At 48.0% G+C, this 140,024-nt stretch overlaps 9 protein-coding genes and 1 long non-coding RNA gene across 13 annotated transcripts in view; 4 read left to right on the forward strand and 6 right to left on the reverse strand.

Moving 5' to 3' along the window:
* The first annotated feature begins 8,164 nt into the window (after nt 1–8,164).
* On the forward strand, nt 8,165–11,051 carry Sdr39u1 (short chain dehydrogenase/reductase family 39U member 1). Its single transcript, XM_052191381.1, has 6 exons — nt 8,165–8,230; nt 8,496–8,602; nt 8,685–8,767; nt 9,068–9,189; nt 9,964–10,107; nt 10,339–11,051. Exons 1-6 carry the CDS (start codon nt 8,215–8,217, stop codon nt 10,749–10,751), a joined length of 885 nt encoding a protein of 294 aa, XP_052047341.1. The 5' UTR covers nt 8,165–8,214; the 3' UTR covers nt 10,752–11,051.
* A 184-nt stretch (nt 11,052–11,235) lies between these two features.
* Khnyn (KH and NYN domain containing) lies at nt 11,236–21,531 on the reverse strand. Of its 3 annotated transcripts, XM_052191379.1 has the most exons (9): nt 21,354–21,530; nt 20,836–20,987; nt 20,517–20,734; nt 18,717–19,843; nt 18,473–18,603; nt 18,300–18,396; nt 14,244–14,351; nt 13,954–14,055; nt 11,236–13,487 (listed from the first exon to the last, which is right to left on the reverse strand). In XM_052191379.1, exons 3-9 carry the CDS (start codon nt 20,715–20,717, stop codon nt 13,238–13,240), a joined length of 2,016 nt encoding a protein of 671 aa, XP_052047339.1. In that variant the 5' UTR covers nt 20,718–20,734; nt 20,836–20,987; nt 21,354–21,530; the 3' UTR covers nt 11,236–13,237. The 3 variants fall into 3 exon arrangements, 2 of the variants coding, with proteins under 2 accessions (XP_052047339.1, XP_052047338.1); XM_052191378.1 differs by lacking the exon at nt 20,836–20,987 and having other exon boundaries at nt 21,354–21,529; XR_007979288.1 differs by lacking the exons at nt 11,236–13,487; nt 20,836–20,987 and having other exon boundaries at nt 13,958–14,055; nt 14,184–14,351; nt 21,354–21,531.
* Nucleotides 21,532–21,540: 9 nt separating this feature from the next.
* Cbln3 (cerebellin 3 precursor) lies at nt 21,541–25,031 on the forward strand. Its single transcript, XM_052191392.1, has 3 exons — nt 21,541–22,705; nt 23,031–23,150; nt 23,443–25,031. Exons 1-3 carry the CDS (start codon nt 22,430–22,432, stop codon nt 23,638–23,640), a joined length of 594 nt encoding a protein of 197 aa, XP_052047352.1. The 5' UTR covers nt 21,541–22,429; the 3' UTR covers nt 23,641–25,031.
* A 6,343-nt stretch (nt 25,032–31,374) lies between these two features.
* On the reverse strand, nt 31,375–60,739 carry Nynrin (NYN domain and retroviral integrase containing). The gene is given in 9 exon segments (XM_052191376.1): nt 31,375–35,942; nt 37,410–37,511; nt 37,798–37,899; nt 39,369–39,465; nt 47,619–47,749; nt 48,550–49,430; nt 49,432–49,963; nt 50,080–50,735; nt 60,408–60,739. Coding segments are annotated over 9 exon segments (5,544 nt in total). The 5' UTR covers nt 60,606–60,739; the 3' UTR covers nt 31,375–33,097.
* LOC127691507 (uncharacterized) lies at nt 39,112–46,368 on the forward strand. The gene is made up of 3 exons (XR_007979289.1): nt 39,112–39,376; nt 40,590–40,694; nt 46,141–46,368. It is a non-coding gene; the product is annotated as an uncharacterized LOC127691507 (long non-coding RNA).
* Nucleotides 60,740–76,000: 15,261 nt separating the features above from the next.
* Nfatc4 (nuclear factor of activated T cells 4) lies at nt 76,001–84,907 on the reverse strand. 2 transcript variants are annotated; one of them, XM_052191377.1, is made up of 10 exons: nt 84,661–84,906; nt 82,540–83,632; nt 81,042–81,204; nt 80,262–80,461; nt 79,802–79,974; nt 79,271–79,411; nt 78,194–78,249; nt 77,808–77,934; nt 77,079–77,660; nt 76,001–76,389 (listed from the first exon to the last, which is right to left on the reverse strand). In XM_052191377.1, exons 1-10 carry the CDS (start codon nt 84,758–84,760, stop codon nt 76,322–76,324), a joined length of 2,703 nt encoding a protein of 900 aa, XP_052047337.1. In that variant the 5' UTR covers nt 84,761–84,906; the 3' UTR covers nt 76,001–76,321. The 2 variants fall into 2 exon arrangements, 1 of the variants encoding a protein (XP_052047337.1); XR_007979287.1 differs by having other exon boundaries at nt 76,320–76,389; nt 76,605–77,660; nt 84,661–84,907.
* An 8,416-nt stretch (nt 84,908–93,323) lies between these two features.
* Nucleotides 93,324–96,052, reverse strand: LOC127691499 (mast cell protease 4-like). Its single transcript, XM_052191386.1, has 5 exons — nt 95,863–96,052; nt 95,198–95,342; nt 94,559–94,694; nt 94,126–94,380; nt 93,324–93,659 (listed from the first exon to the last, which is right to left on the reverse strand). Exons 1-5 carry the CDS (start codon nt 95,915–95,917, stop codon nt 93,516–93,518), a joined length of 735 nt encoding a protein of 244 aa, XP_052047346.1. The 5' UTR covers nt 95,918–96,052; the 3' UTR covers nt 93,324–93,515.
* Nucleotides 96,053–109,042: 12,990 nt separating this feature from the next.
* Nucleotides 109,043–111,664, forward strand: LOC127691500 (mast cell protease 4-like). Its single transcript, XM_052191387.1, has 5 exons — nt 109,043–109,166; nt 109,687–109,831; nt 110,375–110,510; nt 110,703–110,957; nt 111,325–111,664. Exons 1-5 carry the CDS (start codon nt 109,112–109,114, stop codon nt 111,466–111,468), a joined length of 735 nt encoding a protein of 244 aa, XP_052047347.1. The 5' UTR covers nt 109,043–109,111; the 3' UTR covers nt 111,469–111,664.
* Nucleotides 111,665–125,229: 13,565 nt separating this feature from the next.
* Nucleotides 125,230–129,059, reverse strand: LOC127690714 (cathepsin G-like). The gene is made up of 5 exons (XM_052190277.1): nt 129,052–129,059; nt 126,939–127,151; nt 126,339–126,474; nt 125,912–126,166; nt 125,230–125,503 (listed from the first exon to the last, which is right to left on the reverse strand). The coding sequence occupies exons 1-5, from the start codon at nt 129,057–129,059 to the stop codon at nt 125,354–125,356; spliced, it is 762 nt and encodes a 253-aa protein (XP_052046237.1). The 3' UTR covers nt 125,230–125,353.
* A 9,279-nt stretch (nt 129,060–138,338) lies between these two features.
* LOC127690715 (granzyme E-like) overlaps nt 138,339–140,024 on the reverse strand; it is a 3,031-nt gene continuing 1,345 nt past the window's right edge. Inside the window, exons 2-3 of the mRNA XM_052190278.1 lie at nt 138,952–139,115; nt 138,339–138,551 (exon numbers count right to left, since the gene is read on the reverse strand). Coding sequence (XP_052046238.1) covers nt 138,408–138,551; nt 138,952–139,115 — 308 coding nt within the window. The 3' untranslated portion in view covers nt 138,339–138,407. The remainder of the gene's footprint in view (nt 138,552–138,951; nt 139,116–140,024) is intronic.

Here is a 140,024-nt window from a genome sequence, read left to right on the forward strand (position 1 = left end):
CTGCTCTGCTTCTTAAGGAACAAGAGCTTAACTAGACCAGATATACAGAATGCTGGATGTGTTTTTCAGCCGCCCCCCCATTTTATGAGGGTATCGCCCTCTTTGGAAATTTTACCTATACCAATGACTCAAAGGAGCTCATTGGCACCCCTCTAGAGATCACTCTTAACGAAGTTTCGGGGGTTGGAAGCTGTATAATAGGAAAGAGCATGATTCCACCTCGGCAATTGTTAGAAATCTGCAACCACACAGTTACCATTGACGAACATTCTGATTACCTATTAGCCCCAAATTATACTCATCTGGCCTGTTCCACTGGCTTGACTACCTTTCTGGTTACCTCTCAGTTTATAAGTAAAAGAGACTATTGTGTGTTGATACAATTAGTACCCAAATTTAGCATTCATGAACCAGAAGATCTTTTGAATTTTTGGGAACGGGGGAGTGAGACACACCGTAGAGCCAAGAGAGAACCTATATCGGCTATCACCCTTGCCGTCATTCTAGGGCTAGGGGCAGCTGGGACAGGCACAGGCGTTGCCTCCCTTGTCACCTCTCAACAGAATCGACAACAATACTATTTACTTAGTGCTGCCATTGATAAGGACCTGGCCGAACTCAGAGATGGTTTAGCTAATTTAAAAGACTCTGTTGCCTCCTTATCAGAAGTAGTATTACAGAACAGGAGAGGCCTCGATCTGCTTCTCCTAAAGGAGGGAGGTCTCTGTGCAGCCCTAAGGGAAGAATGCTGTGTTTATGTAGATAAGACAGGCCTGGTAGATGATAGCCTGAGGAGAGTGAAAGAGAGTTTGGAGAAACGCAATAAAGAATGGGAACAACAGGAGTCTTGGTATAAAAATTGGTTCTCCACATCCCCGTGGCTTTCCACCCTACTACCTTCTATCCTAGGACCCTTCATAGGGTTATTACTGTTAATCTCCTTTGGTCCCTGGGCCTTTCAACGATTAACCCGCTTTGTTAAATCACAAATAGACTCCACCCTACCCAAGAATTATATCTCGGTACAGTATCATCGTTTGGATGCAGCAGAAGCGGTAGGACCCAGTAGACAAGACGGCTCAGCAGAAACAACGGCAATAACTGCCCCGGAGAGGCTCGATTTCAATAAGCTCCTTTATTGAGGCTCTGCCTGGCTCCCACCCATTTATCCCTGGGCTTAGCTGAAGGGGGAGCTGACCCAAGGTAGCCGTTTTAAAGACGGGCAACTTCCTCCATCCCCTGACCAACCTAAGACATGGAGCCTTGAGGATGACAAGGTAATCCAACGACGGGTAAGGCTGCGGGATTAGAGAGGTCGATCCTAAGACAGAAACGGCTACACATTATCGGTCTGGCCCCCTTGCCCAGTATTTTCCCCGAACCTTTCCACTTCTAAAATAAGGAATAAAAGGAGGAGATGTGGGAAGCCATTAGAGAGACCTCCACTTTAGCTGACAGGGCTAAGGCCCTGAGAATAGCAAACAAGAGCCTCTCCAATGGGTATTTGTTTAGCCATTGTCTCGAGATTACTGCAGAATGATCCTGCCTGCGTCAACATCGCCGACTCCGGGTATCTTCATCAGATGACCTTCTCATCTCCTGTCGTAAATGCCAGGAATACCTCTGCCCCTCTTTGTCCTTACCTTGGGGTACTCCCCTCCTGGAAACCTTAAAACCTGGGTACCCCAGAACAATAAACGAGGCTTTGACACAACTCAGAGTGGCTTTTCATTCTTGGTGCTTGGCCTCCGTCTCTCTCCCCCCCTTTTGACCCGCAGGTAGCACCCCTTCGGAACCCTGGAATAACTGACCCGCGGGACGGGTTACAAGGGAGCCTTCTTGAAACGGGAGCCTCTGGCCTCATTTAAGTCTCCAGAGTACTGTGCCCCTAGTGATAAATTGACTATAACATCCTAAAAGATTCTGAGTCACACCCTCCTACTAAGCTGTTCCCTGATCCCTAACCCACAGAAGCATGAGAGAAATTTAGAAGTACTGTCATTTCAAACAACTATGTTTTGAAACAATTCATTAACAGCACCATATAAGTATTAAATGTTAGGTCAGGGCAGATTGCCTGGTAGTAGTCGACTGTGGGACAGATCCAGGTCATGAGCCTGCAAGTGATCCCTCAGGGACCACATATTCTGTTCTGTTGACCAGAAGGCAAGTGTTTCATTACCTGCAGGGATAACCCCCAATGCTGACAACAAAGTACAAATATGGGCACCCAAAAACAGAGGCATTGCAGTTGTAGGTGAGAGGGTGGTGATACAAAGTATCAGCCCGGGATGCAGAGTAATTTCCTCCTTAAAATATAGGTACAGGGGAGACAAACCTGGTGGTGCACACCCACAAGTTACAATCCCGGCTGCTTGGAAGGTTGAAGCAAGATCAAGGCTAGGACCTGGAGAGTTAGCTCAGTGAGTAAGAGCACTGGCTGCTCTTACAGAGAAGTAGAGTTCAATTCTCAGCACCACGCATATGATGGCTCATACCTTCTATAACTCCAGGCCCAGGGGATCTTATCTATGCCCTCCTCCAGCTTTTGAAGGCACCAAGCAATCACATAGTGCATATAAAACATCCATATACATGAAATAAAAATAAAATATTTTTAAGTAGTAGTAGTTGTTGTTATTGTTGCTGCTGCTGCGGCTGCTGTTGTTGTTCTTGTTGAAAACTACCCTGGGCTGGAATGAGTTCATTGCCAGTATGGCCAACTTAGTGAGCCCATGCCTCAAAATAAACAGTGAAACTAGCCTGGAAATGTACTTAACAGGGTGTAAAATGCAGAGGCCAAGTCACTGTACCCCAGTGTGGGCCTGCATTCCACCCTCCACTGGGATGCTGTGCCCGTGGCTGCTGGGGAGGTGAGACTCGACTGCCTGAACCCCTGACTCTCTGTCATACAGAAGAGTCAGGAATGAAGGATCAGAGGTCCACGGGCCCGAGACGAGGCCAGGACCACTGGGGACCCGTGGGCTGAGTACGATAAACCCACGGTGGAGGAAATGGGGAACTCTGGCCTTGTCTGGAAGCTCAGAGAGGCCTTCTACAGGAGACTTAGGTTGGAGCTCTGTAGGCAAAGGTCTTCTCCATGCTCCCCACAGTGGTTTGGATCAGTCCATGTTTATCCATACCATTTATTGACTGTTCATTGTGGAAAATGGATGTGTTCCAACTCCTGAGGGTGGATTAGAGATCAAACACCTTTTGCAGGGAGGAAAGTCTGGGAAGGGAAGCTTATTGACTAAACCCTCAGGGCCTCTAGGTACCTCATTAGCATGGAGAACTCTGTTCTGGGGCTATGTGACCACAGGTCACAGTTCCTTATGTGACAAGTGTGGCAGGCCAAGAATCTGACAGGGAGCAGGGAGCAGGGAGGTGCCTGCGATCTCGGGGTGGGGGAGGGGGAGGGGGAGGAGGCAGTACCTGAGTGCCAGGGTCTCAGACCCAACTTGCCTTACCAAGTTTCCCGGCATGGTCCATCTATGGGCCAGCTGTGCCTTAGCTAACCAAGGACCCAAAACCAACTGAAAGAAGACGCTTCTGAGAAAGCAGCGATGACTAACTACCAAGTCACCTGTCACATCTGTGCACTGTGATAAGCAGAGAAGAGGAACGGTGCACACCAAAAGAATAAAAATTTACCTCCCTACCCTAAAAAACAAAGGGAAATTTTAAAGTAATGGCTACCTCTACCTTGTCTGGACAGTTTAAGTTCATTCCACTAGAAATGTTATGAGCAAATTAATTACAGAAAGTAAACTTACAAGTTGCACATGATTCAAGCCTGTAATTCCAGAATATGGGAGGCTGAGGCAGGAGGATTGCTATGAATCAGCAGCCAATCTGATCTACAGAATAAGACTGCAGGAGGAGGAAGAGGAAAAGGAGGAGAGGAAGAGGAGAAAGAAAAAGAAGAAGAAGAAGAAGAAGAAGAAGAAGAAGAAGAAGAAGAAGAAGAAGAAGAAGAAGAAGAAGAAGAAGAAGAGGAATGAACATTATCCTGATGGAAAATCCTGCAACACTGCAGGGCAGTGGTGGCGCATGCCTTTAATCCCAGCACTTGGGAGGCAGAGGCAAGCGGATTTCTTTTTTTTTTTTTTAAATATTTATTTATTTATTATATGTAACAACACTGTAGGTGTCAGATCTCTTTATGGATGGTTGTGAGCCACCATGTGGATGCTGGGATTTGAACTCATGACCTTTGGAAGAGCAGTCAGTGCTCTTAACCCACTGAGCCATCTCTCCAGCCCCTCAAGCAGATTTCTAAGTTCAAAGCCAGCCTGATCTACAGAGTGAGTTCCAGACAGCCAGGGCTATACAGAGAAACCCTGTCTGGAAAAACCAAATATATACATATACATACACACGCACATGCATATAAATATATATATCCTAAGTTATATTTTGTACATCTAAAATAAGACATGACTATAAATGTTTAATACATTGGTTTTGTTATAAGATACTTTAGATGATAACAAGATTAATAAAATAAATAGCCTGGACCCATCACTTAGAAATGAGTCCCCTGGGTACTATTCCTCCCCCTTAGTCCCCACCTCCACAGGAGAACACTACCCTGAGTTTCTCATTGTTCTCATGTGTTTACTTATACTTTCACAAGTCTATTTATTAAAAATATCATAGTTTGTCTTGCTTTTAATATTTAAACAGGATTACGGTATAAATACTTCTGCAGCTTCCTTTTTCTATTTAACATTATAGCTGTGAGGCAATGTCAGGGTGCATGGAATGCTGGTTAAGCCAACCCAGCAGGTTCGTGCTGAGGACAGTGTGTTGGTTAATCTTCACTGTCGACTTGGTAGATTTGACACTGCCTGGGAGACACACACTCAGTATGTCTGTGGGGGCATTTCCAGAGATGTTTAGCTGGAAAGGAAAGACTCCCCCTGACTGAGGGCGGCCTCGTCCCATATGCTGGAATCCCAGGCTGAACACAGTGAAGGAGTAATCTGCACGCCCACATTTGTCTCTGTCTCCTCAGCAGACACCTCCAACTCTGGTCACCATGCCTTTCATGCCATGATAGATTGATTTGTACTCTCAAACTGTGAGTCCAAAGAACCACTTCCTCTCTTAGGTTGCAATGCTCACAGCAATAAGAAAGGTAGCTTGTATATATAAACAAATAAAGATGGCCAGACACCACCTGGAGGGAGACAAAGGATGAAAACCAAGTTGAATATGGAGGATAACCAAATTATCAAAAAGGGAATTATTCTAGATGTCCCTCAACTGAAGAATGGATAAAGAAAATGTGGTGCATCTACACAACGGAATACTATTCAGCTATGAAAAAGAAAGACATCGTGAGTTTTGCAGGCAAATGGATGATCTTGAGAATATCATTCTGAGGGAGGTAACCCAGTCTCAAAAGGACATGGATGGTATACAGTCACTTATAAGTGGATATTAGCTGTAAAATACAGGATGCCCATGCTGCATGCAGTATCCAACCTAAGGAGGCTGGACAGGGATGAGGGCACGAGCAAGGACGCTTCAGTCTCACTTGGAACGGGGAATGGAATGGCCGTGGAAGTCAGATGGAGCGAGAGGGAATGGGAGGGGGGCTCAGGGTTGGGTGTGGGGAGGGGCAGGGGAGATGGCCGGATGGCCATGAGAATGAATTGAAACCTGACTGGGGTGGCGAGGTAGGGGACATCTCCAGGAAGAGACAGAGACCTGGGATAAGGGAGGTGCCCAAGGATCAATGGGGGCGTCCTTAACATTGTGGGTACGAGGCCTGGGGAGGCTGCCTCGTGCGGCCAGGCAGGAACCCTGGTGGAGCAATAAGGACACCAACCCATCCACAAAACTTTTCACCCAAAATGTACCCTGTCTACAAGAAATGCAGGGATTGGGGAGGGAGCAGAGAGTGAGGGAACAGCCAATCAATAACCGTCCCAACGTGAGGCACATCCCATGGACAAGCACCAATCCCTGACACTGATAATGATACTCTGTAATGCTTTAAGACAGGAGTCTAACATGGCTGTGCTCTGAGAGGCTCCACCCAGCAGCTGACTCAGATGTAGACACCCACAGCCATCCAGTAGATGGAGTTTGGAAACTCTTATGGAAGAATAGGAGGAAGGATTGCAGCCCCTAAGGGAATAGGAACTCCGTAGGAAAACCAACAGAATCAACTAACTTGGACGCTTGGGGCTCTCAGAGATTGAACCACCAACCAAAGAACATACACAGGCTGGACCTAGGCCACCCTGCACATATGTAGCACATGTGCAGCTTGGTCTTCATGTGGGTCCCAAACAACTGGAGCAGAGGCTATTCCAAAAGCCTATACGAGGAATATGTTCCTCTAGCTGTGCTGCCTTGCCTGGCCTCAGTGGGAAAGGATATGTCTACCCTCACAGAGACTTGATGTACCAGGGTGGGGGATACCCAGGGGACCCCCACCCATTCAGAGAAGTGGAGAGAGCTGGGAGAGTGATTGTGGGAGGAGGTAACCAAAAGGAAGATAATATGAGGGATGTAAAGTGAATAAGATAATAGTAATAATAATAATTATTATTATTACTGCTAAAACAGATTTAGCAGGAAGATTTGATATGGCTGGGTTTTATAAGGAAATACACAGATGAAATAAAAGAAGACTCAAAAGCTGAAGTCTGGCCAAGCCACACAGCTCCAGCCCAGCCATGCTTTTCTTCTCTAGAGAATTCCTTAAGTTTTCTAAATAACTTGGCAGTGCCATTAAGCAGTGGCGGAGGGGGTCTTTAAAGGGATGATGGTGGCTGGAAACGGAGCCCTGCATGGCTCAGCAGGTGGACTGCTTGCTGCAGACTTCAGGGAGATCTAAATTCTGAGCTCTACCGCCTATGTGAAAAACTGTGTATTTATAAAGCCGGTGCCTGAAATCTCAGCCAGCAGAGCAGAAGCCTGGAGCTCGCTGGCCAGCGGTTTGGCCAATTGTGAGCTCCAGGTTCAGTGAGACCTTGTCCCCAGAATTAAGGTGGAGGGTGACATAGCAATGCTATTTCCACGCATGCGCTCTCCAGCCCGCCCAAGGGTAAAGATGAGTTCCAGAAAAAGAAGGGGGAGGGGCAAGCAAGACAGGGAGCATAAAGTGTGAAAAGGGCGTCCAAGGATCCAGCTAGGAACAGTTGTCTACAGTTGAAGAATTTAAAGGAAGCAGAACAAGCAACAAACGCCAAACTTGGTCCTTAAGTCCCAGAAGACAGTGTGGTTTCCACTGAAGCCAAAAATGCAGCATTTCTTGTTTGGTTTCAGAGCAGGATCAAGGGATTGAGGCACAAATTTTACATTTTTGCATATTTCCAAGGCAGACTTGGCCTCCAGACTCTCCCAGCATCCCTCAGTCCCTGACCTGAGGGCTGGGCTGCCCTTCCCCCAGAGGCTCTTCCCTGTGTAATTCAGACATTTTGTGCTCTCTGCCCCCTTTTCTCTCTCCATTTCCTTTCCCCTTCTCCCTCTCTCTCTGTCTATGTCTGTCTCTCTCTCTGTCTCTCTCTCCACTCCCCCACTCCTCCCCATGGTGAGTTCCCTGGCTGCAATCCTTGGGGCCTGTGAACTCCCAATAAACCAGCCTTTAAAGTAACCTAATCTGGTTTAATCGGCTCATTTCACCGGCGGTAGAGAAATGCCTATCGTTTGTAAAAGGAAGGAGAAAGGACGGTCATTTTGGCTGGGCGATCAATCAAAATGATCTACAATTGGGCCTTAGACTTGGTGGCGTTTGTGTTCCCGCAGAGCCCTGAAAGGATGAACTGGGAAGCAGAGGTGGACCGCACGCTCGTGAGAGCCGGAGCTGCGGAAGCGAGGACAAGAGTGCACACTTGAGCCGGAGAAGAAACTCTGCACCGTCGAGCGCCGGCGGGGGAGGCGGCTCAGAGAAAAGATGAAGAAGAAGAAGAAGATGAAGAGTTCCACAGTGCCTCGCCCGATTCTGAACAAGCGCCCGCGCCGCGCGGCCTAGACTTGTTCTTTCGGAGCGGACCCTTTCCGCACTTCTTCCTCCATCTCTTTTGCGTCATCCGCCTCCCTTCCCAGAGAAATGGACGGCCCTTCGCTATTCCCACAACTCCTTCCGGGTCGGGGGAGGGTGGGGCGCACCTAGTTCTGAAATTCGCGTGAGGTGAGTCGCGTTGTCGCGTCCGCGGTTTAAATCTCGCGCAGGCGCGCTTGCTAGCTGTCACTATGCGGGTGCTTGTAGGTGAGGGAGGGCTCCGGGTCGCCCGGCTTAGGCTGCAGCCTGAGCTGAGCAGACAGGCCCACAGAGTGCAGTCTCCTAAGCAGGCGACCTAGCCTTGGTTTCCCAACCCCCAAAGCTGAATCCGTGAAACCCGAGACCTGTGTCACCTCTGCAGCGCGGGGCGGGGTGGAGAGGCCTGTGGCCAGTGGGACCGCACCCAATGGTGCCGCCCGCCTGGTGACCTGCCTCCACCCGGATGAGTAAACAGTTTGTGCTCTCCCACCAGGTGGCGGCACGGGATTCATTGGGACAGCCCTAAGCCAGCTGCTGAAAGCCAAGGGCCACGAGGTCAAAGTGATCTCCAGACAGCCAGGCCTGGGGCGAATCACGTGGGTAGGTCCCGCTGCTGGACCTGGCGGGAGGGCAGTTTGCGCGGGAAGGGCAGTACCAGCAGGCACTGTACTTTGTCCCACAGAGTGAGCTCAGTAGATCGGGGCTGCCCCTCTGCGATGTTGTCATCAACCTGGCTGGAGAGAACATCCTGAACCCTCTGCGAAGGTCAGCAGGGCCATGAAGCAGCTGCCACCTGTTTGGGGGGAGAGGGTCGATGCCTGTGAACTGTGCATGGTAGACATACACTGCGCGAGTGCCTCTTAAGCACTTGGAACCTGTTATATATCCGTGTCCAATAAAGCCGAGTGTTGTGCATGCCTATTGGGGGCGGGAGCCCATCTTCTTAGCCACTCAGAGTTATGCATTAAGGCAAACTTAGGGCAGCTGGCTGACTGGGATGAGCGGAGAGGATCCAGTTCAGGTGCATGTCTGTACTTTTGACCTTTTCTCTCATCTTCTCTGCAGATGGAATGAAAGCTTCCAAAAAGAGGTTCTTAGCAGCCGCCTGGACACCACCCACTTGCTAGCTAAAGCCATCGCCAAAGCTGCACAGCCACCTCAGGCTTGGATACTAGTCACAGGTGTAGGTATGCCCCCAAATCGCCAGCCTCTTACATTAACGGAGCCCTGGAGAACAGAGCAAGCAGTTGAGGCCCTTGGGGCTGGCACCCAAAACGTAGGTTCTTTCCAGTGTCGCTGCCGCCAGGGCCTCCAGCTACTCGGGCTTTTCCTGACCCAGATCTGTATTTGTCACAATGTGGTCTTTATGGGTGTGGAAAGACAGAATATGAGGGGCGGGGGGTACCTGGCTAGAGAGCCTTTATTGGAGCCCTCAGAGAGAGTGACAGTGCAAGTCCCAGTGCTGGAGACATCTCCCCATCCAAGCCCCTTACTCTTTGCACTGCGGTTCTTTATGAAGAGCTCCCTCTGTCGTGTCTCCTTTGAGACCACACAATTGCAAACAATTAAAATGAGTAGTCACCACTACACTGTTTCATACATATTATTTAATCCTTACAACTTTATGAGGTAGGTACAGTTACTCCCATACTGAAGATGCAGATTTCCCATACAGAGGAGTAACTTGCCAAAGTCACGGATGGCAAGAATGGTGGAATTCAAGCAGCTTAGCACCTATGTTTCCATCCTGCCCTCTCTAAGCTAGCAGCCTCTGGACGCAGCCTGGCAGCCAAAAGCTAAGCGTTCAGGCATGAACACATGGAGCTCAAGGGGGAAACAGTTATGGTTCTTCTCCTGTGGAAAACCAAAGAGCCAGGGAGACTGAGGAGAAGGGGCCTTTCACTACAAAGGGCCCAGCAGGCCAGGGACCACCAGAGCAAATGAGGGCTCTTCCGTGACAGCTTACTACCAGCCAAGCCTGACTGAGGAGTACGATGAAGACAGCCCAGGAGGGGATTTTGACTTTTTCTCCAACCTGGTAACCAAATGGGAAGCAGCAGCCAGGCTTCCTGGAGAGTCTACACGCCAGGTCGTGGTACGTTCAGGTGAGGACCAAGGGCTGAGAGCCAGGCAAAGTGGCAGATTTCTGGGCTGAGTTTGCAGTGAGAGGGCACCATCACTTTAACATACAGAGGGAAAGTCCCAAGAAGGCCCACAGCCCTCAACTCTCCACTCCGCGTGCACATGGGAAGACCATAAGGAAGGGAGATAAGAAATTATAGTGCAGCTTTTCAAAGCTAAGCAAACTTCCTGTACCACCTCTCTGTCTGCTTTAGGGGTTGTGCTGGGCCGTGGGGGCGGTGCCATCAGCCACATGCTCCTGCCCTTCCGCCTGGGTTTAGGAGGCCCCATTGGTTCAGGTCACCAGTTCTTCCCCTGGATACACATTGGTGACCTGGCAGGAATTCTGAACCATGCACTTGAAGCAAACCATGTCCACGGAGTACTGAATGGAGTGGCTCCAGCATCTACGACAACCAATGCCGAGTTTGCCCAGGCCTTGGGTGCTGCCCTGGGCCGCCCCGCCTTCATACCTGTGCCCAGCACCGTGGTACAAGCCATCTTTGGACGAGAACGTGCCATTATGCTGTTGGAAGGCCAGAAGGTGGTCCCTCGGCGGACGCTGGCCACTGGCTACCAGTATTCCTTCCCCGAGTTGGGGGCCGCTTTGAAGGACGTTGTAGCCTGAGTGGAGAAGCCCCAAGGCAGGAGCTGGGGCCTGCCCCTGCACTCTGAGAAGTAGGGCCGGTGGTCCCCGTACTTGAAACCAGAAGCCATCTGCGTCTTAGACCCTGTCCCCCTCACTGTCTTCCCATGTTCTGTTGACCCACCCCATCTGAGAAACTCTAGTCTCAAGGATGCAATGTCATTCTAAGCTTAACCTCTTCAACTTCTTGTGGTTTCTGTGTCACGTTGGTGCCCTGGTTGTCCTACATGCTGTGTAGACAGAGTTCTTCAGTTATGGCAATAAAGATAGATTATGTCACTAGGTCACTGGCTTCAGCTGTCTCTTTGGCTTATACTCTCCTGGAATTATCTTAAGAACTATTACCCTACACGCTGTTTCCTAAGCTGGTTTCTGAACGTTTTAATACACAACCTTTCTCCTCATCTTTTCCCTTCTTGGTCTCTCTTCCCAAATGAGCTGGTGAGACATGAGGTTATGCCAGAGATTAAAGACAACATATATAATGATCTATCTCCAATGCGTTCTGGTGTCACCCTGACCACCTTGTTCAGAGGATGCCAGCAAAAGTGGAGAAAAGGCCCTGAAGGTTAGCCTTTAGTGTTTACCAACCAGCCATGAACTAATACAGTAAACATGTACAGGTCCCAGCCCATCACACTGCAGTCAGACAGTCAGTGTCCCTCTAAGTTTTGCTTCTCATCTTCCTGGGGACATTCAGCCTTCCAGGGCCCTCAGCATAAAAGGGAAGATAATCCCGGCCTTCTGTACACCCACCGCCACGGCAAGTGAAAAGAGCAAGATGCCAATCAAACGTAAAAGGCAGTTCTACCAGCACCCAGTGAGAACATTCTCTTCTCTTCCCTTGTCATTTCCTTGATCAACTTGTCTCCCACACCTAATCAATCTGGTGTGAAATGACAATTGCTGGCGAAACAAGACACTGGGACTCAGAGAACCACACAGTCACTCTGTGTCACTTGGAATACGTTAGAGCCGGAAAGGCATCTAATTCAGGGACTTGCTACACGAACCCAGGGCCCCCTGCCTTACCTTTTTAGGCCTCTATCTGACTCTGGCCTCTAAGAAGTTGACTAGCTCTGAATTACTCCTGGGGAAGGTAAAAGTACAGAAAAGCACGTTAGACTACACTAGAGAAAAACCTGATGTACACATCCAAGTAAGGAACGTGCCTCCTGGCAGATAGTACATTCCCTGGCACAGAAAGAGTTCAACCAGGTGTAGAACAATGGCTTGTGGGAACCGGAATGTAAACGCTTGTCATGACAGGCAGGTGGAGTTGGGCTGTAACCAGTCAGGCATCTTTCAATCCCGGTGCTTCACCTTCTACTTCCATATATACAATGCAGCAGTGTGTCTTGCCAAATGAAACCTGTCTTCCATAAAGAAAATATTAGATAAACCCCACTAACACTGTCACTGCCCATCATGACGTCACGGGTTTGGTGAATAGGCTCAACACCAGAAAGAGGATTTAACCAGGGCCTTGTCAATCTGTAAACAAACACTTGAAATGCAATTGAGCAGCTGCCATTTATGGGAGCCCTGAGAGTATTTAAGCAATGCAACCATCAACCCTAACTTGACTATTTTGTTAGCATGAGTTTTGAAGGTTGCTGGAAAGGGAAGCAGCCATTACAGGGCATGTTCTATTGAAAACCCAGCGTTAAAATCAAGGGAGTGGACAGTGGACATCTCTAAACATGAAGTTTTGGCTAGGCAGCCTGTACACAGGAGCCTTCTCTGTTCTCATTTCCCTCACCATTATGTTTATGCCTGATGTACTGAGTCAGCAAAGGCCAAGCAACTGTCAAGGTCACAGGCAGGCACAGTGAGACTGGAAGCCTGCCCCCTTCTGCCTCTGGTTCTCAGCTGTCCCAGTGCACCAGTCCACATAGAGCTGTGACCCCCCTCGGAGAGCCCGCGGTCCTCCTGGACACGCCAGGGTACGGCTCAACCTTATCCTACCACTCAGAGGAGCAGAGCTGTGACCCCTCGGGGACCCCGCAGTCCTCCAGACACACCAGGGTACAGCTCGGCCTATCCTACACTCAGAGGAGCAGCCAGAGGCTGCTTTCTTCCTCAGATTAGCCTTTTTGTCACCTCCAGCCTCCCCCAGCCTCCAACCAAGGAACTTGGTAGTGAAACCATAGCCTTAGTCTCCAGGAACAGCCTCTACACCCTATGGGAACCCTCTGTAAAGACAGAGCTGAGGAGCTGAGTCTGATCAAAACCTTCTAAGAGCTGGCTGTGGTCCTCCTCAGGCTGAGTCACTTTAAGGACTTGTCCTCACAGTACCCCAGGTAAGGTACCACACTCAGATTCTCTTCTCTGGTGCTTCCTCTGGCCGATGCACCATCTTAGAGTGAGTCCAGGTCATAGTCTGAGCAGCAGAGGGACTGTAAGAGAAGGGACTGGGCTGGGCGAGGCTGACTTAATAAGGTAGCAGCTGTGCAGGACAGAAAGGCTCAGAAGTTGAGACTCAGCAGGGCCTCGGAGAGCTGGTTGATATCCCGGCAGTACGGCTCCCGCTGCAGGATGAAGTCCACCTTGTGGTCCTGACCCCAAAACACTTCGAGCAGCTGGCGCCGGAGCCGCTCCGTCTCCCGGGTCTTCCGTATGCCACCGTTGCTCCTCCCCACTTCCTTCCCCTGTGGCTGACTGCCGTGCTCTGAGGGACCTTTGGAGGGCTGCTGAGACTTAGAAGAGCCCTGTTTCCTGGAGAAAAAGCAGAATAAGAACTGATAAGCACTCTGGAGGAAAAGCTGGGCCTCCAGTAACCTCAGCCAAGTGGACCGACTTCCAGCTATAGGAAATGAATTTGTGAAGTTTCCTAAGCAGGCCACTGAGTGGCAGTATCAACGCCTAGGAAGACAGAACCCTAATGAGATGTCCTTATTTAATCATTTGTTAATGAGCCAAAGGAGGGTGTGGGGTACAACCGGCTATCATCACATGCCACCAAATAGCTCCATCAAACACACTGACCAGAAGAGAAAATAAAAGTTCCTCTGCCTGATACAAAGGTCTGCATCAGGACTCCCTGCAGAGATTTTAAAGGCCAGGCCAACAAACTCAGGACTACTGCAGAATTAAGCCGGCACAAACTGCAACACGCCATCCAAGCCTCCAATCTGCCAGAGAGGAGTGGACCTACAGGCTGCTGCAGAAGCAGGGGCATTACCTGACGGGCTTCTTCAGGAACTCATCCAGCGTGGGGCCATTTCGGCCCAGTGGGTCATCTGGGACCATGAAGAGGTTCCCCACAAAGGTGAAGGGCAGCAGGCTAGACAGAGGAGGAAAGAGGAAGTCACAGGGTGCCCTTGCCAGCTCCCAGGAGTCTGGGACCACCACCACAGGAGCTACTGGCTCTCACCCTTTGAGGCATCTTCAAGCCCTTCCCCAGGTTCTCACCCAGTGGCCAGAGAAGAGCTGGTTTAGAGAAAGGTCTGAGCCGATGCCCTATTCTCTCACCGCTCTCTGATGATCGCCATCCACTTGTCAGACTCCTCAGCCAGATCCCGGAACTGGTCATTGGAGACAATGATCCCATCCGTCTCTTCAGCCAGCTTCACCATGAACCTGTCTCGAAACACAGACACCGTTCTGGGATTCTCCAAGGATCGGACCCCACAGTACGCTATCAGTGCCTGTGACCCACTTCTGGTGATGGAGGTCAGTCTCCCAACTCATTTACTTAACTCAAGAAGGGTGAGGAAGGCTTCTTGGGAATTGAGCCCAGACCCTCACGCATCCTAGGCAAATGCTTTACCACTGAGATAGTAGCAGGCAGGCAAGCAGACAGGTAGATAAGTAGATGATAAGACAGACAGATGATGAATAGATACATAAATAGATACAGATAGATGGTAGGTAGATACATAGATACATAGATAATATAGATGATAGATACAAAGAGATAATAGATAAGGAGACAGCCAACAAATAGATAATAGACAGATCATAGATACATGATTGATATAGATATAAATAGATGATTGACATATATATACACATACATATATACATGCATATATACATACATACATATATACATAGATGATAGACAGATAATAGGCAGATAGATGATACAGATGGATACAGGTTAGATATAGACAGACAGACACACACACACACAGACAGATAGACAGACAGACAGACAGACAGATACATAGATACATAGATAGATGCATAGATGATAGACAGACAGAGAGACCAAGAGGTTGGGGCAGAGCAGGGAGATAGACAGAATAGGGTGGTGCACACCTTTAATCCCAGCACTCAGGAGGCAGAGACAGGTGAATCTCTGAGAGTTCTAAGCCAGCCTGGCCTACAGCCAGGTCAGCATGGGCTACATAGAGAGAACCTGTCTCAAAAACAAACAAAAAAATCGAAGACAGGATCTTGCTAAGTTACTCGGTCTAGTCTTGAATTTGCTCTATAGCCCAAGCAGGCTTTGAGCTCTGAATCGTCCTGCCTCCGTCTCCCAAGTGGCTAAGACCACAGGCTGTGCCTCCACAGCCAGCCTCTCCCCTCAGCATCACCCAGCTACACAGGACTAACTAGACATAGGCCAAGGTTAGAGAAGAAACAGTGAAGAGCCCAGGGCAGTCTCCGAACAGCGCCATTCACAACCTTCACTGAACACTAAGAACCAGGAAGAGCCAGCGCTAACTCTCCCTACCTCACCCACCTGTCACTCACACACCTGCATTTATCCTCTGAAAAGCTCCTACTGCAGAACTTCCCACACTGCCTTCCTTCCGAGGGCCACAATCACCGTACTAATTCAGACATTAGAACTAAGACTACTGCCCAGCCTTGGACCCATTCATCTGCCTTACCTAACCCCGCCATCCTGCAGTCTCACCTGCTCTTCCCTTACAGTCTTCCACCCCTGCCCTTCACCCCAACCCAGCCCAAGTGAGGCCTTGACTAAAGGCCGCATGTCCAGGCTGGCAGCTAAGGGCCTCTGTGCCACCCTTCCAGGCTTCTCTCTCTCAGGATTCCCTCAAGTGCCCTCAACTCCAGCTACGATCAGTGATCAGATTCCTCTTACGCATGCTCTGCTCTCTGACTTCAGCCCCACACTATACCCTCGGCTCCGAACGTACCCTATGCCCCCAGGGGGAAAGCCACCTAAGGCGCTCACTTTCTGCCAATTCGGCCTCCTTAGTAGGGTGCCCAGCCGGCATGCACTAGGCCCTGGGTTCAGTATCCAGCACCACGTAAACTGGGCATGACTATACCAGCAACTGAAGCACTCAGGTAGAGACGGGAGTCAGGTCAAGGTCGTCAGTTACTCACTGAACCTGAGGCCGGCCTAGGCTATGGGACACCTTATCTCAAAAAATAAACAGAAAATTAAAACTTCAAAGTTTTTTGTACTGTTGCTAAGGGACTGTTTTTCGGTTTTGATTTTTTGATGGTTTTTGTTTTGTTTGGCTTTGTTTGTTTTGTTTTTTATGTATCCTGTGCTTTGTCTGTCTGCATGTATGCCTACAGACCAGAAGGGGCACGTGAAGAGAGGCTTGTAAACTGCCACCTGAGTGTGGGAACTGAACTCAAAACCTCTAGATCAGCCAGTGTACTAACCACTGAGCCATCTCTCCAACCCCCACATTTAAATGTTTTAAAGAGGCCCACTTTAGAAATTCTCTTGTTTTGTTCTATTATGTTCTATTTTGAGACAGGAAGCCCAGGTTTGCCTCCAACTCACTGAATAGCTGAAGCTAACCTCAAACTCCTCATCTTCCTGCCTCTGCCTCTGCCTCTGCCTCTACCTCCCAAATACTGGCATTAAAGATATTTGCCACCATGCCCAGATCTCATTTTAATAACTCTGAATCCACAGTAACATTCACAAGGTGCTGGGTAGACTTCCGACGTTTAAAAGCAAAGAGATCCAACCACTCCCACATCCTTCTCAATGAACAACCCTTCCTTCCTGTAAAACACTGTCACAATCGGGTTCCCTTCCCCCAGTCCCTGAAGTGCTTGATATACAGAGGATCCTGGACCAACTCTCGCTCCGGAGAGCTTTCTCCAAGCCATGTACCTAGTTAGATGTGGGTGGTCAGTGTCTGAAAGGCACTGTGGCACAGAGAAGGCGGGGAACAGGACCAGGTATGACAGGTGTTTGGGAAGCTAAGGAGATGCTATGCTCTGTGACTCACGAAGAGGTGCTTTCTAGTTAAGCAGTTCCCTGCTCTCGTGTGAGAAGACATCCGCTCTGCAGCACTCATTCGCTAGGCCCTGTTGTGCTCCTACCACACTGATTTTCCATAGTGAAGAAAAATTCCAAGTTTATATCATGTACCCACCAGGTTCTACGCAACTATGCATTAAAACGGACTCAATCTCCAGTATCAATTCTGTTACAATGCTGACGTAGACAAGTTACTGTCTTAGATAAACTAAAACCTTAGCCTAAAACAAAATAGCAGCACTTAGGAGGCAGAAGCAGGAGGATTACCACAAACTCAAAGCCAACTTGGCCTACACAGATGAAGTACCAGTCCGGCCCAGGGCATCACAGTAAGATCCTGTCCAAAAAACTCCCAGTCGCAGCGAGAGTGTACTCGTTCGGTTTTGTTTTGTTTTGTTTGCTTTTGTTTTTCAAATATAGTTATTTAGAAAGAGGGCTCTCCGTTAACAAAAAATTGACTCATCAGATTGCCTGTAGGCAAACATATGGGACTTTTTCTTGATTGTTAGTTGATAAAGGAAGGACCAGCCCATGGTGGGCAGTGCCACCTCTAGGTAGGTGGCCCTGGGTGGTATAAAAAAGTCAGTTGATGGGCTGGAGAGATGGCTCAGCGGTTAAGAGCACTGACTGCTCTTCCAGAGGTCCTAAGTTCAATTCCCAGCAACCACATGGTGGTTCACAACCATCCATATTGAGATTCAATGCCTCCTTCTGGTGTGTCTGAAGACAGCTACAGTGCACTCATATAAATAAAATAAATAAATCTAAAAAAAAAAAAGAAAAGAAAAAAAGAAAAAAGAAAAAGAGAAAGCAAGCCAGCTGAGTTCCTCTGCAGTCTCTGCGCCAATCCCCACTTCCAGGTTCCTGCCCTGACCTCCCATCAGAGGTGACAATAGTCGCCTGAAAGTCTAAAAGGAAATAAAACCCTTCTCAGGGTCATGGCATGTGTCACAGCAAGAGAGACCTAACTACGACACAAAGAAGGTGAAGTTCCTTTTGTAAAATACTATTTATTTCTAAGAAGTAAAAGCTAAATATCTAGAAAGATATAACATAATCACTCTGTGTGTTTAATGTGTGTTTAATGTGTGTGTGTGTGTGTGTGTGTGTGTACATGTGACACAATGAGAATATGGAGATCAGAGAACAACTTGCAGAACTCAGTTCACTCCTTCTACCCTTTGGGCCCAAGGATCCAACAAGGTTGTATGTGTCTGCACACACATGGCGAGCTCCCGAAGTCCAGACTGGGGTGCTAGACTCGTAGGAGCTGTGCGTGCTGCAGGGTGTGAGTGCTGGGGAACAAGCTGAGGAACAGTTACCTGTCATCATAAGACGATATCCTCTTGCCGTCCATGACTCGTGAGGGTGTCAGAGAAAGCAGACTCAGGGAGTACAGCTTCTGCAGGAAGTGACTCTCTGTAGAACAAGGTACAGAAGGGTTCTCAAGGTGGACCCTGCCTCACCAGGACACAGGTGACCAGACCCAACTTACCTCTGACCTTGGAATCCTTACTGAAGCGCCACTGAGGCACAAAGACGGTTATGTCACGGTGGCCACGGTCCCAGAAGTACTGCACAGCAAGAGCAATGCCCCGACTTGAAAAGTAGTGCTGGAGGCCGTGCCTGTGATGGAAAGCACCAGCGCTCAGGACCCAGTGGAGGCTGCAGCTGTCTCCAAAACAGACAGAGGCCTGCCTCAGCCTCCCTCCTCAGCACGCATCCCACCAGCTACTTACACCATGGCCACGTTGCTGCCATCAATGACAATATGACGGAGGTCTGGCTGGCCAGGCACATTGGCAAGGCACAGGGTGAAAGGGTCCTGCAAGGCTTCCTGGAACCGCTGGGTGCCAGTCACCAAGTTGCCCCCACGAGTGCCTCGCTTCCATGGAGACCCTCGGCCTCGACCCCCAGCCTGCTGCTTGTCTCCCCTGTCTCCCCGATCTCGGTCTCCACAGGGCCATGGGGGTTCCGGCGCAGGTGGAGGGCTAGGCACTCTTGGAGGTGAGGTGTTCCCATTATGGAGCCGCTGGAGGAGAGAGGCTCCCCGGGTTGGAGCTGCCCTCTGACAAGGCACATGGGCACCAGAAGGTTCGCCCTGCACACTGAAGCCCCCTCTCTGCTGAGGGACCTCCGGTTTCCCTGGGGCCTTTCCTTTAACAGCAGCCACGTCCTCAGCTCCGCCGCCTGCTAGCTGTGACCTGAGAGCCATTCCTGTCTCCCACCCCTCCTCCCCAGACAGCTCCCTCCGCCCTGAACACACATCCCTGGCACCATCCTGTTTCCTTCCCTCCCTCTCCACAGTATGACTCTGTCCTCTTACTGCCCACGACTTTCCTGACCCTACCACTCCACTGCCCAGGGATTCCCTGCCTTCATTCGAGGGAGCCCTGACTCCCTGGAACTGAGCATTCAATAGGCCTGGGCTCGCCATCTCACGAGAGGGCAGTGTCTGTGGAGCCTGCCCTCTGGACGCCTCCTGCACCAGGCTTAGGAGCTCCTCCTGCACAGCCAGGGGTAGCTGCAGCAGGGCCTCTGTGTAGACATCCTGCCTAGTCTGCAGCAGGGCAGAGAAGTCTCTCAGCACTCCACCATTGTCAGGGGCTCCAGGATAAGACTGTAGCTGAAGGTCCCAGCTCAGCCGCTGCACCAACTCCTCCACCCGGCTCTGGGCCATCACAAACGCCTCAGTTAGGCCACTGATCAGCAGAGAGCCAGGAGCCAGAGGTACCAGGTGGGCAGACGTGCTCCAGGCCAGGCAGTCAAGGAAGAAGCCTTGGGCTCCCAGAAAGATGCAGTGCAGTCTGGGTGGATAGCGGATTTCACTCTGTAGTTCTGGGCTGCAGAGACCCTTCAGGTATTCCTAGATGGGAAGGTCAGAGAGGAAACTTCTAGAAGCCATCCCTTTCAGGGTCACTGTTCTCCCTGAGCTCTAAGCATCACCTAAGTAGATACTGTTACTATTCCCACTGTAGACATATGGCGAAAAAAATTTTTTTGATTTGGTTTTTTCGAGACAGGGTTTCTCTGTGTAGCCCTGGCTGTCCTGGAACTCACTCCGTAGACCAGGCTGGCCTCGAACTCAGAAATCCGCCTGCCTCTGCCTCCCAGAGTGCTGGGATTAAGGCGTGTACCACCACCGCCCAGCTGACATATGGAAATTTAAGAACAGACCAGAAGGCTGATCAGTGATGGAGCCTATTGGCCTTGGGTGCAAAGAGGGAAAAAATGTGGCCAGCCCCCTCTCAACCCCAGGGAGTTCCTTGGCAAGCCCCACCAGTACAGTGGGGATTACCCTACTATACCCAAGAGCATGAAGTGATTTGTTCCTAAATGCCTGAAGAACCTAGGTCATCACAGCAGAAGTGAAACCAAAATTCTAAATAAAAAGAACTGCAGAGTTCCTCAAAGCTCAGGACAGAGGCAACCAATAAGATAGCCAAGAGGCACTTCCCAGCCCCTCCTCCGATTCTGCCTAGGGGAGGGGCAGCGTACTAAGCGGCTCTGTAGCAGCTCTAACAGGAAGAGGAGCTCACCTTGGCTCGGCAGACGTTCTCCTTGGGGCCCTCAAGCTGCAACCAGATGTGAGGGTTCTCTGGGCAGTCTTTAGAGAGGATGCTCATTCCCACGCTGAAGATCCGCTCCAAACGAGCCTGCTGTTCACGAACCTTGTCCTCTGCCTCCGCAGACACCGCAAAGCGGTCGGGAGTCGGGGAAGCAAACCCCCAAATAGACATGGCTTCTACCTGGAGTCCTGGAAAGGCAGAGGCAATCTCAAAGTCTGCCTCCCTTCAACCCAAATCCTAATCACGGGGCATACATCCAACAATCAACAGGTCGCACCTAGTTACAGACCTGGAAAACAACGCCAGGAGGTAGCAAGTCCACCTCGCGGGTGGCGAGTCGAGAAAATTATCTGTACACAGGCCTCTCCCTGAGAGTCAGTCTTTCATAAACAAGGCTATCTGGGATGGGTGACTAGCCAGAGGAAACTGATGACCACCGCCCTGAGAAGGGAAGAGGGTGAGCGGGCCTCCAGCTCATTCTGAGGGCCACAAGAAGTGGGTGGATGAGGAAAGAGTCCCAGAGCTGAGAGGTCTCGGGTCTTTTGAGCAGAGGACGGCCTCTAGGGAACTGAATACGCGCCAGGCTCTAACCGTGTAGCCCTGGGGTGGGGGGCTGCCCTGTCCGCCTTATTCCTTCGCTAGCCACGCCCCCTCCCGCCCCCCACAGCCGTCCACCGCCGAGCACCGCACCCGGGGCCGGAACCCGGGGCACAGCCAACCCTTCCAGAGCCTGCGGCGGCCGCCCCCAGCCCGACCACCCTCCGGCCGCGGCCTTCGGCTCCGGGCTCCGGGAAGGGGCACGCCTACCGCCGAGGCCGCGAGTTCCGCCCGCTCCTCTAGGTGCCCGCCGGGGTGCCCGCGCTTCTCCCGCGCCCCAGGGCCCTGGGGCTGGGAGCCCGAATCTGGGAGGGCCTTCTCCGATCCTTCACCCAACCTAGACTTCCCTCGTCAACAACGCGTTGTGGCTTCGGAGTCACTTTCCGGCCGGGGGCGGAGTCAACCAGGCTCCTCCCCCGCCAGCGCCACACAGGCCTGGGCTCCCGGCAAGGCGTCGCGTCGGCCTCCTCCCGGGCCCCGCCTGCTGTCCTGCTGCCGAGAGACCCGCCCTCCACACCCTGCGGGGCCCACCGGGTCACCAACACTCACCCCACCCCCAACGCCTCCTGCCAACTCTCACGTTCGCCTCCCGTTCCTGGGGTCCTTGCGAGTTCTGCACAGTTGATGGTTCCAAGAGGGGAAGTGACTGGTCCAGAGTCACAAGAGAATCCTGCCCTTGGCACAGGCACTTTCACCAAATAGATAGATTGGGAGTGGGGTGTGTGTGTGTGTGTGTGTGTGTGTGTGAGAGAGAGAGAGAGAGAGAGAGAGAGAGAGAGAGAGAGACCTTGCAACAATAAGCAGCACCCCATGGAGAAAGACTGTGAATAATTCTGAAAAGGAGAGGATGAGGAAGAAATTGAAGAAACTTCGTTTCACACTTGAATGTCCATGTGTGTGTGTGTGTGTGTGTGTGTGTCCCCGTGTGTGCGCATGTGCCTGTGTGTGTGTACTTGTGCCTATATGTGTGCCTCTGTGTGTGTGTGTGTGTGTGTGTACATGCGCTCTGTGTGGCTAGAGCCCTCGTGTCCTCTCTCCATTCCTCTTCTCCCTCCCAGGTCCCTCCATGCTCTGCCAAGGGGAGGGACAGCAGTGACAGCAGTAGTGCGGCCAGGCAGAACTGTGGGACACAAAAAGATACAGGGAGGGGAGCGCCCAGGCTAGGTGCCAGACTCACAGAGGACAAGAAGAGCAGGGCAAGAGTGCTCAAGCTTTGAAGCAGAGGAGGGAGAGCAAAGGGGACAGAAGACAGGGACGTCTCTGGGTTACAGAGACACCTAGCCAGAATGGGGACCAAACGACACAGCCCCAAGCTGTCCTTGGCTCTGGTGCTCCTGACCCTGGAGGCTGGGTGGGCTCAAGAAGGGTCAGAGCCTGTCCTGCTGGAGGGTGAGTGCTTGGTGGTCTGTGAACCAGGCCGACCTGCTGCGGGAGGACCTGGGGGAGCAGCCCTAGGAGAGGCACCCCCGGGACGAGTGGCGTTTGCTGCAGTCCGAAGCCACCACCACGAACCATCAGGAGAAACTGGCAACGGTACCAGTGGTGCCATCTACTTTGACCAGGTAGGTAATCTCTCTGCCTCTGTCCAGAAGACATGCAAAAGACCTGGACTCTACTGTCCAAGCCACTTTGCATCCCTCAGACTCCAAGAAAACCATTTCCTGCATCTCTTGCTCCACCTTCCTCTAAGATGGCCACCGACTGTTGGCCTTCTTCCATTCATACATACAGCCCCTTCTCATAGTTTTTAAATCTACAGATTCCCGTCACACCCACTTGCCACCCCGTCTCTCCTCATTCATTGCACAAATGCAATGAAATCACCCCAGCGATGCTCGTGAGCCGGGGGCATCCAGAATCCCTCTCAACAGAATCTGCTTCCCTCAGGTGCTGGTGAATGAGGGCGGTGGCTTTGATCGGACCTCAGGCTGCTTCGTGGCCCCTGTCCGTGGAGTCTACAGCTTCCGATTCCATGTGGTAAAGGTGTACAACCGCCAGACTGTCCAGGTGACCTGAGTGCCAGCCCATCTCTGGGACAAGGGAGGGTCGTAATGGACCGCAGCACGTCCCTGGGTAGTCCTTCTAGTGACCTGTATCCCGGGGACCAGGAGCAAGGGAGGAAAGGTCCTGGCTAGCAGGGTATGACAGATGTACAGAGCCCCACACTGGCCACCCTCAGTGTAGTGTCCACTGGAGAGCCCACCGAGCCTTAGGCTCCCAGAAGGAAGCTCTCGGGAAGCCTGGTGCGGTCCTGAGCTGGGGGACAAGACACAGGTGCTGACTGGGCTCCCCTCCCCAGGTGAGTCTGATGCTGAACACGTGGCCTGTCATCTCAGCCTTTGCAAATGACCCCGATGTGACCCGAGAGGCGGCCACCAGCTCTGTGCTGCTTCCCCTGGACCCTGGGGACCGGGTGTCCCTGCGCCTTCGTCGGGGGAACCTTCTGGGTGGCTGGAAGTATTCGAGCTTCTCGGGTTTCCTCATCTTCCCACTCTGAGAACCCATGCCTTTAACCGACAGCTATCCAGCCCCGGACCCTTCTGCCCTCCCCTGCCCCAGGAACAAGAATCTGGAGCAAGGGAAGGGCCCCCTCCAGGCTGCCTATGGCCCACCTCCTTGCATGAGATCATATTTAAACACCCAAGGCTCGGAGTAGAGCAGAGCAGAGCTACGGAATCTCTGGACAAACGAACACTCTGGTCGGTCGCCCTCCCGGCCTCCTGCTGCCCCTCCTGCCCGCCACCCCTCAGGCTTAAGGCAGGGTTTGCCAAGAGGGAAGCTTGTACTTCTTCACAGACTCCACTCCTTCTGTTCACCACCCCAGCTTCCTGCTCAGCGCTATTTGGTGACAGGTGGCACAGGTAAGCTTGACAGGCTCCTACAGGGGCCCAGATGGACCAGCCTCACAGTCCCTGCAGGCTCTGTCCTGTGAGGGGTGCCAGCAATGGCTCTCAGCCAGTTCGGTGTGAACAGGGCGGGCAGCAACAAAAAGAAGTGTGGGGAAGGCCACAGAGCATCTGTAGCTGGAGAGACAGGATGGGGTCATGTGCCCGCCCTGGACATGTGAAGGGTAAACTGCAGGTAAACTGGGACAGTCGGAAAGCAGGAATCCTGCCAGCATCTGTGCCAGGTCCCAAAGGACTCTGCCCTCATCTTCTGACCAGAGACTTGGGAGTGTGTGTGTGTGTGTGTGTGTGTGTGTGTTTGCTCTGACTAACAAGGGAAGCTAGAGCAGGTATACAGAGCTGGAGACAGGGTCAAAGGTCACTCATGAGTCATGGAACATATCAGGAACCACATGTCCTCTTCCTTGGCCACCTTCTAGAACTGCCCCACCTTGGGGATCTGAATTTCAGTCACTCCCTCCTCTCCACCAACACCTAGTTCCTCCAGCTATCTCCCAGCTAATTTCCCTGTACCTGTAGTCTGCCCCTCCCCCACCATGCCCCGCCCCCACCATGCCCCGCCCCCACCATTCCTTCTCTAGATCTGCACCGCCTTACTCTCCTTCTTAGGTCTCCTGTTGCCTGGGAGTCCATGACTCTTCCCCCAACTACTCTCCCACCAACATCAGAAACTCTCTTTTGCCCAGTTGTCCCAGTGGACCTATCTAGAACAACTGGGGATCTGCGGGTGTTAAGACAGTGTACTTGTCCTGGTGGAGACGGTGCAGTGTGAACCGGGGACTACAGGGCTGAAGCCCAGAGGGCATGTTGAAGAGAAAATAAATTCAAAGCTGGGCATAACAGTCAAGGGGTTTTGTTTTTGATTTTTTTTTTTAAAGAAAAAGATTTATCTATTTACTTTTACTTATGAGTAAGTAAAGACACTGCAGCTATCTTCAGACACACCAGAAGAGGGCATTGGATCCCATTACAGATGGTTGTGAGCCACCATGGGGTTGCTGGGAATTGAACTCCTCTGGAAGAATAGTCAGTATTCTTAACCGCTGAGCCATCTCTCCAGCCCCCAGTCAAAGTTTTTAAGAAGCTATAATATATAGTACTCATGCTAAATATATACCAGAACAAGTTTGTGGTTTTAAAATAAAAACCTAGGTGTTCATTCAGGAGACAGAGGCAGATGGATCTCTGTGAGTTTCAGGCAAGCCATAGTAAAATCCTATCCGAAAGAAAGAAAGACAGAGCCGGGCGGTGGTGGCGCACGCCTGTAATCCCAGCACTCTGGGAGGCAGAGGCAGGAGGATTTCTGAGTTTGAGGCCAGCCTGGTCTACAGAGTGAGTTCCAGGACAGTCAGGGCTATACAGAAAAACCCTGTCTCGAATAAAACCAAATCCAAAAAACCAAAAGAAAAAAGAAAAAGAAAGAAAGACAGAGAGAAAGGGGGGGAGGGAGAAAGAAAACAAAGAAAGACATAAGGCTGGAGGTGTAGCTCAGGGACAGAAGCTAATAGGCAGGGTTTGAGCCCCAGCACTGGGGTAGGCAGGGAGGGAGTAGAGTGGGGGAGCACTTTCCTTTAGCATTTGTCCTTACTTGTGACCAGAAGAATAGTTGAAACAAGATAACATTTCTGTCTCACATGGAAGAATCTGCAGCCGGGGAGTTCAGGATGAACAGCTGCTAACAATCACAAAAGCCAGTCTCCCCTGGGGATGCCTCTGGCATGCCAACTCAGGGCCTAAGATGGCTTCTTACATGTCAGCCATTCCATCCCAGCAGCGCTGGAAAGAGGGAGAGAAGAAAGCACACAGCTCCTTCCTGCCTACACACTTTTCTGATTGCATCTCACTGCCAGAATGGAGTCACACTTGGCCACACAAAGCCAGGACAGGCTAGGAAACAATCTTATCTTTTTGTCTTATTTTCCATGTGTGTGCACCCATAATGTGTGTGTGTATGTGTGTGTGTGTGTGTGTGTGTGTGTGTATGTGTGTGTGTGTGTGTGAGAGAGAGAGAGAGAGAGAGAGAGAGAGAGAGAGAGAGAGTGTGTCAAAGGACAACTTTGGGTGTTGGACCCCAGACAACTTTGGGTGTTGGACCCCACCTCCCGCTACATTTGAGACAGGGAGTCTAAACTTTTCACTGCGTACACCAGGCTATCTGTTCTGGAAGCTTCTGGAATTCTGCCTTCTCCTTAGAGCACGGGATTACAGATGCATGGACTATGGCCAGCTGGAATATGAACTCAGGCCAAGAGGCATGAGCAGCAAGTGTTCTAACCATTGGACAACCTCCAAAGCCTATAAACTTTATTCCAGGCAATCACATCCAGCCAAAATCAGGAATCTTATAGTAAGGAAGAAGAGTAATTGGACGTTGGAAGTTTGTCAGAATATAATAGACAAGATCTGTCTGTTAACACCAAGAGGTGTAAGATGCTGTTTGTTAATTGATTGCAGCTTCTGTATGTCAACAGTCTGGAAAGGCATGACTGTTCTCTGAGAAGGTTTCACAACAGTGAAAATAAGGTGGAATGTGGTACCCTCCCTTCCCAGAAGGGAAGAGGGCACCACTTCCAAATTCATTTAGCATTCAGCCCCTTAGAGCTGTGGTGCTGGTATCCCCAGGCTCTGGTTTCCAGTGAAAGGCCGCAGACACAGCCCTGCCCTCTGATCTCTCCAGCCTATACCTGCCACATCTTCCTGATGTCCATAGGAAAAGTTCTTAGAAGTGAGGATTAGATGCTTAGACTGGGACCCACCCAAGATATAAAGAGAAATCTTTCTGTTTTAAGGTCCCCACATCCAGTGTATTTGCAAAGTTCCCATGTCATGTAACATTATATTGAGATATCTTGGTGATTATAGACTCTGAGATATCTGCATAATACAGACTTAAAATCTCAAGATGACATTTTGAGAAAAACACTTGGTACAATTCACCCATTTAATGGGAGGTCTGAGATACCCAAGACAAAGAAGATCCACATAGGTTTTTGGTTTTGTTTTGTTTGTTTTTTTGGTTTATTTTTATTTTATGGTGTTTTTGCCTGTGCACCACTTACATGCATTTCCCTCGGAGGCCAGACGAGGGCATCAGATCCCTTGAGACTGAGTTACAGCGGGCAGTGAGCCTCCTTGTGGGCACTGAGAGTGTAAGCTGGATCTTTTAGGAGAGCAGCCAGAGATGTACCCCATCTCTATAGCTTGCTCCTGGACTAACACACACACACACACACACACACACATACACTGGTTTTAATCATTTTAGAAGGTAAATCAGTTCCTACCCAAACAAGAATTCATTGGTTGATAGTCCAAGACTTCTTTGCCAAAGAAAATGCCCCTCTTTTCTTTTGACCCAGAAACAGATGACTTATCTTTAGGCCACACAGCTGTGTGGCCCTCTATTTTACATTTGAAAATCAAATCCAAAACTTGATCTGTGTGAGATGTATCCATTTCATAACTACAAACTCATTTTTATGATACTTGGAGTGGGAGTTTAAAACTGGACAATCCGCCAGGCGGTGGTGGCGCATGCCTTTAATCCCAGTACCTGGGAGGCAGAGGCAGGCAGATTTCTGAGTTCGAGGCCAGCCTGGTCTACAGAGTGAGTTCCAGGACAGCCAGGGCTGTGCAGAGAAACCCTGTCTCGACAAGAAATAAAACAAAATAAAACTGGGCAATCCAGCCTAGTGTGATGGTACACTTGGCACTTACGAGGCAGAAGCGGGACAATCTGGAGTTGAAGGCTAGCCTGGGCTACATAAACTGTCACACATGTCCACACAAAACCTGTATAATGCTGTAGTGATGCATTCGCTTTATCGAAATGCTCAAAGCTTTTAAAAACGCTGACCTATTAGACGTACCATTAAAATATTCAGGAGAATTTAATTGAATTTGTAATCAGTGTTTAAGTGATTTGACTTATAAAATTTGTTATAAAAATTTTTGACCCTCCCTGCACCGTCCCCACACTGGCCTGGCCCCATCTGTGCCTCTTCCACGCTGTCTAGAGGCCGAGCTTCCCCTCTGGTCCAGGTGTCTGTCTTCCTCTACCCACACGGACCCGTTTCCTCTGTGCACACTCCTCACCTGTGGCTCTTCTTCCCTTCAGCAGTTAGGTTTAAGAGCTTGCATCTCTTAAATCTAGAGAAATGGACAAGTAAGGAGGTAGCTGTAGCCACAGGAAGCCATCTTCAGCTCTCAAAGCCACCGAACCTGTCAGCATCAACTCGCCACCTCCTCTTTAGGCCTAGGGGTCACATCTGTGACCAGTTGCTGACCTGGGAAGGCGCTGGTGAAGTCTGGCTCGAGGCGGGGTCCCACCAGGCTGGTCTCAAGCCCACACTGTCCTGGCCAGTCCCCCACTCCCCAGTGGTCAAGGTCGTTCCCATTCAGGTAGTCTTCCTGCTGCTCAGGCTGTCCCTCCAGTCCCTCCTAACTGTGTTTGTTGCTGGGGCATTCTCTGGGCTTTCTGATTGTCTGTCTGTCCATGTCCCAAGCCAAGTATGAGACTTGTCTTGTTTGTTCACTTCCTTTGTTTTGAGGTGGGGTCCCACCAGGCTGGTCTCAAGCTCCGCAATCCTCTGGCTCCAGCCTTCTGAGATGCTTGGATTGCAGGTGTGCACCACCACACCCTTAAATGTGGGTTTCTCTCAGGTTCTGCCCTGAACTTCTTCGGTCATAACACACTCTCAATAGCACCCGTGTCCATCCACCCCCACAATGAAAATCTCCCCATGTTTACACCTTCTCAACAGTAACCCTTCTGACGAGACCTCCACATTCCTCTGTTCAACTCACTAAGCTGAGACAGAGTCACAGGCTCCACTCAGGTCCCTGTTCACTTTGTAATATGAGCTTTCCTGTTGCCCAGACTGGAAACCGGCTTTTCTCCTGAAGATCCCCCTCACCCACCTCCGGCTGCTAGTTCTACTCATTGCTTTCCAGCTACCTGGCTAGCAACCAACGATCCTTTAGCTAGATTTCTAGAAAAGTTCCAGTTCTCCTCAAACCCCAGTACATTATCTACTCCACAATTGCCTTAGAGTTCCAGCTAAGAGACCATCATGCATAAATCTTTAAAAGCTCCCAGTGAGTGTTGCAACAGAATATACAACCCTTATGTTGTGTGAGATGTCTCACAATCCAGCTGTTGGAATCCAGCTGTTGGGATCCAGCTGCTGGGATCCAGCTGTTGGGATCCAGCTGTTGACTTCCAAGGCTCTCTAGCTTCATCGCTCATCACCGGCAAGAACATGAAAACAAGAAATTGCACCATTCAGCTGACACTCCTTAGAAAATATAAGATTGAAGTCAAAACTTCCTAGGAGGGCTGGAGAGATGGCTCAGAGGTTAAGAGCACTGACTGCTCTTCCAGAGGTCCTGAGTTCAATTTCCAGCGACCACATGGTAGCTCACAGCCATCTGTAATGGGATCTGATGCCCTCTTCTGGTGTGTCTGAAGATAGCTACAGTGTACTCATATACATAAAATAAATAAATCTTAAAAAAAAAAACTTCTTAGGATCAAGAGATCTATCTGTTCTGGACTCAACAGAAAAAATAATTGAGATATGTTTGAATTTGTGAAGCATCTTAATCTGGACCAATCTGAAAAGGAAAAGATTATTTTATATTTTTAAATTTTATTTCATGTGTGTGACTGTTTCACCTACATGTATGTATGTGCCCTATGTGCATGTCTTGAGAGGGTGAAAGTCAGAAGAGGGAGCTAGACAGCTGTGAGCTGTGGGTACTGGGAAACAAACCTGGTTACCTCTGCGAGAGCTACAACTAATCTTAGCCGCTAAGAAATCTCTTCAGGGCCCAAAGTAGTACTGCGAGATGCGCCACTAAAACACAGACACACCATAGGCCGAGGCATGGGGCGGAACTTAACGGGAACATAAAACTGCTGCCACAGGAGAAGGTATGAACAGTGCACAGTTCCTGAGTGGCGTCAGATACGTCATGCAGCCCCAGCCTCTGTTCTAGTCACATACACACACCATCAGTGAGTTACCTCACTTCTCCGTGCCTCGTTTTCTTCATCTGTAAAATGGAGCTATTAAGCGTGTCAGGTCTGGAAAGCACATAGACTAGTGCCTGACAAACACTCGGTACATATGAATTGTTAACGTGTGAATTAGTAAACAATTAGAGAGCTGTGGGGTGCCAGGGGTCTTTGGCAATCTCCAAAAGCAGATGGGGTGCTTTGAGTCCTTGCAGCCCTTTACCTGTTTCAATGTTTCTCTCCTCCAGGTGTGTTCAGTTTTACAGTGAACACAAACGTTTAGCCTAGTACAGTGGTATCAAACTCACAGGTGGGAGGACTGTATGGTTTGCATTAGGTAAGGGGCTGTCTATTCAGTGACTGTTTTCATTCCTCGGGCAGATATGAGAAAGCCCCACCACCAGTGAGAAAGCTGTGGGTGAAAACAAAGGCCCTAGTATCTGTCAGTTTCCACTGTCCGCAGGCCGGACGGACTATGGGTAAACTTCATTTCCTCTCCAAAAGGCAAAGGGAATCTCAGCCAGGCATGGAGGTCTGTGCCTGTGATCTCAAAATTTGGAATGTGGAAACAAAGGGTCAGAAATTCTAAGTCAGCCTCAGCTACATAGCAAGTTGAAGGCTAGCCTGGGCTCCATCAAAAAAAAAATAAAATAAATAAAATAGAAAACAGAGGGACACATAAATCTCTACTGGAACCGTGTAAAGAAACTGACCGAGAAAAAGACAGGATGTTGCTGGCCACGTCCAAACGACCTTCCACTTTAGCACACATAATCTCTCACTCTCTGACCCGCACTAACCAGCGACCTTTGGTTTTGCAGGAGGGGCTCTGGGCTGACCTTTCTGAATACAACAGGTCGTGAGTCTCTGACTGCTCCACGAGCGCTCAGATGCCTCATATCAAACCACGCTATGCTGGGTCCGCTTATCTTCCTCCTTCGCCTGACTTTGGGCTCCAGGAGGAAAGAGAGCATGTCCTTCACATTACCTGTTATCCTCTCCACTCCTGGACAGAGCGTGACACATAGTAGGTGTGTTTTGAACAGGAAATGAATGAGGTCACATAAGTGCTCCCACGCCCCTCCTGCATGCTGTAACCATGCCAGCACCAAGCAGAAATCTGGGCGTGTAGAAAAGGCAGCAGAAAGCCAAGGCCCAAAGTCAGAATGCCTAGTCAAGAGTAAGGACTCTGAGTTTGAGGAAGAACAAGGGTTTCCAGTTCAGGAAGAGCAGTGAACCCCCCACAGATCCCCCACACACACTCTCTCTTTATCTCCCAATTCAGAAAAAAAATGTAAACATTGGCTCCATTTTAATTGATTTATTGAAAAATAAAATAAAAATCACTTGAAAGAGCATATGATGGAAATTGTACTTAACAGGAAGAGGGGTTTGAATAAAGCCCTGGGGTGGGAGAGTGAGGCTAACTAATTAATATACGAAGGTGGGGGGAGGGAGCAAGGGAGAGGCAGTGGGAGGAAATACAGTACCTGCTAAAAATTCTACAGCTAACCTTTCAGCCTCCCGGGGAGCACCCAGCATTCCTTCCTGGGCAGGGCTGACAGCTGGATTGGCTGAAGTACAGCATCCAGGTAGTTTATCTAGAAGGGTTAGGGAAAGGTATCAAAGGAAACAGAGGTACAAAATCGGAAAGGATTCTCATGTTTAAACATGTTGCTAGAACCCCTATCGTGGTGAACTTGAAGTCAGGAAGGTTCATCCGGGTCCCAGCTCAGCCACCAACTAGCTGTGTGACTGTGGGCATGTCATTTCCCTCCTTCCTCTGCTCTGAAAGAAGCTGGGCTCCTCGGGACCTAGCATTCTGCGGGTCTGGCAACTGGAGCTCAGCCAGACAACTGGATCGGCTCCTGGAGAAATGAGCTACTAGGAATCCGAGCCAGAGTGGCCTGGTGCTAGCCTCTCTCTCCAGTTCGGCTGTGTGGAAATGCGGAGCGGTGAGAATCAGCCCTCCGGATTATGAGAGGCCCACTCACTCCCACTGCGAGAGTGAGCTCTGCACGCCGGCTGTAAGGGGGCGCCACACAGAGGCAGACTCCGGGTACTGCAGCTGACCAGGACAAAGCAGTCCCATGGAAGGAGATGGGTCTGCTGCAGGCAGGAGAGGGCTGGGTGCTTTGGCAGGGCGTGAGAAGAGTCAGAGGAACAAGAGGAAAAGCCACCCAGCGCCCGGCCACGGGTAAGCAGAGCATGAACACCACTGAACCTAATAGAAGCAGCTCTTCCGGTACAGATGCCTCGCTTGGTATCAAGGTCCTTGATTCCTGTGAGGTGACCACCATCACAGCAGGGGTCTGGAATCATCTCTGTTGACTGGAATCAAATGAGGTAGGACAATCCATCCCCTCCCACCTCCCCTTACGAACACATAGATGGCTTATGGCTGATGACTGCCACCCAGAGCCAGCCTCCAGGAGGCAAGGGAAGGCTACAACCCTTTCTTAACAGGTGTCCCGGTGCTGGCCAAGGAGGCTGACTGGAGAACTGCTACCTTCTTGCTGCCAGTGTCTGTGCCACTGAGAACTCCTGGAGTAAAGGCTTGCCAGATCTATGGGGGAGGGGAGGCACTCACATGGGAGAGAGCCGTGATACCCACCAGGAGGTCCAAATCCACACTATTAAGTGTAATGTGTTGGGTGTAAGACACTGGGGAGGGTGCACACACCAATATACACCTGAGTGTGTAAGGGGCGGAAGGCAGCACTTGGGGAAGCTGTGAGCCTGGCCTCGCCTGTTAAGGAGACTCTCTGGCTCCCGAGTATAAAAAACCGCCAGAGCCCCCCAGAGGACAACATTTGGCACATTCTCCAAACACCCCTATCTGGGCAAGTGTTGTAGGGACACTCATCCCTAGCTCAAGGCAATTCAGCAAAGCTTTACAAAGGAACTTCTCCACAAAAAGGCACAACTGAGGGGCCCTGAAGAGCAGAGAGCTCTGCTCAGATCAGGAGGGAGGACTAGCAGCAGAAAGGCGGGGCCCCTCCGACAGGCAGCTCCCTGACTGCTCCAACTCACTGCTCCAAGTCAAGGGACAGGGGTGTGTCATTCTTGGGAAAGGCCTTCATTAGGCTGCTAGGATAGATACAGCCCAGTTTGTCTGGGATGGGGAAGCCCCACACCCTGTAGAGCGATAGGCTCAACCGGTCCCCAATATAGAAGGGACCCACCCACTGGGCAATGCTGCCATTCCTGGGGAGAGACAGCAAGAGGACCTGGTCACCTACAGACCACTCCTTCTCCTGGCTCTCCCTCTTGAAGCGCCTGTTTTCTGCCTTCTCGCCGGCCTTCTCGGCCACCCTCCAGTGGAGATCCAACAGCTCCCGCATCAGCTGCAGCAAGAAAGCATCCATCTTGAGCCCTTCAATGTTCGCCCGGCTCATCTCCCACCACAAAGGCTCCATCAGCCTCATCTCACCCCCGGTGAGCACCTGGAATGGTGTGGCCTCCGGAGTGGAGGCCCTAAAAGCCAGATGCAGCAAGGGCAGAGAGGCTGCCCACTTCTTGCCATACAGAAAGATGAACTCCTTCAGGGCCCTCTTAAATTCCCAGTAGGCCTCTGAACTCATCAGACAGGGGAACTGGAGGGCCCTACTCAACGTGGTCACTTGGGCTCCTAGGGCCAGCCCACAACTCACCAGGACATGCCGGGCAAACTGGGGGCCCTGGGCCGCCTCCAGCCTTATGGGGATGCCCCATCTTGCGAACACGTGCTGCAGTAGCACCTGGGCCACAGCCACGTGCGTGTAGGGCTTCAGGGGGAATGCCTCCACCCAGCGGGTGTTGGCATCAGCCACGATGAGCACGTGCTTGTGACCCTCTTCACTCACAGTGACCGGACCCACCACCTCGATCTGCAGACTGGACCAGGGAGCTGTCGACCGGAGAGGCCACGGGGACTCGATAACTTTCAACTCCCCACCTATGAGATTCCGGGGAATGCAGAACAAACAGCTCCTGCAGTAATCTCTCACGTGCTCCTGCATCCCAGGCCACCACCCCAGCAGTCTCACAGTCTTGTAGGTGTCCTCTATCCCCTGGTGCTCCCCCATGGGGCTGTCATGCACAGAGAAAATCAGATCCCTCCGAAGTTGCCTTGGGACGACCCAAACCCTGGGATTCTTTTCCCCCTTGAACATGAGCAGACCACTGTCTTGGTCCAGGCTGAGGGAACTAAAGGCAGAACTGAAAGGGGACGGCCCGGACAATTTCTGCCCTGCCTGCAGCTTGGTGATGATCTCGGCCAGGGCGCTGTCACTCAGCTGTAAGGCCAGCAAGTTGGGCTTCCTGCACTTAGTATGAGGAGTCACCGTTGGCACCGGCACATCCTTTGGCAAATCCCACCACTGCCCGCCCCCTTGGGCACCCTGCTTAGCCAGAGTGTCCACTGTCACAGCAAACAGAGAGCCCCGATAAGAGGTTCGGTAGATAAAGGGAAGGGATGAGAAGCCAGATGTGAGAGAGATGACATAGGAGAGCAGGCTTGGATGAGGTAGTGACGTCCCGTCAGAGGACAGGAAGCCCCGGACCTTCCAGAGTGGCAGGAACTCCCAGAGAACGCTGAAGATCCAGTTACAGTGGGTGAGGAAAACCACCGGGAGCTGGGACTGGCCGAAGCGCTCTAGGCCGCAGGCCACGGCTGCCAGGTGGGCGTAGGTGGAGGTGTAAGGGGAACAGGAAAAGGCGAGGGAGACTGGAGGGCTGGTGGGGGACAAGATGTAGAGACCAAAACCAGCACACAACTCGTCGTCACGGTAGAAGCAATAGCCGGACACATGGACACAGATAAAAGTAGACAGGTCAGAGGAAGGAGGCAGAAGCTGGAAAACTCGGGGCAGTGAGGAAGCGGGCGTCAGCAGCTGGTTGTCCCCCTGCAGGCCCTGGAGAAGGGACAATTCCAGTTCCCTCTTGCCTTTGTCCTGCAGCAAGAGAGACCACCGAATCAACCACGCTTTGGAAGCCCTACGGCTATCCCACGCCTCATCATCCACGCTGGTCCGGGAGGCATAGGAAAGACGTAGAACAACTGGATTGTCTCCAACACAGCGAGAAAAATGCTTGAGGGCCCAAGCCACAGCATAGGGGCTGTCCCCCCCTGACTGAGGGCCCTCGCTGTCCTCATCGGGGAGGAGAGGTTTCGAGGTATAAGCGACCGGGTGCTTCCTTCCGGAGTGCTCCTGATGCAGGCTGGCCGTCAGCGACACTTGGCTGACGGTCACCTCCAGGTAGAAGGGCAGGTTGGGGTTGGGGGTTGACAGGCAGAGGGCGCACACTAGGGCTCGCTTCAGGGCCAGGAAGGACTTCTCGTGGTCCTGGTTCCACTGCCAGTCCGGCTTCTGCTTGAGGAGGCTGTGCAGGGGGCCCACGAGGACTTCATAGTCAGGTATGACATCCCGGTGGGAGTCCGTGAAGCCCGTGAAGAAGGACAGTGCGGTGAAGTTGCTGGGGATGGTGAGCTGTGCCAGCTGAGCAAGAACCTGCTGACTGGGAGCCTTCCCGTCCCAGGGGGCGTCCAGGTAGGGAGAGGACACCACGGGCAGAAGGTCGATGTCCAAAGCCCCCTCCGAGGGGTCATGCAGGCTGAGGCACTGGAGGATTTCCTCGGAAAAGGAAGGGCACTCGAACCCGAACACCGACACGGGGTTAGAGTCCTGTTCATCTTCTTCGTCGGGCTTTGGGACTCCTGACTCCTCCATCAGCTCCTCTTCCAGGCTCTCCTCCCCCTTCTCCCCTTCTTCTACGGTCTGTGGATCCTCCAAAGGTTCGGCATCTGCATCATCACCCAGCTCAGAGATGCTGGCTGAGCTGGGAGGCAGGGTCTTCCACACCTTCAAGAAATTGCCAATGTCCATGTCCAACCTATTGGCGAAACAGGTAGAAAAATGAGAGGGGCAGCCCCAACCCCACAGGTTATCCAAAGGGAAAGACAGATGCGTGGTCACCCCACTCCCCCCCCCACACACACAGAGCCCACTTCATTTCTAAGAGTCCTTCCCCCATGGTAGGGGTCAGGCAGGAGCCAGCCCCTAAATACTTGCTTACACATGCTAGAACTTCATCCAATAAGGGTTCTCCTATGTTTTGAGAATTTATCAAACAGAAACCTTACTGACTATAGTGGTCAGTTTTAACTGTCATCTTGACACAATCTACCATCAGCTGAGAAGCTGTTCTCACTGAGGGACTGTCTAGACCCAGTACACGTCGTCGTCGTCGGCAGCTCTGTGAGGGATTATCTTGATTACATTGACGTGAGAAGACCCTCCCACTACAGGTGGTGTCATTCCCGAGGCAGAGGGGTCCAAGATGGCACAATAGAGAAACTGAGCTGAGCGCCGACAAGCACGCGCACCGACCGCTCTCTTCTGACTGCAGATGTGTATGACGTGATCAGTTCTCCTGCCACGGTGCCTGCCCTCCCCAAAAAACTGCTGAGCTGAACAAACCCTTTCTCCAAAGTTATTTTTGTTGGGGTATTTTATCACGGCAGGGAACAAAACTAAATAAAGTAAGACCATGAATGCTTAAGTTAGTTTTAAGCCAGTGGTTTGGTAAGAGATGATTGGCACTATCACCTCAGGATGAACATTCCAGGGGAAGGTCAGCACTGGAGGGGAGGCCTAACGCACCAGGCAAACCTCTGCTTCGTTTCCGCTGGTGGGATGAGATGAGAGATGTCTGGGCAGGGCAGGAAGTAGTGTCCCGCCTGTCCACAGGCCCCAGAGCCCCGGGGGATGGGCAGGAAATGTGGCATAAACGGCAGAGAAGCCAGAGGGTCAGAGTTGCCACAAACTAGTTCTGCCAAAATGACCTTGGAAAACCGACTTGAGTCTCACTCATCTATGGAATGAGGAAAATGGCCGTTTACACCTAACTGAAACCGTAAGCATCAAAGGAGATGGTGCAAACGCAGACGCTCTCTTGAACACGAAGAAAGAAAAACAAGCCTGTTTCCTGTCACACATCACCAGCAGCCTAAAGCAAAAATAGTCAAATGGCGCCAGCCCAAGAACAGGTTCTCTCTACCTGACAGACACACATGTAACGGGGCGCCACACAGCTGCTAGAGGGCAACACGTGAGGCTGCATGGCATGGCTCCGAAGACAGCAAGAAAAGGCTGAGCACAGACACACGGTGGAAACATGCATGAAAAGGCTCGTGGGAAACATTCAAAGCGCAATGTGGGTAAAAGCATCAAAATGTGGCAGAAGCTTCAAGGTGTAAAAAGGTCAAACTGCCCTGGTCGCTATTGAGAACCAGATAAACGGTGACTAACACCAAGTTGCTGGTCAGAAATGCCTGGAAGGTAAAGGCTGCCAAATTACCTGTTTGGCTTCTTCAGAAATTCTTCCAAGGTGGGGCCATCACGGCCCAGGGGGTCATCTGGTACCATGAAGAGACTCCCGGCAAAGGTGAAGGGCAGCAGGCTAGACCCACAGGAGAAAGAGGCAAGGTCATGGGTGAACCCAAGAGTCAGCCACACCCTGTTGCCTCCACAGGCCTGTCTGTCAGTCTGTCCTCTGTCTGTCTGTCTCTCTGTCTCTGTCTCTCTCCCTCTCTCCCTCTACACACACACACACACACACAATGCATTTACCAGCAGGCACCGGCAAGCCCTACCCTAAGGCTTCTTTTTCTGCCCCAACCTCTTCTGTGCCACAGACTGTCTGACGTCACTGGGAAACAGAAGCTCAGGTCCCCAGAATGTCTCACCGATCTCTGATCATCATTTTCTTGGAATTATTCATTAGGACGTGGATCTGCTCATTAGTGACAATGATTCCGTCTGTCTCCTCTGCCAGTTTTACCATGAACCTGCAGGAGAAAAGGAAGGCACTTAACCGCCCAGGAACTACCCCTCACGTTTTCTGGACTGAACTAGAGGTCCCTGGCAGGCCAGAAAAAACAACAACAACAACAACAAACCTCTGCTCTCTGTGATCAAGCCAAGGCTACGGAGCAATCCTCTCTTCCATGTGTCCATCTGGGATCCCAACAGCCCCCAGGTGTGCTTGGTTGCACAGATCCCCCAAATGTATATACAGCCACACCCCCTCACACACACAGGCTCATTCAACACAGAACCCATGCTCTGGTTTATGTTCACACATGGGTATTTTCTGCCCCCCATTCTTTTACCTGTAAAATGTAGATAAAAATACCTGCCCCTTGTTGCTATAATAATTAAATTGTGTCTAATTCAATGTCTAATTCAATGTCTAATTCAGTGCCTAGTGCACAGCACGCACTATTCTTCATCAAGTTACAATACTCATACCATGACAAAACGTAGATCTACATGCATACAACACACAAAATCACATGGCTCAATAAACAAGCCCATTCTCCCGAGGATGACGTTCCTTCTAAGGAGGGCTGCCTGTAACCAGGAAAAAGAGCATTCCCTGGGATGTCACATGCTGTTCTCCACGTGCCCAGAAGAGGGCGCTTCAACAGAAAAGTCATCTTCCCTTAAACTCTTGCGGGGATTTAGAGGACTCAGATCTGGGAGATGAGGCTTAAAGGTTGTATGGATTGTAGGGAACACAGGAAAGAAACAAAACCTCTCCCTGCCCAACATGCGAGGCGCCAAAGAGAAGTCAAGAACTGCTGCTGGCTGGGCATCTGGGCTGGGACTACAGCAGGGCCTTCCTTCCCTGCCCTAGTACAGGCAGGGTCACAGAACCCCCTAGTGTGCTGGTTCTATGCCATGCTGGACAACGAAGGCTGAGGGTTAGGAAGCAGAGAGGATGCCAACGTTCAGGCGAACCAGGCCTAGCTAACTCCATTTCTACAGCCTTGCCCCAGGATCTGCCTGTGTAAGGTTCCATACACACCTCCTCCCAGGGTCAGAGCTTGAGGAACAAAGATTGAAAGCGTTCTCTGACATAGTCCAAACTGGCACCAAGAAGCCTAGGGTACCTCGGACACTGATTGGATGGGCCTCACATTCATCCAATCGAGCAGCAGCTCAAATTAGCAAGTTAGCACCTCAAATTGCAATCCAATGCAATGGGTCGGATGAGCCTAGTGCTTGTAAACCAGTGTGTAGCATCTAGGGGCCACAGAGAAAGAAAGCCAGTAAACTTGGGTAAGCACAGCGCCTGAGTTCCAAAGACGGTAGCAACCTCGTGCTTGGGAAGAGCCGACCTTCAGCCATCTCCTCATTTGTGTGTCAGTCCCTGCTCTCAGACATGGCATTTGTCTCTGTCTCCCCCCCAGAAGATGAGGTGGGACACCATCCACCCTGAGTCCCACGGAGGGACGGAGCCCGCCCGGCATACCTATAATCGTAAGTGGTGATCTTCTTGCCGTTTTCCAGATGGGAGGGGGTGATCGAAAGCATCTTGAGTTTGTGAAGCTTCGTCAGAAAGTGGCTCTCTGAGGGTGACAGAACAGAGAGATAGCAGAAGGGCTATGTGGGAAGGACCAAGGCGGGGTGCCGCACCAACCCCAGTAGGATCCGTGTGACAAGCTCCACAGACTGAGGTGACAGGCTTCAAAAGGAGGATGCCTCCTGGAGCCGTCTGTGGAACTCTCGGCCAGAGAAAAGTTATTGAGCAGTAGTTCTCTTGACAACTTACCTGTTTTATCTTTTTTATTCCTTTTCCTATTTAAGAGATGTACCTGATAGCCTAGGCTAAGATCTTAAAGAGAATAATGGGTAAGAACCCATCCCTTGAGACGGAGTCACTAACCATGACCTTAACTCCAGCGCTTCACTTTATAAAACATGTATAAGATAGTATTGATAGGGTCTGGTGAGATGGCTCAGTAGTTAAGAGCACTGACTGCTCTTCCAAAGGTCCTGAGTTCAAATCCCAGCAACCATATGGTGGCTCACAACCATCTGTAATGAGATCTGACGCCCTCTTCTGGTGTGTCTGAAGACAGCCACAGTGTACTTACATACGATAATAAATAAATCTTAAAAAATATTGTGAGACATAAAAAAACCTAAATTATCTAATGTTTACATTCTATACACACATGTTTCTAACATACTTAAAAAAAGATAGTATTGATAAATAAAAACTTTCCCAAAAATAAAATGTTATATGGCTGCATGTGTGTCATCAGAAGTGGGCTTTGGTATATTGTTTTAGAAAGCCTTAACTAAAAAGAATTAAGAGTTTAAATTTATGCTTTGAAGATTTATAGAAAAGTAGGAACTAGATGTTAAATAGTAACTGATTATAAAAACTTATTAACTTGTTTTTACAGATTTTCCACTAGCCTTAGACGATTTTTGTATCTTACTGTGCTAAATGATTACCACAATATTCGCTCTACCTGGCTGCTTTTTGAAGTTGTAACACTTGGATGATTTTTGTATTTTACTGTGCAGAATGATTATTGCAATATCCATTCTATTTGACTGCTTCACTGAACACAGCTTCTCAGAGTTGTAATACCTGTTTCTCTATGCATAAAAACCCTTATTCGAGAGCTGCAAAACACACTCACATTCCAACGACCTCTGTGTTTATTTCTGTTTATCACAGCTGAATCCTTACCCACCTAACTTCAAGGACCTGCATCCCAGGGACCCCCATACTCGACTGGGGTGGTCCATGGCAACTGGCACCCAAACGTGGGGCTCGAAGCAAGTAAGCTTTCTCTCTTCTTTTTCTAAAAACCACTTTTTCAGGTAAGGACAGGACGTTATCAAGAGTGTTGCAGACTCCTTGGTAGAGACACATCAAGTTAAGATGGCAAGAAGGTAAGAATCATGGGGCCTCCACAGTCCAAATGCAGAGGCCTGTGCCTGGCAGTGTTGAGTCATATGTCAGAAAGTAGAAGTGTTAACACCTCAGAGAAGAGTTTGGCAGCATTTTATGACTTTGTACTGTCAGTCCATGGTTCCCAGAGGGAGGAAGCCTGTCTTTAGATGACTTTATTGCTAGATTGGAAGAAGAGCTAGGCAGGATCTTCCTCCCTCTGAGGGCTTGGACATGTTATTGAAACAAGTATGGGAAAATGCCAATATTCTCTGCCAGGAACCAATCAGAAAACAGGGAGTGCAGTATTGCATGGAAGCATGCATAAAGGCCTCACCAGCAGTGGTCCAGGGCGTGGCCTGTGCTGCAGCAATGCAAGGGCAACATCCAGCGCCAATGTTCAGAACTTAAAAGGAGGAACAAACCAAAAGGTTTTGTGCTTTTCTTGCAGCCAGCAAGGACATATGAGCTATGACTGTAAAAATGAAGAGCAGACTTCAAAGAATTAAGAAAAACCAGGTGGTGGCGCATGCCTGTAATCCCAGCACTCTGGGAGACAGAGGCAGGCAGATTTCTGAGTTCAAGGCCAGCCTGGTCTACAGAGTGAGTTCCAGGACAGCCAGGGCTATACAGAGAAACCCTGTCTCGGAGGGGGGGGGGGAGAAAAGAAAAGAAAAACCAGCCTCTGGAGCTGTGTCCTCGGTATAGGAAGGGAAAGCATTGGAAGAATGAATGTAAATCAAAATTTCACAAGGATGGAACCCCTCTGAAAGATGAGAAGACAAAAAATGGGGTGAGGGGCACGTCCTCTGCCCTAAAATAATAAAAGGGCAAAAAAGGGAAACAGAGGAAGGTAAAAGCAAACTGGATCCTCTGGCCCCTGAGTTTACCATCTTAAGCTCACCCAGAGCAACCCCAAGAAGTGCAGGATTAGATCTTGCAGTAGATAAAGATTATATACTTTCTCTTTATGAGGGAGTGTAATTAGTAGATACAGGATTTAAAGGGCCACTATCACCTGGAGCCTTTGGTCTTATAATAAGGAGAAGTTCAAATTATAAAAAAGTAATAAAATAAAAATTTCCTGGAGTGATTGATTGAGACTTCCAGAGAAAAGTAAAAATTATGATTAGGCCATTCCAAAGGTATCAATGGAAGGTTCTCCCCCAAGGTGTGAAAAATAGTCCCACTCTTTGTCAGAAATTTGTAGATCAAACTTAAGATCCATTAGGGCTAAGCATAAAAAGGCTTTCATGTTACATTTTATAGATGATATTCTTATAGAGGAAAAACAAAGGATTTAACTGAATTAATTTTGAAAGATATGATTGAGGTAGCATGGATAATTATCGCCCCTGATAAAATTCAACATAACAAGCCAATAATTTGGGAAAATAAATTCATAGTAAATATATTATATCTCAAAAAATGCAACTTAGGATTGATAAGTTAAAGACACTTAATGATTTTAAAAATTATTGGCAAATATTAATTGGATTAGACCTTATTTAAAAATTACCACAGGACAGTTGCATCGTTTATTTGAAATTCTTAAAGGAGATACTGATCCTAAATCTAATAGACACCTTACAAAAGAAGCCTTAAAATAATTAGAATTGATAGAACAAAAGATGCAAGATGCAAAAGTAAAACAGATAAACTATCTAAAACCATGGTCCCTTATTATACTTAAGACATCTTGCACTAATGCATGTTTATGGCAAGAAGGAATATTAGAATGGATTATCTCCCTCATACTCAAGTAAAAATGATATCTTTTTATCCTTTCATATGTAGTCAATTAATTAGTAAAGGGAGGTTAAGATCCAGTGAATTATTTGGCAAAGAAATGCAAGAAATTATCATTCCCTATAATAAGGAACAATTGGATTATTTATTTCAAACTGCAGATGAAATAAATACTTGGGGAAAAAAAGACTGGGGAATTGCATTAGCTCATTATGTAGGACAAATCAAATACCATGTACCTCAACACCCTATTTTAAAGTCTGTAGAAGAAACAGAGATAATCTTTCCTTCTAAGATAGCATTGGAACCCATTTCCGATGCCCTCTTGGTGTTTACAGATGGGTCATCCAGTGGTACTTCAGCTGTCTATATAAAAGATAGATAGACCTGTAACTATTAAAAGGGCAAAAGAAATTTCTACACAGCAGGCAGAAATTATTACAGTTATTGCTGTCCATGAACATATACCTGAAGAATGCAATCTTTATTCAGATTCAACATATGTAGTTCATTTATTTCCTGATATAGAGACAGCTCTTATATCTAGAAATTCCAAAACTGTATCACTCTTACTTCAATTGCAAAATATAATCCAATCAAGAAAAAGAAAAAATTGTATAGGACATATCAGAGGACATACTGGCCTGCCAGGTCCATTGGCTTTAGGAAATGCTCTGGCAGATTTATAGAGAAAGGAATACTTGAGTGCTAGTGTGATTGAACAAGCATCAGAAAGTTATGCTTTCCATCGTCAGAATGGGTTGGCTTTAAGAAGGACGTTCAGTTTGACACAAGAACAAGCTAGGCAAATTGTGAAGGACTGTGGACACTGCCCTGATGTCCACATCCACTAAAAATGGGAGTTAACCCAAGGGGTCTTAAACCTCAAGTTTTGTGACAAATAGACATAACTCATAACCCAGAATTTGGAAAATTGACATAGGTACATGTTACTGTAGATACCTACTCTCATGTGGTTATGGCTACTGCTAGAACCGGAGAGGCTGTGACAGATGTCATACAACATCTTATTACATGCTTCTCCTCCTTACGTGCCAAAAAGGATTAAAACTGATAATGCTCCAGCTTATACTTCCTAAGATTTTGCAAAGTTTTGCATTTAATGGGGTATAGAACATACAATGGGAATTCCATATAGCCCCCAAAGTCAGGCTATCATAGAAAGGACTCATCAAAATCTTAAGGTACAACTTCCAAGTTTAAAATCTAGTGGTCATTATTATTTGCCTCATCAATTTTTTTTGTTTGTTTGTTTTTTGAGACAGGGTTTCTCTGTGTAGCCCCGGTTGTCCTGGAACTCACTCTGTAGACCAGGCTGGCCTCGAACTCAGAAATCTGCCTGCCTCTGCCTCCCAAGTGCTGGGATTACAGGCGTGCGCCACCATCTCCCAGCTGCCTCATCAATTATTAAACCATGCTTTATTTACCATTAATTATCTTAATACAGATGATAAAGGTTTTACTCCTATGCAAAAACACTGGGCCCCTACAGCAGACAGTTACTCCTTCAGTGATGTGGAAGGATCTTTTAACAGGCACCTGGAAAGGGCCAGATATGTTAATCACCTTGGGAAGAGGATATGCGTGGGTTTTTCCACAGAATGCAGAAACCCCAATCTGGATCCCAGATAGACTTATTCGACCCTTCCACAAAAAAATAAAACAAACAAACAAAAAAAAACTCCATCGAAAACCAAGAGAAGAAAGAAGCAAAAGAAGTAATGTGGAAATGAAGCCGCTTGCTCTCTTTCTTCCCCACAAGTGTCCTCGGCTCCCCCTGCATTGTCTGTCCTCCACCACAGGGACAGATCCGCCCACTTGGGGACAACTGAAGAAGCTCACCCAGAGAGCACTACGAATGGTCTCTGATACCGGGAGCCCACTATCGGCAGAGAACATGTTTCTCCCTGTGCTTGCTGTGGCTGCTATGCAGGCACACTGTGCCTCGCGACCACGTTTTGGGCCTGTGTTCCGCATCCCCCACTTCTTCATCCCGTGGGGTGGGGAGATAATGTGAATATTCGGGTCATGACTAATAATCCCGAGCTGCTGGGGGGACACGGGATTTTCCTCCCATTTGATCTCCCCTGTGATTAAGTATGAGGGGAGGTCAGACTCCGCTCCCATCTGTGATACTTTAAAAGGAGCACCCCCACGGTTGCCTTTGCACCAGTAACAGAACTTTTCTTTCTGATGCTTCAGATAGATCCGGTTTCAGATACAAAGCGCCCCCCCCCCCATCTTAGAAGGTTAATATGGGAGCTTTCATAATGATTTTGGGGTATCGTAATTATAATGAAACTTTTAAACAGCCCAAAAAAACTATGCCTCTGAAAGAATGCCCACAAGAATATGGGGATAATGATAAAATGTGGGCGTCTTCCCTTGAAGATGAAAGTCCAAGATGACTTAAATGTGGGTTTAGTTCTTGGGCTTCAGTGCATGAACCATGGAAAACTCAAGAAAAAATTTATGATTATTCTATAGTTACACCATTTCATAATTATAGAAGATATGTAACCAATCAGTTACTGTTTGATTATGGCTATAGACCTGATACATTTATAAATGAGACTGTTAATAGATGGTACACTGCAGGATGGGTGGAGTCTATTTATGTTAGTGACTCTCCTTCACGTAATATTTCTAACATTTTTCCAGAATTACTTAGACTTTTTGATGCATCTAACATGGTTTTTCTAAAAAAGCCTAAGGAATCTAAAAGCACTCCTTTGGCAATTAGATCTTGTTTAGGCTTTCCTGACGGCATACACGCGGGACAGTCCTCAGACTTAAAAAATTACTAAGCTAGAACAATCCTATCAGGTCAGCTGTTCCAAATGTATTGTAACTAATTGTGCTGATCCTATCTTAATTAAAAGATATTCAGTTATTTTGCTATTACAAAGACCTTCTTATGTTATGCTTCCTGTAGATTTAAAAGATGATGTTTGGTTTGATACTGTAGCTTTACAAACACTGAAAAGAGTTAATGAACTAATTAGACCAGAGCGTTTTGTTGCAGCTTTAGTTTTAGGTGTTAGTGTTTGACAGTCATTCTTACTTCACTCGCAGTCTCAACAGTTGCTCTAATTTCAGAAATGAAGACTGCATATTTTGTTAATGACTTAACTTTCATTAACACTTGCAAGGCAACAATTATAGATAAAAAATTAGAAGTAAAACGTGCAGCTTTAGAGGATGTAGTTTTTGGAATTAGGACAAGAGATAGAAAATATTAAAGTTCAGCTTTCTACCAAGTGCCATACCAGCTTTCAGCACATATGTGTAATATCATTACCCTATAATGAAAGTCACAATTAGAATTTTACTAAAAATCATTTGTTTGGAATTTGGAAAGACAATGATATTACTCATGATATGGCTCAGTTACAGGCCGGAATCTCCACTATGAGTAAAGCACATGTTGAATCTACTGATATAGAGGCTTTGGCTCAGTCTATCAGCTGTAGTTTAAGGTCATTAAACCCTGTTAGTTGGCTACATTGGATCATTGCTGTTGCCGTGGCTACAGGAATAATTATTCTTCTCCTTATTTTTCCAGTCATCCTCCAACTAGTCTTTTCCTTCATTTCTACAATCAAAAGAGATATTTACGAGCTTCAATTAAACAATAGAAAAGGAAGAGATGTCACACCAACCCCAGTAGGATCCATGTGACAAGCTCCACAGATTGAGGCGACAGACTTCAAAAGGAGGACACCTCCTGGAGCCCGCTGTGGAACTCTCGGCCGGAGAAAAGTTATTGAGCAGTAGTTCTCTTGGCAACTTATCTGTTTTAACTTTCTTATTCCTTTTCTTACTTAAGAGATGTTCCTGATAGCCTAGGCTAAGATCTTAAGCAAGAATAATGGGTAAGAACCCATCCCTTGAGACGGAGTCACTAACCATGACTTTAACTCCAGCACTTCATTTTATAAATCATGTATAAGATAATACTGATAAATAAAAACTTTCCCAACAATAAAATTTTATATGGCTGCATGTGTATCATCAGAAGTAGGCTTTGAGCTGGGCATGGTGGCACACGCCTGTAATCCCAGCACTTGGGAGGCAGAGGTAGGTGGAGTTCTGAGTTCGAGGCCAGCCTGGTCTACAGAGTGAGTTCCAGGACAGCCAGGGCTACAGTCAGGAAAACCCTGACTCAATAAAAAGAAGAAGAAGAAGAAGAAGAAGAAGAAGAAGAAGAAGAAGAAGAAGAAGAAGAAGAAGAAGAAGAAGAAGAAGAAGAAGAAGAAGAAGAGAAGAAGGAGGAGGAGGAGGAGGAGGAGGAGGAGGAGGAGGAGGAGGAGGAGGAGGAGGAGGAACAGGAGGAGGAGGAGGAGGAGAACAACAACAAGAACAAGAAGAAGAAGAACAAGAACAAGAAAAACAAGAAGAACAAGAAGAAGAAGAAAAAGAAGAAAAGAAAAAGAAGAAAAGAAGAAGAAAAAGAAGAAAAGAAGAAGAAGAAAAGAAGAAGAAAAAGAAGAAAAGAAGAAGAAATCGTCTTTGGTATATTGTTTCAGAAAGCCTTAAATAAAAAAAAATTAGAAGAGTTTAAATTTATGCTTTGAAGATTTATAGAAAAGTAGGTACTAGCTTTAGATGATTTTTGTATCTTACTGTGCTAAATGATTATCACAATATTCGTTCTACCTGGCTGCTTCATTGAACACACCTTTTTGAAATTGTAACACTTGGATGATTTTTGTATTTTACTGTGCCGAATGATTATTGCAAAATCCGTTCTATTTGACTGCTTCACAGAACACAGCTTCTCAGAGTTGTAATGCCTGTTTCTCTATGCATAAAAATCCTTGTTTGAGAGCTGCAACACACACTGAGATTCCAACGGCCTCTGTGTTTATTTCTGTTTGTCACGGCTGAATCCTTACCCACCTAGCTTCGAGGACCCACATCCCAGAGACCCCCATACCTGACTGGGGTGGTCCGTGGCAGTGGGGTGGTAGAAGAATAAGCCAGAAAAGCAAGAAAAAGAAAAGTCAGGTGACCTTGGGAGGGTGGGCGGTGTAGTCTCACCTCTCACCCTTCGGTTCTTCTTCAGCTGCCAGGTGGGTACAAACACGGTGATCTCTCGGTGCCCGCGATTCCAGAAGTGCTGGACGGCCATGGCGATGCCTCGGCATGAGAAGAAGTGCTGCAGACCGTGCCTGTGGGGCGGCAGGAATGAGGGAGCTGCTGCCCAGAAGACCCTGCCCCACCATTCAGCCCTGAGTCCCAAGCAGGTAATGTCCCAGGAGCACTGAAGATGCCAGCACTACCCTCCCCCACCTCTCTCTAAAACGGGGTCTCTCTTCATCCTAGCTGTCCTGGATGGAGCTTTCTATGCAGACAAGGTTGGTCTTGAATTCACAGAGAACCCTCCTGCCTCTGCCTCTGCCTCCTGAATGCTGAGATTAAAGGGGTGTGTGCCATCAGACCTGGCTTGCAGCTCTGCCCTCAAACAGCTGCCTAGAACTAAAACACGGAAGAAGAAAGAAAATCTTGACCGCCTACTCTGTGCCAAGAGCCTGATCGGCACAAATAACTACCCCACTGTGTGACAGATGAAGCACATCTCTGCACTCAGACCTCTACGACAGCGAGCACTGAACATGCCAAACCGGCTCTCAGGCGGGTTGCGGTCTGGAAAAGCTTCTAGTAGGTTTGGGGCCAGGTCTTGAAGTTTGAGCTACCGAAAAACCTGCTTGAGTAGGGCATGGATGTTTGCAGCAGATAGATCTGAGCCCACAGGCCAAATAAATCCCTGACTGACTCAGAAACCATAAGCAAAATTTGTCACCTCTCAGACTCTGTCTACATCTACCTAAGAATAAAGACTCTGTCTTCTGCGACGATTCCATACACACTGCCCACTGTGAAGTAGCCATTCACGGTCTTTTGCTCCTGTAGGAGGTCTGGAAGGAATGCCCGCCCAGCTCCCCAGCATGTCCAAGCCACCGCTACTCACACCATGGCCACACTGCTGCCGTCGATGACCACTCTCCGCAGACCTGGGTCCCCAGGCTCCTCAGATAAGTTCATCTCGAAGGGTGTATTCAAGGCCTCGTTGTACCTCTGGAAGCTGGTCACTATGCTGGTGCCCTGGGAGTGAGGCGACAGCCTCTGGGACCCCTCCCAAGCCCCAAGAAGTCCCTCCCTTAGGAACGGATGCTTACTTCTGGGGCTCATGGTGCTACTGGACTGGAAACCCTGCCTTCCAGCCTTTCCCTGGCCTCTCAGCATGGTGGCTCTACTCTGTAAAGCCTGATCCTCACTCAGGAGTTTGGCTGCATCCACGGCTGGCCCTGCAACTGCAGACACCTGAGCTTCTGGTGTTTTAGAAGCTCTGGAGAAATTAGAAGCCGCAGGCGCTTTGGGAGCTTCGGACCCTGCTTTAGCTATGGTCTCAGTTTGAACTCTGGGGACCTGGGGGCCTGCAGGTGTTTCCACTGTAGGCGTTTTCTGAGCTGTAGGAGTTTGGGGGGCTGTGGGTGTGGCAGGAGCGGCTGGTTCTGTTGGAGCCGAAGGCACTTTGGGAGTTGCAGGCAGCGCCCCCTCGGTGGCTGGGTGTTCAATGTTGGACATCTCTGCAGCTGTGGACACTTCAAGAGTTTCAGACATCGTTGGAGCTTCAGGTACTGAGTGACCTGTCATGCCGGTTTGAGCCAGTGGACTCTCTTGAGCTGTGGACAGTGCTAAAGAGGACGGCTCTTCCAGACCTTTACAACCAGACAGTGCACTTCCTTCACCTCCCTGCTTAGCTCCAACTTGGGGTACGGATGTCGAAGATGGCCCTTCTTGCAGAAGTCCTGGGCTAACCTTCTCTTTGATACCACAGTCCCCTGGTACAAACCGATAAACTGAAGATTTTGGTGGGCATATCTGGCCTTGGGCTATGCTTTAGGGCTGTCTCCCTTCCTAGCTCCCCCGCGGGTCTACAAGCTGGGCTTTCTGCACTGGGCAGAGGAACCAGCTCTTTCTGCTTCCATACCAGCTTTAAGGGCAAAGGATTCTGTCCTGGCAGCTTCAGCTGAATGGGGCCGGTGGGCCTATGCCAGAAGGGGAAATGGAAGCAAACCTGGGACACCAGCCAGGCTAGGTGAAGAGACTGCAGTTCATTGATCTTCCAGAAGGTGGCAGCAATGGTCCCTGGCCACGAGGGCCCAAAGCCTGACCCTGGGGTCCAGACCTTCCAGGAAGTGTAGGCGCTCAGAGCCGACACTGGCGACAGCAAGGAGATTCTGTCTTCCGTCTTCGGTACCTGCTTTTGCTGCAAGAGGGCCGGGGTGTGGCTCTCAGAGTCCTGGCTGCTGACGTCTTGTGTAGTGGCCCCTTCCTCTCCGACACTGTTGACATCATCACCTTGCTTGCTGGACTGGTCTCTGCAGAAAGCCCAAGTTCGTTGAAAAGGTGAGAATGGCGATCTGGTCCCGAATTACTATTTTCTAGGGATCAGGATCAGGGCAGGGGCGGGGAAACCCCATTCTCCAGTACTTACCCTGCTAGCTGTGGTGCTGTCTCCTGCGGGGTGCTCTGAGCTGGGCCCAGGGACCCAGCTGCTCCCGAACTTGTTAATCTCTTTGAATTTTCTGAAGCCCGATTCAAGGTTCCGATCTCTTGGAGGTTTCCAGGGCTCTCTCCGTCGGTCACCGGGGATGAGTTTTCCTTCTGCTGCCGGGCAATGCAGACCAGGATCTCCGGGTGGGGGCAAGTACTGGAGATGCCAAAGTGGCCAAGCCACTCAATGATATCTTCCTTGCCAGCGGCGTCGCGGACCAGACTGAGCAGCAGCTCCTGCACTGCTGGAGGAAGCTGCAGCAGGTCTCCTGCGTACTTGCCACCACGGATCCACACCAGAGTCCCAAAAGCCCGGGTCACCTCTGTCTCCCAAACCCCTCTGGGGGTGATCATTGGGGCAGGGCCCCAGCGCAGCCGTGCCACCAGCTCCTCCAGCCAGTTCTGGGTCAAGGTAAAAGACTCGGTCATCCCACCCACCATTAAGGAGCCAGGGGGACCAGGCACCAGGTAGGCCAGCGTACTCCAGCAGAGGCAGTCCAGAAACAAGCCTTGTGCCCCAAGGAAGGCGCAGTGCAGGACTGGTGGGTAGCGAACCTCCCTCCATAGCTCTGGGCTGCACAGACCTTTCAGATATTCCTGGGCAGAGGGAGAAAACAAAGGGGACCAATCCTCCATTAGTGGCTAACCCCAATCTGTCCCCTGAACCTCAAAACCCAACCTCTCCCTAACCTCAAGCTGGTCAATGCTGACACTGTCGCTGAGGCTAGGTGCTCTCCCTCTGCCCCACCCCCTCTTTCCAGGGAACAGTGACAGAATGAATGAGAATTCAGAGGGAAGAAAAGACGCAAGTTTGGAGTCAAGAGACCTCACGCTTAGTTCTAATTTGGCCTTAACAGGCAAGGAAGGATTGTAGGAAGTCTACCATCTTCTCGGGACCTCCGTGTCTCCACCTATAGCGTGGCAAATTAAGCTAGATATGCTTGGGTTCAGACCTCCCCCCCCCCAACACCCCCTCACCTTCCACCCCACCCTCCCCACCCCCACACCCTGGCACTACAGAACTGTGTGACACCTGAGGGGAAGAAAGCTACACACTATTCAGTACTCCCATGTGCCAAGAACATGGGTAGCCTGGGCCAAGTTATTAATTCTTTCCTCCCAACTGTGTCTCGCCATCCATTCCTGCCTCATGAGTCTTCTGGAAGCTTCAGTGAGCTAAGTGAGCTTGGCTTCTGAGGATAGTGTCAGGCACAGCCTGTTCCCATTCTACGGACTCCTAAGAGCTTGCCCCAGTGCACACAGCTCAAGAGGGTCTGCACCAGATCATAGCCTATGTCTACCTGACTGAAACCAGAACTCTCCGGAGCTCCTCTGGTTGGCTACACAGTGACTTCCAGGTAATCCTACTGGATTCCAGCTTAATCCCCCTTCAGAAGCTCTCTAGCACAACCTGTACCTGTAACCATGGTAACTGTTGCCCAGTGGTGGAGATAAGTTGCTGGGCCAGTGTCCAGAGAAATATCCCACAGATTTACATTGTGTCTAACCAGGAGGAAGGCCTCTAGTTCTCGAGCTGACCAGCCCTCATGTTTGCAGGGAGAGCGGCTGGTTTCATCTACCTACCAGCATAATCCAGTGATCTCCAAGCAGTCTCTGAGACAGCAGCCCAAGTGGACTGAGGTGACCCTCGTGACATTTCATATCCACACCCTTCAGAAGGCCCCTTCCTGCCTTCCCTGAGAGTTCCATTCAGTGACAAATCACCCACCCATCCCTTTTAAACCTCTAGCAGACATCTTGAAGCCCACACTAGCTAGCATCTCTGCTCAGGGCACAGGATTTCCCCTGCTTTAGCCTGTGATGACCTCCTTCCTGGATGAAACTTCTTTCAACAAAATCTGATGGGCATCCCACCCGAACCTCTTCTCGTCTCACTCCAACGAGAGAGCAAATGTGCATATAGCTCTCACCTTAACAAATGTTCCCCACCACGTGCACCCCACATCCCGACTACACAAAAACAATATGTAAAGTCAGAAGCAGGATGAGAAAGAAAATTGTGGGCGATTTCTTAAAAAAACAAACACAAACAAACAAACAAACAAACAAGCAAACAAAAAACCTAATGGGATTATTGAGATTGATCTGTGGGTGAAATGCTTATTACACAAACATGAGATCCCAAGCTCAGGACTCCAGCACCTAGAGCAGCGGTTCTCAACCTGTGGGTCCCGACCCCTTTGTAGGTGGGGTCACCTAGAACCAATGGTTAACACCGATATTTACATTTCAATTCCCAACAACTGCAAAATTACTGTTATAAAGTAGCAACAAAATAACTGTATGGCTGGGTTTCACGAGGAGCTGTCTGAAAAGGTAGTGGCGAAAAGGTAGCAGCCGCAGGAAGGCTGAGATCCACTGCCCTAGGGTGCTGGGAGGATCCCAGAGGCTCACTGGCTAACCTTAGTCAGTCAGTGAGTTCCATCTTCAGTGGGAAATGCTACCTCCAAAAGGTAGGCGGGAGGGACCGGAGAGCTGACTGGAGAGTTAAGTGAGGGTGCCCCCTGCCCTTCCAGAGCACCCAAATTCAATTCCCAGAACCCAAAGCTGGCTTCTCACAACAGCCTATGACTCCAGCTCCAGGGGATCTGTCCTTTCCTCCAGCCTCTCAGACTGCCCCACTTACATGGTGCACTTAGGCGCGCTCATGCAGGCCTCCCCCCCTTTCACCACAGAGAGAGAGAGAGATGAAAATATTTATTGTTCCATCAATGTTCACCATTTTTATGAATGGTATAGTAATTGAGATCATTTTGAAAACAGTGAACTAATATTTATTTAGACCTTATTAGGTGCCAGGCACATAGATTATGCTATATATTCCTTTCTCGGTCCTACAAAGGCAACCTTCATTGTCATCCTTTTAGATAAGAGGAAATCACATGATGAAGCTCACACCTCAGCATGGACACCCAGCACAATGACTGTGACGTCTGCATCTCTCCCATGATGTTAATATGCACTGAGAAGCAAAACCAGACAAGGAAACAGCAGGTTTTACAGTCTAGAAAATGATTTGAACGATCTATAGTTAAACAACACCAAAAAAAAAAAATAGGAAAAAAGTCAAAAAAGAGATAGTATCTGTAAAAACATTGCCCAATATTCCACAGATCCTCAGTCAATTTGAAGTTAAATAAAAACATGAGCACCTAACAATATCATTCCATGTATGCTTACTACTCCCCAGGATTTGCCTTCTTTTTAAGTCAATGTTAACTCTGCCTTCAAGGGCCACCCCAAAATACACGAAGGAAAACCAAAAAGGCCAAAAAACACAACAGAACCAAGAAGCTTTAAATTCAAGGATCGAAGGGGACGGGAAAAGGTCGAGTTCTTAGAGAGGAGATTAGTCTGAAATCTAGTACTCCTGTCACAACATAGAGATAGGAGGATGGAGAGAGAGAAGGCGAGGGAGAGGGAGAAATAGAGACAGAGACTCAGACAGACAGACTTCCCTTCCTCCAAAAGGCTTACTATCATTCTCTTCTCAGAAGCATATGAGACAATATGCCACACAACAGTAAACAGGACATTGGTTTTGAAAAAAGAACACATATGACTTCAACATTAAAATGTGGTAACAGCAACGAAAGACACAAGAAAAGGATTGAAAGATAGTCAAGCAAAAAGTCAGAGTTAGGGGCTGGAGAGATGGCTCAGCAGTTAAGAGCACTACCTGCTTGTACTAGCTGGTTTTGTGTGTCAACTTGACACAGGCTGGAGTTATCACAGAGAAAGGAGCTTCAGGTGAGGAAATGCCTCCATGAGATCCAGAGGTAGGACATTTTCTTAATTAGTGATCAAGGGGAAAGGGCCCATTGTGGATGGTACCATGCCCAGGTTGGTAGTCTTGGATTCTATAAGAAAGCAAGCTGAGCAAGGCAGAGGAAGCAAGCCAGTAAGTAACATCCCTCTGCATCAGCTCCTGCTTCCTGACCTGCTTGAGTCCTGACTTCCTTTGGTGATGAACTTGCTTCTTGGTCATGATGTTTGTGCAGGAATAGAAACCCTAAGACACTGCTCTTCCAGAGGACCCGAGTTCAATTCTCAGCAGCCACCTGGTGGCTCACAACCATCTGTAATGAGATCTGATGCCCTCTTCTGGTGTGTCTGGAGACAGGTACAGTGTACTACTCATATACATAAAATAAATAATTCTTAAAAAAAAAAAAAAAGTTAGTCAGGTATGGTGATGCATGCCTTCAATCCCAGCACTAGAAGGCAGAAGAAGGTGTATCACGGCCAGCCTAGTGTACACAGCAAGTTCTGGGACATCCAGGGCTAAATAGAAAGACTGCAAATTTTTACAAAGCCAGACTTAGAAAATAGAAAAAACTGGGAGCTGGAGAGATGGCTCAGTGGCTAAGAACTGGCTGTTCTTCCAGAGGACCGGGGTTCAATTCCTAGCACCACATAGTGGCTCACAACTGCCTATCACTGGATTTGTTGCCCTCTTGTGGTGTGTAGGAACACATGGAGGCAAAGTACTCATACGTAAAATACATAACCAAATAAACCTTTTAAAAACCACAAAAAGCAAACGTAGTGTGAGAAAACATAAAGGGCCTGTAGAGCTCATAGACAGGAACTCACAGACAGAGTTACTGTGAAGCGGTGCAAAGGTCCGAAGGTCGGCAACCCCAGGTCCCCTCCCCCACCCCCACCCACCACAGGTCAAAGACCAGGAAGTCCAGGGAGGAAGGTGGAGAGAGAACGGAGCAACACAGGAAATGTAAACCGTTGCCCAGACAAAGCAGGCTCACCAAGAAGATGCAGCATGTTGGAGAACACTACAAACTTGCTCAAGGAAAAACCTCCCAAGCTAAGGAACAGGACAAGAACAGCCTGGGGCTTCTCAAAAGCTACATGTTAACAGAGTGATGTCTTTGCATTTCTGAAAGAAATGTTTCCCTTTATCACTCAATACCAGCTAAACTACCAACCAAGCGACCTTCAGATATGCAACCTAGACATGTAGATTACAACACATCTTTCCTCGTAGGCATGCGGCTCCATGGAAGAGCCTCAGTCCTGGAGTGAGGAGGATATATACATATACATATATATATATATATATATATATATATATATATATATATATATATATATATATATATATATAATTACATAATATATGTTAATTAATATATAACATATTATATTTCTATATATACACGGAAGTCACTTAATCCACTCTCTGCTGCCGTAACAAAATACCACATGTTGGGTCATTTAAATTGAGAAGAATTTCATTTGGTTCCAGGTGTTAGAAACTGTGAAACCCAAGAGCACTGGGCCAGCATCAACCCATGCTGAGCCAGAGAAGAGACAGGAGAGTCCCCAACCGTATAAGAAGCCCATCTCATCCTAAGTCACCCACCTCCTAACAGCCATCCCTCTTACCACCCTTACGATTCCAGTTAAATTGTAACATGGATCTCAGTAGGGACAGGCAGAGCATAGCAGCTCTACAGAGCAATCTTCAAAACAGAAAAAGGAAGGAAGGAAGGAAGGAAGGAAGGAAGGAAGGAAGGAAGGAAGGAAGGAAGGAAGGAAGGGGAGAGAGAGAGAGAAAGAAAGAAAGAAAGAAAGAAAGAAAGAAAGAAAGAAAGAAAGAAAGAAAGAAAGAAAGAAAGAAAGAAAGAAAGAAAGGAAGGAAGGAAGGAAGGAAGGAAGGAAGGAAGGAAGGAAGGAAGGAAGAAAAGAAAGAAAGAGAAAAGAGCTAAACAATGTCGGGGATGATAATCAGGAGGAAGCTCCGGATGTATTCATCTGTTCTACCATCATTATCATCGTTATCATAGTGCATGTGGCTCGGGAAGCAAGCCATGTCCTGCTTCAGCTTTGCCTCTGCTTTTTAACTTGATAAAACCACGATAAAACCGCGGATGAGTGCCGGTCGCATACCTGAAATGCCAGCACTCAAGAGACAGGAGCAGGAAGGTCATGAGCTAGACCCCAACCTATACTACACACTAAGTTGACACTAGCCTGGGCTACATCCACATGACTAGATACGATCAAAAGAAAAGAAGGGAAGGGGCGGGAGGAGAAAGAAGGAGAGAAAAGGAAACTACAAATGGATGAGCTCCACGAACCCAAGGAAGAGAATGGATTTAACAGAGAACAAGATAACAGAAGCCCGGCGACAGGAAACCTGAACCCTCGAGTTGATAGCACCGCGGAGTGTAAAGCCAGGGCTGTCCACAGAGGCTAGCTACAGCTACAGAGGCTGGCTGCTAGAGTCTGGAATGTTCTTCCAAAACCCATTTGTAAGGACTTGTCCTCGGCTGGACACTCTCGAGAGATGGCAGGACCTCTGAAGGTGGGGTCTGGTGAAAGGAAGTGACGTCACCGGGACATGCTCCTAAGTGGATATTGAGATCCCTGCTCGGCCTTTCTCTCCCAGCCTCAGCTCCTCTAGGATCGGAGCACACGATTAAGCATCGGCGATGCGTACAGAGCAAGGCAAGCACTTTGGGAGTTTTAACCTTGGTTAAACCATAAAAGCAAAAAAGAAACAAAGGCCCCGAGTACTTCTACCTGGATGATGAGCGTAGAGGCATAAGGAGCAAAACCTAAATACAAACTTAGAAGACTGAGAACAAACACGTCGGAAAGGAAGGGGGAGTATCGTATGGGCATGAGGAGGCCGACCCCTCACGTGTAATAAGAAAGCAAACATCCAGCATCGGTAGAAAGGCCAGAGTATCTACACGCTCCATGAGAAGCCTGGAGACTCGTGAGTGCCAGAAAGGTCCTGAAGGGCAGGAAAAGATTGCTATCTTTTGTGAATTTTAAAAAGGCACAATAAGGAGTGGGGAAGGGAAAGGGGGGAGGGGGAAGAGAGGGAGATGGCTTAGCGGGTAAGAGGAGCACTGGCTGCTCTTCCAGACATCCTGAGCTCGATTCCCAGCAGCCAAATGGTGGCTCACAACCATCTATAATAGGGATCTGATGCCCTCTTCTGGTGTGTCTGAAGACAGCTACATTGTACTCATCAACATTAAATAAATAAATAAATAAATTTAAAAGACACAATAACTTTTACATGTAAATTACTCGTGGTGCACACCTTTGATCCCAATACTTGGCAGGCAGAGGCAGGCTGATCTCTGTGAGTTTGAGGCCAGCCCTGTCGTTTACAGAGCATGTTCCAGGACAGCCAAGACTACACAGAGGAAACTCTGTCTCAAAAAACAACAAATAAAATTTTAAATTAAAATTTAAAATAATAATAAATTTTAAACTTACATTTAAACAAAAGAGATTAGGTTCTCAATCACAACACAGATATATAGGCAAACATTTCTTTCTTTCTTTCTTTTTTTACCCCGAGACAGGGTTTCTCTGTATAGCCCTGGCTGTCCTGGAACTCACTCTGTAGACCAGGCTGGCCTCGAACTCAGAAATCCACCTGCCTCTGCCTCCCAAGTGCTGGGATAACAGACATGTGCCACCACTGCCCCACTTAGGCAAACATTTCATAATCAGTTCATAGGGAAGGAGTACAACCCTGATTTAGAGCACTTGCCAATGTCTGCAGTGTAAATTTTCTTACAGTGGCTATAAATAGCTTTCCAGTAGCCTACAAGTTCCTAAATTTTAGCCATGGGTTTGTGTGAGCTAAAGCCAGCACACACCTGACCACAGCTGGTTTCTATGGTTCTGTTCACTGAGTGCCAGCGACAGGCCAGCTTCCATCTTACAACCAGAGACTCCAGAAGCCACGTCCACTACTGCTGTCTTCCGGTTCCCTGTCACCTCTATGCGCCTTCTCCAAAGTCAAGAGAAGTAACCATGACACCTGTCCTGTCAGGTAACACACAACCGGTCCTCAAACTCAGTTATGCAGATGCACAGGTCCAGCGTGGGGCTCACTTAACCACGTTCGACTCCCCTCTCCACTGGTGATTTCATCTCAGGGGAGTCAGCTTCCCCGGGATTTGTTTTCCTACCCGGGGTGTGAAACGCAACAACATTTCTGATATTTCCTAAATCCTGCCACTGCATAAGAACTTTTAAAACACAAGTTTAACAGAGTTTTGTTTTTTGTTTTTTGTTTTTTTCAAAAAGCAAACACAAATAACACAAAAACATGCTGGATCCTACTTTAACTGATCCTGCATCCTTCCTGACCCCTCTTCCACTCAGACCAGAGCAAGTGACTAACCTGTCACTGTTCGTCCTCCCTCTCTCCCAAAAGTTCTATACCAGTCGACCTGCGTATGGAAGGCAAAACACTCCAGGTCCCTACAACTACAACTGCAGTCAGCCACACTGCATCCTCACCTTAGGAGAGGCTCGCGTAGCCAGGAATCAAAGCCCTTCAGCTTACAAGACATCAAACTGGGAGAAAGACTTGGTCCCTTGTGAAGCTAGTTACTAACAGCAGCACCTGACTTCTGCCCCATGTTGTTGTCTACATTTTGCCAAAGTATTTGAGCACGCATTCTTTCAGTTGGCCCTCACAATTCTTACATGAGAAGAGTGTTATTACATTGTTTCACAATCGAGGGGAAAAAGGTTCAAGATGGCTGAATTGTTAGACCTGGGCCTCTTCAAACTATACTTCTTTATTTGGGCTCTGATAGGGTAACAATGTGTCAAATCCAGACCTCCTGAAACCCTCATCCTCCCCAGTCCCACTGCCCCTTGCCCTTACCCCCTCCCCCTTTTCTTCCTTCTGTCCCCACCAGGACAAGAAAGGAAGTTACCCAGAATGCCTGCAAGCTCTGTCCCCACCTTCAACAATGCCTCTCCCTAAGGCAATGAGGGATGCAAGAGGAAACTGACAGAGCCACAGGATCCATCAGCTTAGCAGGACTTGGAGCGAGAAACTTAGGGGTGAAAATCAATAGCCCAAAGAGGCAGGGACGCTGACAAGCTTGAGGCTGACTTGAAGTTTAAACAAGAAGCACGGAGTAGAGCCTCGCAAGCAGTGCTATTCAGGGGCGCAGGGGAAGTAGAGGCTCAGGGGCAGAGGGCCTACGCGGTAGGCACAGGCCTGGGTTCAGTCTCCATCTTAAGGAAGTCCCTGGTCAGCGCTTGGTTCTCCATGAAGGCTGAGCTGGACGACTTTACAGTAACGGAAAGATTAAGAACATAAAGAGCCCAAAAGCCTCGTCTTAGCTCATCCTGCCCCAGCCTCTGAAACTAAGGGGCCCCTGCACATCTGTTCTCTGGGCAGACACCTCTCCCCTCCCCCAGCACCTCTGTCAGAACTGGGAAACTGCTGAGGCAGCAGCTTACTGGGCGTGTTTAGGAAGAAATTTCCCAGCCTCCCTGTCCTTCTGCTGGCTGTGTTCTGGGCCTCCCCTACCTAGGCCCTGACCAACTGAGATGTGGCTGAAGCCTCAGCCAAAGGGTTAAGACTAGCATGAATCTGAGAGAAGGGAGCCTAGAGCATTCCTACAGGAGAAGATAAGGGAATCTGCGGGAGTGGGGGCCCTTGGGTGTGACTGAAGCAGGGGAGGAGCCCAGGCTGGAGGAAGAAGCCAAGTTGAGGGTTATAGGGACAAGCTGTGACCTAGCCTGTCCAATATCCAGCTCCATACAGCAGGCCCTTTCATCTCAACGTCCACGATCCTCCTCCCAGACTCCCTGGCATCCCAAGGCACTCAGTGGCTTCCAGAACAGATGCATCCTACACAGAGCCTCTCAGAGAGGCTGCGGGGCACAGCAAGAATGTGGGGCAGGGTCCTAGGTTTTAGCCCAAGCTCCACCGACCTGCTCCTTCCAGGCTCTGATGACGGAGCCCTCTCTGAGCCCTAATGCTTTGTCTATAAACTGCCAACACTGCTCTACAAGTGTCTCTAGGGCCCTCCTCCAGTCCCAGTACTCAGAGAAATCGCCCAGGATTTAAGCAGACAGAAAAGACAGAGGCCTTCCAGAGTCTTGGTGAGAACAAAGACGTAAGTTGCAGAGGCCTCAGAAATGCAGGCCCTTAAACGGATCCCAAGATGGAAAATCAGGGCTCGTTTCTGGCCAGAGAAGGCTTGTAGAAAGAGACTCTCAGCAGAGGTTCGCTCAGCACACGTAAAGGGACAGATGTGACATGCAAGAGAGGGGTGGGGCAGAAGAGAAAGAAGGAAGCCGAGGGACAGAGCTGGGCTGCAGATGTGGAGGGAGGGAGGCCCGGACCCTGCAAGCAAGCATCAGGACCTCTGGGGACTACCGACTGCTCAGGAGTGAGGGAGAGGATCTGACTGAAGGGATACAAAGGAGCAAAACGAAGCTGTTTACCTTGGCTTTGCCCGTATTTTCCCGGGGCCCCTCCAGCTGCAGCCAAAAGTAAGGAGTGTCAGGACGGCTCTGGAAAGCGGTCACCTTGACCCTGAAGATGCGCTGGACTTGTAGCCGCTGCCGGTGCACCCGGAGCTTCGATTTTGTCTGCACCATGAACCATTCCTGCGCTGGGGGTTTGCCCCCAGACAAAAGCATGGCTGTCCCTCCCGCCCCTGGAAAGCGTGAGAAGTGTCACGGGTCCCAGCACCGAGGCCCCCAGCCACCTAGCCCCGCAGCCTAAGCCACGCCTCCCCTCCTTGAGGCGCGCCCCCCGCCACCGCCTCCCTGCTGCGGGCTCTGCGACCCACCCGCCAGCGCTCGGCGCCCGCCCTCCCAGCTCTGTCCCTTTCCGCCGCTGCACAGGAGACAAGCCCTTCCTGCTAGTGGTTGTAGCTAGGGGTGGGACCGGGCGCATTCCCGCCGCCCTTCCTCCCACTCAACCACCACCCCCTCCTCCCCCTCGACCTCGAAGCCAGGCCCCTTGGATAAACTCGCCTGGGCTGCTGGATGACTTAAAGGGGCGCTGGAAACCGAGGGAGGGAAGGAGAGGAGGCCGGGCGGGAGGGGGGGGGGAGAGCCAGACAGGGTCTTGGAAGCAACTGCCTTCCACCAAAGTTTTGTGTTCAGGGGTCAAAGTTCCTTCCTCGAAGGAAGGAAAAGGATTGAAGAGTTGGTCTCTGAGACCCTGTTTTGAGATTTCAAGCAGTGCTACACACACACACACACACACACACATACAAACACCACACACACTACACACACCACACAAACTACACATAACAAACACCACATACACACACACATACAAACACCACACACACTACACACACCACACAAACTACACATACACATACAAACACCACACACACCACACACACACACACTACACACACATACACTACACACACATACACTACACATACACACACACAAACACCACACACACATACAAACACCACACACACTACACACACCACACACACTACACATACACATACAAACACCACACGCACATACAAACACCACACACATACACACACACAAACATAAACAAACACCACACACCACACACACCGACTACATACACACACACCACACACATACACACCATATATACATGCAAACACTACACACACACACACCATACACACATACAAACACTACACACACACACATACAAACACCACATGCACATACAAACACCGCACACATACACACACATATACAAACACCACACACCACACACACTGACTACATACACATACACACCACACACATACACACCATATATACATACAAACACTACACACACACACCATACACACATACAAACACTACACACACACACACACCATATACACATACAAACACTACACACACACACACCATACACACATACAAACACTACACACAGACACTCACACACACACACACCTTGGCTGTCTGGACTTCCCTTGAAAACCCTTTACTTCACCCAGCTCTTCGTGGCAGGAAAGGGTTAAGGGAAAATGGGGTGGAGAGACCAGAGGCTAGGGCCGGTAGAAACTGCGGCTGGAGTCCAGCAGGAAGTAAAGGGTTACAGCTCTGACCCCCCACCCCCCACTCAAGTCTGGGGACCGCCTGGAACTGGCTGGAGGCCCAGACCCTGCGGAAGCCCCCCAGGGCTGGAGGGGCAGGGGGGGTTGGCTGCCAGAGTTTTCAGGCCCGTGTTGTTTATGAGAACTCCTTTTTAGCAAGTGTGAGTTAGAGTGTGAGGAGCCGTGGGAGGCAGGGTCCCCAGTCACCTCATCCACAGCCGTCTGGTTGGCATCAGTGGTCCAAGACCAGCCCTGGGCTGGGGACACTTCCACAACCCTCACTGCCTTGGAGACTTGCTCCATACAAAGAACACTTTATGTAGCCGTGTAGCCCGAAGCCGCCCAGCACTGTGAAGGCACAGTCTGCAGTTGGGGCCTCAGGAGAGCCTTACTTTGCAAACAAACTAAGAGTCACGGTTGGACGGACACAAGTGTGACCTGACCCGTGGGGACAAAGGACAGCTGATTTTTTTTTAACTAAGTTCTTTCCTGGGACATGAAGTTACAGAGCCACCTATGTGTGTCCAGGCCAGTGGGGAGGGGCATGCTCTACAGAAGGGACCAAGGGGACAGAGATTCAGGTTAGTGCCAGACTAGACTGGGTGGTCAAACCCCACCTTTACATCTTAACCCTGGATTAGAATTCAAAAGAGGGAAAGGTGATCTGTGGGGTTCTGGATAGCCAACTCCGGAAGGCTTTGAAGTCAAAGGTTGTCTGAGTGACCCCACTTCTCTCCACTTTCCTTGCCTTCAATTGGACTGTCTGTGCACATCAGAAATTCCAACACACAGAAGGCTGAGTCCAGAGGCCCTGACTCGAATGAGGATGGAGAGTTGTGCCTCAGTTTCCCTTCCAGGAGTGAGGGATAGGTAGGGAGCCATACAGCCTCTCCCCACCCCTTCTGTTAGTGATGCTAAATTCTCTCTGGCCCCCACTAATGATTATGAACTTCAAGCACAGTTACTATTGTCAGGGAAAGGCCCCAGGTTTAAGCCTATGCTCAAAGAGGTCACGCAGAGGGCAGAAAGAAGCCCAGCATAAGATATGTCATAAACAGAACCTTTTAAAGCAATTTATTTGAACTTTTATGCTCTGTGGTTTTAGCTCACAGTCATGGGGTTAATAGTCCGAGGCACAGGATGGACATTAGATCTCACAGGTAAACTTACATAATTCAGGTACCAAATTACATACCAGTGTAGCTGTGTACAGTGTACTGCCACACTTGCTAACTGGTCGTTTTCTTTCCCAGATCTTGTCTTCCTCCTCATCTTGGCTCAAGCCAAAGTGTGATTCTCTGCCCTAGAAATTCTCTCCTCCTTGACTCAGCCCTTACAGCCTGCTCACCCATCCACATGGTTGAAGTGGCTTTGGCCAACTGCTGGTTATACCCTACTTTGTCAGGAGTGAGCCTGTGACCCCCTCAAACAAGTCAGTAAATCCCTTGTTCAGTGCTCAGGTGTCCCCTCTGCTGATGTATTCATGGGATCAGGTTCATTCAACAATTTCCATACTTATTTCTCTGCTAGGAGCCAGGCTCTTGGGTGCAGCTTTGGGTCCGACTCAGACTGCCCTAGAATTCACTACATCATTCAAGTTGGCCTTGAACTAGAAACAATCCTCTTGTCTCTGTCTCCCAAAGGCTGTGACTACTTGGATGCACCAATATCCACGTATCTTCCCAGTTACTTCTAGTTGAAGTATCTTCAACTACATTTGTTGATTTTTGAGGGGGAGAAAGGGAGTGGGGGGTTTCGAAACAGGGTTGCTGTGTCATCTTGGCTGTTCTGGAACTCACTTGGTAAACCAGTCTAACCTCAAACTCCCTGTCTCCCAGAGATTCCTTGTCTCTGTCTTTCAAGGGAATACTGGGATTAAAGGCATCTGCCACCTTGCCTGGCCTACATTCATTAATTCTTTTTCTACAACATTAAATTAAATGGTGCTTGCTTGCCTTAGAAGCCTCCTGATATCTGGTCCAAATCTCCCTTGAATAGGAGGGTCCTGGCATCACAGCAAGCAAACGTCAGACTTGTGTCTAAGCACAAACAGCAGCAGGTAAGAAGAAGCCCTGCAAGGAGTCGGCTCGCAGGAGGAATGAGAGGCCTCCAAGTCAAAAGAACATCTGGATTAAGGTCCTTGCACAGGGAGCTAGATTGATCCTTATCGGTCCAAAGCTTTGGAGGGAGAGGCAGTTCTGTCATTCAAATACCTAGCCCAGGTCCACACCCATCTGAGTTTCTAGGGATGGGGCGGGGAGCTTTGTGAACCAGATGGCCCTGCCTGGAACCTTTCTGTGACAGCATTTAAGAGGCTAGCATTTCCTGGACTTTGCTGTATTCTCTAACATGGGTGACTCCCATTAGAGTAGAAGTGGCTTCCTGGAGGCGAACAGAGATGGAAGAGTCTAAACAGACAGACGGAGGCAAGAGCCAAGGAAACAAGTTACTGCTCTGTAGATCACTGCATAGGATGGTTTCCCCACCGTGCTCAGCACAGAGGTGGGAAAGACGGTGTTCTCAAAAGAGGTGGCTGAAGACGGTTCCTGCCAGGGTCTTGCCAGGCAGTAGCTCCTGCCAGTAACCCACCACTTGGGAGGTAGAGGCAGGAGGACCAGGAGTTCAAGGTTCAAGTTTTTCTGGATTCTAAGGTATTTGTGGTACTTTTTAAGCTTTTTTTTTTAAAAAAATTATATATATATAATATTTTTTTCTATTTTATGCTAAATTAAAGACAAGGAGCTGGAGGGTTGGCTCAGTGGTTAAGAGCATCTGCTGCTCTTGGCAGAGGACCCAGGCTCAGTTCCTAGCACCCACATGGTGACTCGCAACTGTAACCAGGTTTACTACTTTGTGGGTTCGCTTTTTTTTTCAAGATTCATTTATTATTGTATGTAAGAGGTCGTCAGATCTCATTATTACGGAGGGTAGTAAGCCACCATGTGGTTGCTGGGATTTGAATTCAGGACTTTCAGAAAAGCAGTCAGTGCTCTTAACGCTGAGCCATCTCTCCAGCCCCATGGGTTCCCTTTTTTTTTTTAAACCACCCTCCTCCACCCTGTTCCACCCTTCCAACCCCCAACACTAGGTAGGAGAGAAAGAAGGTTAGAGGGGAAAGGAGGTGTTGATATCCCTAGACTCCTTCCTGCTGATTAGAGGCATCGAGTTCCTTGGGGCAAATGTGATCTTCTCCATCAGAACATTTAATTTCTTCTTTCCATCCTTTGCACAGGGCCACTTAAAAACCACAACACACAACCAGCAACTCGCAGCAGCGACCAGTGTACCCCTCTTGGGACACCAGTGTTTATGTTCCCTCTCACCAGTCCCCAGAATTTCAAAGGTCATACACTTGCAGAAACTATCTGCAACTGGCAAAATCACACCCCAGCTACAGCACAAGGCAAACATGTCTGTGCTTTTAAAGAAACCAAAATTCTCACTACACACAATCATCCCTAACTCCAGTTCCAGGGTATCAAATGTCCTCTTCTGACCTCTGAAAGAACCAGTGTGCATGCATACATGCAGTTAAAACACATACATAAAATAAATGAAATATTTTTAATTTTTAAATTAAAATCAAGGGTAAAATGCAAGATACCATTTTAACCTGTGCCCTTTCGTCTTAATGTCTTATTTATTACTCGCGTGTATGTGAGTATAGGTCCTTTTGTGACACAGCACACATGTGGAGATCAGAGGACAACTTTTGGGAGTTGAGTCTCTCCTTCAATTAGTCTCTGGGACAAACTCAGGTCGCCATGCCTTACAGTGACCACTTTCGCTAGCACAGCCCTTCCAGCCCTACCTTTATTGTGTTTACTCACTTACTACGTTTGGTGATAGGTCTCCTGTAGCCCAGGCTAGTCTCAGACTCCCTATGTAGTCAAGTATAATTTTAAACCACTAATCCCTTCTTCCAACTGAGTCCTGAGATTACTTCAACCTCACTTATGGTCCTGGAGATCAGACTGAGGACTTTAGGGATGCTAAGTGAGCACTATACCAGCTGAGTCACATCTCCAGCCCCTGCCTTTTTGTTTGTTTGTTTGTATATATTTTTAAGGCAAAAAAAAAATCAAAACTACTATCAGGAATATCCTTACTATTTTCTGAAACTTAGGGGTCTAGTTCACAGGTTAGACCGCCTTACTTCCTTGTTTATTTTGCCACAAAGGGACACTTGTCAGTAGAGAACATCTGTCCACTAACTGATAACAGTCTTTTGTCTCAAAGTTCCACATTCCTAAGTGGTCTGCTTTATCTGCCCTTGACTATATAACAATGAATAGCTCTGCTGCTGACGTACTGCCTGCCGACACACAATCCCGTAACTCACACTCCTGCGTGTACGGCCTGCACATAGATTCCTGGAACTGAATTGCTGCAGTAGAAGATATGCACAAAGGGATGGGTCTCCAAAATCGTAGTAATTTAGAACGGCGGGAAAAACCAAGACAGTTAGGATGATGCAGCAATTGGCTGACCAGTTCCTAAAGAGAAGCAGATGCACATGTGCATGCTAGGTGTGTTATGCTGGTTGTACTCTGTGTGTGTGTGTCTGTGTGTGTGTCTGTGTCTCTGTGTGTCTGTGTGTCTGTGTGTGTCTGTGTGTGTCTGTGTGTCTGTGTGTGTGTGTATGTAGTATCAGAATTCATCCTCCTGCTTTCCATCATTTTTAGATTATTTATTTAATGTACTCATTTTTCAGAGATCTTGCTAGGTAGTCCAGGCTAGCCTTGAACTTGTAATTCTCCTGCCCCAGACAAAGTGCTGGGATTACAGGCATGGGCTGCAGCATGCTGCCTTGTTTTCAGACTCTCTGCCCCCAACTTTGTATTGATGCTTGTGAGTTTCACATCATGTACCCACTGATCTCTCTGTCTCCCCGTATCCACCCTTCACCCTTACAACCTCCCCCCAAAAGAAAATAGGAAACAAACAAAAATCAAAAGGAAGCATAGAGAGCATCTCATTGTGGAAGTTGTAGTGTGTCACAGTGTGTCCCACAGTCTACCCATCTGTCTGTCCGCACCCACACCTTCACTTGCAAATGTTCTGACACTATTGAGATTAGATCCTCCCAGGACTCCTCTTGGCTATCCTTCTGTTATCCTGTGTCACAGAGATCCTGCAGCTTTGGATCTGCAAGGCCAGCCCTTTCACGAGGGCCAACAGTTCAGGTGATGTAGATTTTGGGGTGGGTCAACCCAAAACCCTGGATCTGGGGCTGGGTGGTAGCTGAGCTGGTCAGCCTTGCTTATCTGTACCACCAGGTGAGCGCCCCCTCACTACTCACAGCTAGCCTGGCCAATGCTACCTCCAGCACGGAGCAGGGTCAGGTCTCCTGCTCTCACGCCCACGGGCCGGTCCGATGTGCTGCCTTGGTGAGGCTTAGGGCCTACTCTGTCAAGTGCTGCAGCCAGCTCTCCCTCTCTCCCACATTGGTGCTGTCTCTCCTGGGCCTCTGTCACCAGAGCCAGCTCATGGTGCTGCCCTTGGAAGGTGCAAGTCCTGCTTTCCCAGGTGCCGCCACCCCTGAGAGGTCACATATAGCTCAGGCTCACCTAGTAACCTAAAAATGACCTTGAACTCTTGAGCCTCCTGCCTCCACTTTCCAAGAGCTGAGTCACATACAAATCACTAGGCCAGTCAGTACCAGTCAGTACCAGCCATATTCAAAACTCAGAGATCTGCCTACTCCTATCCCCCAAGTGTATATATATACACACACACACACACACACACATATAAAACATAAATGTTCCAGTACCTAAATATCTCTGTCATTAATAATTTTCTTGCCAGTGTGATGATTCACAATTTAAACTCCTCTAAATAGCTGGGCAGTGGTGGCACACGCCTTTGATCCCAGCACCTGGGAGGCAGAGGCAGGCAGATTTCTGAGTTTGAGGCCAGCCTGGTCTACAGAGTGAGTTCCAGGACAGCCAGGACTATACAGAGAAACCCTATATTAAACAAACAAACAAACAAACAAAAAAAAAAACAGCCGGGTGGTGGTGGCACACGCTTTTAATCCCAGCACTTGGGAGGCAGAGGCAGGCAGATTTCTGAGTTCGAGGCCAGCCTGGTCTACAGAGTGAGTTCCAGAACAGCCAAGGGCTACACAGAGAAACCCTGTCTCGAAAACAACAACAACAAAAACAACAGCAACAGCAACAAAACAAAAACAAAAACCAACCAACCCCCCCCCAAAAAAATCCTCTAAATAGGCTGAGGCAGAAGGATCACCCCAAGTTTAAGAACCGCTAGCTGGGCTACAAAATGAGACCCTTTCTCAAGGGCAAAGAAGGCATTCTGTATCTCACATGATGACAGTTTTTACCTTTCTCCACAACTCGTTCATGAACTAAACACCTTGAACTATTGCTTGACTTGAGATGGCGAGATTGCCTGCCCCGGTGGCACACCAGATTCAGTGATTTCTGCCTTGTCTCCGTCCTGGCATACTTTTAGTCCTTGTTAAAAGAACAGTGGGGCTGTATTCGTAGGATCTTCTGCCCAAGTACAAGAGACACTACAGGGCCTGATTTCCTCCACACCTGGCCATATGCAACACCACGAAGCCCTGGTGCACTTTGCAAAGCTAAGTCTAAGGAACAAAATGTACATCTCATCAGAGTGTCCTGTGGGCTGTGTGGCTTTGGGTCTGGGTAGAAACACTTTGAGGGGAAAATACCTGCAAAGAGGCTGTAGGTCTCCGGGGAGAGGACCAAGTGTACTAAGCGAAGGTTACAGGGAGGAGGGGAGGGACCTTGGTCACTCAGCAGGACTAGAGTCAGAAGCCATCAGAGTTAGGAGTTAAGTCTGTAAGGAGAGGTGCCCTGGAGAATGTCAAATGATTAACGAAAGCCACTCTGAGGCAGGGGAGCTCTGCACTCACTCTCTCCTAGTCACACAGTAAGGCTGGTAGTTGATTTGTCTTTCCTTCAACTAATATCCACAGTGTCTACCATGTGCCCAGCAAGGCTCTAGGTGTCTGGAAGAAAGCCTAGAGGAGAACAGTAGGAACCAAGTGTGCACACTCATGGCCCTATATATCAGAGTTGGAATGACAGCAACTGCACAATGACTTCATTGTAACTACATTAACTATTATGAATAAAAGCTAATGCAATATGTCGTGGAGGTTTCTTAAACCAATTGTATTTGCCTGCGTGTGCTAGAGTTTCTCCAGAAATGTTCTTATTATCTAAAAAAAAATAAAAGTCGGCCGGCATGATGGTGAATTCCTTTATCCCAGAACTCAGGAGGCAGAGGCAGGCAGATCTATATGACTTCAAGGTCAACTTGTTCTATATAGCAAGTGCCAAAACAGCCAAGGCTACATAGTAAGACCCTGTCTTAAAAAACAAAAAATAGTGAGGGGGCTGGAGAGATGGCTCAGCGGTTAAGAGCACTGACTGCTCTTCCAGAGGTCCTGAGTTCAAATCCCAGCAACCACATGGTGGTTCACAGCCATCTGTAATGAGATCTGATGCCATCTTGTGTCTGAAGACAGCTACAGTGTACTTACATATAATAAATAAATAAATCTTAAAACAATAAATAAATAGTATATACATTGATTTTATTTATTTATTGGCAGTTCTAGGGGTTGATTCTAGGGCTTCAGACATGCTAGACTGATACAAGTGAACTATACTCCCAACCTTATTTTTTCCCTTGTATTTTATTTTTAGTGTGTGTGTGTGTGCGTGCGTGTATGTGTGTGTGTGTGTGTGTGTGTGTGTGTATACATGTCATGTCATGTATGTGGTGGCCAGAACAACTTTCAGGAGTTAATTCTTTCTACCATGTGAGTCCAGGAGATTAATCTCAAATTTTCTGTCTTTACCCACTGAGCCATCTCAGTGGCTTTTACTTTTCATTTTGAAACAAATTCTCACTGAGTTTCCCATGTGTCCTTGACGTCCACTCTGTAGCTTGGGTAGGACTTGAATGTGAAATCCTCCTGCCGCCGCTTGCTGAGTATCTGGGGCTCCAGGCTTGCTCCCCTGACCCAACCTGGACTTTATTTGTTACAGTAGTTTTAGTTCAGAGCAAAATTTAGTGGAAAGCGTGGAGTTCCCACACATTCCTGCCTTTCTTGGCAACTTCCTCCACCATCAACCTCTGCTCCACGGTACTCAATGGACACTGATTCATCATCACCAACCCAGATGCACAGGCTGCACTAGAGCCCTGCCGACCTGTGGTCCTACTCTGTTGCCCTCTGCCTAAATTGCCTTGAGACAGGGCCTCTCACTGAACTGGGACTTCACAGTTCTCTGGTATGGCTTTCTGACTGGCTTTCTGTCCTTAGGATCCGCACCGAAGTATCCAAATGAGACCAGACTCATGGGAGCTTTGGTTAAAAGTCAGACGTTCTTTCTCAGGGATGTGTGGTAAGTTCTCTGAGGTTCAAATCCCAGCTCTCTCCTTGGTGATGCCTGATTCTACACATGTTATTTAAACCCTCTGTGCCTCAGTTTCCTTGTCTGGGAAGACTAACGCGCCAGGATCACTGGGAGAGTACGAACAGGAATGAGCTGTGGAGTACAGGGCTTGCTGAGGCACCTGAGGTAGAGTTGGGGCTCCTGCCGCCCTTCTTTAGAACTCCCTGAACCTGGGTTTGCCGCTGCACCAAACTCAGAGTTAAACCATGAAAACCCTTTCCCCTCAGCACACCACAACGCAGCTCTGTGAGCCACTGCACAAGGCAGTCTCCACTCCTTAGAATCTTAGTAAAGGAGACAGGGAAGTTTGTAATGCAACACCATGACTGAGGGTCAGTCCATTATCACCATGGCAGGGGGCAAGGCAGCATCAGGCAGGCCCTGGAGCAGTAGCTGAGAGCTACATTCTGATCCATGACAGAGAGAGACACTCTAGGCTTGCCCAGACTTTTGAAAGCTCAAAGCCCATTCCCAGTAATACATTTCTTCCAACCAGGTCACACCTCCTAATCCTTCTAAGCCTTTCAAACAGTGCCACTCCCTGATGAGTAAGCCTTCAAATAGATGGGCCTATGGGCCATCCTTATCCAAACTACCACAATGACAGTTAAGGGTCAAATGACTAATGATTCCAAGAAGGAGGAGGAGTCAGTCTCCTTGCTGGTGGGGTCGGGGTGGCGGTTGGGGGCAGGCAAGCTGAGAAAAGGCAAAGGGAAATACCAGAAGTGAACTTCTCACGAGAATGTAGCATTCCATTTCCTAACCTTTCTCAGAAGTCCCACCCTCCTGCTCCCACTCCTCCAAGTTGTTTGTAGCTGCTGCTGTCAGTCACGTGCCCAGCACTTCCGGATGTTAGCCTCTGGGAAGTCTCAGAAGAGAAGTACCTACTGGGGCACCTAGGATAACATTGGCTCCTGGCTACCAGTCCTGCCCAGATTCTACCTCAGTGCGGTAGAGGCTGCTTAGAAGTCCTCAGACCTTACTTGATATCCCAGCATCCATCTGAGGGAGCAGGAGAGCTATTTTCTCCAACTCCACCCAGCATCTGCACCTAGAACATCCTTGGTTCAGGAGAATAACATTGCGAATACATTTTCTTTTCTGCGAATGTGTGGCTGTCCCTCCCTACCACTGTCCCCGACAGTGAGCCCAGGGAGTTATTTCAAAGTGTAGTTAAAAAACACAGGTAGATTGTCCTTTCTCTGAGTTTCCAAAGCCTCAAGTTGCCTGTTACACTTTTTTAAAAAAATATTATTATTTATTTTATGTATATGAATGCCCTATTTGCATATACACCTGCGTGCCTGAAGAGGGCATCAGATCACGTTATAGATGGTCATGATCCACCGTGTGGTTGCTGCGAACTGAACTCAGGACCTCTGAAGAACAGCCAGTGCTCTTAACCTCTGAGCCATCTCCATAACCCTCCTGCTACACTTTTAAAAGCAAAGAATTGCTTTTTTTTTTCCTGGCCCACTGCTCTAATCCAAAGGTTTGTACACAACAAGAGATCAATAAATGCTTATTAAACACTGTAGCTAGGGTCCAGTTCTCCTAGTGACATGATGAAGGGTCACATGGTTCACCTACGGCTGAGCTCGGGCCTCCCTCCACCTTTCCTCTTCTCTGACTCCTACCTTACTTTGTCTTATTTAGCTGAGCAGTAGGCAGAAACCAGCTTGCTTTTGCCTAACCTGCTGCAAAACCTTTCTTTCTGCTCTTCTTGGCACCGTCTCTTCATATAGGTCCTAACTCTAAACTATCAAGTACACACATATATAAACACACATGCTCTGACAAAATAAATAGATGTTTCTCTATTATTACAAAATGCACGCCAAACTTCTTAACTGGTCAATTAAAGTGTCTGTGGTTCACTTCTTTCCAGCTGTCCACATGTGGCTTCCAGCATTGTTGGTCTGTCTGAGTGTTTTGAGAAAGTGTTCCATGTAGCTCCAGTTGACATCAAACTCTGTGTGTAACCAAGGCTGGCCTTGAACTCATGATTGCCCTGATCCACCACCCAGGTGCTGATAGCACAGGTGTGTCATCTCTATCTTTTCCCCAGAAATCCTCCTTTCCCTACTCACAAGCCTAGAAACATCCCTTTAGTAAAATATTCTTCAAACTTGTCCTTGGGCTTGGCTCTCAGCATTTCCACAGCAATATATCATTTCTGCCTAGAAGCTTCTATCATCCACCTCACTCTAATCTCTAGGCAGAAAGGCCTCTTCCCTCTAGAGACATCACCAGACATTCAAGCTCAAGGCTGTAGTACGACACTGACCCTCGAGTTCTCACTGCAAACACACACACACACACACACACAAATAACAACAACAACAACAAAAACAATCAAGCCTCACATGCTCTGCACCCGCAATTTCTAGGCTGTGTGGGATGACAATTCTGTATGGCCTTTTTCTCCAACACGACTCAGAAAGTCCAGCAGCAAGATCCCAGGCCTCACAGAATTGGCTCTAAGCGCAGCCAAAAACACAACTGGAAGGCAGCTCGGTTTGCTTCTCTCTAAGTACCTTGCAGGCTCAGAATTCCAGCCACAGGAGCCTCAGCGAGTCCCAAGAGCATCTGCTTCAGCAACTGGGCTCCAGGGTTCGTCTGAGACCGTCCTTGAATTACCCTGTGAAATGAACTTCTCTAAAGACATCTCATCTGTGTTAAAGACCCTGGAGACTGATTAGAATCTCACCATGTAGAGCAACAGGATGCTGATCAAGGGCCAAAATTACCTAGGGCTATCTTTAGGTCGCTTCTGTAGCCCACCTACCTGGTGTACCCCCATGTATGTACATCCATATATAACTTTTTCAACTTTTTTTAAATGTGTGACTTTAACTTCAGGTAAGCTGTTTCATAGTGGAATATGTCATTGGAGGCAGCCTGGATCCTTGTCCATGGTCACTCTTGTTTGTCTCAGAATAAACTGCCTCTTATTCCATCGAAACAAAGGCTGGCCAGGCGGATAGACCGGGTGAGGGGAGAGATGGGTTGCAATGCGAGACTCCAGCTTGCTCCTCCACGTAGTCCTCCCTCAGAGCCATGCAGCCATGACTGGGACAGGGAAATAAAACTACGCTGGAATCTGACACTTTTTAGTTTTCAACTTCCTGAGCTGATGAATTCCCTACTGTGGTCTTTAAAACGCATGGACCCAGTGGGCATAGTGGGCATAGTCACTCTCTGTAATCCCAGTGAAACAGGGCTGCAGCGCGTTCGAGACCAGCCTAAGCTATGTACTGGGTTCCAGGCTAGCTTGTCAAATAAATAAACGAGTTGCAGATACCTCCCCACATAAATAAAAACAAAAAGCAGATATCTGGGCTCTGAACTTCAAGAACATAACTGAGTAGATTAGAGACCTAGGGCAATAGCTCAGATGGTAAAGTGAGTGTATGCCTACCGTAAACACAGCCCTGGGTTTTACTCCCAGCATCGCATAAAACTGGGCCTGGTGGCTGACACCTAAAGTCCCAGTCCGGAGGTGGGGAATAAGAAGTTCAAGGCCATCACACATCTTTGATACGATATGAATTCCAGCTCAGCAATCTAAGAAATCCTCCAGACTGACACTTGGTAGCTGCTCAGTAAATATCTGGCCATGGCTGAGCACTCACGTCCTGGCAGGAGATGAAACCAGCTGTTATAGGAGGCCTGTGTTGGGGGGGACAATGGGAGTCCCCCATGCTCATGCATTTGAACATTTGGTCTACTATTGAGGGTGCTCTTTGGGGGAATTACAAAACTTTAGGAGGAAGAGCCTTGCTGGAGAAAATTCATCCCTTGGACTGGACTTTGGGGTGTTATAGCCCCCCCCCATACTTCATGCTTTCTTTCCCTGCTTCCTGTGTGTGTAGGTAAGATGTGGCCTCTCCGCCTCCTGCTCCTTCTATCACACTTTCCTCACCGTTAAGGACATCTAGCCCTCTGGAACCCTAATCCAAACTAAACTCTTTCTTCTAAGCTGTTCTTGGCCATAGTCTTTCCACAAAACAACAGAAAAGTAACCAATATAAAACAGCAAATCCCCATTGCTATAGGCCTTCATTCAAATGGAGACTAACCCATCCAGTAAGAAGCTGGGGTGGAAGTGAGGTGTGCTATAAATAATTAATGTGTCCCATGGTCCCCTCCAACATAAAACTGATAGATAATGAATCTGGATTGGGGTTGGAGGGGATTCTTGGACACACAAGATACACACACACAACACACACACACACATGTACACACACACAACACACACACACACACACACACACACATGCTAAGGTCTGGTGGGCTGAGCAGCTGATGTTAATTTGGTTTGCAGAAGCCTGTGTTCTAGAGGGCAAAAGAAACTGATTATGGACAGAGGAAGAGGTCACTTGGATTCCTCCTCAGTCTTCCTATCCTGAACCAGTCTCTGAGGCTTTCCAGGGACTTCCCGGGGCTATCTGGATTCTCCGTTTTCCAGGAGTTCAGGAAAAGTCTCAGGGCCATCAGCTTTCAATGGGCAGGAAGCTTCCATGATGACGACCTGGAGGTGAAGCAAGACTTCCGAGGACTGTTCTCTGACTGGCTTGGGTGAACACTCTCAAGGGTAATGGAAGCCATCAAGCTGGTTGTGTGCCGTGTCTACCCGTGTACACCAGGCTCTAGGTAAGCAGGTAGACAGTGACTCTCCCTGGCTCATTGTGCCTCGCTCTCATAGACGGCCCAGACAGGGTAGAGAGCAGGCTTCCTGCTGGATCTGTTAATGACAACGGATGTACCAGCTATGCAGGAGGCCAGCTTGGACATATCTCCAAGATAAGCCTGGAGCTCATGCCTGCCCTAAACTCTGAGGAATTTAGAGCTGTCAGGAAAACGGCTCAGCTTCCTGCAGTCTACTACTAGCATACAGTATTTCCAGACCTCATAATCGTCAAGGGTAGGGGATTCTCTGGGTAGGCCCATGCCAACTCTTCCTTGCCCCCTCCCTCACTTCAGAGAACAAGCCCTAGGGCCCTGAGACATCTGGGTTGGCATGTCCAAGTGTGCAGTGGGGCAGGAGTCCAGGAAGGCGGTGTGCAGCATGCGGTTGTGGAGCTGCGATTTCAGGTGAGCCCCGCTTCTCTCTTTGAACCCCAGATTCCTCCTTCTCTAAATGACTGAGAAGCTAGACTGGTGTTTTCTCACCCTGACTATAAATCAGCATCATCTGTGTCGTGGCAAGACACAGGAACCTGAGAACTCAAAGATTCCAAGGCCTCATCCCAGAGCTAAGGAACCTGAGCCTCCAAGGGAGAGGAAAGAAGCCTGTGGAGGTCTTGAATCTCCTCCTCAGCACCAGCCAGGGGGCCTCAGGAGCCCCGGTGTGCAGCCCCAGGTCCCTCCATCAGGAAGAGTCTTAGGATTCATTGCTCCAAGCCAGACCCCCATCTCCTCCCAACCTCTCAGACTTCCTGGGCCAAAGCTGGAGTAAGCTTACACCACCCCTTTCTCCAAAGAGCTCTGGAGCCTGAGGCACTGGTCAGCGAGCAGTTTATTACCCATCAACCTGTCCGGCCTGCCAGCATCACAAGCAACACAGCCTGCACAACCAGGACATCATCTCCTTCCCAGTCAGTTCTGGCCTCCAGCCTCAGGCTCCACCCTCATCCCCCGTCCTCCACACCCTCAGGCCCTTTCAAGGCAGCACCAGGCCTGGGGGCCACACCTTAGCTGGGAGAGAAAGGGGGTACAGGAAGATAGAAGCTGGGCAAGGAGAAACTAGAGTTGGCCCCAAGCTTCTGGAGCTGCACCCCAGTTAAGAGGGCAAGGGGGCGGGGCTTCTGGGGCCACTACGAGTGGTTCAGGCAGGAGGCTCTTCTCCAGGACGCGCAGGGAAGCCACTCAGGTCTCGGCCAATGATCTCACTCACTGTAAAGGAGGGGCAGTTGAAAGACAGGACTAAGGCAGGTCTTTTCCTTTTTCAGAGACCGCCCCTCCCATCAACTCCAGGCAGCCTCCAGCTAGGCTGGACCTCAGTTTCCCCAATGTCTCATTAATAACTGCTTCTAACTAAATTTTGCCCAACTCCATCCCTACAGGTTCCCAGCCCTGCATCCTAGCCTTCGCCTGCCAGTTTGACCTACATCTATGGTAGCAGGTCACACATAGAGATAAAGCAGGAAGGTCTTCTTCACCAATGCGGACTGTAGTCCCCAGGGAAAGACAAGATGAGGGGGGAGCTACTCAGCCTGGCTCTCCACAAGCCATGTCCCTCCCTGCAACTCACTGCCTGGATCTACAATTCAGGGAAACAGATGGAATGAATGGTCTTGAAATACTAACAGGGCTGAAATTTTGTGACTAGGGCAGAGACAGAAAAAAAGGGTGGAACAGATACTGTGTACCCTTAGTATTAAGTTGCTGAATTCAGGTGACCACACACACACACACACATACACATACACACCAAGAACTTGCTCCTGAGACCACTGAGTAGCCCTGGGACACTAAGAATGCCAAGCCCCTGAGCAGCCAAGCCCCAGCCTTCAGCAAACACACAAACCGATCTCTTGCACTCCTTGCTCACTCACACTCGCAGCCCCCAGTCCCACACCCACCTTCCTCCAGCGTGACACCCTGGATAGGTACACTGTCTCTGAAGCCGCTGCTGTAGCCACCCCTGGATTTCTCCTGCTCCGAAGCCCCCTCCCCAGGGGTATAGCCTGGCCCCACCTCATTGTAGCCCTCAGCTGGTAAGGGGTGGATGGCACTCTGGGGATGGAAGGGGTCTTCAAGTGGTGGGGAGGAAGGTAGTGGAGGCCTAAAGGGGGCTGGAGGGGGAAATGGAAGCCCCAGGGCAAAAGAGGAGCTCTGTCCTCCATATTGATCACCAGGAAAGGGGCGGGGAAGGAAGGAGACTGAAGGTAGGCGGGCACAACCTGTGGTACCCCCAGACTCAGGGAACATCCGCAGGCCAGATCTATAAGATGGTGGGGGCCCCGTCAGGGGATACAGAGCCGGTGTGCTATAACCAAAGCCTTCTGACAGATAAGGAGTCTCATAAGCAGGGTCTTCGTGGGGGTAGGAGGGGTAAGGGGGTCTGGGCGGTGAGAAGTCCACGTCAGGGCCGTAGGGGGGACCCGATGTGGAAGGGAAGGCCCGGAGAGCCGAGTCTGGTAGGGGCTCCTCCTTGAAGATCACTAGGAAGATAAGGAGGCAGGAGGCCGGTGAGGTTCTGGCCACCGAGTCACACCTTCCACCCTCCCTCCCTTCCCAACCCACCCCTGAGCCCATCACCTCGGGGTCCACACCCTCTGCCCCCCACCACAGGCAGTCTTAGAGCGCACCAGGCAAGAACTTGAAACTTTGGGTAGGACTGCGCTTCCTCCGCCCATTGGAGACATAAAAGTAGACCTGGACTGGCCGGGACACCCGCTTGTTGCTGTATTCAGGGATGGTCAGAGTCAATGTCACCTAGGAGAAGAGAGGATGGGACAGAAGTCCTTGGAGATCTCACATCCAATCCTTCCGTGGGCCCAACCCTTAGCTCGTAGTTCCACGGCTGAAGAGTAAAACCTGTTTCCTGGAGATCTCCCTACTCAGCAACTAGGCCTTCCCGGCTAGAAAGAGTTACTCTGAATGCCAAACCCAGGGTAAGGGGCTCCTGAGAACTTCCTGGATTCTTCCGCCCTTCACCCCACAGCCAGGTTGGGTCCCCTAGGGACACTGGTACCTCACTGCTCTGAAGCCGGTTCACCGCAGCCTCCTCCTCCCACTGCAGTTTTCCATCTATTGAGGAGATAAAGAACTTCAGCCCGGCTCCTGCCCCAGTCCTCTGCCCTGTCTCCTGCTGGAGTCAACATTAGACTAAAAAGGTTCTTAACAGAGTAAACTGGGTGTTTAGCCAATGAAAGAGACAGGACAGAAGCAGCCTAAAGCAAATGAAATGACTGGAACTTAGAGGGAGTTTGTGTTAGCAGCAGCCCAGGAGAGCTCTCACCTACTAACTCACACATCCCCTCCCATGGTACCAGCAAGAGGAGAGGAGGGAGGAATGGGCCTCATCCTGAAGGGAGGTGCTAAGACCAAGGCTACTGGTGTGGAAGGTGCCTCTGGGGTTTCTCTGACCTGACTCCAGGGTACTAAATGTGGGTCTTGGGCTGGACCATCAGTGAGCAGGACGGAACAAAGGAGAAGCCCACAGTTTGGTGGCTGGACTTCTAAGTCTCCCATTTCTCCACCCCTTAGATTCATCTTGGGGCACCCCACAGGCTCTCATAATCACAGCTCTGCTTTTATCTCAGGACAGGCCCAGGAGAATCTGTGACGGGGTGAGTTCTTTCTTCATATACTTTATCTTCAGGAGGATAAACCCTCTGAAGGTCAGTTCCTCTTCAATAAGCAAGATGTGCATTATTTGTTTTTTGTGATTTATCTTTAGTTTTTATTTCCTGTACATTCATGTTCTGCCTGCATTTCTATCTATGTGTGTGAGAGTGTTCGATTCCCTGAAATTGAAGTTGTGAGCAGCCGTGTCGGTGCTGGGAATTGAACCAGGGTCCTCTGGAAGAACAGCCAGCACTCTAAACAGCTGAGCCATCTCTCCTGCCCCAGAAACATGTATTCCTTGCCTTGGCTCACTGCCCTTGGAGTTTTAGATTGTGGTCACATCCATCTCCCCATGAGAAACACAAGGAGGAGAGGTAAATAAAGAAACTGGGACTTAACTTGATAGTTCTGTGGCTGTCAGAGTTTCACCTGCTGGTTGTTAGCTCGCCTTCCTTCCTTCCTCTCCCCAGTAGATACTCACCGGGACCCCTCTCAATGAACACCACTTTAGAGTCTGGCAGGAAGTTGGAACCAGTCAGCACTAGCTCCTCCCCTCCTCTCACGGAGCAGGCACTGGGGCTGTAGGCCTCCACCTGGGGCAGCTCCTGGGCTGAGCGCTGGGCTGCAAGGTAATATAAGAAAGAAGCCTGGCTGGGCCGACTGGAGAAAAGACAGCCCTGTCCACAGGAGCAGCCTTGGGGAAACCCTCCTTTTAGTGGCAAATACAAAAGGTAACCAATAGCAACATGAAACCGCACAGCCTGTGGAAGGATTCCTGAAGCAGACACGAAGCAGATAGGCACAGGTTCATCAGGCATCCTCGAGACAGAGTCTATAGCAGGGGCAAACTAAAGGACCACCTCCGCCTCTCCCTGCTCATCGCAGAACAAAAGCTGAGACTTCTACCTGGCTCCCACCACACACAGTGCACAGGATACTATGTAGCAGAAATAGGTAGCAGACAGACAAAAGAGCTCTAAGACAGAGAACTGGCCAGGGCACGTTTGCTCACAGCACTCGATGGGCACCGAAGCTGCCTGCACAGAGACGACCTTCCCGCCGCCCTGAGGCACGTGCACACGGAACACCAGCCGCACACGCGTGTTCTTGCGCCCGATGTCTGTCTCACCCTTCCGCAGCTCGATGTCTGAATTCCGAAGCTTCAGGATTCCAGCACAGTCAATGCTGAAGGCAAAGGAGGGATGGTAAGCCTGTCTAGCCAAAGCTGGGCAAGGATGCATTTTTGCAGAGCACAGTCCTCAGGCCATGAGTCTCTAGGGTTGCTTAGAGGGACTATTTTCTAATCTAGAGATGGCCTCTCCAGATAGCTCCCCAATCTCAAAACTACCTTCCTCAACACTGGCGGGGCCGGGGGGGTGTAGCTTAGTGGCAGAGCACAAGTAAAGTCCTAGGTTCAATTCCTAGGGGTTCAGGGGTGGGAAGGAAGAGGTTCAAGTTGCCTGGGGCCTTACTTGGCAGCCATGTTGTTCTCTGGGAGCAAGGTCATCTCCAGCACTTTGGTCCCACTGACTACAGCTTCATAACTGGCTGTAGCCACCATCTTGCCAGTAATACGGTGCACCTGGTAGAAGGCATGTGGTCGCAGGCTCCTCTCATCTGCAGTGCCAATGAACATCTGTAGAGTCAATGGCTTCTCGCTGTAACCTAGGAGCTGACGGAGGGAGACAGAGGCCGCCTATTTGAAAGCCCCAGTGTCTTCTAACCTTTATCCAGCCTTGGATTTTTCAGTCCAAGGACAAGAAGGGTAAAAGATAAAGACTATCCTGTAAGGGATTCCCTGTGGGAAACTGGGCATCATTTGTAGAGAAAATGTGGCCTGGAGTTCACAGTGTTATTCTTGGACAGCCCAAACTGGGCTGGGCAAAGGAGGAAGAGCTTCCAAGAAAGATTAGCCCAACTCAATATAGAGAAAACCTAACTCCCAGTGACCTTTGGCCTTAGCTGAACCCCTCCCCCACATCTGGCAAGTCACCATTTTCCAAAGTAGACTTGAGGCTGATGTCCCAGGGGATAAGGGGTGGGGTGGGAGAACAGAAGAAGAGGAGAAAGTATATCCGGGTGGGTCCTTCCTGTGCAGCCTTCCTCCCCCAGTTCCAGTCCCTCCCCTAGGCTGTGTGCGGGGTCACAGCTGAGAGTGTGGGAAAGGGCAGTGCCATGATTCTGTGTCCAGCCGAAGCAAGAACCTGGGCCTGGAGAGGAGAAAGAAGATGGGGCCTGCCTCCCGCCCTTACCTTGACCACAGGGTGGCCCCCGGGGGCCGCTTTCACAGCTCCCCGGCTGCCCTCGGTCTCATAGTGAGCGCGGTGGTGTGCCCTCGGCTGTACCTCAATCCTCAGCTCCAGCTGCTCGTACTGGCTGGGTAGAGGCCAGTCCAGGGGAGGGAGGGCAGAGGTCCTAGAGAGAAGTGAACATCCCTGCCTGGAACCTCAGACCCCTCAGGAGGGAGGGGGAAGAGTGGATATGGGACAGATAAGAAACCACAACAGAAGTAAGTTCTAAAAGTCTAGAAACTGGGGAATAGATAAAGGAACAAAGTCCTTTGTGGAGGAGGGTGCAGAAGATGACAATGGCCCCTAGAGATGCCCTCTTCCCAAGTTCTAGACACAGGATGTGGAGAAACAGAGGACCTAAGGCCATGCTGGTCTTCCCACAGCACAGAAATGGTCCTTTAGACCAGAAAAGGCATCAGACAAAGAGACCGAGGACAGAGCCTATGTAAAACCTAGGGTTGGCTACTCTGCGACTAGGCCAACTCCTTCCCACTAGTTGGGGTTAAGTAGGTAAGGTTGCAAGGGCTAAGGGCTGCTTTTTCTGGAATTGTACATACAGATAATCTGCTAGTAAATCACAGCTGGCGATTGCATGTGCACGCACATACACACACGCGTGCGCGCACACACACACACAGCTGATATTTGACAGTGTCTTTTAATTGCTATAATTAATGCAAAATGGGACTATTCGTGGCTAGTAAGCGAAGGTCTGGAGGTTGCTGAGCCATTAGACAGTGCAGCCCTGCACTACAAAGTTCCCAGCTCAAACAGTAGTTTTTTGAGGTTGAGAAATGTTGATCTATTGGGATCCCAGAGAAATCAGCTTCCCTCTAGAAGCTGGTCAGGATGAAGCCACCTCAGTCTGACATGCTGAGGTCTGAGACTATTGAAATAGGCAGACTTCTTTGAGAGTAGAAGGGATAGAAATACCAAGTTTCAATATAAATTCTTTTAACTTGCAAATGTATGTAACTTTATTCCAATTTGAAGTGATGCTCTTAAGCGCTGGACCTAGAAATTAGGAGCGAGAGGAGAGTTTCTTGGAGCCTAGGTCTGCTCTATCTCTTCTGTCTAATCAGCCAGTGGCTAAGATCAACCTGCCCGTGGGAGACCAGAGCTGGAGGTGTAAGAAACCCTGAAGGAACTCCATTTTTCCTGTTTCTCTTAGAATACTGAAGGGTGGGGGCAAAGAGGCTTTTTCTAATAGGTTCACTGGAAGGTTCACTAAATAGGTTCATCTACAGCTCATTGTTAGACAGCTGGCTTCAAAAAAAGAGAAAACTAAATTGCCTTAAAATCAATTGCTGGTTTTAACTGTAGCCATGTTATTGTAGAAGCTCTTATGAGATATGGAGCACACCTCGAATTATGACTTGTCTTTAACGTCATCCTTTGACCGTCCTGCTCTCTGCCAGAAAGGGTAGAAGAGTTCAGAAGTGCAAGATCCGGCCCTCACCTGAAGATGGGGCTGTGTCCCCCAATTCGGGCCTTGGACCAAGCAAGGGGAGAAGGCACTGCTAGGTAGTCCATGCCAGCCACCTCTTTCCGCAGAGCCCCCTGAGCAGCCACATCCTCGGTACCGGAGGACAGCTTCCCATTGCACGAGGCAGGCTCCTCAGACCGAGGCAGGGCCGCTGCTTGCTCGCTAGAAGTCCTCCGGGTTTTCTGAGGGATGCTCTCGGTTGGTGGAGCAGCTACATAGTCAAAAGGGCCAGGGGAACTAGGGTCCCGGGCCAGAGGCAACGGGGGTGGTGGAGGCGGCTCTGGACCCTCTTCCCCAAGGCTGCCCCGGCGGGACAATGCTGGGGAGGCTGAAGATGGAGTTCCGGAACTGGAATAGCGCCGCTTGCCGCAGGGAGAAGCAGGCCGAGGGGAGGCTGGGATGGGCCCAGGAGCGCTGAGGAGTAGCCAGCTTTCCTCTGGCGCTCGGCCTCCGGAGTTTGGACCGTATAGACTCCACGGATCCTCCGGGGTCCATGGCCTAGGAGAAGCCCGGGGAGAGGGCAGCGGAGAGCTCAAGCCAAAGCGGGAAGCTGCTTCATTAAGTTCAGACTCCACCTCGTCGCATGCTGCATACAGGGCTGCTTCGTCTGAGGCATCAGAGAAGAAACTCCACGAAGACAGGCTGCTGCTGCCAGGGCTCGGGCTGAAGAAGGCGCCTCCGCCCTGACCTCCAGCCTCTCGGTAGCCCCCAAAGCCTTCTGGGGGAGGGTAATCTCTAGGAGAGCCGTCCCCCCAAGTCTCAGGAGTGTCCTCTAGCGAGGTCGGTGGGTCAGGCGTGGGAGAGATGGAGGTGATCCGGATGCTGGGACACTCAAGAACACGACCGCCCCCAGCACCCCCTGCATTACCTCCTGGGCCCCCCAGCCTCACCGACCGAGCTGGCTGGCTCTCCCAGGTGCCAGGTGAAGGGGCGGGACGGGGTGGTGGTGAGTGCATCCCTGGCCGAGGGGGTGGGGGTCGGGGAATCCCAATAGGGGCAGCACCATAAGGAAGAGGTTCCCCCAGGGCCAAACGACAGCATGGAGGGGCATCCTCTGAGTCCAGCTCTGTCAAAATGGAAGGGAGGTAGAGGGGAATGGGGAGAGAGAAGCTGGTGAGATGTCTAGCTTTCTCGGATGGTCAGCCCCTAAAGCCGATATGCTTAGCATGGAGAGGTCCCCTAGTCTCCGGACAAAAGCAAAGTTGAACATCAGAAGACAGAAAAGAGATACAGGCATGCCAGAACCTCATACTCTGATACCCTGGTCCTGGGCAGGTGGGCTGGGGTGGTTTGGGGGGTGTTAGAGCCAGGCCTGGAGGCGTGCTTGCCCAGGCTCTGGGCTGGGCTGGGGGCGACTCACACATGAACCCAATTAGCGACGGTTCCCAAACCCCCAAATGGTGCTGGCAGAAACCCCAGTTACCATCGCAACTGTGGCCTGGGGGTGGGAGGGATGGGGGCATGTCAGTGGTGACGAGGGGAGGTGGCTCCTCCCTCGCCCTCCCAAAGGGGGCGGGGGTGCAGCCGAAGGGTGATGCGTGCGGGCCCAGCCAACGGAGGGGGTTGGGGGGGCAGTGGGCAAGCACGGATTCCGTGCAAGCGGCGGCCGCCGCCCCCGACTCGTTCCCCGCCATCTGCCTCTCATTGCGGCCAGACAGGGGGAGGGGGAAGGGGAGGGGTGTCCCTGCGCTGCCCGAGGGAGCCCCCAGCCCCAGGCGTCGCGTCTGCAGAAGCAGGCCTAGGTCCTAAAGCCTTAAACTCCAGAGCCAAACCTCCCCTTCCCAAGCCGGCACCTCGGGCTCTTGGGGCGCCGCGGTTCCCTTCCGCACCCCATCCCAGAGACAGTCGGCCTAGCCGGCAGGCGGCGCGTAGCCAACAACACCCCCACTCCCACCCCAGTCAGGACCTAAAAAGGAAAAAATGATGCCATGGCCCCCAGCCTCACTTCCACAGCCTTGGTAGTCCCTCAGCTCCCCTCATTCTCTGACCCACTTCACCCTCCACCCCAGGCTCCAGGCCCCCAAACTGTCCCGACTTAGATTTCCTGGCCCTTCAGTCACTAGCCAAAAGACCCCTACCCAGCCCCACACTAACCTTCCCCAGGGCCCCCAGGGCCCAGCGGGGGGGCCTCCTTTTCCTCCCCGAACACCAGTTTAAATTCCAGCTCCTCATCCTCGCAGCTCGCCGCCCCCATGGATCCGGCCGGAGCCCCCAGGTCCCGCCTGGGTGGGAGGGGGAGGCTCTGGACGCTGCTGTAGCTTCACGCGAGGGTAGTTCCCTCCCTCCCTTTCTCTGAGACGCCCCCTCTTCTGTCGCGGCCGCCTCCCTCCGGACGCCCCCTCGTTATTATAGAAACTTTTCCAAACTTTTTTCTCCCAAACTTCTTCAAAGCGGCCCCCCCAGCTTGTTCCTGATTGGCTATCCGGGATGCACCGGCCCCTCCTCCAGGGATGAGATGGGAAAACCACGCGCCCCTAGTCCTCCCCCACTCTCCCTCCCTCAGTCATCTCTCCAGTCCCACCCCCTCCAAAGAGAGAGAAAAAACTGAATTGGAAAATGGTCCCTTCTAACGTTCTAGAAACCCTAATGGTACCTATTGGCCCACAGTTGTGACAATCACTTCTCACCGAGGGCCCAAACCTCAGCCTATTTAGTTCCACGTAGGGGCGTGGGGGTTCGGGTCCGATTGCCTTAAAGAGGCCATATTTTTGTTACCCGCCCCCTATTGTAGCAGGCCCACGGTTCATTCTAAAGAGTAGTAAAGCCAAAATCTCCCAAGAAAGGCCACCTCATTGCACTTTCAACCCAAATCTTGAGTTGAAGAGTTCTGGAATTGACAGAGGCTCTGAGCTGCTCAGAAGAGGAGGCCATTCCTCCACCCTCGCTGAGACCACAGTACATGGGCCTCCAAGGAGCCTTTGCACTTCTTAACCCTCACCTCCACCAGCCACCCCCACCATTGCCTTAAGATGAAGAACTTTTAGCTGACCCAGAAACCTCTCAGACCTTTCTAACACCCCAGGAAGCCTTTGAAGGCCCACAGCCCCTGCTGGGCTTAGATCCGGGCCAGGCTTTGCTGATACCCTTGTCCCAGCCACCTAGGTAGGCCATTAATTAGCCTCCGTGGAGGAAGTCGACTCTCTCCTCCCAAAAGCTGTAGACTCGATTGACTCTCCCAAGGCATTCCGCTCCCAAGGCATCCTAGATTCCTGGCCGGTTTAGAAAGAGCCAGAAACTAAAAACTTAGGCCCACCGCCGGACACCTGTCACCTGGGCAGGGGAGGAAGACCCGGCCTGGAATTTCTAGGAAGGGCGGGCATGAAGACGTCCCAGTTAGAAAAGAAAGAATGGGACTAAAGATTCTTGATTCGGACTGGAGGCGCTCTGAGGCAGGGGAGCAGTCACCGTTCTCCTTGCACGCTTACCACATGCTCCAAACTTCCCTAATAAGCCTGGCAGATCTCCAGCCTCTACACCCCTCAGGCTCCGGCCCGCGCCCCCCAACAGCAACCCAGCCCAGCACCTAAAGGGTTAAGCGCCGGCCCTCGGGTCAGACGTTTACAAACACTCGGGAGCCGGGCGGGGACCGCGCCCATTACTCTAATGAGAAACAGGCTCTGCGGGGCAGAGGGAAGGCGGGCTGGCCTGGCGGGCCCCAGCTCCTTGGCGGCGGAGGCGGCGCCCCTCCCTCCCCTCAGTCCTCCCTCGAGCCCGTCCTGGGGACCCCCCAGCCCCCGGGGACCCCAATGACGTGCGGCGCTGCCCGGGCTGCAAGCCCAGGGCCGCGAGGCGGGAGGGGCAGGGAGGAGAGGCTTGGCGGGCGGGAGGGAAGAATGTTCCGAGGCCGAGCCCGGAGAGGGCTGGGTTTGATCCCCGCCCCCCCTTCTCCCCTTCGGTTCTTCTCAGGTTACATTCCCGTCCTGCTTCACCTCGGAACTGGAGGACCTCACGGTTAGGAGGCGCGAGGAGCACCTCGAGAACATCTACCACCCTGCACCTAATAGGAGAAGGGTGGGCAGAGGTGGGACTCCATGGAGAACAGACCCGGAAATTCGGCCCGAGCCCCGCTCCCTCGTACCCCCCGCTCAGCGGCACAAGCAGACGCGCACATTCTTTTCAAATGTCATATTTCCTTTGATCCTGGGCAGTGTTTCTCCATGTGTCTGGCTCAGCCTCGGCCCAGCCAACCGCCTCCCCACCCACCCCGCTTTGTTTTCCTGGAGAACCCAACCCCCTTCCCTCGTCTGGAAGACAAGGGCTGGTTGACTTCGGCTTTCTTTCCCTTCTCCTCCCAGTGACTCAATTTCCCCACCGTGGTGTTGCAAAAGAAAGGAGGCAGAAGAGAGAACAGTTTGGCGCGAGTGAGGTAGTAATGTCAATGATTGCTCAGAAAGATACACTGTTTCAGAGTAGGGCCGCAAACTCTCCAGTCTGCCTCGGCTTAGGCAGAGGGATAGAACATGTGACCTCTGATTTGCCCACCCTGGCCTTAGAGGTCGAGACTGGTAGTTAAGTTTAGGTTGCCCTACACTACTGCTCCTGGCGACCACAAAGCACAGTTGCCCTCCCTTCTCTTGGCGGTTTCTCCTGCCACCTTGTGGGTCTTAGTTTCTCTGCCCGCTAGCGTACCCACCGGAACAGAATTCACTCGTGAGACTGGCTTGGCTTTTTGCTTTGCTCTGTGCATTCAGTTCGGTTGGTCTAAAGCAGCGGTTCTCAACCTGTGAGTCCCTGAAACCATCCGAAATATCAAGACATTTATATTATGACTCATAACAGTGGCAAACTTACAGTTAGGAAGTAGGGGGGCAGGGGTGGTGCACGCCTTTAATCCCAGCACTTGGGAGGCAGAGGCAGGCAGATTTCTGAGTTCGAGGTCAGCCTGGTCTACAGAGTGAGTTCCAGGACAGCCAGGGCTACACAGAGAAACCCTGTCTCAAAATGCACACACACATACACACATACACAAAGTGATGATTGGGGGTCAGCATAGCATAAGGAATTAAAGGATCGCAGATCGGGAGGGCTGAGAACCACTGCTCTAGCGACAGCCTCGAGTGGTCCCAAAATTCTTGGAACTCCACATCATTTTGGTCCTTCTCCCTCCCAAGCGCTGGAATGCTAAACTAATGATGCCTTTCCGTTTGTGTTCTGTATTCTTTTTTTTTTTTTTTTAAAGATTTATTTATTATATGTAAGCACACTGTAGCTGTTTCCAGACACACCAGAAGAGGGCATCAGATCTCATTACAGATGGTTGTAAGCCACCATGTGGTTGCTGGATTTTGAACTCAGGACCTCAAGAAGAGCAGTCAGTGCTCTTAACCACTGAGCCATCTCTCCAGCCCGTGTTCTGTATTCTAATAGGTATTATTCTACAGACTTGGAAGTGGACCTTAGGTTTTTTTTTTTTAATTATACTACAAAATGTATTCTTTTTGTAAATGGTCCAAGTCAGACAAAATATGTAGCTATTCTGATAGTCCAGTTTTGTATCTATTTAGTATATGCTCATACACACACATGATCTTTTATGTGTATGAGGTCATGGTGAACATACTTTTTCTTTTGTTTTTGTTTTCAGTGGTCACTTCTGGTTTTTCTGTGTAGCCCTGGCTGTCCTGAAACTCACTCTGTAGACCAGGCTGGCCTCGAACTCAGAAATCTGCCTGCCTCTGCCTCCCAAGTGCTGGGATTACAGGCGTGCGCCACCACTGCCCGGCTAAACATACTTTTTCTTGACTTGTTTTAATCCCCTCAATTAATAAACAGCAGCTGGACCTCGTGTCAGACTTGAGGAGTCAAGGGGATTGCCAGAGGCCAGGCCTGGCTACATAACGAGAGTCTGTTAGAAAAGAAAGGGGTGGGGAGAGAAAATTATCTATAGAGCTTCAGTAAGTACACGTGCATCGGAAAGTGGCAGTTACTCACAGGACTGGGGAAATCCCAGGTTGGCTGCTGAGACTGGGGAGTCATCGACAACCTTACCCGGAGCCCTGGGAACGACAGTGAAGCAGCAACAGTGGCATGGATGTTTTGGGGGTAACCAACTTCTTTCTGGTTGGATTTGAGGCCTGCTCCACAGCAGGAAACACCTGCTTGGCACTGTAAAGCGGACCCAAAATCCATGGCTGGGTAGCTCAGTGGTAAACCTACCACATAGTGTGGGCGTGTGTACTGGAGGCTTTCCACGGAGCTCTCTGGCCCAGCCAGGTGCGAGGGTTCAGGCGAAGGGGGAGAGAACACAAGCAGGGATGGAGAATTGCTCCACCGCCTCCTCCTCCTCCTCCTCCACCGCTGCTGCAGCTGCCTGCACCTCCGACTCTGCAGCTGCCGCTTCAGTTGCTCCACCGCTGCTGCACCGGTCACTCTGTGCTGAGTTGGGCCAGGCCGAGCTGAAGGGAGGCTGACTAGCCAGTGAGGGGTGCAGGGGCATTTTCAGGAGAGCAGATCTCTTCCCCAAGTGGTAGTGTTACAGCTCTGATGACAGCTTTCAGAGAATGGAGTAGTTCTCGCACACCTTTATTCCTTCTGGATAGAATCCTTATATACAGTTTTGGGATATCTTCATGGACATGAGGCCACACCTCATCTAAATGTGCTCCTTCCTCCAGAATTACAGCTGGGAACTCATGAGGCCCTTCTGCCTCTGTGCTATAATGTTGGCTGGCTTGATCTGGTGTGGGCAACCACAGCTGCTCTGAGTTCATGACTGTAGTACTCCTAGAATGTCCTGAAGACACTACTTCACTTGGGTCCTTCCTGATCTCTGGCTCTTTTTTTTTTTTTTTTTTAATTTAACAAGTCAATTTATTTAAACAGTTGACTTAGGCATCTGCAAGGATGACTTCAACTCCTGGCTCAATACTGATGGCAGTAATCTGCTTAATAATCTCGGCAGGGCTGTGTAAATAAATCAATGAGTCGCTTGTGGATCCTCATCTGGAACTGATCCCGTGTCTTGGAACCTGCACCACAAGGTGTTTTTCCGGTACTGGTACTCAGTGCACACATGCACACTGTTCACTTTCACGGATTCTTTTCCTTTGCGCCTCTGATCAGTCCACACAAACCTTCTCCAGCAACTTCGCAATGGGCTGGTGAGTGTGATTCCGTAAATCTAATCCACCGCATCTTTACACGCCATGGTTGAGGCACGGGCTTCCTGACAGACTTGTTCCTCAGCAGGAGCGAACAGCACCGAGTCAGGACCGAGCAGACTTGACAGAGCTGGTGCAGCAAGCACCACCAGGTTTCAGAAAAATCAATCTCTGGCTCTTAACTCCCCCTACCTCCAACTTCCTCAATGGTCTTTGAGTCTTATTGTGTGGAATGACATAAATGTTGTATTTGCGGCTGAGCATTCCACAGTCTGCTCTTTGTCCGGTTGTGATTTTCGGTAGTAACTGTCATCCACTACACAAAGACACTTCTCTAATGAGGTCTGAGAGCCGCAGTACTCCAAGGATATAGAACTAGACATTTAGAGACACTTTGTTGTGGGGTGGTGGGCTGTGAGAAGCAGCCTGGTTCCCGGTTGAGCTAAGGCTCGAACCTGTGGAGATTCTGATGGGATAGGAGGTATTTTGCCTGTTTAGCACAGAGGCAGAATGGGTTCATGAGCTCCCACCCGTAATTCTGGAGGAAGGAGCACCTTTAGATGAGGTGTGATCTCATATCCATGAATGCATGCACAGTTGTCAATTGGACTCAGTGTGTTATTTTTAAAAAACAAAAGATGATTAGATTGAGTCTAGAGAGATGGATGATTCGGTGGTTAAGAACACTTTATGTTCTTCCAAGGGATTCAGGTTTGCCTCTCCAGGACCCATATGGTGGTTTACAACCATCTGTAACTCCAGGTCCAGGGTATCTGATGCCCTCCTCTGGCTTCAGAGAGCACCAGGCATGCATGTGGTACACAGACATACATATAAGCAAAACATACACACATAGTGAGATCTTGTCTCAGAAAATAAAAAAATAGCAAAAGCTCTGTAAGAAATTGTTTTAGTATTGGTTGTAATTAAAAAAATATAATAAGCGGAGGCAAGATTTTGCCTGTCCAATTACATTAAAATATTAGTGCAGCAGGAGGCCTGTGATTGGTCAGGGAAAAGGGGGGTGGAGCTAAGAATTGCAGAGACAGAGAGCTTCTGAGGAGAGAGAGAGAGAGAGAGAGAGAGAGAGAGAGAGAGAGAGAGAGAGAGAGAGAGAGAGGCCAAGATGGAATCAGAAAGGCAAGAAGAAGAACCTGAATCAACATGGCTTTAGATAGCCACAGGGAGTTATGACATCATAAGGTTAAAATAATTGGGATAGTTTGTCTAATCTAGGTGAGCAGCTTTTATCATTATGAATTGGTTCTGAAATTATTGGCATCTTGTGAATTGAGAATTTACTGATATATAAATCTGACTTGTTAATTATAAGCTTCAAGAGTTTTGATTTACTGGATTACTGAAACGTGGGACTGCGGACTACAGGGGTTTATAGCAGAGAGAGACTTAGCAGCTCCAGAGGCCAGCGAATCAGAGCTGGGAACAGAGCAATCAATCGGTAGCTGCGGGAGGAGGTGGCGGAGGGGGGAAAGGGGAGGAGGTGGGGGTGGGGACCTGCTAGTGAGAGACAGAACCGCGGGACGGAGTTGCCAGTAGTAGCCCAGGAAGCCTGCCAGTCGTTTTTTTTAATATTTTCTGCAACATGTATCGAAACAACGTGTTGGACACAAAATCACTAGAAATTTAAGATTAGTAGCCTCAGAGTTAGTTAAAGTTACATTTTCTAAGTGAGAGAAAGGTGCTGCTAGACTGGTCACGTGACGCGAGCATGGGCGTGGAAACAAAGCAGGCCCTGAGGTCCCCTGCTGTGGGGAATTGCAAGCTGCTCTGAGAATGAAGTTGCCTACTTTTTAGGGCAGAGGGAATGAACTGCGAATTTAAAATTGGGATCATTTGCTTTTAGGATAGATTTATATAATTGATAAAAAACATTCCTTTGGATGGCAGGAAAACAGGAAAAACCTTATCTGCATGTTTCTTTTGCTGACCTTGGGAGACCAGGGCTGTTCTCTAGTTCCCAGAGTGCACTGGGCCTGCTCCCCTGTGCACAATCCACCATGCATAGAAATGAACACTGTGGTGGGGATCAGGCTCTTGTCTTGATTTTGGAGCCTCTGGGTCACCAGCTGTTCCTTTGGCACCAGGGGACCATGTGATGGGGTTTGCTCTGCAGTGGTGACCTTTCTGGAAGCCATTCAGCCTGTGCCCTCAGCCCAGCTCTCAGGAGTCTCCACCTGCTCCCCTATGACTGTGGGCCAGGCTGCAGGGTGTGGCAATCACTCTCTCCTCACCTCCAGTTGCCCAGCTTCAGGGAGGAAGACTGTCCTGTGGTCCTTAGACTGTGGGGTAAGAGGCAGTGTGCCCTCAGCTGCAGGTCAGTGAGTGTTCCCATCTGCTGAGAAAGACTCGGCCACTGTCTCTGCTTTGTGCTTCACAGTTTGAGCCTTTTGTGTAAGGTGAGGGTGGTGGAGCAGGCTTGGGGATCCCGCACTAGGGAGGCTGAGGCAGAAGGATCATGAATTGGAAGTCAGTCTGATCCATACAGTGACAGTATGTCTAAACCACACCAATCTAAGTCCAGGTGAGAAAAGACCCTATGGTTTAGTTATACAACTATAAATCAAAGCTAGAAAAAAATAAAGGACAGTCATACCCATGTAACAACATGGATTCTCTATTGTTTAAAGATTCTTTTAGATTGTCTAATCCCATATGTGCTCCCTACCCCCATAGAATTAGAACCGAACCTATAGTCAGTCTTGTATCTGATAGCTATCTTTACATCTGTGCTGAACAGTGCTGAAGCCAGAAACCCAGACATGAGTCTTGCAGGCTGAGAGAAGGGCTGAGGTGCTGAGGACCTGGTCTGGGGCTGCTACTGGCAGCAATTTTCATGGCACAGTATTTGATAGCCACACCTATCATATTAGGTCCGTCGGGGCATAGAAGGCCTTGTGTGTGGTCTCTTCCACTTCAGAATCCACTGTACCCTGTAGATAACGTGCCCTTGCCCTTGACCAAAGACAATGGGACTTTGGCTTGTAAGAGGAGAGCAGGCCACTTAGAAGCTCACCTAACCCTGACATTCTTCTGAAGGGCTGTTACATTTGGGTGACAAAGAAGCAGGTCTAGACCCGCCATGGGAAGTACTGCTTCAAGCTAAGTACTGGAGGGTCTCTTCCCAGTGATGCCTAGATCTGCCCTGTGTTTCACTCCACAAAGTGCTGATGCTCTCCTGTGGTGACTGCTGCAGCCACAGTCATGATCCAAGGACTTCCGAGGGCAGGCTCTCCTCTGTGCAGGTGCAGCACTGAGAGGATGATGAAGATGGCAGCGTGAGTGTTGAGGACACAAGCTATCAACAGCCATGTCTGACCTAGACATGGAAATCCTATGATGTGTGGAAACACAGTGGCCGTGGCGTGGGGTTGTGGGGAGAAGAGCTGAGAGACAAGGAGGGAGAAAATGAGAAGACAGGACAGGGGAGGGAAGAACAGAACAGTGCTCACTGCTCTGCATATGAAATCTTACTGTACCCACCATGCATGTTAGATAATATCAGTCATCCACAGTGTCACACCTGTGCCAGGAAGTCAGGGTCAAGACTGTTAACATGGCAAGAGAGCACCTCACATCAGTTCTTCATTGGGCTTTTGAGGGGCTGTGTGTTTTGACAACAGCCTGGAGTCACACGGGTACAAGAGGTTATGTTTTATTGAGGTGCATTACAGAGAACAATCCATCATCCCAGACTTGTGTATCTTGAGTAGGTCTTGCACACACTGGGAACAGGCTGGGGACAGGCTGAGGACAGGTTGTATTGAACTCAAGAAGCACCAGATGAGCTCAAGCTTGGAGAGTCTGACTCATGCAGGTCAGGCTTTTCAACTACTTGCCCTTTAAGACAGTATTAATCCAGCGCATGTATGAGGAGATTCGGGTGAAGACTGCAGGGGGCTTTGCACCTTCAACCCCATAAGATACAATGCCATGGGCCACACCAGCACACACTAGAGGTCCCCCAGAGTCTCCCTGTAGGTGAGAAAAATCAGACTATGAGCATAGATTGCTTTCCCCCAACTTCAAACACCACACCACACCACAGCCAGTCCCAGATTGAAGAAGTCCTGGCTCACCATTATTCGTAAGTTAGGGATTTAATGATTGATTCCCTCCCCCGACCCCCACCCCCTCACCCCCACCCCTCCACCCCCCACGTCCCCATCCCCACCTCCCCACCCCCTACCCCTGTCTGGCCTTACCCCACTGCTAGCATGTCTCCCCTTACTTGCTTCCTGTCTCATATCTAGCCTCATGGGAAGGTTACAGAGAGGGCTTGGGCTCAGGGAGATGAGACAGGGAGAATTTCAGTTCCCAAGGTCTCAAGGCTAGAAGTCTAAGAACACAGGCATTAGTCATTGCCAGGGAGAGCTGTTTGGGACACTTCCTCCGCTGATGCTGTCCCTGATGTGGGGAGAAAACACAAGTGTGTACTCACCTCGTATGTTGATTTTAATGTACTGGGACTGCCCACGCAGACCTGGATACTGTTGTCATAATGCCGATAGTATTTACAGGCATTTTTATCCATGATCCTCAGTTTAACCTCTCTCAGGGTAGCTGACATAGCTTCATTCACTCCAGTTCTCCCCCATCCAGCTGCCAAGCATATCTTCTCAGGCTTGATAAAGTCAGAGGGTCTAGGCAGGGGAATTACATTCACAGCACGAGTCAACACTGCTTTCTTTTGAAGCTGTTGGGAGAAGGAGAGATGTCACAGCAGTGAAGGATGCTGGGACAAGGGGCCATATCCACAGGGAACTCAGGAGTGGGTTCTGAGGAAATGATTTGGACAGGAAGAATTTGAAGACCTGAAGCAGGAGGAGAGTTAAGGATGGGAGACTCAAACAGGGCAAGAAAAATAACTTCACCTTCAGTAACATGATATCATTGAGATAAGAAGAGGAATTGTACTTTGGGTGAATGATTTGTTTTTCAACTTTTATTTTCTGCTGTGTGGGTTCTCTCTTGTTCACATTGTGAGCTCCAAGGGTGACAATGATTTCTCTGTTGAAAAATAAAAGAAGCAGTGGAAAGGGCTGGTCTTGGGGGGAGGACTCCTTCCCAGGAGGAGGGCACCAGGGTCTACATTCTGCCCAGTACAGAGTGAAAGAGACCAGAGATGGAGCTCCCAGAACCACAGTCTTCCCAGAGGACGCGGCGCAGGGAAACACAGGACTGAGACCTCTCCCCACCCCATCCCCAGTATGTGGATCGAGCCCAAGCCTTGCACATGGCCAATGGGCACTCTACATTGAATTACACACCAGCACATGTCTGAGCTCTGGTGACTCCAGGACAAGACAAGAGCTGTTGTTTTCATCCTGACTAGAACCCTGCTTAAAGCTCTGACCTCTGAAAATGGAGACCACACATGAGAAGGTCCACTGTGTGGCCTTGTGCTCCCTTTGTCCTCTGTGTAAGGATAGTCCATCTTGAACATTCCTCAGGCCTCTGCCACTCTGTGACTCTGGCTCCTGCATTTTCTCACAGGAAGAGAAGCCTCTTACCTTCCTCTACAGTGTGCAGCAGTCAACACAAATTGGCGGGTGATGAGAAACCCACCACAGGCGTAACGTTTCTCACGGAAGATCGTCAGATGTGCCATGTAAGGGCGGGAATGTGCTTCAGACTGAACACCACCAATAATCTCCTCTGGAACAATAAATCCCCAGTCCCTAGTCACACACTTGTGGAACACCCCAACATAGCACTAGCAAGGGAAGATGGGGCTAAGACTGAGTGACTGCTCCCCAGCCCACCCTGCCTCGCATGGGGCTCAGGCCCCTCCACACGTCCTTCGGTCTTTTCTCTCCTGCTGATCTGTCCTCCCCAGTCCTCCCTGTCCACCATCATCCTTCATTCAGAACACACTGGCCATTCACATTTCTGGGTGTCTACTTCATTAGACTTTTCCTCACAACTTCATCCTGTCTTCCTCAACACTAAGGGAAGGCCAGAGAAGAGCTGCCTGTCAGAGCAGAGAGTAATTTGATGGAATGAGATGAAATGCTGTGAAGGGGAATTAGTTTTTCATTCTTCCTTGACCTACAGATTTCCCCTGGACTATGTTAGTTTAGGATCCTGCCTCATGTTGGGGTCTCTGTTACTAAAGCTAACAGATTAAGGGCGGTTTCTGAAATCTCAGAGGTTAGGGAGATGAAGACAAACTCACCAGCTCCAGCTCCAGAAGGCAAGAGAAGTGCCACCAGGAACAGTAGGGCCTGCATTTTGCCAGTGGTGCAGCCTGGGTGAGCTTCTGGTGTGTTCCTGTCCTGGTTCCTGCTTTTATAGCTCCAACGTGGGAGAAAGAAAGGGCTGTGGACCACAGGTCTGGTATGGTTTCCTTATCAGAAATTCTCATGACTCTGCTCTTTAGGTTGTCGAATCTGTAGCCAGATCTTGAGACTCCTGGATCCCATGATGAGGGGGTGACTGCACCCTTCAAAGTGGCTCCCAGGAGGAAGGACAGCAACACAAAGGGAGGGAGACCTTGATGAGGGATCCTGGAACTGTTCTTGTAAGCATCCAGGTGTTATTGTCAGCTTTGAGACCCATGCTGCATTGTAAAGTCTCACCTCTGTCGTTGTAGCACAAACACAGGCATCTATAGTGTGTGAACATATTGGGGAGAGAGAGTTCATTTTATTTACAAAAACCGGTGGTGGGCTGGTTTAGCCTGAAGGCAATTGTTTTTGTTGGCCAGTGCAAGGGCATCTCATCTTTACTCAAATGAGTAGGAGAAGATAGAATGTGATAGATGTTGAAGGTGTGGGGAGAATGTGTTGAATATTCAGCATGCAGGGCATGACCAAGACCTTAATCAGTACTTCTCAACCTTCCTAATGGTGTGATTCTTTGAAACAGTTCTTCCTATTGTTCTTCCACAAAATTATTTCATTGACACTTCATAAGTATAATTGTACTGCAGTTTTATGAATTAATATAAAATATGTAATGTGCAGGATATCTGATATTGGCACTTCTGACCCACAGGTAGAGAACAGCTGCTGCTGTAAGTGAATGCCATGATTTGCTCATACTAACAGTCTCTTTGTTGACATGGTAATACCATTTAGGGAGAACCCAATGGACTTTCAGGATATCACAGAATAAAAGGTCCTGGGAATCTACAATGCAAGACAAGGCTTCGAGTGACCAAGAAGACATAGTGTACAGAGAGAGGCTGGATCCTTGGGTCTCAGTACTCAAGAACATGGTCAGTGAAGATGAGGGGTTTGGACATTATTTTTGGTTCAAAATAAGAATGAAAACCTTTTTAACAGGTAAAAACTATTTATTGTGATGAATTTCAGAGAAAAAGATATCGTGCAGCTAGAGTAATGTAGGAACTCAAACAAGCACTTGTTCAGACTCAAAGACTGTGTATCTCAAAGAACTGCATAATTGGACTTGATGTTCTAGAATCATGGAGCTTTGCAGAAAAATTCTAGGTCTGGTAAAAAGAAGTATTGACTGTCCCAGGAAGCCTCAGCTAGTTCCCAGGCTTGGACCAGACAATGCAGGCCTCTCTGCTTGGTGGAGACTGGGTGCCCTTGAGGAGAGGTCTGGTGCAGACTCTATCCTTCTGTATTTCCTTCCTTTGCTTCCTCAGAGGTATAAGGGGCTGTCTGAGCAGAGAGATATGAATTAGAGAAAAATATATGTTAATGTTTTTATTACTGTGTATTGGACCTGACCGTATAATACTTTGTAAAGACCCCAAATTCTTCTATGCAGCCCCAGTTAGAAGCAACTGGCCTTGGGATGGTCTATGGGCAGGCTCAAAAGCAGCTGCTAACTTGTTGAGAGATTGCTTAGGATCATAATATGTTAGGCAAAGATGATCAGGTGTAAGAGAACCTTTCACGGTTTGGGTAAGGTCTCTTACATATGTCTGGGGTGCTTCTCTTACGGTCCTATCATGCTATCTGTCTCTCTGTCTATTAGTTCTCAACGTCAGCCCAGGCCTCATCAGACATCTTAGCCTCCGATCTATTAATGGTTTTCTCATATCCAGAAGGCTGTGTGGGAGCTACACTAGCACCAACAGACATTGTCACAGGCTTCCATGAAGCTAAGTCAGCAAACCATTGCTGCCAGTGGAACCTGTGCAGTCCTAAACCAATGTGGCTGAGTCAGAGACCCTGACTCACTGTGTGTGCTCTGTACTCCCTCCTGTGGTGTCAAATGGAGTGGCCACCTCCTCAATGGAGGGCCCACTAGGGACTCCCAGTTGCCTCTCCACGATCAGCAGTCAATGAGTCCTCAAATATGGTTTTGGGATTCCCTGTCTCCTGCTCTCTTTCCCTTTCCTCACTCATTTGGACTTGGAGAGGCAAAGGGTTATAATCTTCATTACTTTATGGATTAGAACACAGGGAAGGCTGATAAACCAAGACCTCATCTCGAAGCTTGTGGAATGGAGGTCCTAGTCAGTGTAGAAACACAGCTTATCCAAAATCCTTTCCCATATTGAGAGTTATACTTTACAGAGGAAATTTAGCCATGTGTGGTATACCCAAAAATACCCACATTCCTGCTTTTATCATGAATCAACACAATCACGCAGAAAAGTCTTTCTTGTAGAAATGATGTTCCATGGGTTACATTCTCTAGTGTTTAGATAGAATGTTCTACAGATGTCTATTAGGTCTAGTTAATTTATGACATTAATTAACTCCAACCTTTCTTGCTTTAGTTTTTGTCTTGATGACCTCTCTGTTAGCAATGGTGAGGTACTGAAATGATACACTATCACTGTGTGAGAGCCATTGTGATTTTAGCTTTAGGAGAGTTTCTGTTATGAATTTGGATATTCTTGTGTTTGGTACATACATGTTTAGAACTGACATGTTTAGAAATCTCAGTGGATTTTTTTAATGGATCTATAATGTTCTTACCTATTTCTTCTGATCAGTTTTTATTTGAAGTCTGTTTTGACGTATATTAAAATAGCTACATCTGTTTGCTTCTTAAATCCTTTTGTTTCTCTATGCTTTTAACCTAAGGTGATGTCTGTTCATGGTATTGATGCATGTATTTTGGATGCAGCCATAGAATGGATCCTGATTTCCCATCCATTCAGTCAATCTGTATCTTTTTATTGGGAATTGGGATCATTATTGGACGGTTATCAATGACCAATGTTTGCTGATTGCAGTTATTCTGTCATTTTGTTTTATGACCACACAACATATGCCATGATGCCTGCAACTTACTAGTTTAGCATTGTTTATTATTCCTTGTTTTTTCTTAAGTGGGGTTGATCCCTTCAGATTGAAATTTTCCTTCTAGTGCCTTCCCTAAAGCTGGATTGGTGGATAGAAACTGCTTAGTTTTATTTTTATCATGACATGTTTTTCTTTTTCCATCAATTGCTGTAGATAGTTTTGCTGGGTGTAATAGTCTGGATTTGCATCTGTGGTCTCTTAGAGCTTGTAGAATATCTATCTAGGCCTTCTGGCTTTGACAAATCAGTACTATTTTAATAGATTGTTATCACAAAGTTCTTATCTCATCCTCAATTTTAGTATACTTTTGTGGGGTATAAGGATCTGAATTGGCACTTGCACATGATTTATAAGTGTCATCTTTTCACAGACTCTCAGAGTTCTGTGAATTGGATTTCATCTGAGTTTTACTCCTTAGGGAACATTGCTATAGAATTGGTTATTTAGTAGATAGGCACATTTTATAGGCTTTTCTACATTGTTTGTATTTTTGTGACAGGAAGTGAGCATTTAAATTTAGACTGTTTTCTGGTATTTGGTGAGATTTTACCCCTTTAGGCTGGAATTCCAAGGTGGCCTTCGACTGGGCATCCATGTATCACAAAGGGTGAAGCCCTAGCTTGGAATCTGGGGACTAAGACAAGGTTTCCTACCAGATCCAAGTCTGGTATAGGCCCAAATCAATCTTATGGAGTGGTGGGTCTCAGATTAAAAGAGAATTGTGACATTGGACCAGAAGCAGGGCAGGCTGGGAACACGATAGGATAGGAAATTTCACCCAAATAGAAGAGAAATGAGATATGAAATTGAAAGTGAACTGGGCTTAGATTTCTGGAGAAAAATACAGGGTTCAGGGTAGCAAGCACTGTGGTAAGGAATCAGAGGTCAGCAATAGCAAGCAAAGATCTTTTCTGGGTGTGAGACCTCATCTGAGCTCGAGGAACCATGTTAAGCATATCTTAATTAGTTTATTCCTAACAATGATTACCTATTAAGGATAGCCTTCTGTGCCTGAGATGTGATAGGTGACCTCCAAAGAGCTATTGGCAATAGATGGTTTCTGGGAGGGGCATAATCACTGATGGCCACTGGGATGTTTCCCATACTCCACTGCATTGGTTCTCAACCTGGGGATTCTGGCCCCTCTAGGGGTAAAATGGCTTTCACAAGAGCACAGATCAGAATCCTGCATATCACATATCTATGTTATGATTTGTAACCGTAGCAAAGCTACAGTTATGGAGTAGAAATGAAGTAATTATATGGTTTGTGGTCATCACAACCTGAGTATTACAACATAAATGATTACAACACTAAGAAGGTGATAAACCCTTCTCCAGTGGATGGAGACACACACAAGCATATATGGGAAGCACTACTTAAACTTCTGGGTTACCAGAAGAAATCTCTTCTGGCTTTAAATGTCTCCACCAAGCAATTAGCTTTAGTTTGATGTCTGTGCCCATATTGTGACTCAACCTGTCTCTCTTGAAATTTTTAGTGAGATTTCTTTAGCCTTTCTTCAGCATTTTGACCATAATACATCATGCAAATTTCCTCTTCTTTGGTATTCCTCGAGCCTATGTACTTGGATGAGTAGCTCTTTTTTGTGTTTGGGAATTTTTCTTCTGTGAGTTTATTGTGAACATTACCCATGACTTTGGCCTGGAGTTCTTCTCTGTCTTCTATGTCATGAAGCTGGGAAGGGCTTTGTCATGCAGTACATGGCAGGAATTAGATGAGGGAATGGGGAATACATATGATCATACTGTATACAACATAAATTCTCAATGGAATTCACAAAGGAAAAGGAGAATAAAAATAAAGACAAAAAGGATAAAAAATATGCTACAACAGAACCAAACAAAATGCTCTCAAGACAATGAACACAAAGGGCTAAGACGAAACACTATAAAGGTCTTCAGCATCCTTAGGCACAAGGGAAATCCAGACTAAAGCCACGTTAAGATTCATTTTACTGCAATACATGGCCACCATCAAGAATGGCAGCATCAAATGCTAGCATGGATGTACAGAAAGGGGAGCCTATTACAGTGTTCTTTGAAATGTAAACTAGGTGCAGCTAAATTGGAAATCAGTCTGGAAATTTCTCAAACAACTCCACCACCAATACCAATAACAACATTCCATCCCAAAATATAAAACTACCACAGTTGCAGCTAATCCACTCCTGATCACTTATCCAAAGGACTCTATAATCTATGACATGGGTGTCTCCACGCCTGTGTTCACTGCTGCCATATTCACAGTGACTAAGAAAGGGAAGCAGCCCAGCTGCCCATCAGCTGGTGAACAGATAGTAAGGATGTGCCACAGATAAGAAGAAGCAAATTTTCAGGAAAATGGATGGAATGGGAATTTTATTTCTGAGTGAGATAACCCAGGACTCCATGCACAAAACCTGCATGTTCTTTCTCATATGAGCTTCCTAGCTATGTGAATGTATGGCTTGGTGTGTCTAACATGGAGTAAATGTGGAAGCCAGGAAAAAGCAAAAGAGAGAGCAGAAATACCTTCAAGGAGTAGTAATAATAAAACATTGGTAGTAAAGAAAGGGAATATAGAAGTAGAAAGATTTAGACAGTAAGAGAGGTGAGGGGTTGAAAGATGAGGGTACAGTTTGGAGGGAAGAATTCACTGATATAAAAAGTATAAAGGAACCAGATGTGCCCACATGTGCAATATCAACTTCTTTATTTTGATGGCAACCAACTAACTGTAATCAGATTCAAGACCCATACCATAGGGGTAGAGGGAACTGACCAATGCTTGGTAATACAAACCTGGCTAATAACATTCATAAGTAAATTATGGAGCAGCAAACTGCCTTCCAAAGACCATAGTTTTCCCCATAGACAAAAGTGGATCCCAGCCTTACTCAGAGACCCCTCTCCTTCTGATGAACAGTGGGGTGAATGCAGAGAAGCACTGGGGCCCAGGATGCACAAATAAGTGGTGGTTGTGGGTCCACCCCTAATCAAGTCACTTAGTCTACCCCTTCTAAGGCTCAGGAGCACTAAGGTGAGAAGTGCGTGGGAAGTGTGTAAGAGCTGGAAGGTGGGGGAAGGGCTGCAAAACTCCATTCTCTAGACTGGATACAGTTGTGACAACCATCAGTTCATGCCAACTGTAGTTCCCAGCACTGGGCCCATGTAAGACAAGCCCAATCAGCAACCAGTCAAGGAAGGGGGAGGGGCTTGTGGGGTCCCACTCTTTATCTCTTGAAATATTGGCTATTGATAGATTCTGGAAGGGGAGGAGGAAATCACTGTCTTTAGCTGAGTATCCAGCGCTGAGCCTACCAGGCTCCAATTTACACAGATGGTCATTATTAACCTTAGTGGGTTACAAAACTAAGCACATAGATCTGAACATGAGAGAGATTTGTGAGGAGAGCCTAGAGTATCCAGGTGTGTTAGGGAGGTGGGAGGGGTTGAGAATGTTCACTATGCATGGTATACATGTGAAAAGTTGTTTTTTTTTAAGGTATCAGGCTGCCTCCATGACTAGGGGCACAGGGTGACTAGGACAGTGGTTAGTCAGTGGATTGCTCATGACTCTAAGCTCACACGAGGGCTCTGAGCCAAGATATGTTATATGAGAGGTGCTGACCTGACCCTGCTGCACAGGATGTGAGTGAGTCTACATACTGGTCTGGGCATTCAACATTTTGGTCTCTTTGTAAAGGGATCTGAAAATGGGCTGTCCTGTGTCATCTCCCGGGTTCCTTTAGGCAAGGTGAAGAGAAGTCAATACAGTTCTAAGATGAGGTGATAGCTCAGCAGAAAGGCCTTGCTGGAGCTGGAGCTGGACCAGGGGACCTGGGGCTGGGGCGGGGAGGCGGAGTCTCAGAGAAGAGTGGACTTCCCAGGACCACAGACATTCCTTAGAGGCATGAGGGAGAGTGGGAGGTAAAGGCTTTTGCTCTTTCTCACCCTTGGTAGCCTGTTAAATGTGAGGAATTAGAAAGAAAGAAGGCACCATTGTCAAAGGGAGGACTTTCTAGGACTGACAGTCCTGGCCTTTGTGTGTGCTCTTATGATGGGGTCAGTGCACAAGTCTGATGCATAAGATTTATGAGAGTATCTGAAGAGAGAAACAAATAGAGAGTGAAGAAGGTGGTGTATAAAAATGTTTCAAGCTCTGCACTCATGGGACAGAGTGACGCCATCGCTTTCCTGCAGACAGATTTCTTTATTAAGACTCAGACAACCATCCCCGGATGCTGCACACTGGCCCAGACACAGGATTTGTGTTCTAGGGTTGTCATAGGAGTTTAATCGTTTTCTGAATCTAAGGTATAAAGCTGGATTCTGGTGAATACCCAAGGATGTTTCCAAGGACACAAGCAATAACTGACAATGCCCTGGGCCACTCTGTCACACGCAAAAGTGTCCCCCAGAATCTCCCTGTGGGCAGAAAAGGAGAAGTCTTAGTAAATAACCTCTTATCACCTCTTCCAATCCCACTTTCTCCGAGTTCTTTTCTGTTCCCACTAAGGCCTGGGTTTTCGAATGGGAAACACTAAGTGAGCCCAATGACCTCAATTCTGAATGGGAAGGAGTGTCACCTAGAGCGTCTCTCCTGGCCATGTCCTTCCTTTGGGTTAACTAGACTTAGCTCTCCTATTTTCCCATGGTGAAAAGACAAAAGATTAGGTTAGGGAAAATGGCAGGTCCCCTCATGTTGTTCCCTCCTCCATGTTCTCTAAACTAGCCACAGGTGTAACTGTGCAACAGTCCTGGAGGCTGGTAAGAGACATTTCATGCTTGGAGAGTCTGTGGACCTGACGTGGATGGAGAAAAGATTCTTCTGTAGGGGACACAATGAGAAAGGGCGCCTGGACACTGGGAGGGATCACACAGGGCCTGCTGCGTGACGTCACTCTCTGCTGGTGTTCAATTTCTTCTTGTAGTCATAATGGTGGCAAGACTTTCCCTCGAATTAAATCAAATCTCCTGTCCACATTGAGGGTGAATTGAGCACACATCGTCCAGCAGATCTAGACCACACTGCAAACAACCTCAGTTGTTCCTGTGTCTCAGGATCCACCTGGTATCCGGCTCACCTGAGCACTGGGCTCTGTCTGAAGTAAGCACCATGCACCATTGAGGTAGAAAGCTCCAGCTGCTTTTCCTCTGTTCTGACTCATGAGACATAGTCATGAGTACTCCACTTAGACACGGGATTGTTGTACAAACTCTGAAAAGCTCCCAAATGTGCTAAGCGAGTGGCTGGAGCTCCTAATGCAGTCTGAACCTCAGCATAGGATTGTCTTCCTACAGCATGGAAATCGCCTTCAGGATGAAGAAGGGAGGACACAGGACAAGTAGGGATCATAGGGAGGAGGGGAAATGGGTCGGAGGGTCCTGTGTCGGCCTGCTTCCATCAAGATGCAGAGCAGGGATGAAGCCACACTTTGTAGGCTCTGTTAGACTGTGGCCAACTCTCATGGTAGACCTGTATGGTTCCGGAGAACAGAGACAAGACCAAGGTGACACCTGGAAACCTGAATAGAAGAATTCTTCTCGTCTCAACCCAGGGGGAGCCCCTGGAGGAAGCTGCTCACTCTTAGGTTTGTGCAATTGGGACTTCCAACCCTCGTTTTCAACTGCAGCATTAGTAGGGTCCTAGGATGTTTTTATAATTCATCACTTTTAGGTGACTGAAGTCTCACTCACCGGGTGCCTCTGCAAATACTTCATTGTGACTTTGGTCCCCTGTTTATCCTATGCTATAGCTGACGCTCAGATAACGTCTCAGATGAAGCAAGTCAGGAGCAGATCTTACAAACAGCCTGACCGGGCACTGTGCAAGTGTCAGTGCTGGAAGTCACAGGCCACACCTCTAGGGATGCGGATGGTTGCTTACCTCCTTCAGCGTTGACTGGGAGGACAGCCAGCAGGAAGACCAGGAGCAGAAACATCCTCTTCATGGTCGGACCAGGTCTCAGTTGACCTCTTCGTTACACCTCACAACTTTTAAACCAACAGGTGAGGAAAGAGGCCCAGAGGCAGAGACCTCTAACTTCCTGTGTGACATTTAAGATCTGAGGTCTTGGACATCTGTATGGTGAATGTACAGGACACACACTGTCGTCAGTTGCTGGTGAGCATGACCACATTCCCCACAAGAATGCTGGACGCTGAGAAGGACAGAGGAGCATATTAGGGCTTCCACACTAGGCGGAGGGCAAGTCCCCTCTCCTGTCAATGCTCAGGGAATTGCAGTAGGATGCCTCTTGTCTTGAGTTTGTGATCAGGAAATCGTCTCTTTAAAAAAAAAAAAAAGAATCTCTCCATCCCATACTACTCTCTATGAGGAGTTTGGTGTTGTTTTTTTGTTGTTTGGTTGATTGTTTGTTTTCAGATTTAAGCCTGGTCATTTCTTAACACCCTGAGGGTTTGAACACATTGGGGGATGGGGTGAAGAGTAAAGATTCATCGTGAAATGCTACTGGGACATTGATGACAGTGTCAGGAGGTAAGACAATGACTGACTGGGGAGCTTTTTGGAAGGATTTGACAGACAAATGCTCCAGCTCCCATGCTGTAAAGACACTGCTGTCCTCATCATGGTGACATCTCAAAGGTCTCAAATGTTTTATCACCTGAGTGGCACAAACGTAGAGACAAAGAGCAGAACAAAAGCTGTGCTGTTGTCACGGGCAGTGTTCTGCAGTGCCTAGGCAGTCCGGTCCCCAGGGAAGACTGCGTGATTCAGGCAAAGCTCTTTACTGCTCACTCCCTGTCTCTGTGGAGCGGTCAGCTGTGGTTCGTCTCTCAGTTCTGTATATGCAGGGGCCTGGTCAGTGTCAGCTGTTGAATGTAAAACTCAAGTGCATTTGTTCTTAGAACGCCAGAGTCAACAGATCCAGAGACTGCTGTTCCCTGCAGTGTTGTCATTTAGTGTAGACACACGGAGACTGCTGATGCATGCTGCATGCAATCTCCATGATATCTTTGCATCTGTCCTGCCGAAGCTGGGACTTTCAGACACTGAGACATTCATTGCATTGCCCTCCTCGGGGATCCAACCCGGATTATTATTATTAGTAGTAGTAGTAGTAGTAGTAGTATCATTATTATCTGATACTGTTAGTTACTTGTATCCTCTTCCCTTACTTGTATCAATTTGCAAATGATGAACACATTCAATAATGGTGGAGTAACTATTAAATATCTGTGTGATACCATATTTCTATTAAAACAAAATCCACCAAGAAAACTAGAGATGCTAGATTATGATGTTACTCCACAGGCCCTGATTATCATGCAAATGTATCTGGTCCTGTGCTGTCACAATTTCCACTCCTGATTTCTTATATCTTGATAGTGCTATCTCATTTTCCTGGTAGTTAAACATCTTTTGAGTTACTGGGACAGGCTCCTGGGCTAGCCTTCTGCCTCACACATGGCTGACAGCCCCATATCTCAGGGCTTCCTGGGAACCAGTTCACCCAGTCAAGCAGCCACAGTGTGAGTGTCCCTCCTGCTCCCCTGGCCCCTCTCAGAATTTACTGCTGTTCTGAGCAAGGGCTGGGGAATCTGAGTATGAGCTTGGACACCGTGTGGGGAAGGAGTTTGTTTGCCCCTATCAGGATTTCACTGATAAACGGATAACTGCCTTAGGGCTTTGTGAGTAGAAGGGAAACAAACGGGCTGAGTTTTTATTGGGATAGTGTATAGAGATCTAAGTGAGGTCTAGAAGGTAATGACAGAAAGGCCAGGAAAGATGCATGAAAGCAATGGGTGGAAAATTCTCATGTTTGATGGAGAAAAGAATCACCAGAGTCCTCCCGTGGAGCCTGTGGACTGTATGTAGGATAAACTCAGACAAGGGTCCAGGCCATGCAAGCTCATTCTCCTTTTATCAATTATAATTATAATTTTTATTTATATTCAACACAATATAGATTTATATGTACATATATCAATATATTGATATTTATACCAATCATAAAAATAATGGACATGTTGTTAAATGAACATAAAAAGATAAAGTCTCTGTTTGTTTTTTTTTGTTTGTTTGTTTGGTTGGCTGGTTTTTAGTAGAGCTTAAAATCTTGACTTTTACTGTGGTACAAACCTCAAATAAGAACAATTTTTAGACATTGGAGTTCTTAGTAATAAGGCTGTACTTCAATGTCCCTCACATCACTAAAGGATTTTACTTTCATAGTAGCTAAACTAAGAGTTGACACTTCACACAAAGTCTTATCTTGCAGATACCCATGGGTGACATTGTTTAAACATGCCATAGTCATTTCACATCTAGAACTATGACTTTTTATTACTCACAACAGGATCTGCAAAGACTTTAAATCATGTCTAGGTTGGTGAACAGCCGGTTCGTCATTCCAATGGGGATCTCTCTTCTGTAAGGTCCAACCAGGCCGAGAGCATGCATGAGCAATGCAACACGTGCTAAGGTCATTCTTGGTGAGCTTGTGAGCTGGTGAACTGAATCTATTGGATCTTTGTGTTTGCTTTCTCTTGTTTTTCTTTGCAATCAAGAAAAGCAGACTTCCACAGAGAAAGGTTATTAGAGGGGAATCAGCTAACTACTGTTTTGAGATCAATTTCTGATATTTCAATGACTATGACACTTTGAAAGACTTGATTGCCTCAAGTAAAATAGAATCAGCAAATATTCAGGGTTGGTTGGGGTCTTAAGAAAGTAAAGACCAGAAAAACATGACAATATGTCAGTTATTCTACAATGCACAGAATTTCAAATTGTTATTATTTAAGCAAGAATAAAATTTTTTATCAATGGTCCATTCCTGTGTAACTGTGAACCGTGTTTCATTTCCAGTGACACATGAAATGATGAAAGCACCAAGTCTCAATACTGATCCACACAGATTCAACATCGTTTTCAAGCAAGGAGACTCTCCACATATAACTAGCAGGCCTGAGATCCCGTGTGGAACACAGAGGGGGAATTTTAAACATTCCATTGTGTTTTCTGTTCATCCCACTGGAAAGAAAACAGTAAGTTATAGAAACTAACTAATCAGCCGGTGGTGGCGCACGCCTTTAATCCCAGCACTTGGGAGGCAGAAGCAGGCAGATTTCTGAGTTCGAGGCCAGCCTGGTCTACAGAGTGAGTTCCAGGATAGCCAGGGCTACACAGAGAAACCCTGTCTCAAAAAAAAAAACAAAACAAAACAAACAAAAACAAAAAAAACCCCAAAAAAAACAAAAAAAAACAACAACAAAAATAAACTAATTAATCAAATGTATGATCTTCCTTTTCTATGATATCCTGAAAGTCCATCAAGTTCTCCCTAAATGTGTATAGAAACATATACCCCAGGGACTGTTAATATGACTAAATCAGAGCATGCATTTACAGCAGCTGTTCTCAACCTGTTCTCAACGACTCCTTTAGGAGTCAAATATCAGATATTTTGCATATCACATATTTTATATTGCAACTCATAACAGTACCAAAATTATAGATATGAAATAGCAATAAAATAATTTTCTATGACTGGGGTCACCACAACAGAGGAACTGTATCAAAGGGTCACACCCTTAGGAACACTGAGAACCATTGACTGAATTAAGGTCAGGCCCTGCATGCTGAGTATTCCACCCTCTCCCCACACCTTCCTCCCTCAGCCACATCCTATCAGCTCCCACTTATTTGAATAAAGATGAGATGCCCTCGCACTGGTCAACACAAATAATGGCCTCAGGCTGAACCAGCCCAACACCAGTTTTTGTAAATAAAATGAACTCCCTCTCCCCCATATGTTCACACACTACAGATGCCTGTATTTGTGCTACAACGACAGAGGTGAGACTTTACACACATGCAGCATGGGTCTCAAAGCTGACAATAATACCTGGATGCTTACAAGAACAGTTCCAGGATCCCTCATCAAGGTCCCCCTCCCTTTGTGTTGCTGTCCTTCCTCCTGGGACCCACTTTGAAGGGTGCAGTCACCCCCTCATTGTGTGATCCAGGTGTCTCAGGATCAGGCCACAGATTTAGCACCAGCAGAGAGCAGAGTTGTGAAAATTTTTGATAAAGAAAATAAACCTTGACCAAGCCAGACCTGTGGTCCACAGCCCTTCCTTTCGCCCACGTTGGAGCTATAAAAGCAGGAACCAGGACAGGAACACACCAGAAGCTCACCCAGGCTGCACTACTGGCAAAATGCAGGCCCTACTGTTCCTGGTGGCACTTCTCTTGCCTTCTGGAGCTGGAGCTGGTGAGTTTGTCTTCATTTCCCTAACCTCTGAGATTTCAGAAACCGCTCTTAATCTGTTAGCTTTGGTAACAGAGACCCTAACATGAGGCAGGACTCTAAACTAACATAGTCCAGGGCAAATCTGTAGGTCAAAGAAGAATGAAAAACTAATTCCCCTTCACGACATTTCATCTCATTCCATCAAATTACTCTCTGCTCTGACAGGCAGCTCTTCTCTGGCCTTCCCTTAGTGTTGAGGAGGACAGGATGATGGTGTGCAGAAAAGTCTAATGAAATGAAAACCCAGAAATGTGAATGGCCAGTGTGTTCTGAATGAAGGATGATGGTGGACAGGGAGGACTGGGGAGGAGAGATCATCAGGAGAGAAAAGACCGAAGGACATGTGGAGGGGCCTGAGCACCATGAGAGGCGGGGTGGGCTGGGGAGCAATCGCTCAGTCTTAGCCCCATCTTCCCTTGCTAGTGCTGTGCTGGGGTGCTCTACAAATTTGTGACTAGGGACTGGGGGTTCTTTGTTCCAGAGGAGATTATTGGTGGTGTTGAGTGTGAAGCACACTCCCGCCCTTACATGGCGCATCTGAAGATCTTCCGTGAGAAAAGTTATGTCTGTGGTGGGTTTCTCATCACCCGCCAATTTGTGTTGACTGCTGCACACTGTAGAGGAAGGTAAGAGGCTTCTCTTCCTGTGAGGAAATGCAGGAGTCAGAGTGACAGAGCAGGAGAGCTCTGAGGAAGGCTCTGATCCTTCCTCATCTCCAGAGGGGCTCTTCTTACACCAAGAGGACAAAGGGAGCACAAGGCCATGCAGTGGACCTTCTCATGTGTGGTCTCCATTTTCAGAGGTCAGAGCTTTAGGCAGAGTTCCAGTCAGGATGAAAACTACAGCTCTTGTCTTGTCCTGGTGTCACCAGAGCTCAGACATGTGCTGGAATGTAAGACAATGTAGAGTGCTCATCATCAGCCATGGGCAAAGCCATGGTTTCAATGCAAGTACTGGGGGTCGGGTGTGGGGAGCGTGTTCTGTTCTGCGTTTCCCTGAGCTGCATCCTTCTGGTAAGGCTGTGGTCCTCGGAGCTCCATCTCAAGTCTCTGTAGGGGCTCTGCCCTGGGATAGAGAAGAAAGACCCTTGTGCCTCTCTCCTTGGAAGGAGTCCTCCCTCCCTCCCCCCAAGACCCGCCCTTTACACTGCTTCTTTTCTCTGTCAACAGAAGAATCACTGTCACCCTTGGAGCTCATAACCTGCACAAGAGAGAATCCACACAGCAGAAGATTAAAGTTGAAAAACAAATCATTCACCCAAAGTACAATGCGTCTTCCAAGCTCCATGACATCATGTTACTGAAGGTGCCATTTTTATTCTTACCTGTCTCCCACCCTTAACTCTCCTCATGGCTCAGAACTTCAAATTGTTTCTCATTCAGTCCATTTCCTTAGAACCTACCCTGGAATGTTACGTCATTGCTGCCCTACTGGGAAAGAACCCATATCCAAGCCCCCTTCTCTGGTTTGCCACCTCCTCTCTCCTTCCCCCAACAGCTTGAAGAACAAGCTGAGTTGACCCCTGCTGTGGATGTAATTCCCCTGCCCGGTTCCTCTGACTTTATCAAGCCTGGGACAATGTGCTGGGCAGCTGGCTGGGGAAGAACTGCAGTGACAGAACCTCTCTCATCCACCTTGAGAGAGGTTGAAATGAGAATCATGGGAAAAGAGGCCTGTAAAGAATATAGGCGTTACAGCAATACCTTCCAGGTCTGCGTGGGCAGTCCCAGGAACCCAGGATTAGCATACAAGGTGAGTCCATGCCTGCTTTCCCTCCCCTCACCAGGCCACAGCATCAGTGGAGGAAGTGTGTCCAACAGCTCTCCACAGCAGTGACTAATGCCTGGATTCTTAAGTCTAATCCCGAGGCTCTGGGAACTGAAATTTTCCCTCTGTCTCATTTCCCTGTGCCCAAGCCCTTCCTGCAACCTTCCCATGATGCTCCAGAACAGAAAGGAAGGAAGTAAAGGGACACAGTCTAAACAATGGGGCAAGGACAGAGGGGAAGGGGGAGCAGGAATTAAGTCCTTCTTATGTCACTTTGGGGTTGACTCTGGTGGAAGGGCCCGTGGTTAGAGAAAGTATTCTTTGCTCATAGTCTTATTTTTCTCACCTAAAGGGAGACTCCGGGGGACCTCTAGTGTGTGCTGGGGTGGCCCATGGCATTGTATCTCATGGACGTGGAAAAGGAAGACCTCCTATAATCTTCACCCGGATCTCCTCACATGTGCGCTGGATTAATACAGTCATAAAGGGGAATTAGTTGAAAAATCTGATCAACCTGAGTCAGACTCTCCAAGTCAGAGCTCATCTTGTGCTCTTTGGTTTTAACAAAGCCTGTCCCCACCCTGGCTCCAACCTGTCCCCAGCCTATCCCCAAGACAATCTCAAAGATACACAAGTGTGTGATGATGGATTGTTCCCTGTAATGCACCCCAATAAAGACATAACCTCTTGCAGCTTTATGATTCCAGGCTGTGCTCAAAACACTCAGCCCCTCTCTGACACAATGAAGAATTTATCTGAGCTGCTAGCTTGCCATGTTAACCAACGTGACTGCTGATCTCCTGGCACAGGTGTGCCACTGTGGATTATTGAATATTAATTGTGCATAGTAAGCTTCCACATCCAGGGCAATGTGTGCTGTTTTGTTCTTCTCCTCCAATGTCCCATCTTCTCATCCTCTCCATCCTTGTCTCTCAGCTCTTCTGCCCACAGACCCCATGCCTTGGCTAATGAATCTTTCCACTCTCTCCTCTCACCTTTCTCTCTCTCAGTGAATGAGTGAGTGTTTCTGCGTATTTGTGTATGTGTGCGTACATAGGTGTGGGCCCATGCATGTACTAGCAGTCCTGACATGCATGTGTGTATACATAGGTGTGGTCCCATGCATGTACTAGCAGTCCTGACATGCATGTGTATGTACATAGATGTAGTCCCATGCATGCACTAGCCGTCCTGACATGCATGTGTGTATACATAAGTGTGGGTACCCATGCATGCACTAGCAGTCCTGACATGCATGTGTGTGTACACAGGTGTGGGTGCCCATGCATGCATTAGCAGTCCTGACATGCATGTGTGTACATAGGTGTGGGCCCCATGCATGCACTAGCAGCCCTGAAGAGAAAGTCAAGCATTTTGTCCCATCACTCTCTGTCAGAATCCTTTGACACAGGCTCTTCAATGAACCTGCAGCCACACTGGTGATCAGGAAGTCCAATAGATCCTCTTGTCTCATAGTCGTGAAGTTACACACACACTTAGCCACACACTATTTTCTATAAGAGTGTTGGGGATTCAAACTCATGCTGTTTGTCACAGCAAGCTCTCTTAGCCACTGAGCCATCTCCCATTCCTTCTTAACTTAACTGCTAACACTACACCAACTCTGATTTATATTTAATAATTCAGAATCACTGAGAATATTTTATTTTTATAATTATTTGATTTATTTACAGCCCAAATGTTTTCATTTCCTGATTCCCTGCACCTAGAGTTCCTCACCTCATTCCCCCTCTCCACCTCCTCTGAGAGGATGCCCAGCCCAGGCACCCCCACCTGGTATGTGAAGTCTCTACAGGATTAGGTGCATTCTCTTCCACTGGGGCCAACCAAGGCATTCCTCTGCGACAGATGTGCTGGGGGCCTGGGACCAACCTGGATATGTTCTGTGGTTGGCAGCTTAGTCTCTGGGAGCTCCCTGGGGCCCAGGTTAGTTGATACTGTTGATCTTCCTATGTGGTTTCCACCTCGTTAGTTCCTTCAATCCTTCCCCTAACTTTTCCATAGAGGTATCTCAATGATTGGCTCTAAGTATCTGCATATGTCTCATTCAGTTGCTGGTAGAGCATCTCAGAGGACAGCTGTAATAGGCTTCTGTCTAGAAGTACAACACAGCATCAGTAACACTGTCAAGATTTGGTGTCCTCCCATGGGATGAATCCTAAGTTGGGCAGGTTGCTGGTTGGCCATTCCTTCAGACTCTGCTCCATTTTTGTTCCTGCATTTCTTTTAGATGGAACAATTCTGGGTAAAAAAATTTGAAGTTGGTTTGGTGTCCCCATCCCTCCACTGTGGACCCTGTCTAAGTACTGGACATGAACTCTTCAGGTTCCATCTCCCCACTGTTGGGCACTTCAGCTAAAGTCACCCACATCACGTCCTGGGCATCACATCTCAGGTCTCTGGGGCTTTCATGAGGTTCCCTCCACCCCTCATTTCCCATGGATGCATATTTCCCTTCAGTATCCTGGACCTCTGGGGCTAATATCCAAAATATATAAAGAATTCAAGAAGTTAGGCTAAAATAGAAACCCAATTTAAAAATGGGGTACACAGCTAAAAAAGAATTCTCAACAGAGGAATCATACACACACACACACACACACACACACAGACACACACACACACATGATATTTTCTTAATTTACATTTCAAATGCAACCTGGAGGGGGGAAGTGGGGAGACCCTCTAGAATGTACCAGAGACCTGGGAGGTGAGAGACTCTCAGGAATCAAAGGGAGGGACCTTAGAGGAAATGCCCAAGAGTGGGGAGAGGGAACTTGTAGAGTCCACTTCCAGTAGAAAGGCAGGGTCAAATGGAGGGATGGGGTGACCATCTCACAGTCAAAAACTCTGACCCAGAATTGCTCCTGTCTAAAAGAACTGCAAGGACAAAAATGGAGAAGAGCCTGAGGGAAAGGAGGTCTAGTGATCAGACTAAATTGGCTTCTATCTCAAGGAGAAGCTCCAAGGCCTGACACCATTACTGATGCTACCTTGAGCTTACAGACAGGAGCCTAGCATGACTGTCCTCTGAGAGGCCCAACAAGCAGCTGACTCAGACAGATGGAGATACTTACACCCAACCAATGGACTGAAGACGGGGACTCCTGTGGTTGAATTAGAGAAAGGCTGGAAGAAGCTGAAGAGGAGGGTGACCCCATAGGAAGACCAGCAGTCTCACACTAACCTGCAGCCATGGAAACAGAGATGAGAATAAAACATTTTCAAATAATCCAGACTGGAACTTGAATTTGTCAAGTCCCCACTTTCCTTTTGTTATTTTCATTTTTGTATGTATGTCTACATGTGTGTATGAGTGTGTAAGTTTACATGTGAGACTATACATGTGTGTACATGTGTGTACAAGTGTGTGTGCTGCTTCTGCAGGTGGAAATTGGATGTCAACCTCAGTTCCTAAAGGGTCACCCACTTTGAATTTTTTGAGGAAGGGTTGATCACTGGTCTGACACTTGCCAGGTAAACTGTGCTGGCTGGCCTAGTGAGTGAGCCCCAGCAATGCCTTAAATTCATTCTCTCTCTCTCTCTCTCTCTCTCTCTCTCTCTCTCTCTCTCTCTCTCTCTCTGCTGAAAACAAGCACATGCCACTATACCAGGCCTTTGTGCTTGTTCATTTGTTTGTTTCCATGAGTTCTGAAGTTCAGGTCCTCAGGCTTGCTCAGGAAGCATGTCGCCAGCCTCCCCAGCACACCACACCCCGGCTCCAGCTTGCTATTTAAGCCGTGAGCTAATGAGAACTGTACTGGGTCCTGTACAAATACATGTATGAATATATGTCCAAATATGGAGGCCACAGCCCCCTGGCGTTCTTCTCAATCCACCAAGACCTGGTTCCTGTCTCCAGTAACTCTTCAGATAAGGGGACAATGACATTTCAGCTCAACACCTTATTTCAAATACAGATATGAAGTTTACATCTTATCATGTTGGCCTGGAGAGACGGTTCAGTGGTTAAGAACACTTGTGGCTCTTACAGAGAACAGCAGTTTGATTTCAAGCACCAACCTAGTGTCCAGCAAGCATTTATAATTCTGAATTCAGGAGATTCAGAGCCACACACATATGTGGTGAACATACAGATATACAGGCAAGACACTCATACACAAAAATAATAAAATAAAAAAGATTTTAATTTTAATACTTTACAAATGGCTGTCCGTTGATATGAAAGAAATCCAATGAGATTTTTTTTCTTGTGTACAATGTGTTGTTAATGTGAGTGTATAGCCAGACTGTATTGCATTTGTTTTACAAGCAATGTGCCTTGCGATATAATAGTAATATCACTGTAACTTTAACTGAGTAAGTGTACTTGCTAGTGGTCATTCTCAAATAGCTTCGGCAACAGTTAGGTGTGTAGCTCAGTTGACAGAACTGTCTTCCACGCATGTCGTCCTGGGTTTGATCGCTAGCACCATATGAGCAGCATGACCTGGGCATGGTGACACATGCCTGTAATCCCTGCACTTAGGATGGAGGGAGGAAGATCGAAAATTCAAGGTAATTTGGGGGGTACCAGAAAATTGTCTCAAAAAAACTGGCTCAGGTAAAAGTAGTCACATTTGGAGTTGTATAATTTAAAAAAAAGTGATTTTTTTTCTATATTCTGTTGGCAAGAATTAGTAACTTAACATGCTTGAATCAGCAAGGTTATTTGAAGTGAATTAGATTATAGCATCTAAAAGATAAAATGACTGAAGCCATTCAGAAGTTAAATGTCTAAGGAATATCCCAACAGGTAATAGGTCAAGACCCTGATGTACTGCCCAAAGAGAATCTGAATTTATTTAATGAATTTTGTAATTTTACTACCATGTAACATGGTGAATATAAAAGTCATGTAGGACTTTTTGAAAGAGATACAATATGTGCTCTACTTATCCTACTTCTAAAAATAAAGCAGACAAACATTTGCCACAGATACTCTAAAGTAAGAAGATTTTTAAATCTTTTTATTCTTTTGCTAATTTTTGAATGTTCAGTGCATGTTTTGATCATATCTGTTGTATTATGATAAAAATGTGTTTCCTTCTAAGAGACTGGGAACTTTGCTAGACTTCACAGCCAAGTCAATGATACACCTTGAAGTCACTAAGACTGCTGTCCTACTGTGTGCTCGCACTGCTGGGTTAACCTGCATTTCAGAGAACAATGTAACCTCCAAGCTCACTCGCCTTGCGTTTCCCATGTGATCAGCTTTCAGGATCTAAGCTGTTACTCCCTTGTCCTGATCCAGACCCATGCATGTGTTCCATTTGCTGAAAGCAACCATCACACAGGTTGAAAGGGATCTCAGTGAATATCCACCATAAATGGTGAGCACATTTGTGCATATTGGTTGATAAATTGTGATGGTTGTTGTCTTAGTCTGATGGGGTCAGTGGTTCAATCCCCTGTACGTTTCTGTCTAAGATGTCTGTAAAGTCTCTCATTCCTTCCCTGTGTGATGCTTCCTGGGTTGTTCAGTACATATAGAGCAAAGCCCTTGTGAAGGACCGACACACAGACACACTGGCACAGATACAGACATAGACAGACTCGTAAGACAGCCTCCAGCAGGCACAGACCAGACTCATACAACAGATGCAGAGGACAGAACCCATGGTAGTGTGAAGTAGATAATTTAAATGTGACTAATACTTAGTTAAATGGCTCCAAGAGAAATGCTTCTATGTCTTTCCTTAATGCAGCACTGATGCATGATTGGTGATTTGAAGTTAATCACTGTGCTGCTGGCTATTCCTGGTTAGCAACTTGACTATATCTGGGATTCACTTAAACCCAAGAGGTTGGGTATATCCATGAAGAACTGTTTTCTCAACTAAACCCTTTGAAATGTGAAGACTTGTCTTTAATCCATATCTGTTGACCTGGGAAGATCCACCTTTAATCTGGACCACTCTTTCTGGTGGCAGTCCATACAGTGGACATGGAAGAAGGAAGGGTTTTCTCTCTTTTCGTTCCTTTATCTCTCTGTCTCTGTCTCTCTGTTTCTGTCTCTCCCTTCTCCTTCCCTCCCTTCTTCCCTCCCTCCCTCCATCACTCATCTAGCTTGCCCTCACTCTCTCTGGCAAATAAATCCCTTCACAGACAGTAAATCCCAAGTCTTTAGGAAGTTGGTATACACTGAAGACCAACTGAGGTATCTAGCCACATGGACTGAATAACTACTGGATTCTTGGATTTTTATGTTAGTAGACAGCCATTGTTGGATTAGCTAGACCACAGTCTGTAAGCTACCCTAATCCATTGATGGACTGAAGTTCTATTACTTGTGATCCTCTAAAGAACCCTGACAAATACAATCACTGATGGTTTAATCTGTATTGACCCTCTCTTCCTCCAGTTCTTCCCAGATCTACCCCACTTCCATTCTGTCCAAATTGTGAGGCATTTTTTCCACAAGATAATTTGTGCTGCCCAACTATTCTTAGGTTTGTGGCCTTCCACTGAAGTATGCTCAACGTATCAGGGACTGTGTACAAGGAGTTTCAAAGAGTAAAATAGTCACTGTGTGACTTTTCCTCACAGGTTTTAACTATAGGGGTGAACTGTTTCCTAAGTAAAATATAATTAAACTAGAACATGATTAAAGTCAAGGAGCTAACAAAGCCCAAGATCTGTTTTACACCCCTGTGGGAGACCATGATGAGTATAATTCATAATAACGGTTTGGGGTTTGGTTTGCTTAGTTTTTGCCTTGTTTTATGATACAAGATCTAATGTAGCCCAGGCTGGATGTAAGACTTATCCATAATCTCTGACTTCTGGGTTTGCTTGCACTTTTGAAAGCTTGGGTAAGCACCTGCTGTCCTTGAGACACTTTCTTCAGCTGCTGTTGGCTGAGCTGATCTTCCCTGTGGACATCCTCAGTGTGTATCTGCTGCTAACAGTGCACTGAGAGGCTTCATTAAGCTAGGCTGCCCAGCACTGCAACCACACACACCAAGGAAAAACCTTCTGATCTGCATGTTTCCTTGGCTAACCTTGTGAGATCATGGCTGTTCTCTTGTTCCCAAAATGCACTGGGCCTGCTCCTCCTGTGCACAATCCACCATGCATTCATCTGCTCCCCTATGACTGTGGGCCAGGCTGCAGGGTGTGGCAATCACTCTCTCCTCACCTCCAGTTGCCCAGCTTCAGGGAGGAAGACTGTCCCAAGTCCATGTGGTCCTTAGACTGTGGGGTAAGAGGCAGTGTGCCCTCAGCTGCAGGTCAGTGAGTGTTCCCATCTGCTGAGAAAGACACGGCCACTGTCTCTGCTTTGTGCTTCACAGTTTGAGCCTTTTGTGTAAGGTGAGGGTGGTGGAGCAGGCTTGGGGACCCCGCACTAGGGAGGCTGAGGCAGAAGGATCATGAATTGGCAGTCAGTCTGATCTACACAGTCATAGTATGCCTAAACCACACCAATCTAAGTCCAGGTGAGAAAAGATGCTATGATTTAATTATACAACTATAAATAAAAGTTAGAAAACATAAACATCCTCTTCATGGTCTGACCAGGTTTAAATTTATCTCTTCATTACATCTCACAAGTTTTAAACCAACAGGTGAGGAAAGAGGCCCAGAACCAGAGACCTCTAATTTCCTGTGTGACAATGAAGATCCAAGTTCTTACCACATCTGTATGGTGAAAGAACAGGAAACACACTGTTGTCAGTTGCTGGCAAGCATGACCACATTCCCCACAAGAATGCTGGACACTGAGAAGGGCAGAAGAGCCTATTGGGGCTTCCACTCTACGTGAAGAGCAAGGCCCCTCTCCTGTCAATGCTCAGGGAATTGCAGGAGGATCTTAAGTTTGTGATTAGGTAATTGTCTCCTTTAAAAAAATAACATCTTAGCCAGGTGGTGGTGGCGCATGCCTGTAATCCAGCACTCTGGGAGGCAGAGGCAGGCGGATTTCTGAGTTCGAGGCCAGCATGGTCTACAGAGTGAGTTCCAGGACAGCCAGGGATATACAGAGAAACCCTGTCTCGAAAAAACCAAATCCAAAAAACAAAAAACAAAACAAAACAAAAAAATCTTTACATCCCATACTGCTGTCTATGAGGAGTTTGGTGTTGTTTTTTTTTTTTGTTTGTTTGTTTGTTTGTTTGTTTTGCATAAGGACGTTTGCTTTCAGACTTAAGCTGGGTCATCTCTTAATACCCGAGGGCTTTGAACATGTTGGGGGATGGGGTGAAGAGTAAAGATTCATCGTGAAATGCTACTGGGACATTGATGACAGTGTCAGGAGGTAAGACAATGACTGACTGGGGAGCTTTTTGGAAGGATTTGACAGACAAATGCTCCAGCTCCCATGCTGTAAAGACACTGCTGTCCTCATCATGGTGACATCTCAAAGGTCTCAAATGTTTTATCACCTGAGTGGCACAAACGTAGAGACAAAGAGCAGAACGAAAGCTGTGCTGTTGTCACGGGCAGTGTTCTGCAGTGCCTAGGCAGTCCGGTCCCCAGGGAAGACTGCGTGATTCAGGCAAAGCTCTTTACTGCTCACTCCCTGTCTCTGTGGAGCGGTCAGCTGTGGTTCGTCTCTCAGTTCTGTATATGCAGGGGCCTGGTCAGTGTCAGCTGTTGAATGTAAAACTCAAGTGCATTTGTTCGTAGAACGCCAGAGTCAACAGATCCAGAGACTGCTGTTCCCTGCAGTGTTGTCATTTAGTGTAGACACGTGGAGACTGCTGTTGTAAGCTGCATGCAGTCCCTATGATGACTTTGAATCTGTCCCACCAAAGCTGGAACATTCAGACACTGGGACATTCTTTGCATTGCCCTCCCCAGGTTCTGACCCGGATTATTATTATCTGATACTCTATTATTTACTTGTATCCTCTTCTCTTACTTGTATCAATTTGCAAATGATGAACACATTCAGTAATGGTGGAGTAACTATTAAATATCCGTGTGACACCGTATTTCTGCTAAAACAAAATCCACCAAGAAAACTAAAGATGTTTAGATTATGATATTACTCCACAGGCCTTGATTATCATGCAAATGTATCTGGTCCTGTGTGTCACAATTTCCACTCCTGATTTCTTATATCTTGATAGTGCTATCTCATTTTCCTGGTAGTTAAACGTCTTTTGAGTTACTGGGACAGGCTCCTGGGCTAGCCTTCTCCCTCTCACATAGCTGACAGCCCCATATCTCAGGGCTTCCTGGGAACCAGTTCACCCAGTCAAGCAGCCACAGTGTGAGTGTCCCTCCTGCTCCCCTGGCCCCTCTCAGAATTTACTGCTGTTCTGAGCAAGGGCTGGGGAATCTGAGTATGAGCTTGGACACCGTGTGGGGAAGGAGTTTGTTTGCCCCTATCAGGATTTCACTGATAAACGGATAACTGCCTTAGGGCTTTGTGAGTAGAAGGGAAACAAACAGGCTGAGCTCTTATTGGAATAGTGTATAGAGATCTAAGTGAGGTCTAGAAGGTAATGACAGAAAGGCCAGGAAAGATGCATGAAAGCAATGGGTGGAAAATTCTCATGTTTGATGGAGAAAAGAATCACCAGAGTCCTCCCGTGGAGCCCGTGGACTGTATGTAGGATAAATTCAGACAAGGGTCCAGGCCATGCAAGCTCATTCTCCTTTTTTAATTATAATTTTAATTTTAATTATACTCAACACAATATATATTTTAAGCCAATCATAAAAATAATGGACATGTTGTTAAATGAACATAAAAAGATAAAGTCTCTTTGTTTGTTTGTTTGATTGGTTTTTAGTAGAGCTTAAAATCTTGGCTCTTACTGTGGTACAAACCCAAAATAAGAACAATTTTTAGACATTGGAATTCATGGTAATAAGGCTGTACTTTAATGTCCCTCACATTACCAAAGGATTTTACTTCCATAGTAGCTAAACTAAGAGTTGACAGTTCTGCTGCACCAAGGAATGAATTGTAGGCACAATTGTTTGGATACAGATTTCCTGCTATGATCAAAGCTATTTGACTCGAGTGATTGTCATCATTCTCAGCCCACAGTGAACAGGTTACATTCAGATAAGAAATGGTGTGTGTATTAAGATGGTCAGTCTATCCATGAAGTCATTCACAACTGTTTCAGTGAACAATGGTTCTGCTTGGAGGGTGGCACAGACATTAGGTGGGGGTAAGATTCTGGTTCATTGGCTGTGATGATTTTGAAAAGCATTCATCTCAGAAAAAGAGTAACTTATAAGGTCATCTTCTTCAAACTTGATACAATGATTATAATTATCAAGCAAAACATTCAGTCTCACTCTTTGTTGTTCTCTTACAAGCCACCTTCCAAATTAATTGTCCATGTTTCTTTTGGCTGTATAATTAATTTTGAAATATGTAAGCTGTTCTAAAAACCGTAATATAGTGTAAAAACATCAAATAAACAGTCTTCCTTATAGAGAGGCTGAGATAGGAGAAACATGATTTCAAAATCATTATGTGGTACACAGCAAGACACTGTTATGGACAAATAAGCAGAAAGTATATTAGATTGTACAATATTAGACACATCTCTCCAATTACCAAATTAGAGAGACCACTGGGTGACAGCCAACACATTTCTAATTCCTCATATTTTTGAATTTCAATCAATTAGTATATGCTAGAAATATTCATTTTCTTTTTTTAAAGATTTATTTATTTATTATATATAACTACACTGTAGTTGTCTTCAGACACTCCAGAAAAGGGCATCAGATCTCATTACAGATGGTTGTGAGCCACCATGTGGTTGCTGGGACTTGAACTCAGGACCTCTGGATGAGCAGTCAGTGCTCTTAACTGCTGAGCCATCTCTCCAGCCCCCAGAAATATTAATTTTCATATTTAGAGATATTAAGGGAAAGTAATTGTTACTTCCTGTTATTTTTTGTTGTTAGAAGTAGAATTATGTTTGTGTGGGTTTGTTGAAAGATTACTTTCTTGCTTTTTCTAGGGTCTAGTTTCCCTCCTTGTGTTGGAGTTTTCTACCTATTATCCTTTGTAGGGCTGGAATGGTGGAAAGATATTGTGTAAATTTGGTTTTGTCATGGAATATCTTGGTTTCTCCGTCTATGGTAATTGAGAATTTTGCTGGGTATAGTATCCTGGACTAGCATTTGTGTTCTCTTAGGGTCTGTATGACATCTGCCCAGGATCTTCTAGCTTTCATAGTCTTGGAGTAAAGTCTGGTGTAATTCTGATAGGACTGCCCTTATATGCTACTTGACCTTTTTCCCTTATTGCTTTTAATATTCTTTCTTTGTTTGTGCATTTGGTGTTTTGACTATTAATGTGATGGGAGATATTTGTTTCTGGTCTATTTGGAGTTCTGTAGGCTTCTTGTACGTTCATGGGCATCTCTTTTCTTTAGGTTAGGGAAGTTTTCTTCTATAATTTTGTTGATGATATTTACTGGCCCATTAGTTTGGGAATCTTCACTCTCTTCTATATCTATTATCCTACGGTTTGGTCTTCTCATTGTGTCCTGGATTTCCCAGATGCTTTGGGTTAGGAGCTTTTTACTTTTGGTATTTTCTTTGACTCTTGTGTCAGTGTTTTCTATGATACCTTCTGGCACTTGAGATTCCCTCTTCTATCTCTTGTATTCTGTTGTGTGATGCTTGCATCTATGACTCCTGATCCCTTTCCTAGGTTTTCTAGCTCCAGGGTTGTCTCACTTTGTAATTTCTTTATAGTTTCTAGTTCATTTTTAAATCCTGGATGGTTTTGTTCATTTCCTTTGCCTGTCTTATTGTGTTTTCCTGTAATTCTTTAAGAGATTTTTCTGTTTCTCTTTAGGGGTTCCAGCTGTTTACCTGTGTTCTCCTGTATTTCTTTAAGGGAGTTATTTGTGTCCTTCTTAAAGTCCTCCATCATCATCATGAGATGTGATTTTAGATCCGAATCTTGCTTTTCCGGTGTGATGGTGTATCCAGGACTTCCTAGGGTGGGAGAATTGAGTTCTGATGATGCTAAGTAACTTTGGTTTCTGTTGCTTATGTTCTTATGCTTGCCTCCTGCCATCTGGTTATCTCCAGTGCTACCTGCCCTCGCTTGTTATATCTGACTGTAGCCTGTCCTTCCTGTGATCCTGGTTGTGTCAGGACTCCTCAGAGTCAAGCTGTCTGTGTGATCCTGTGATTCTGGAATCCTGTGATTCTGAGATCCTGGGTGTGTCTGAGCTCCTGGGAATCAAGCTTCCTCTGGTTACCCTGAGAACCTGGTGTAACCAAGCTCCTGGGCTCCTATGATCAGGTGATCTGTGATCCTGGGCATGTATAAGTGCCTGGGAGTGGGGCTTCCTCTGGGTGTTGTGGGACTGGCTGCAGAGTTTGTGCCCAAGTTCTGCCCAGAGCCCCAGCCCAGATAGACTAGAAGGAACTCATGCCACTGGGCTGGCCTGCCTGGTTCCCAGCTGGTCCCAGTAAACCCCTGTGTCGGGACTGATATTGAGTCCTCCCACCTCTGATCCTGTAATCAGCTCATTCTCCTTGTGTCTTAGCTCTCTCTCTTTTCCTGCCCAGCCCTCTCTTTAGACAGCACCTCTGGGTCCCTGTCACCCACAGCTTCTGTTTCTGCATTAAGATCACAGAGGAGCCAGGGGCTCTGCTAGGTTTCTGATTGCTGCACTTGAAGCCTCTCTTCCTGGGCTTGGGAAGCTGACAGCCTGAGGGAAACGGAGGCCTTGGCTGGACTTTGCCTGAGCAGGGGACGGCACGCTGCCCATCCTAGGCAACATCTTAGTTTATCTTCCTATATTCTCAGAGTCTGTATAAATAAAAAAATCACAACTGAGGCAAAAAGTAGAAAGCACAAGTTTGCTGACTATAGCTGTTCTCACTAGTAAGCCGCAGTGACACAGTCTTCTACAGCTACCAAACAATGGTCTTCTTGGGTGTTTTCCGTCTTTGTGTACGGAAACACTGACCCTGTATGATAATGCTGTCCCATTGCTCCTTCTGTCTGACTGCCTGTGTCTGCGTGGATCTGTGGAGACTTGCACAAACACCAGCATCCTGGGACTGATGCTGCCTCATGCTTCACACATGCTCTTACTTCACTGGCCAACCAGACTTTACTAGATAGTAGGGAAGCCCTCTGCATATTCAGGACTATGGCGGGGCCTAGAAAATGAGGAGAGTGTAAAGACCAGGGCGTGAGCTGGGGAGGGGGTGCGGTCATGACACAAAGCCCACATTCATCATTCTTATCTGGACCCCTAGGAGGAGTCTTCCAGGAGGGAGTTTGCTTACATGGTCTCCTGAGTGCTATGAAGAAGACTACAGCATTTCTATACATAGAAATTACAATTATTTACAATTTAGTTTTGTGTGTGGTGTAAGGAATTGATTCACATAAGTAATGATCTGTTTGTCCTAATATCACTTATTAAAAATTCATTGTTTTTAAATATTTTTTACATTAAGATTTATTCATGTATTTATTTTATGTATGAGTGCTCTATCTGCACGTACACCTGAAGGCCAGAAGAGGGCATCAGATCTCATTACAGATGGTCATGAGCACCATGTGGTTGTTGGGGATTGAATTCAGGACCTCAGGAAGAACAGCCAGTGCCCTTAACTGCTAAGCCATCTCTCCAGCCCTAGACGTTCATTATTGTCATTATGAGATTTGTCTTAAATGGGGACTTTAATGGAATTTCAACTCCGTCTTTGGATCAAGATTATCTGTCTGCCTAGCCCAGCACTGAGTGGGAGGGTTTCAGCCAAAGAGCCTTGCTCTGGGGAGAGAAGCTGGTCGGGGAACGAGGTGAGGGGACAAGGACTGCATGGCTTAGGGAAGGGGAGACTCTCATCTTGGTCCCAGGCTGAGGAGGGTAGGCCCCAGGGCTTGTTTGTTGTGGGGAAGAAAACTCATTTCCGGAGGAACTTCACTGTCTAGGTCACTGGTACTCACCAGGGAAGGCGCGTTTGTGTCCTTCAGTATCGATACATGGAAACCTAGTGCCTATTGGCAAGGGACTACATGAGAAGTGACAGCTACTGGAGCCCCGTGAGTAGCCATCTATTAGAGAGTCCCCATGGGTCCCCCTTGTGCTTTCTACCATGTGAGAATGCAGGAAAGGAAAGCTGTGATCTAGTGACCAGGCCTCCCTCATCAGACACCGGATGCTGGTGCCCTGACTCTGAACTTCTCAGTCTCTGAAAGGTGGCAAAAGAAATGTCTGTTGTTTAGTATTCCACTAAAATACCACTATGTGGTATTTTGACATAGGAGTTCAAACACATCAAAACAGCACTAAATAATATTTAATAAATGAAAATTTACACTCTCCAGGAGACATTAATAAGGGCTATGGAAATGCCCTGGAGCTGGTCTGCACCTGAGACAGAGAGTCAGCAGGTCCCTGATGTCATGGCGCAAGGCATCTCATTGTTCTTTTGATCCAGGGCATGAAGCTCTGGATCCTGGTGAATACAGCGGGAGGGCTGCCATTGATGCTTCCATAGGAGACGATGCCCTGGGCCACATTGTTACACACCAGAGGGCCACCAGAATCACCCTGTGTGCAGAGGAGGAAAAGGACAAGAAGCTAAGACATGAAGCTAGGCTTTCTGGCTCCTGCTGCCCTGTGATACAGGCTCCCAGAGAAAGGGAGGGGCTGGGGCTTCCTTCAGTTGCCTGTGTGGGGGTGATGGGCTTTTGATGGGCTCACAGGAATCAAGTGCCTGGGTTTCTCAGATGCTAGGCTACAGATCCTGCTAAAGTTACTGCCTCCAGCTCACTCCATCAAGGTGCCTCCACCTTCCCCAGGAAGGTAAATTGTGGATCTTCCTGTCATTCCTGAAGAGGAAAAACCCTTTCCACTCTAGTCTTGACCCTAAGATTGAAGGGATGGAGACCTACCCTGCTGTCCTCTGTTAGCCCTGGGCCCCAAGAAACACTGGTGGGTGTTCATTCACACTCTTACCCTGAAGGCAGACTTCCTTTCTCTTGGGTTTCCCACACAGATCTGAGTCTGGCTGTCGTAGAATTGGAAGTGATTGGAACACTTTTGGTCCACCTGCACTCTTAGCTGCACCTCCTGGAGTACATTCGTTCCCCTGCTCTGGCTCACCCGGCCCCAGCCAGCCACTGTGCAGGAAGCCCCTGGCTGCAGTTTCTTGCTGCCCTGAGGCAGAGCCACGGGCTTCACAGATCCACTCCTCCGGGCTCTGCTCCTCAGCTGTAGGATGGATGTAGTAGGCATTGCAGCTCAGCTGCAGTCTCCCACCAGCACCCAGGGATTGGGGAGGGGGTCCCCTCACCTCCCTGGAACCCTGCCTGGACTTCCTCCTCAAAAGCCACCCTCCAAGAGGGAGCCAGCAAGCCTGGAGAACCAGAGGTCAGAGGGGCACCTGCAGTAGCATGATGTCATTCCGGAAGTTCTCATGATTGTAGTCAGGATGGCGGATGGCTCTGAGCACAGTGATGTGTTGCTGGGTCCTTTCTCGCCTTTGGATGTTGTGGGCCCCTAGGGTAACATTTATGGAGCTGCGAAAGAAAGGTTGGGCCAGGATCTTAGATCCAGCAGGTCAACAAGGCAGATGAATGGCCCAAGGCCAGGAGAACAAGCTGGAGAGAGTCGGGGTGGGGTGAGGGGGTGGGAGGGCCTCCAGCCTGACCCCTGCCTGCTGTTCCCACAAATCCTGAACTGGGGAAAGCAGAATAAACAGAAACAGTTTGAGTTACTAGGGCCCAGTCTGTGTCTTCCACCTTCTTCTGTTTTTTGTTAGTTTGTTTTTTGTTTTGTTTTGTTTGTTTGTTTGTTTGTTTGTTTGTTTTTTGGATCATAGCCTCCTTTTCTGTGTATGGACACTTACTTCTTACCTCCCTCCTGGTCCCATCTTGTCTGCAGAATTTCATTGTCATTATACTTAATTGTGATAGCATACTTTCAGACTCTGCAGAGGGAGTTTGGGGACACCAACTTCCTGGGAAGCTCCCGAGTTCCTCACCTTCCCAAGCAATGACCTGCTGTTAGGACAAAGTCTTCTCGCACCAGAAACCCTCCACAAACACCCAGCCCTTCCAGACTCTGGATCAGAAGAAATGCCATGTAGGGGAAGGAGTGGGGCCTGGCTTCTCGGCCTCCAATGATCTTTCCTGCAAGGAAGCATCTGGCACTGACATGCGCACTTGGGAGCTTGTGGGCAGTGCCTGGTGGGCAGCTTTAGACAGGCTGGAGTCGGGGAGGGAGGTGGCACAGAGGAGCTTCGTGGGATGTCAGGCGCAGGGAGAGATGCCAAGAATCATTTAAGATTTAAACACAATGATTCTACTTACAGGAACTAGAAGACAGTACCATAAAAATGTCAGTCTTCCCAAAGTTGACATGTAGATCCATTGCTCTTGAGAATTATTTTGTAAGATTCTTTCCAAGTGTGTGTGTGTGTGTGTGTGTGCTGATGTGTGGCACAGCATATGGAGAGAGTTCAGAGGACAGCCTTTGAGGGTTAATTTTCCTTTTAGAACACACAGTCATGGACTGGAATCATGGCTCGGCAGGTAAGAGCACCGACTGTTCTTCTGAAGATCATGAGTTCAAATCCCAGCAACCACATGGTGGCTTACAACCATCTGTAAAGAGATCTGACGCTCTCTTCTGGTGTCTGAAGACAGCTAAAAAAGAACATACACACTCAGATACTGACACACCACGTATCACAATCTGTTCTCCACCAAATACTCACCAGGGCCAACTCTGCTCAGATCAGATGCGACCAGGCATGGTCAGGGATATGGCTGTTGGCTGCGTATTTAATTTGTGATAGAGATGGCATCTCCTGACATAGTAAAGACTAATATTCCCTTCTTTCTGATAAAGAGAAAGGATATTTATACAACACAAGCTGTTTCAGCATCCTAGGTGGGCAGGCATTTCTATGTGGAAAAGATAAAACTTCACCTTGTATTTATGCCACATCAAAAATTCTAGGGAAGGACATGGACCAAATGTGAATAAAGACTTGAAAATAGGATGTATCAATATCTCTCATAGATAAAGATTTTAAGCACCACAGTTAAAAGTAAACAACATAAAGAAAACAACCAATGGATTTGATACATTTACATTGAGAGGAAACAAAGACAAAGATTCTCCGAACACACATAACCAGCAACAGACCTGTGAGTCAAGTTATGTCACAGACTTCCATAAAGCAGTGTGAAAGGTAAATAATTAAACAGCATAATGGACTTGACTAGGACTCAAAATAGAGCCTCCAGTTGACCAATAAACATCTGGAGAGTTCCTGTCTCATCAGGTACCACCAAAGCAGCAAGTTAAAGCACTCTGTGATACCAACGTCACCACCCATGCATGGAGATAAATGCGAAAGAAGCCTGTGTGCAAGGAGGCACAGAAAGCTGCACCCTCCTTCACAGGAGGCCTGAATCGCAGCACTTCAAGGGTGGGAGCAGAGAGCCACAGAGGGATTCTGGAGAACGGCCCCACTTCCTGACAAACAGGGCAACGATTGCCTCATGAGGGTTCTTTCAACGGTATGCATGGGGTCTGTGGACGTTCCAAGTGAGCATATTTCACAGTACATACATACATACATATTCATACATACATACATGCATACATACATACATACATATTCACACATACATACATACATATTCACACATACAGTCAGATTTGTATAGAGAGGACATTCGAGTGGAGAGGGGACTAGCATCATATATTAGAGCCTGTACCTTTAAAATGTGGTTTTAACAAGTGAGACTGCAATAGGTTTCACAATGTCCATAGCTGGTGGCATCTATTTCCGGCTGTTCCACTACATTTCTGTCAGTAACAGTTTTTCTCCTTTGGGGTGTTGGGACATTAATAGTGAGTGTTTCCCATCTCCACATTCTGATCCTCTGGGTAGGCAGTGACCAGATGTCACTGGCTCAGAGTTCTTCTAATGTCTCCCCCCCCCCACAATGGAAAAACCAATTTAGTTGTTCTTGACTTTGTGGGAGACTGGGGATATAGTGACCTCAGGTCCCCAGGGTGTTTTAATGTCACTCCTGAAAGGGTGTTTGGGAGCATCTCAGATGTCTACACTGTGCGCGTACTTTGTCATTGTTGGTGCTTGGGAGTGGGCCTTATCACAAGCAGTCCTTCTGATGTGTCTACAAGCAGCCAGATCCTTCAACAGAGAATTGGACTGTGTGTTGCCTTCTGTGAAATAGCAGCAGGTGACAAAGAAGAGACGGAAGCACATGACTGCAATAGCAGATTTGTTGATGTCTGCACAGAACACTTCAGATTGAGAACTTAGAGGGAATGACACATGTGGATGTCTCGGGTCTTCAGCGTGCCTGGCAGAAAGCTATTCCCAAAGCTAGGCAGAAGTCAGTGTGAACAAGAACAGGAGTATACCTTGAGACCTTCTTGGCAAACCTCTCGGATCACCCCAATAAGCAACAATATCGATCACGATATAGGTATGGGATAACGTGCTGTCTAGCCAGTCAGAAAAGCTTATTGTAAAGTTCTACTTAGTGACATAGAAACCTGCATTCTCCTGTGAGTGGAAAACGCAGAGTGTAAAACCATGTATATAACTTAATTCTAATTTTGTGAAGGGAAGGGGCAATAACCAGAAAGAAGGGCAATTTTATGTAAGTCTTCCTTGCATCATCATAGTATATTTTTTCTATAGTGGAAGTGGTTGTTTTTAATCACCCTGGGTTTTTTGTTTTGTTTTGTTTTGTTTTGTTTTGTTTGTTTTTTTGGATACAGACTTTCAGGCAGTTCAGGGTGGACTCCAAGTCTCTATGTTGCCAAGGATGACTTTGGATTCATAATCCTCCTCTCCATCACTAGTGCTGGGATTACAGGCATGCACCACCATGACAGACTGCACTGAACTATTCTAGTTTTATAAGAAGAGAAAATTATGTTGCTTACAGAAAAGTGGATGAAAGTGGAGAATTAGGAGAAATGAACTAAACCAGACTCAGAAAGACAAATGTCAGAGGCTTACTTCAAGTGTGGACTGTGGAGCCATGGAGACAGGGACTGGAGGGGCGGTGGGAATATGGAGGAGGTAAGGACTGGGGCAGGAGGGAAAGGAGGCTGAATAGGAATAAAAGGTGTTATACGCATATAAGGAAGTTGCCACGTGAAACCCACCTCTTTGTAAAATCAGCATATGGTAATAAAAGAAGATGGAAGAGGAAGGAAAAGCTAAAGGAGGCTCTTAGCTCCTCACAGACAGCAATGGGCTAAGCATTGTAATCACCATGAGCTCAGCAAGGTCCCTCAGCTCCCATCTCAGGTGAGGGCTGAGGCTGCACTGTGACTGGTGTAGCACACACAACAAATGAGAACACATCAAAGCTCCTTAGAAAATGGCTGAGGACAGAGGGAGCACTGGGAGAGACAACTGCAACTGGGGTGTGGGGAGGCGCATCTCATCAAGGAGCCTGAAACCTAGGCAACGGAAACTCCAGGAATCTGTGAGGATGACTCTAGCTAAGGCTCTTAGCCATGGGGGATATGGAGCCTGAACTGGCCATTTCCTGAAACCAGGTGAGACTTCCGGTGGAGAGACTGGGACTCCAGCCCAGCCACAGAATCTTTAACCTAAACTTTATTGTTGTGGATTTGATTTATTGTTTGTATTATGTTAATTGTGTTCCCAAAAAATTACACAAGAATCCCCACATGTAAACTGCTGCAGGTCCCTGCCCCCAGTTGGTTCTAATTGGTAAATAAAGTTGCTGGAGGCCAACGGCTGGGCAGGGACAGAGGTGGGACTTCAGTTTTCCCTGGGCAAGGCAACTAAGGGAAGAAGGAGGGAGAACAGCCAGGGAAGGGATAAGATCCAGGCTTGAGAGCTGCAGGAAGAAAGGCACAGTAGCCCTGTGACAAGAGTGGTCCCGGCCGGGCCCAGCCTCCCCACTGGGTCGAGTGTGGTGAAGGTGGAACATAGATGTTAGCGAGTAATCATTCAGGAGCCTCAGAGGGAAGGCAGAGCAACGTGGAAGTTTCAGAGTGGCCCAACCGTTGAGCTGAATAAGGCATATTAAATATAAGTCTCTCTCTCTCTCTCTCTCTCTCTCTCTCTCTCTGTGTGTGTGTGTGTGTGTGTGTGTGTGTGTGTGTGTGTGTGTGTGTGCGTTTCATTCAAGAACCCAGACATTGCGGAGGGTATGGAGAAACTCTCCACTGCTGGCCTAGAGATTAGAGTGGGTTTAATCAACAGCTGCTACACTTTATCCTGCCTACAAAATGTGCTGGGATAAAGCTGTCACAGAAATTGTTGGAGTGGCCAACCAATGACAGGCCCAGCTTGAGACCCATGCTATCAGAGGGAATCCACTCCTGACACTCCCTGGAGGGCCAGGACCCAGAGACTGAATAGCCTAGAGACCTAGAATAGAACCAACCATGACTGGCGAACAACCATAAAAACAAACAAACAAAACCCCAACCACACCAAAATCCACAAAAATATTCCTAATGATGCTCTGCCATATTCGTACATTGGTGCCCAATTGTCACCAGAGAGGCTTCATCCAGCAACTCCTGGAAACAGATGCAGAGCCCACAGCCAAACATTACATAGAGCTGGGGAATCTTGCAAAAGATCGGGAGGAAGAATTGTAGGAGCCAGAGGGGTCATGGGCACCAAAAGAAAACACAGAATCAACTAACCTGGGCTCATAAGAACTCACAGAAACTGAACCCACAGTCAGGGAGTCTGCATGGGACTGACCGAGGCTCTCTGCATGAATACTACAGTTGTGCAGCTTGGTCTTTTTATGAGACTTCTAATGGTGGGGGCAGGAGCTGTTTCTGGCTCTGTTCCATTTTTGGGGACTCTTTTCCTCCTACTGGGTTACCTCATCCAGCCTTAATATAAAGTGAGGAACCTAGTCTTACTGCAACTTGATATGCCATGTTTGGTTGATATTCATGGGAGGTCTGCCCTTTTCTGAAGCAAAATGGAGGAGAAGTGGATTTTGGAGGCGGGGGACAGGAGGGAGGTGGGGAGGAGGTACTGGGAGGAGAGGAAGGGAGGAGAAACTGTAGTTAGGATGTAAAAAAATCATAAAAAATCACTAGGGCAGAGAATGAAAACACAGGGGCTGATAGAGGTTGGGGAGCAGCTCAGGGTAGGGGGTATGGATGGAAAGAGGATTGGCTTATTCAGAGATCTTTATAAGCAATTGGCCTCATCAAGAACACCTCTTCATACTAGTCAGAACGTCTCATAGGTAGTGTTTCTATCTGATATAAAATGCAGGACTGACTGGTCAGACACTGTCCTATAAGATGCCCTTTACCTTGGTGGCAGACCTCTTGTACACTGTTCCATAGACTCTGACTTGTACTCTGGGACTCTCTCGGTAGCTGGATAGAAGTGGGAATTTCTGGTTTCATTGGAAACTCAGTTAGGTTATATAATGTTTTTCTGGGGCAGTCCAGTGAGAGGAAGTTTTGCTGAAGCCGACATGAAGGAGGATGTGTGCTGTTTGGGAAGAATACAAATACGACTCCCCAGACAGTGGGGGAGGATTTGGCATTGGGTCTCCTCGCGCCCCTTGCGAGTCATCACTGCGGTATTGATTTACCTTGCATCACATTGCTGATCTTCACTGGTCATGACTTAGTAGACAGTAACTCGCCAAAGAACTTCTCATGATATTCTGGCAGCTTCTGGCTGCTTCTGTGGACTCCTGCCAATTGCTGGAGCCTCACTATTTCTTCTGACTCGAACTGCTGCTGCTGATTCCCGCGGTGATTGCTGAGTGGGCTGAACGGCAACTGCTGATTCCCGTGGGTGATTTGCTAGAGGATTGGACTTTTGTCAGTGAAGATCAGAATAGCCTCAAAGAACTATTTCTAAACAGGTCCACAACTTGTTTGCTATTAACCTTTCTTTGTCTACTACCTCTGGTAAGTGGTGGGCTAGAAGGGAGGTTGAAACATTTAAGAACCATTATTAAAATAGGTTTTGAAATACCTAGGCCAACAATGGGTTTTGGGCGGTGCTCTCTGTAGTGTGCTGGGTATCTCTGTGTAGGTTCTGACTCCCTTCTTAGTGTGTTGCTGCAGCTAGTGCTTTGAACCAGGCTGGGGGCAGAGGGGGGCAGAAGGGGGGAGTTGGCATCTGAGCACTGGGACTGTTTTGTGCAAAGCATAACTCTATCTGTTTCCCCTCCTTATTCAATGGCTGACTTTTGTTTGTTCATAGCCATGGGCTGGATGTGTTATTACTTTTCTCTTTTAAAACTCTCTTATCTGCAGGTCACTGTGGCCAGGGATGCAGGCAGGGAACGGATGCTCTTCACCACTCCCTTTGTTCCTCTAAAACCAATGGCCAGGCTCATCCCCAACACGGTCCACGCGCTGTGGGCTCCCTTCCCTTCTGCCTCCATCACACAGACCTCTCTCTCCTACCCTTCCTTCCCTCACTCACTGATTTACCCTAGCCCTCAACTGCAACAGACAGGCCCTGAGAACCTGCAGGCTGCCTCAGCCAGCTAGGCAGAGGGGTAAACTGCAAATCTTCCCTTCTCCCTCCATTCCTCCAAGTCCCGTCCCAAGCTCTGTAGCAGACCTTCTGCTGTGGCCTCTTCTCAGTCTCTGTCCCCACTCCCAGGGGACAAAGCAGGTGCAGGTGGAACTTCCTGCTTTCCTCCCTCCTGTGGACTTCCCAAGCCCTCTTAGCCCATCCTCATTTCTACATTAGCTCCCAATACCCAGAAACACATTATACCTGAATCTGCCAGTAGCCATGCGTATTAGGGTCCCAGAAGGATTTCCTAACAGAAAACACACAGCTACCACACTCTGCTAGCAACCAGAGAGGGCATCAGAATCGTCTTAGTTAGGATTTCTATTGCTGTGCAGAGACTCCACGGCCACAGCAACTCTTACAAACAAAAACATTTAACTGGGGGCTGCCTCACACTCTCAGAGGTTTAGTCCATTATCATCATGGCAGGAACATGGTGGCGTGCAGGCAGACGTGGTGCTAGAGAGGTAGGTGAGAGATCTGCATCTGATCAGCAGGCAACAGGAAGGGAGAGTCACACTGTGCCTGGCTTGATCACCCCCAGTGACACACTTCCTCCAACAAGGCTGCAGCCACTCCAACAAGGCCACACCTTCTAATAGTGCCCCTCCCTATGAGCCTGTAGAGGCCATTTTCTTTCACACCACTACAAGAATTAAGGAACAAAACACTCAGCCAACAATAACAAGACCAGATATCAGTATCTAGAACCACATCTTCCTTTTTTGTTTTTTTTTTTGTTTTTCGAGACAGGGTTTCTCTGTGTAGCCCTGGCTGTCCTGGAACTCACTCAGACCAGGCTGGCCTCAAACTCAGAAATTCGCCTGCCTCTGCCTCCCAAGTGCTGGGATTAAAGGCGTGCACCACCACCGCCTGGCCAGAACCACATCTTCCTAAACCCAGACACCAGCATGGAATCACAATCAATAACAGCCAGCATGTCTGATCTAGAGCCCATCAACCCTACCAGGGCAGGCCCTGAGTACTGTAACGTGGCTGAAGCACAAGAGACAGACATTAAAATACCCTTTATGAATATGATAGACCCCCTAAAGAGGTAATGAATAAATCTCTTAAATCTTTGGAAACATAAATATACAATGGAAATGAATAAAACAGTTCAAGTGCAGAAGCATCAATAAAGAAAACAAAAACTGAAGAAAATCTGGAAATGAAAAAATTAGGAACTTGAATAGCAACCTCATAGGCAAGCCTTACCAACAGAATACAAGAGACTGAACAGAGAATCAAGGCACTGAAGACACAATAGAAGAAATGGATGCCCTGATCAAAGAAAAGGTTAAGTCTAAAAACTCATGGAACAAAGCATCCTGGATATCTGGAACACTATGAAAAGACCAAATCTAAGAATAATAAAAAGGAAGAAAGGCGAAGAAATACAGGTCAAAACCACAGAAAATATTTTCAACAAAATCATAGAAGACACGTGCTCTAATGTAAAGAAAGAGGTGTTCATCAAATTGGACACAGAATAGACTGGACCAAAAATGAAAGTCCTCATGGCAAACAATAATCAGAACAAAGGAAGTACAGTAAAAGCTGCAAAGGAGAAAGACCAAGTAACATATAAAGTCAGAACTATTAGAATTACACCTGACTTCTCAGCAGAGATACAGGGATGGATGGTAATAGATACAGGTACATCAATAAACATAATTTATTATATAAACAGACTGAAAGACAAAAACCACATACCTGATCTTGTCATGAGATGCAGAAAAGACCTTTGACAAAATCCAACACTGCTTCATGATAAATTATCATGGATAATTTATCTATCCTCAGTCTATAGTATTTGATGCCTTAGCTAGAGCAACAAAACTAACTCACAAAAATTAGTAGCTCTCCTATACACACATGAGAGACTAGGAAAGAAATCAGGGAAACAATACCTTTTACAAGAGGCTCAAATGATATGAAATATCTTGAGGTAACTCTAAGTAAGTAAGTAAAAGACTTGCATGTCAAACACTTTAAGACACCAAAGGAAAAGGTGAAGAAGATATGAGAAAATGGAAATATCACCCAGGATCACTGTTGTTATTAGGAAAAGTGTGGTTATGGGTTCGGCCTCTCCTGGTGGGGTACACAGGCTCAGAGAAGGCAGCGCAAAGTGTGGAGTGGGTGGGGTCTAAGGTCTGCCCCTTCCCTCAGGGGAGTCAGCCATTGCTGTATGCCAAACCAAGGTGGGTGAGGTGGAGTCTGGGACAAATAGGTTCTACAGGGTTCTTGTCTGGCAGGGAGGGCCGGGGTGTTACAGCTCTTAGAGAAGGAATGAAGAAGTTTGAGGGGCCAGAGCAGGGCAGGTGGTTGCAGTTCTGGGTCCCATGACAGCAGCTGCTGCAGCAGCTGTGATGTCCACCACCCGTGCTCTGATGTGAGTGTCTGACAGCCATGGGAGCCTGATTTGACTTATCATATTGTATTATATTATATTTTAACAATCCCTTAGATGCCTGTTTGTTTTAAAGTAAGAGACAGAAAGAGGGTAGATCCAGATGGAAGGGAGATGGAGAGAGAGGAACGCATAATCAGAATATATTATGTGACAGAACAAACACTGTTTTCAATAAAGGGAATAAAAGTAAAAAACAAAAAGCTAAAGGTCATCTCCTGTATAAGGTAACACACTAAACCAACACAGGAGGAAAGTCCCAGAAGTCGTTAGAAAAATTCTAAAAACATTTTTTTCTGTTATAAGAAACAATATTTAAATATTAATATGGACTAAAGACAAACCAGAAGCCAATATTTATAGAAGAACGCTGACAATATTATATAGATACACACAGATTGCAAAAAGAGAAATAACTGGCTCTAACAAAAACCTGAGAATATTGCAGTCTTCACTGTTAAGCATAGATGACTGTTGTACAAAGGAGGAGACCAAGGAGGAAGAAGAGAAGGAAGAGGAGGAAGGAGAGGAGGGGAGGGGAGGGAGGAGGAAGAGGAGAAGGGGGAAGAGGAGGAGGAGGAAGAGGAGGAGGGGGAGGAGAAGCAAAAGCAAGAACTTCATTTATAAAGCTTGTGCTTCTTTGTTCCTTAAATGTCGAGGCAGACGCACACGGCTAGAGGCTGGCTCGTTTCCACGCAGAAGCATGGAGGACCCAGCGGTTCCTCAGAGGGCCCTGCCGTACTCTTACCATCGCCGACATCTCCAGAGCTAAATTTTCACCCTGAGGACTTGGTGGACGAAGGGAGAAAGAGCAATTTTTATGAGTTTTGCTGTTATTCTTATTAATTTAAATAACTTTATTTTTAACTATAAAATTTTATTGTGTTAATTTTTAATTTTAATTTTATTTTAATTTTTTATTTTAATTTGTTCCTACAATATTTGTGATCAAATTTTTTCCCCTCCTTCAACTCTTCCTGATGCTCTTCATCTCCATCTCTGCCTGCTTCATCTTCTCATTCTGTTTCAAAACAAACAAACAAGTAAAAACAAACCCAAATTTACTTTTTTTTTTTTTTACAAAAAAGTAAAAATGGGCAGTGGTGGCGCATGCCTTTAATCCCTGTACTTGGGAGGCAGAGGCAGGTGGATTTCTGAGTTCAAGGCCAGCCTGGTCTACAGAGTGAGTTCCAGGTCAGCCAGGGCTACACAGAGAAACCCTATCTCGAAAAACAAAAAACAAAAAACAAAAACAAAACCCAATACTCAAAACAAAAACCAGCAATCACCCTTCCAAATAACCTTCGAAAAAATGAAAATCAAAACAGATGAACTAAGAAATAATTAAGTCCAGTAAATGCCACCATGATGAGTTGTATGTGACAGAACAGAGTAAACACAACAGCGAATCAACAAAAACCAACATCCAAGAGTGCAGAAACTTTAAAAGTGTAATTCCCCACCGCTGCTGTGTGAGGGACTTACTAGGGTCACGTGGGTCACCATGAGCTGTCTTGTACTTCAGCTGGAGAGGCAGAGTCCATGGTCTGAATGTCAAGCAAGCTAAAGCCTCTCTGCTTGCCTTTCTCCTCCCACCTATATTGATGGGGGCTCCACATGAGGTACACTGAAAACCACAGGGCTGGAGGGGTTCCTGCTTCGTCCCCATTCCACAAACTACAATCAGAACCAAAGAAGATCAATGCATGTGGCACTGTTAGAATGTAGAGAATTTAGGGTTATTTCCAAAATACAGATCCATTTGTATGGCGTTGAGCTGTCCAGAAGAACAAGAGGATGAAGGTGAAGAAGGAGTCTACTGTGTACCTGAGACAAACCCTGAGACCTATAAGTGTTGATTGATGATGTTAAGAGATACTTTTGGCCTAGCAGCCCTTGGATCCCTAGGGTTCACAAACTGCCATATCCCTGTGTGGCCAGCAGGGGGAGGCTGAGGTTCGAGGCTGAGCCAGGGTTGTTGAAAGATTGCAGAACCTGACTGAGCCTCTCTGTCCCTGGAACTCTTGGGTTGGAACAGGGCTCTTTAGCCTGGCTTTGGTGGCAGGGTTAAGCCCAGGTGACTGGCAGCACAAGTCTGGCTGCACTATGAGGTAGAGGAGACACCACAGTTTTGGAACTTAAAGGTAGAGGAGTGAAAGGCTGGTGTAAATCAGGCCTGGGGAACTTACGGAGGAGTAGAAACTTCTGGGAGCTGGAGAGGTGAGAAAGCCTCACAGGGGGAGAGAAGTGACTGAGCTCTGGGCTGGGCTGGGAAAGGAGACCCGGGAGAGTCTGGTCCATCAGAGGGAGGTCTGCCTGGACCAGCGAGGTGTGCAAACCAGGAAGTGGCTCAACAGCAAAGGAATTCAGTTATGTGCACTCTGGGGGTTATTTATTATGAATTTCCAGCCTTTGCTGCCCACTCTGTGTGGTTCTCGCCTGAGGTCAGACAGGCTGGCCGGGCACAGGTGCTGTGACACCTGTTAGAGGAGCCTCATGTTTCTGCTTATCCACGGCAGGAAGTACACAACCTTGGTGAAGACTCCTGAAGACATTGTCCTGTTTCGCCCATAGGCTACAACTCCATAGGCCTTGTTGCCACACACGAGGGGTCCCCCAGAGTCACCCTGTGGGCAGAGAAAGGAGGAACTGAGCCTGGCTCCCTCTGACTCTGTTCTCCCCACCTCCTCCTGGCAATGCTAACTTTAGATCAGGGCCAGGACAGGTTCTGCAACTTTCCTCAGTACCAGAGCTCCAGGGAGGCCCACCCTTTCCTTCTCACCCAGTCCTAGGCTTTCCCTGAAGTCCTCATGGACACTCTGAGGTAATGTAGGCTGCTTTGAGATGAAGGTGGTTTTCCCAGCTTACTCTCTTACTACGCCCACACAAGAGCCCAAAGCTGGATTTGGGGGCTTTCCCTTCTCTGGGCTGGGGCTTGAGGGTTTGGCCATTCTCACACCTTGGCCTCTCCCAGGTCCCTCTCACCCCTCATTTTGTCTGTTAAATACTTGTCTGTTAAACCCCCACCTTGGAAGGAACCTGTATTTTCTTCAAGTCTCCAGCACAAATCTCTGTGGTCTCAGTGTAGTGATGGAAACATTCTTGGCATTCATGGTACTTCTTGATGATCAGTTGAACTTCTCGTAGGCGGGCCGATCCTTTAGTGGGCAGAAAATTGCCAATCTCTCCTGCTTAGCTGTACTGTTCTTGAAACGACACAATTTACAGGTTAGAACAGCTTGGCTCTGCTGAGACAGAATAGGCTAGTTCTTAATATCCTCTTTCTCTAAGGTCTGTCGGATGATCCTGGGCCAGAAGGCTGAAGACACGCTCCACCTTCCTGACTTACAGGGGCTGTATAGGTAGGCAGCTGTCTCTACAATTTGTCTCAGTTCTGGGAGCCATGTTAGGCTTCCTATATGTTTTCAGTTAATGTTGATTTTTGACAGGGTTGAAGATTTATAGTCTCATAGCCAACCCAGACTATTTACATTGAGAGAACAGATCTGAGAAGATAGTTTTTAGATGGCATACAATCTAAAGCCAGGATATAAGTCAGGTGTAGAATTATATGTCTTTTAGTTAGGAAAGATGACATTGTTCTATCTTAATGACAAAATGATGGACTGGGTATTAGGGTATTAGGTCTATCTTATACTTTATAAATTGCAAAATGGTAATAGTTGTGCTCAACTTATATTTTGAGAGAAAGTTTTTTTTATTATTTAATTAAACAGGAAGGGTGTTATGCGTCAGGACTTTGCCTGTCCAATTACATTAAAATGTTAGTGCAGCAGGATTCCTGTGATTGGACAAGGAAATGGGAGGCGGAGCTAAGAGTTGCAGAGACAGGGAACCTCTCAGGAGAGGAGAAAAAAGCCAAGATGGAGGAGGATGGAGAGGAAGAAAAACCTGAACCAGTGTGGCTTTAGAAAGCCACGGGGAGCTGCACCCCACACAATAATAGTGGGAGACCTCAACACCGCACTCTCAGTAATGGACAGATCATGGAAACTGGAACTAAACAGAAGCACATTGAAACTAACAGAAGATATGGACCAAATGAATTTAACAGATATCTACAGAACATTTCATCCTAA

Source organism: Apodemus sylvaticus, chromosome 8 (assembly GCF_947179515.1).
Source record: "Apodemus sylvaticus chromosome 8, mApoSyl1.1, whole genome shotgun sequence".
NCBI lineage: Eukaryota > Metazoa > Chordata > Mammalia > Rodentia > Muridae > Apodemus > Apodemus sylvaticus.

Coding starts and splice junctions, on each gene's coding strand:
- Sdr39u1 (XM_052191381.1), top strand. Junction 8,603..8,684: donor GCCTGGGGCGAATCACGTGG/GTAGGTCCCGCT, acceptor TTTGTCCCACAG/AGTGAGCTCAGTAGATCGGG. Junction 10,108..10,338: donor CCAGGTCGTGGTACGTTCAG/GTGAGGACCAAG, acceptor TGTCTGCTTTAG/GGGTTGTGCTGGGCCGTGGG.
- Khnyn (XM_052191379.1), bottom strand. CDS start 20,717: ATGTCTATTTGGGGGTTTGCTTCCCCGACTCCCGACCGCTTTGCGGTG. Junction 18,397..18,472: donor TAAGGATTCCAAGGTCAGAG/GTAAGTTGGGTC, acceptor CTTGTTCTACAG/AGAGTCACTTCCTGCAGAAG. Junction 14,352..18,299: donor ATATCGTCTTATGATGACAG/GTAACTGTTCCT, acceptor GTTTCGAGACAG/GTTCATGGTGAAGCTGGCTG.
- Cbln3 (XM_052191392.1), top strand. CDS start 22,430: ATGGGGACCAAACGACACAGCCCCAAGCTGTCCTTGGCTCTGGTGCTC. Junction 22,706..23,030: donor GTGCCATCTACTTTGACCAG/GTAGGTAATCTC, acceptor TGCTTCCCTCAG/GTGCTGGTGAATGAGGGCGG. Junction 23,151..23,442: donor ACAACCGCCAGACTGTCCAG/GTGACCTGAGTG, acceptor TCCCCTCCCCAG/GTGAGTCTGATGCTGAACAC.
- Nfatc4 (XM_052191377.1), bottom strand. CDS start 84,760: ATGGGGGCGGCGAGCTGCGAGGATGAGGAGCTGGAATTTAAACTGGTG. Junction 79,412..79,801: donor TTCGGTGCCCATCGAGTGCT/GTGAGCAAACGT, acceptor ATTACCTTGCAG/CCCAGCGCTCAGCCCAGGAG. Junction 78,250..79,270: donor GTTCATTGAGAGGGGTCCCG/GTGAGTATCTAC, acceptor TCTCCTCAATAG/ATGGAAAACTGCAGTGGGAG.
- LOC127691499 (XM_052191386.1), bottom strand. CDS start 95,917: ATGCAGGCCCTACTGTTCCTGGTGGCACTTCTCTTGCCTTCTGGAGCT. Junction 95,343..95,862: donor GCCTTCTGGAGCTGGAGCTG/GTGAGTTTGTCT, acceptor TTATTGTTCCAG/AGGAGATTATTGGTGGTGTT. Junction 93,660..94,125: donor CATTAAAATCAACATACGAG/GTGAGTACACAC, acceptor TCTCACCTACAG/GGAGACTCTGGGGGACCTCT.
- LOC127691500 (XM_052191387.1), top strand. CDS start 109,112: ATGCAGGCCCTACTGTTCCTGGTGGCACTTCTCTTGCCTTCTGGAGCT. Junction 109,167..109,686: donor GCCTTCTGGAGCTGGAGCTG/GTGAGTTTGTCT, acceptor TCTTTGTTCCAG/AGGAGATTATTGGTGGTGTT. Junction 109,832..110,374: donor GCTGCACACTGTAGAGGAAG/GTAAGAGGCTTC, acceptor CTCTGTCAACAG/AAGAATCACTGTCACCCTTG.
- LOC127690714 (XM_052190277.1), bottom strand. Junction 126,475..126,938: donor GCAGGTCATTGCTTGGGAAG/GTGAGGAACTCG, acceptor TTTCTTTCGCAG/CTCCATAAATGTTACCCTAG. Junction 125,504..125,911: donor AAAGGAAGTCTGCCTTCAGG/GTAAGAGTGTGA, acceptor CTCTGCACACAG/GGTGATTCTGGTGGCCCTCT.